Genomic DNA, 128,868 nt, shown 5'->3' on the forward strand with positions numbered 1-128,868 from the left:
TCCTTCCAAAAGAATCAAGTAGCATCAGACAGGCTCCAATTACTAGAAATACTAGAAATAGCCTCATTTTTCACCACATTCAGCCAAGTATTTCTCTCACACACTAGACACGCCGGCGGTGTGTGTTTGTGTGTGGTGCTGACATGCTGCTCTCACACCCTGAGCTCTTTTTATAAAGGCGATTTGATTTTATAGGCCTTGGCTCGACTCCTAGACCACAATTATAGCCGAGGCCCGGCCGGCAGTGTCCGACAGGCCTGCCTTTATTTAGCCTCTCCGTCTCCTGCGCTTCTGTCTGTGTGTGTTTGCTTGTGGGTAATTCTGGGCTGTAACAGGGAAGTACAAATAGAGGGGAAGGAACACCGTAAAATAGAGAGAGAGAGAGACGTTTATCTGTGTAGTATCTGCAGGTCGGGACTCGTCTGCTGCTCTGTGTAAATTCTTCATGGGTCGAGAATAGAGTATAGATGCATGAGACGAGAGACAGGCGGCGATAAACGCTGAAGAGTTCCTGTCATATCAGCATAAGATGACACGAGTGGTGTCCCAAATACACTCTGCACTTATACACTATTTATGCACTTGTATGAATTTAAAAAGGTTATTTTGTCATTCATCATCAGAGTCTGATAGCCCCGCCCCCTCCGCTACATAATTAATGGTACACGACACTAACGTACTAACAACGTACTAAAACGTTTTTTCTTTGTTTTTCTTCGCAAAAATAACTAAAAAAGCTGTTTTATGCATGCCAGGCCAGTAGTTAACGTACAGTGTTGCCAGGTCTTCACAACAAAACCCGCGCAATTGCTACGCAAAATTAGCCCAACCGCGCCCCCCCGGTAAAAATCATGTTCCAGAGGGGGTAAACTTCGCTTTTTGGTGGGGCTCCCCTGATAAAATTTGCATTCCAGGGGCTATCATGTTATTTGGGGTTGCTTCAACCCACAGACATGAAAAACAACCTGCGGAAACTGTGGGAAAACCGCGGACTTGGCAACACTGACTATAGAACGAGCCTGAGCACATACGCATTCTTTTAGAGCGCTCGTGCCAAACGCACATGCACGAAATACACGTGCGCATGATGTCACAGTTTTCACACATTCGCGGTTTTTGTACATGGAGATGATAACAGTATTGTTTTTAAAAAGTTGCACTTTGAATCTTGAAACTGATTTTGATTTCGAAGCCCTTGTTTTTTCAGTTAATTGAGTGCATCATCATGCATTTAAATTGTACTTTTTCCATATGGAATTTTCAGTGTGAACACTATTTGCACTATTTATTCTACAAAATATTATATAGTGCATAAGTACGCAAATTGGGACGCACCCGACTCTAACTGACTACATTTTTGAGTAAGTATACTCTGTACTCCAGTACATTTGAGACGAGTAATGCAATTAGTCGTTACATTTTGCATGGCACTTTTCTGCAGCAGTTTATTTCTGCTTCAAAAGAAGTGATATCGCCATCTACAGGGCATTGAAGGTACTACATCTTGTGCGGTTTGAACTTAATCACCCAAACTTGTCAACAAGGCTACTTTACATGAATGTAAGTGTAATCACACGTGTTTCATATACAAGACGATGAGGCTGAAACCATCACGTCCAATATAAGTAGGCTTTGACTATTTCATTTTACTTAACATTATTTTATGTATCCATGGTATTGAAGATAACTTTTTGAAGGATATTGGTTTACTTGTGCTCTTTTTGAGCACTTGAGCTTAACCGAGACTTGAGAGTTAGATGTTTAAGAGACTGTTGTGTCAACCTTAATTTATTGCAATTTTGAAGAGTTCAGTTTTTTTTTTATTTTAGAAAATAAATGTGATCGCGCTCCTCACAAATCAACTGTTTTTTGTTTTTCATTGGAATGTCTCTGAAGCCCAAAGTATACTTCACTTTTTACGTGTACACGAGGGTCAGCGTACAGTGTGCGAGATGCGAATTTCGTCATCAGAAGAGTACACGCACCGCCAGTACTTTGTACACGCAGGTCGCATTTAATTTTTTTTGCAGTAATTAGTTTATCCACAAGGTGGCAACCTGGGGGCATTGATTCACAATAGTCAAAGAAATAAACACAACAGACCGGAACACATGCAAGCTACAGCGACAGTGGAGGCCTATACAGACGACAGATTGTGTGAAGAGGTTAGAAAGTACCCTCATTTGTACTTAGCATGAAAGAAAACAAATATATTCACATGGGTTGTAACTTGTGGCGAGAGATTGCTCAAAACTGCGTATGCGTCAAATACTTGTGTATGCGTACGAGTCAAATGAAGCATACTTTGCAAAGCTGTGCGTTCGACTGTGCGCGTACGCCAAAAAAACCAAGTATACCTAGGGAAATTTTAGTGAAAATGATGTGCATTGATAAATTGTTCACAGTAAGACCAGGAATGTGTATTAAATTGATTACATGTTGGCTTTAAACAACAGGTTTGAGTGCTTCAATAGCAACTAAAACTGTTCAGATAATAATAATAATAAAAAAAAAAATGAATTTAATGAGATTTTAATATTTGCTTAAAGGCACAATACGTAATTTTTCACCACTAGAGGTCACCTATTCAAAACAAAGGCGTAGCTTGATGACGCTGAGATTGAGTGTGGAATTATAGGAGATGTCGTCTTAACCTCAGAGCCAGGGGAAAAGAATCGGGACAGGCAGAAATCATGTTCATGGATAAGATTATTAACGTTACTGTAGTATGAAGCAGGATGTTGGAGCTGAACGAGGCCGCTGGAGCGATTGCTAATGAAAGACGAGCGCGACATACATCTCGAGAGCAGTGGGACTTTTATTATGCCGCAGTCGCCTCTTTCGCTTCTTCCGGTCAAGCACATGTGGGGTAACGCGGCGCTGTTTATCATATTAGATACATTTGAGTTGTTGAAAATGACGTTATGACGTTACTCTGTGCGTTCGCTCGGCGGCTGCTACGAGACACTTGTTGCACACTACAGTAAGCTAGATCGATATTAGAATATCATATTAATATAAATCAAGAAAACGAGATTCAAACAATAAGTCTAAACGTGTTGAGCTATATAACAGGGATTACTTTTCTGTCTATAAATGTATCCAAACAGTTGTTCCCTTGTCTAATCATTTTTGGATATTTTAATCCAAAAATCTTACATATTGTGCCTTTAAGGAAACATGAGTGCTTGCCTGGGCAAAATCTGGCTGCTGCTGCAAAATCACCTTTCCAAAGAAGAAAAGAAAAAAGTGTCTCTATAAGATGAAAAAACTACTATGGTATTACCACATTTTTTGGACTGGGTACCGTGGTAATTGTACAATTTCATTGTATGTATACTTTGATGCACTTTGGAGCATGTAATGTCTGTGCTATATGAATCATGGTATCACGATACTGTTCGCCAGGTGATTTGAAACGTTGCAGGACGATGCACACACTGAACAAACCACTAATAAGAAATAAAGACACCACTCACTGTAGAGAAATAAGCAGTTTCTTCACAACAAAGTGTTATATTCCCCAAAGAAATGTTGAAAAGGGACAACAAAGGAAAAAATAAGCTGCATTCCAGAAGGTTTTGCTTGTTTCACAATTGTGGAAGTTGAGAACCGTGTCGTGTGTCAAACCTCTGAAGTAATTTACAGTCTATTTACACAAAAAATCAGGTTCGTGATTCTTCCATCTTCCATCCAGCCAACCGTCAAAGCATTACACAAGAGCATCAATCGGAAAGGTTGAAATTGCAGAAACCGTGTAAATCTTGCGGAGAGAACGACCGTGAAAGGCAGTGACCGGGCGAAGTCTCGTAAACCTGGAAATGTAAAGAGTCAAAAGTCTGTTTAAACTCTCAAGAGCGTATCGCCGCTGGCAGAGGCGTGTTTTGTTCCTCCTCGGCTGCAGTGAGGGACGACGATGGAGCGGGAAACTTTCTGGGCATCAATTCAGCCGATTAATTGACTTTAATCCATCCAGTCGAGAACGGATCACACTGCAGATCAACTGAGACCCGAAACAGACTCTACACAAGTTTATGAATACAAACGCTTCCAGCTACACAAGATCAATATGCACTATTTCATTCAGAAATATGTCAGAATGCAGAGGGTGATATCGCAAAATGGACGTTAGCGTAAATCGTCTTCTTTTATGGTGAGTTTTCTCGGGTCAGTTACGGTGGAGTTTAAAGACATCTGAGCAATTTCAAGTTAGTTGACATGTTTATATCAGCTACCTGAATGGAATATCTAGTGTCTGAACCAATTTTTGAATGATTTCGATATTTAAGTATTATTGTCAAAAACCAGAAATAAAACAATAAGTAACCGCTAGACTACAAAATGCATTATTTTATTAAATATTTTAATTTATGTCAGTGCCAATAGCCTCGTGGGCAGCGCCTACATTGTGCTTCGGGCGACCCGAGTTCGAGTCCCGGCTCGCGGACCTTTCTGGATCCCATCTCGCTTCATGCCCACTCTATACTATCCTATCATAATAAAGGCATAAATCGCCCCAAAAAAATCATATAGTATTATGTTAGTGCAAAGTTATTTTGCATGTTTATATCATCTACCTGAATGGAATATTAAATAGAGATCAACTGATATAGTTTTATTTTATAATGTCTGCACCAATATTTGAATTATTTCGATATTTAAGTATTATTGTCAAAAAGCAGAAATAAAACAAGTAACCACTAGGCTACAAAATGCATTATTTTATTATATATTTTAATTTACGTCGGTGCCGAGCGACCTAAATACGAGTCCCGGCTCATGGACCTTTCCTGATCCCGCCCCCCCTCTCGCTTCCTGTCCACTCTATACTATCTTATCATAATAAAGGCAAAAGGCAAAAATCGCCCCCCCCCAAAAAATTATTTACATAAAAGTATTATGTTTGTGCAAAGTTATTTTGCACATTTATATGAGCTACCTGAATAGGATACTGAGTAAAGATAAACTTATACTATTTTTATTGTCTGTTACCTGAACCAATATTTATTAAAATATTTAATTATTTAAAAAAGCAAAAATAAAACAATAAGTAATCATTACAGTACAATAAAAATATTTTTGATTGTTTTAATTTATGGCATATACAATTACATTTATGCAAAGTAGTTTTACGATCGAGATGGCTTTTTGTTTGGTGGACTTATTTATTAGCGATATGCATTTAAATACTTGCATAGAGTGTGTTTCTGGCCTTTGACGAAACATGGTGAGGTTTTGTTTGACATAAAACACAGAGGCACTGATAAAAGTACAGTGATGATGAGACGAACAACAGTAATAATAATAATAACAACAACAACAATAATTTTAATAATAATAATAATAATAATACAAACTATCCACTTTAAAAAAAGCAAGCGAGTCTCATGCTGTGCTGTGAAAAAGTCTGTCCTTTGAGTCAATTGCTCTAATCAGAAACCGCCTCGTTCAGCTGCCCGCGTCCTATTGGTCAAGCCGACTGTCCGTCGACCTGTTCAAACGTCAATACGGCCTCCAGACGGCTTCGACCGACATGTTGGTCGGCGAACTGCTGTGGCTTCCTTCGGCCTCCACCACGACGTCGCTCTGATTGGGCAGAGAGGGGTGCAGGAGGGCGGAGCCTGTGGAGGCGTTGGTGCAGGGCGGTAAGATGCGCGGCGGCGAGCGCTCGCCTCCTCCTCCGCCCGGCATCATGGAGAACTGGTAGGATCCGGCGGCACTGCTGTAGTAGAGGTGATACGGGGACGAGCCGGCCTGGAAGGGTCCGGCCTGAGCCTGCGAGGACCCCGCGGGGTACGCCGGCGGTAAGTATGTGTGGTAGCGGCCCGCGGGGCTTGTCATAGCCGACATGCCGATGCCGATGGCGTTGGTGACAGGGGTGGGCGTGTACGTAAACGCCCCGGTGGGGTACGGCACGCGCGGATCCGAGAAACGGCCGTCTGGTAGGGAGGGGAGCGAGGGGAAGGAACGCTCCAGGCCGACGCGAGGGTCAGTGAACGCCGTCAGATCTGGACCTGCAGGAAAACAAAAGATGTGCTTAGATAGATGCTGGGGTCTTTTCTCAGGAATAATTCTAAAATATATTCTTATTTATTCTAATTGCTGTCTTGGAGAAACGACTGAGATATTAAAGAGATCTCATGTGTGAAACTTTCATTATTCAAGAGTTTGAGCCACTAAATCTGTTGTTCAAAACAAAACTAACACTGTAAAAAAGAAGTGTTGGTTTAACTTGAAAAAGTAAGTGACCTGGTTGCCTTAAAATTTTAAGTTCATTGAAATTAAAAATTTGAGTTAATACAATGACGGCGATTGATTTAATCAACAGAAACTCAAAATATTATGTTATCTGAACCACATTAATTATTGAAGTTGATTTGTCAGCAGAAAAATGTTGTGATAACAAATCATGAAAATAATTTTTTACAGCGTACTATCAATAACTAAAAATAAAACTATTAAAGACTTTTTTGTTAATCGAAATAAAGCTATATATATATATATATATATTATGGCTGCCAAGTGATATTTTTTAATCTATTTAAATAATTACATTTTCGCAAATTAATCACACATCAAATTCGACTGAGAAATTACCCCCAAAAGATAGTCATTATTGTGTTAAATGAGAAAAGCATTAAATAAACATTACAAAAAGTAGCGTTAGAAAGAAATATTTTATTTGATTCAACATAGCATTTATTACACATAAACTTTTAGGCTTCAGTGGCCATGTTTTTTTTTCCAGAAGCAGCATCTGAATTGGTATTTATATATATTTACAGAGCAAAACAGTTCGGTTACCAACATTCTTCAAAATATCTTCTTTATTTATTCGAAAAATAAAGAAAGTCATACAGGTTTGAAACGACATGAGGGTGAGAAAATGTAAATAAACAGAATTTTCATTTTTGGGCAAACTATTCCCAAAAAATGAAATATATTTTTTAATGAAATGATACTCTAATTAAGAAACTAAAACTGCCAGTAGGTGGCGGTAAATGTCTAAATGAATAGATTCGCTTCAGTCAAACAGTTGATTCATTATGAATGGTTCATTGAATCACTGGTTCACCCGATTGATTCACTCAAAACATAGATTCAAATTACATAAATGAAACTTAAATTGGGGATATTTAAAAAAAACTAATAAAAATAAAATTACTATGAGTTAAACTAAATATATGATGAAAATATAATAAAAAGCTAATTAAAATATTAATAAAAACTACAAATAATACTAAAATAACACTGGTGAAATTTATTTTTATTTCATTTTAATTAAGATTTATTAAAACCCTTTTAAAAAGTACCATGGTATTATCATGTTTTTTTAGACATGCAGCATGGTAAAACTCACAGTGTATAGCGTTGCGGCTGGGTGAGATGGGTGTCGTCGGGTGGACCGTCGGGGTGGAGATGGGGCCCAGGTAAGGGTACGACTGTTCATACGACCAGGAAGGAGACGTCTGCATCTGCCTCGAATCTAAAACCAAACATTTATATTCAATAAATGATGTTATGACTGCTCCATTTCACTACCAAATCCAAGAAACACAGAAATAAAATACAAAAATACAGAAATATTATTAATAGCTACTAAGAAGAACACAGACATAAACACACACAACCAAACCGTGATATTTTCAGGATTCTTTGATGAACAAAGTTCAACCGAACAGCATTTATTTGAAATGGAAATCTTTTATAACATTATAAATGTCTTTACTGTCACTTTTGATCAAATTAATGTATCCTTGCTGAATAAATGTATTAATTTTTTTAAGAAAAGAAACTGTACAACAGTAGTTTATGTACCAATAAAAATCAGCCTCCTGTATTCAAGACAAACAATGAATAATGGAGTGAGAGGAGCAGGAGGCGGAGAAGACATTCTCTCAGTATGAGTCTGTCTCTCTCACTCTCTCTCCCCGTGGTCTAATAAACGCTCGCCGATAGCCTGCAGACTTCCAGACAGGAGGGGAGGGAGAGCCATCAGAGAGGAAGCAAATTATGCACAGCGGCCAAAGAGTGCGCGGCCCGTTTCAAGTGCAGCCAGAGCGCGGCCCGCTGCCAGGCCCCCCAGAAGCCCCCTCTTTTCCTGCCTCCCTCCCCAGGCTCAGGGCTTGTGATCTGGAGCAGGAGTCACACATGGCTGGGTGGGTGGCTGGAGGCGGATTCGGGCATCCGGTGCGAGCGGGACTCAATCATTTTTTACTGGGCTCTCTCTCTCACACACACACGCACGCACGCACACACACACACACACACACACACACACACACACACACACACACACACACACACACACACACACACGTTGGGTTTCCATGTTTTATGTGGACTTTCCATAGACATAATGTTTTTTAGTGTATTTTCTATCCTCTACCCCTAAACCTACCCACAACAGAGAACACTCTGCATTTTTACATCAAAAAACATCATTTATTATGATTTATAAATTGTTTTCCTCATGAAGACCAAAAAATGCCATCTTTGTGGGGACATTTTGTTCTCAAAAGGTTGAGTTTGCAAAGACAGACACACACACAACCACACACACACTTACACACACACACACACACACACACACCCACACACACTCACACACAGACATACACACTCTTTCTCTCACACACACTTACAGACACACACACACACACAACACACACACTCACAGACACACACGCACACAGACACACACTCACACACAGACACGCACACACACACACACACACACACACACACACACACACACACACACACACACACACACACACACTCTCTCTCACACACACAGACACACGCACAGAGACACACACACACACACACACAGACACACACTCAATCACACACACACACACACACACACACTCTCTCTCTCTCACACACACACACACACACACACACAAACACACACACTCACACACACACTCTCTCTCACAGACACACACACACACACACACACACACACACACACACACACTAATACGTTCAAGTATTAAAGTATTACCATTACTAAAATTACATCTGAAATAAAAAATGAAGCTAAATAGACTAAATATTAAAAATAATAAAAATGACAAAAATAAAATTACTTAAAAAAACTAAAATTAAAATAAAAACTGAAAATATAAAAATACTTTAATAGTACATAAATAATACTAAATTAATGAAAAAAATTCTGCATAATAAAAGAAAATTCTCCCTCATGTTGTTCACTCCAAAAAAAAAAAAAAAAAAAACACTATAAAGGTTCATAAAAATAGTCCATATGAATCTATATATGCTATTTTCCAGTCATATAATAGGTGTGTGTGAAGAAAATACCGAAATTTAAGCTCTCAAACCTAATTATCATGTATTTAAACTCTGAAGTTTCATTAAATTCATTATTTAAATGCGATCGGAGCAGCTGAGACAATCTGCTAAACTCCTTCTGTCATCCATGGAAAAATAAACCGCATACAGGTTGGGTAAGTAAATAATGACAGAACATTAATTTCCCAGCAGTTGATGTGGGAAAGCGTTCCTGTAGTATGGAAACACATCTTTCAGAAGTGATTCTGAAATTGTTTTCTTGAGAAGAAAATTCTCTGAGGTTCAATTTACCGCAGTGATCAAAGTTGTAAACGTCTTTAACAAAGTCTCAGTTATCAGACTGATTCCAGCTTCCAAAATCCCCTCCAGCCAGTTCCATTTGTTCCAATTCATCTACTTTGGAAAAACTACTGGGAGAAATCAAAGGACATTCGATACGTTTGGCTGTGAGTTATTTAATGTCACAGTGTTTTAGTGATTTTTGAGACCGCAGGAGCACACGTTACGCTACAAATAGATTTCTGGCCAAACTTCCCTAATCTGTGCACAAGTTAGTCCGACCACCAAACAAATGCAAATTTAAATACACAAGCTTCCTCAAATCTGCACGCGCCAGAGCTCGTTTGAACACACAAACAAACATGGACGCGTCAGGCCCGTGTGACCAGCTGCTTCTTATTTTCACGGGTACGAAAAGAGAAGTAGCAAAGAACGAGAGAGAAAGAGAGCTCTTGAATGACTTAATAACGGTTTCCGCTGGCCGTAATCCCGCTGCTATTTCTGGCCAGTGGATCAGAGGGAAGCACGCGGCAGGAAACATTCTGTCCTGCGCTACAGTCCAGCCCGGTTCTGTCCTTTCATCACTCCATCATCCAGCTCAATGCAACAGGAACATTTTATTGCTCAGGGTTTGCTCTTCCATAGCTCAGTTTCTCTGAAAATTCCTTTGCTGAGATTAAAATGGTCTCAAATGAGTCAGCTGTCAATTGCGAGATATAAAGCCAGAATTGCGAGATATAAAGTCAGAATTCCGTGATATAAAGTCAGAATTGCGAGTTATAAAGTCAGAATTGCGAGATATAAAGTCAGAATTGTGAGTTATAAAGTCAGAATTGCGTGATATAAAGTCAGAATTGCGAGATATAAAGTCAGAATTGCTTGAAATAAAGTCAGAATTGCGAGATATAAAGTCAGAATTGCGAGATATAAAGTCAGAATTGCTTGAAATAAAGTCAGAATTGCGAGATATAAAGTCAGAATTGCTTGAAATAAAGTCAGAATTGCTTGATATAAAGTCAGAATTGCGAGATATAAAGTCAGAATTGCTTGAAATAAAGTCAGAATTGCGAGATATAAAGTCAGAATTGTGTGATATAAAGTCAGAATTGTGAGTTATAAGGTCAGAATTGCGAGATATAAAGTCAGAATTGTGAGTTATAAAGTCAGAATTGCGTGATAAAAAGTCAGAATTGCTTGAAATAAAGTCAGAATTGCGAGATATAAAGTCAGAATTGCTTGAAATAAAGTCAGAATTGCTTGATATAAAGTCAGAATTGCTTGAAATAAAGTCAGAATTGCGAGATATAAAGTCAGAATTGCTTGATATAAAGTCAGAATTGCTTGATATAAAGTCAGAATTGCTTGAAATAAAGTCAGAATTGCGAGATATAAAGTCAGAATTGCTTGAAATAAAGTCAGAATTGCTTGATATAAAGTCAGAATTGCTTGAAATAAAGTCAGAATTGCTTGATATAAAGTCAGAATTGCGAGATATAAAGTCAGAATTGCTTGATATAAAGTCAGAATTGCTTGAAATAAAGTCAGAATTGCGAGATATAAAGTCAGAATTGCTTGAAATAAAGTCAGAATTGCGAGATATAAAGTCAGAATTGCGAGTTATAAAGTCAGAATTGCGAGATATAAAGTCAGAATTGCGAGATATAAAGTCAGAATTGTGTGATATAAAGTCAGAATTGCTTGAAATAAAGTCAGAATTCCGTGATATAAAGTCAGAATTGGTTGTTATAAAGTCAGAATTGCAAGATATAAAGTCAGAATTGCGAGATATAAAGTCAGAATTGCGAGTTATAAAGTCAGAATTGCGAGTTATAAAGTCAGAATTGCAAGATATAAAGTCAGAATTGCGAGATATAAAGTCAGAATTGCGAGATATAAAGTCAGAATTGCGAGTCATAAAGTCAGAATTGCGAGATATAAAGCCAGAATTGCGAGATATAAAGTCAGAATTCCGTGATATAAAGTCAGAATTGCGAGTTATAAAGTCAGAATTGCGAGATATAAAGTCAGAATTGTGAGTTATAAAGTCAGAATTGCGTGATATAAAGTCAGAATTGCGAGATATAAAGTCAGAATTGCTTGAAATAAAGTCAGAATTGCGAGATATAAAGTCAGAATTGCGAGATATAAAGTCAGAATTGCTTGAAATAAAGTCAGAATTGCGAGATATAAAGTCAGAATTGCTTGAAATAAAGTCAGAATTGCTTGATATAAAGTCAGAATTGCGAGATATAAAGTCAGAATTGCTTGAAATAAAGTCAGAATTGCGAGATATAAAGTCAGAATTGCGAGATATAAAGTCAGAATTGTGTGATATAAAGTCAGAATTGCGAGTTATAAAGTCAGAATTGCGATCCATAAAGTCAGAATTGTGTGATATAAAGTCAGAATTGCGAGTCATAAAGTCAGAATTGCGAGTTATAAGGTCAGAATTGCGAGATATAAAGTCAGAATTGTGAGTTATAAAGTCAGAATTGCGTGATAAAAAGTCAGAATTGCTTGAAATAAAGTCAGAATTGCTTGATATAAAGTCAGAATTGCTTGAAATAAAGTCAGAATTGCTTGAAATAAAGTCAGAATTGCTTGATATAAAGTCAGAATTGCTTGAAATAAAGTCAGAATTGCGAGATATAAAGTCAGAATTGCTTGATATAAAGTCAGAATTGCTTGATATAAAGTCAGAATTGCTTGAAATAAAGTCAGAATTGCGAGATATAAAGTCAGAATTGCTTGAAATAAAGTCAGAATTGCTTGATATAAAGTCAGAATTGCTTGAAATAAAGTCAGAATTGCTTGATATAAAGTCAGAATTGCGAGATATAAAGTCAGAATTGCTTGATATAAAGTCAGAATTGCTTGAAATAAAGTCAGAATTGCGAGATATAAAGTCAGAATTGCGAGTTATAAAGTCAGAATTGCGAGATATAAAGTCAGAATTGCGAGATATAAAGTCAGAATTGTGTGATATAAAGTCAGAATTGCTTGAAATAAAGTCAGAATTCCGTGATATAAAGTCAGAATTGCAAGATATAAAGTCAGAATTGCGAGATATAAAGTCAGAATTGCGAGATATAAAGTCAGAATTGCGAGTCATAAAGTCAGAATTGCGAGATATAAAGTCAGAATTGCGAGTCATAAAGTCAGAATTGCGAGATATAAAGTCAGAATTGCGAGTCATAAAGTCAGAATTGCGAGATATAAAGTCAGAATTGCGAGATATAAAGTCAGAATTGCGAGTCATAAAGTCAGAATTGCGAGATATAAAGTCAGAATTGCTTGAAATAAAGTCAGAATTCCGTGATATAAAGTCAGAATTCCGTGATATAAAGTCAGAATTGGTTGTTATAAAGTCAGAATTGCAAGATATAAAGTCAGAATTGCGAGATATAAAGTCAGAATTGCGAGTTATAAAGTCAGAATTGCGAGATATAAAGTCAGAATTGCGAGTCATAAAGTCAGAATTGCGAGATATAAAGTCAGAATTGCTTGAAATAAAGTCAGAATTCCGTGATATAAAGTCAGAATTCCGTGATATAAAGTCAGAATTGGTTGTTATAAAGTCAGAATTGCAAGATATAAAGTCAGAATTGCGAGATATAAAGTCAGAATTGCGAGTTATAAAGTCAGAATTGCGAGATATAAAGTCAGAATTGCGAGTTATAAAGTCAGAATTGCAAGATATAAAGTCAGAATTGCGAGATATAAAGTCAGAATTGCGAGATATAAAGTCAGAATTGCGAGTCATAAAGTCAGAATTGCGAGATATAAAGTCAGAATTGCGAGTCATAAAGTCAGAATTGCGAGATATAAAGTCAGAATTGCGAGTCATAAAGTCAGAATTGCGAGATATAAAGTCAGAATTGCGAGATATAAAGTCAGAATTGCGAGTCATAAAGTCAGAATTGCGAGATATAAAGTCAGAATTGCTTGAAATAAAGTCAGAATTCCGTGATATAAAGTCAGAATTGCGAGTTATAAAGTCAGAATTGCGAGATATAAAGTCAGAATTGCGAGTTATAAAGTCAGAATTGCGAGATATAAAGTCAGTCTTTTTCCCCTCACAACTGGACTTTATATCTCGCAATTCTGAGAAAAAAAGTCACAATTACCTTTTTATTTTTTATTTCATAGCGGAAACAAGCTTCCATATAAATGTAGACTTTAGTGTTTAAGAAAATAATTTTGGTTTTGTCTGCTTGTTTTAATCGACTTATTTCCATGAATAAAATCAAACCGCACTAGATTTGGTTGCGCTTTGAATGAGGGATTTTCACACAAGCCTGCTTCCTGTCAAACACGTCTCACTTCCCCTTTTCTGCATTCTGCTTCCTCCTCTTTACACATACGCAAGGTGCTCGTCTTTCTGTCGTTCTCTCTCACACACACACCTTTCTCCCATCTGCACCCATGAAGGGGAAGAGAAACTAAGAGGATCTCAGTATTTCGGAGCGGGAGGTCTGTGTTTTCAGATTGGGAAATGTTTTAAACAACAACGCATGAAAAGCAGAAGTGCCAAACTTAGAGCTGTCGTCAGTTGATTTCTCAGAAGATGACTTCTCAGCATGGATATTTTAAATTGATCAAAAGTGACAACAAAGACATTTATAATGTTACATTCTAAAAAATGCTGGGTTAAAAACAACCCAAGTTGGGTTGAAAATAGACAAACCCAGCGATTGGTTTGTTTTAACCCAGTGGTTGGGTTAAATGTTTGCCCAACCTGCTGGGTAGTTTTATTTAACTCAACTATTGTTTAAAAATGACTATATGTCTGGCTTAAAATGAACCCAAAATAGGTTGGAAATTAAAAATAAGACACATAATTACTAGAGGCAACAATAATAATAATCAAAAGGTGAACATTTATTAAGCTATTTAATAAATGTTCATTTATGAAATATATTTTTGGTTCATTTTTAAGCTAGTAATACAGTAATTTTAAATAAATAGTTAATTAAAACTACCCAGCAGGCTGGGCAAACATTTAACCCAACCACTAGGTTAAAACAACCCAGTCAAATGCAGCCTTGGTGAGTTGAAGAGACTTCTTTCATAAACATTCAAAAATCTTTCCCCATTTTCTGTGGAAGTTTAAATCTGTTGCACTCCATCTAGCCGTTTTCAACGCAAAAACACATCCTGCGTGAATGCCAATCAAATTACCCAAAATATTTAATAAACGAATATGCTTCACAGAAGGCACCACACACGAATTGCATAAAGTGCAGTAATGTTCCAGTATTCAGACTGTGAGAAATGTCACTGCGCTGCTTTAATTGAAGCAAACATGTAATTTGAACATTCCTCTGTACAGTAAAAGGGCCAGATATTTACATCTGGCTTCTCTGTAGTATGAAACAAAAGAAACGATGAAAGAGCAAAGAAACATTTGTGGCCCCCACAAGGATTTTGCTGATTGTTATTGGGGCTTAAACGTTGCCTTCTACTACATGTGTGTGTGTGTGTGTGTGTGTGTGTGTGTGTGTGTGTGGCGGCACGCTCTGGCATGCTTGTCTAAGCTCCAATCAAAGGAGGCCTTGTTCGCTGTATTTGTTATGTCTGAACGTCCGATGATGTGTGATGTGTCCCCACTTCCCCCCGTCACCTGCCAGGAACAAGCAGAACCAATAACAACGTGCCGCACACACACACACACACACACACACACACACACACACACACACACACACACGCTTCCTTCCACTATCCCTGAACTAGTACACACTAATGCAAAAGCACAACACAAGAGTGTTTGCAGCAAATTCTGATTCATTTTATAAAATGTTCCTATTCTAGCAAAGCAATTAATATGATTTTACTATTTAGGACGGATAAAGTCCTACGAATAGAATAGAATAGAATAGAATAGAATAGGGTTTCCCAAACTGAGGTTTTGAGACAATTGCAGGGAGTTCATGAGTTGATAAAAAGCTAATAATTAATGAAATGATTAATGTGAAATTAAAATAAGTTATTTATTTATTTAAAAAAAAAAACAGCATTTAATATATATATATATATTTTTTTTAATTATATATATATATATATATAAAAATGTAAAATATTTTTTTAATATATTTTAAATTATAAAAAATTAATATATATATATATATATATATAATAAAGTAATATATAATTTTATTAAATTCTTCATTTGTTTAACTGCCTGTCAGGTGACCATTAACTGGCATCAGAGAACTGTGAACATACAAATATGTTGTTACATTACTGGAATATTAATGTAACATCTCAGGGGGAATTCAAGTAAATATTTTAGATCAAATATGGCTGACAAAAAAGTTTTTTTTTTTTTTTTTTGATTTGTGCTTTATTTAACCAGGAACTAAAAAAAAGGACCAGGAAATAAAAGTTTGGGAATCCCTGCATTAGAGGAATAAAAACGGAAGAGCAGAAAACAATCAAATAGAAAATCAATGACTGTGACTAGAACAGGGGAGTAGAATATAGAATGTAGAATATGGAATAGAATAGGACAGAACAGAATGGAATTGAATAGAATTAACACACAGGTCTACCCTCGGGAGAGATGCGCGTCAGATACAGAGAGGTTCTGCGGTCTAACTCACCGGGAATCTGGCTGTGGGCGGGGCTGCTGAAGGGGGGCGTGTTGAGGGCGGGGCGGGGGTTGGGGGCGGGGCCGTGGTGTGGACTGCACCGCATGGCACTTCGCCTCAACTGCTCAGAGAAAGCTAACGCGCCTGGCTTTACCGCTTCATCCGGCTTCTGTCGGTGGCCTGGACATACACACACACACACACACACACAGAACGGAGATGAGAGAGAACGATTTAGTTACTGACTGTCCATTAACAGAATCAAAGCCACTTAAACACACAAACTATTAGACATACACCATGATCTGAGCACCAGTGCTGGGTAGATTACTTACAAATTGCAGTCAATTGCTATGGAAACTTGTTTTCGCCACTGAATAAAATATAAAAAAGGTAACTGCGACTTTTTATCTCACAATTCTGGCTTTTTTCTCAGAATTGCGAGTTTATATTTTGCAATTCTGACTTTATATGCGAGATAAAAAGTCGCAATTATCTTTTAAATGGTTTTATTCTGTGGCAGAAACAAGCTTCCATAAATTGCTGATTACAAATTGCATGATGAAAATTGTAGTTAGTAATCTAATCTATTGGATTACAAATATTAGGTAATGTATTGTGATTACTTTTTGATTACTTTTGACCCAACTTATTTGACAAAAAAAAAAAAAAAAAAAAAAAAAAAAAAATCATATAGAAGTGCATTAAACATTAATTTGGGTCTGTGAAATGACTGCAGCGGGTTTGTGAGTTGATGAAAAGCTAATTAATGAAATCATAAAAATGTAAAACAAAAAAAAAACGTAACAGTGAGAGTTGAAACATATATTTTTGTGTGTACCTGCATGTCATTGTGACAATTATTTGATATCAGAGAACCGTGAACATGCAAATGTGTTATTAAATTATTGAAATATTAAAGTAATATTAACTTAAAATAATTATAGAAACCTGACTAGTGGCTGATGTGTAGAATTCCACAAAATTGGAAAGCTTTCCTAATGTTTATAAGCGCTAGGATTTTTTTAGAAAGAAAAATTGTAAAGAAAAAATAATAATAATTAGGACGAACTTAATAAATTATGAAAAATTGTGTGAATAATATGTAATCATGTAATCCATAAAAAAAGTAACTAAAAAGTAATTTTTAGAGTCTGATTACAGTAATCCAGATTACATGTAATCAATTACTACCCAACACTCATGTAATCCATAAAAAGTAACTGTAATTCGACTTTTAAATTGTAAACTTAATTTTTGAAGTCTGATTATGTAATCCAGATTACATGTAATCCATAAAAATGTAACTGTAATCCAACTTTTAAATTGTAAATTTAATTTTTAGAGTCTGATTATGTAATCCAGATTACATATAATCCATAAAAAAATAACTGTAATCTGACTTTTAAATTGTAAACTTAATTTTGGAGTCTGATTATGTAATCCAGATTACATGTAATCCATAAAAATGTAACTGTAATCCAACTTTTAAATTGTAAACTTAATTTTTAGAGTCTGATTATGTCATCCAGATTACATGTAATCCATAAAAATATAACTGTAATCCAACTTTTAAATTGTAAACTTAATTTTTAGAGTCTGATTATGCAATCCAGATTACATGTAATCAGTTACTACCCAACACTGCTGACCACACACACACTTCTGTACATCTCACTTCCTACTAATGATGCTGAATGACATGAGAGGACATGAGACAAGAATGTCACTGCTCCAGTAGGGGGCGCTGTGGTGTCTGATGTGTGTGTGTGTGTGTGTGTGTCTGGCTTTGACCTCACACATAGAGACCGGGATTAATGATCACAGGCGATGAGAGAAAAAGGCAAACGGAAAGGAACAGAAAAGACGCGGCTCGCAGCTGTGTGAAACCATCAGCCGCACTCATCCGCACACTCGTCGGCGCACGCGAGGGGAGGAAGTCCTGCTGAAATCAGAGAGCGCGTCTGAGCGCTTTGAAGACGAGGCCAGCGCATCCCGCCAGACAGACCCAGAATATGCGGGGTGGCGCCGTCCGATGGATTCCCGACCGGAATAACGGACCAACGGGGAATAGACCCGCCACGGACACCAACACGAGCGCACAGCGTGATACACGTTCATATAAAGACACACTCACACTTTACATTAGTGTGACCAACAGAAACTACATTACACCAAAATGATTCAGACATATACCAACACAAATAATGTGGTACACAAATACAAGTCCTTTGGCAGATGATATGCTTTTTAATGCAATATCAATGAAAGTCCTGGTGTTTTAGTAATGTAAAATTATAATAATAATAAAAATAAACTTAATAAATATTATTATTAAATTATTACAGTTCCTAAATCAATAATAATAAAATTAATACAAAGTAAATATTATTGTACTAATTAATTATTATAATTATTAAAGTGCTATTAGTATTAGTATTATAAATAACAATAATGGAAAAACAAATAATAATAATAATACTTTAGTAATTATAATTATTTTTACCAATAATACTTATTATGTATTAAGATGTTATTATTATGTTTTTAATTATTATTAATATTGTTAGTAATTATAATAATTTGTTAATAAAATAATAATTATTATTATTAATAATAATAATGATAATAATGATAACATCTTAATACATAATAAATATTATTAGTAAAAATAATTATAATTACTAAAGAATTATTTTTTCATTATTATTAATATTATTAATACTACTAATAATAATATTAATAATACTAATAATATAATGATATTAATTATTAATAATAATATAACTGAATACATAGTAAATATTATTGTATTACTTAATTATTATATTATTAAAATAGTAGTAGTAGTAGTAGTAGTATTAATAATAATGGAAAAACGTAATATTAATAATAATAATAGTTTAGTAATTATAATTATTTTTATTATTAATATTTATTATGAATTAAGATGTTATTATTATGTTTTTCATTATTATTATTATTAAAAATACTGATAATACTTTAGTAATTATAATTATTAGTTAATACAATAATTCTTATTAATGATAACATAATAATACATAAAACATAATAACATCTTAATACATTAGTAAAATAATTATAATTACTAAAGAATTATTTTTCATTATTATTAATTTATTAGTACTACTAATAATACTTTAGTAATTATAATTGATTAATACAATAATAATAATAATAATAATAATAATAACTTGTTACAACAAAACAAAATAAAGTTAAAATAAAAATAAAATTACTATGTACCATACATTTTAACTGCAATATTTCTTTTTTTTTTTGGCATTTAAAATATTATTTTGAATAAAAACATTTCACTACCAAAAAGTGCCATGGGGTTTCTTTGAAGTACCTTGGAATACAATCTAAATACCATGATATATACATATGGTAAACATTCAGTACTATAGTATTTACCAACATACTAACCAGACATAATTCTCACCAGTTACTTGTTTAACTGACTGAAATCAAAGCAAAGACAAAACAAAACCCTTTCTGCAACCAACACACATCACGACAACAGCCAAACCACATCAAACTCCACAGCTTTAGCTAGCTGATTTACACTGATGAAATGAGAGAGATAAGATAATAAAAACACTAGTTGGTAGAACATATCTCTGAATGCAAGTATGGCCCCAAAAAGTATTTTAACACTGTGATGCAAGTGTGCAAATACTACACACATTCGTGCCTAGATAGTGATTGATAATATGTTGTGAAGTGCGTGGTCACTCACGGCGTGGTTCTCGGGGTCCGTCCACAGTGATCTTGATGGCTCTCTGATAAGTGGCCACCTGAGGAGGGTTCGTGAAGACGGTGATGGTGAGAGTGAAGCTCTTTCCTGAGAAACACAAACAAACAGGTCAGAAATTAAGCATTTATTAGTTGCTGCATGTCAGATGTATTCGTGTAAGGTGTGCGAGACCGTAAAACACTGGCGAGACGAGACTGAGCTCGGATGAAGACTTTATGGGTGATCTATCTGATGGACGGCTGTCGTCATGAGTGCACATGCCACAATAAAAAACCCACAATCAGACACAGAAGGGAATTTAAAGTCACTTCTGTTGTGTCCTTAAACAGAGACAGAGTTCAGGCAGTACAGCCGAGACATGGGCCAAACACCACGTCATGTGACCGCATCCCCAAATAAACAGAGGACACATGGAGGATCTCGAGGAGAGAGAGAGTCTGAAATAATTCAGTGAGATATTGAGAGGAGCCACGACATAAAAACGGGCAGATTTCACTCCTCATAAACGCTCTCACACACACACACACACCAACACACACGCTCACAAAATCAGTCAAGTTTGCACTTCAAAAGTCAAAGGAAACAAACAGGATTTTGCATAAAGGAAATAGTCTTTTTAGGACCTTTTTTTGCAAGTGACATTATTTTAAATTAAGCACATTTCACCATCTAATTCTCGTCACTTTAATGGCAAAAGTCTTTTACCGTTAATGCAAAATAAATAAATGAAAAACCAAACATTTTATTGAGTGCTAATTGTGCTGCTATCATTATATTTCAGTAATGAGAATCATCATTGAGCATAATAAAAATTACAATAAAAAATCCAAAGTAAAAAATCAGGAGTAAAAAAACATAGTTTCTTATGTTTTATATTATATTATATATATATATATATTATACTTTATATATATTTTTTTATATCTAATCTCTTTCCATAGAAAACCATCTAACCATCTTTTAAGAAGTCTCTTCTGCTCACCAAGGCTGCATTTATTTGATCAAAAATACAGTAAAATTCTGAAATATTATTACAATGTAAATCAGCTGTTTTCTATGTGAATATATAGTAAAATGTAATTTATATCCAGTGATCAAAGCTGAATTTTCAGCATCATTACTCCAGTCTTCAATGTCACATGATCCTTCAGAAATCATTCTAATATGCTGATTTGCTGCTCAAGAAACATTTATGATTATTATCAATGCAATTTTGAGTGTTTTAAGAAGTCTTTTTGGAAAACTGCCATTTAGCTCTCACTAATTCACACAATGGGTTGCTTGATTCAACAAACTCACTCAAATTATAATGAGATGCAAGATTTTTGCTTGCGGTTTCATAATGAGCTGCTTCTCATGTTTTGACTGACATTATTGGACGAGACGTGCATATGTGCCAAACTACACAAACCTGGTTTGACTACGAGCACTGAGAGGATTATGGGAGCTGGGGTCTGTACCCACAATTCCTGATGCTTTCACCTGTCACTCATCGCTATGACGATGAGATGGACCCCAGGGAGGCGTCCGTTTGAATGCCAGCAGCAGGTTTGAGTTACACAGCACTAAACGGGCCTAAGATCGCCGGCCAAAGCAAGGTACGGTTACACACACACGCGCTAGAAAAATAGAGCTGGGAAAAACTCCAAGCTGTTCCCCAAAATATGACAAACTATGGGTTTGACCACACACATATGCACAGATGTGCAGACGCACACGCAAACACGGGCCGCGCCAAGGATCAGCGCTCGAGTCCGACGCCAGGTGCTATTCTGAGCGCAGTCACTGTGACAACACCGATCCACTTCTGTCTGCGATGATCTCACACAGACATAAACAACACACAAACATCACAGCACATCTAGGGGAAACGCTGTAATACTGCGGTAATAATCCGCATTGACATTGAGTTTACAAAAAAGTACCATGGTATTCTTCAAAATGAATTGGAGTACCATGTAAATACCATGGTACCATGTTATGTATCAAATTTCAGTATTACTACTGTGTTTTTTTGGACAGTATCGTGAAAATACAATGTTTTTGTACATGGAATTGAAGTACCATGTAAATAATACCACAGTAAAGCCTTAAAAACTTACTAAAATGTTTGTACCATGGCATTTCTATGGAAATCCATATACCACGTATTTGGAGAAGCAGCATGGTATTAGCATGGTATTCTTTGAAGAACCATGTAAATACCATAGTAAACCCTTTAAAAACTACAATGATAGTATCAGATGGCAATACCATGGTATTTTGAAGTATACTAAATGGTACTAAAATTTATGTACCACGGTATTTCTATGGAAATCCAAGGTACTTTGAAGTATACCATGGTACTACCATGACACATGAATATGGTAATCGTGTGTTAAAATACAGTATTAATACATTTTTTTGGACCTGGTACCATGATTATACCAGGTTTTTGGAGATGCAGCATGGTATTAGCATGGTATTCTTTGAAGAATCATGTAAATACCGTAGTAAACCCTTTAAAAACTTCTTTGCGGTATAATGATAGTACCATGGTATTTTGAAATATACTGAATGGTACTAAAATTCATGTACCATGGTATTTCTATGGAACTCCAAGAATACCATGATACCTGTCCAAAAAACATGGTAGTATCGTGGTACTTTTTTGCAAGTAAATGAGTATGGTAAATCCTCAGCATCATGTTATTATTACCCTGATTTTTTTTTTTTAACATGGCACTACAGTAAAATATAATGATAGAAAAAAATATATCAGAAATAATGATAGAAATAAAAAAAAAAATCATATTAGAGAAAGAGATAAAAAGAATAAAATAAACACCAAAAACACATCAGCTCAAACCTAATGGTCATTAAAAAAAATGAAGGCCTTATCAAACAAATAACGTGTTAGTGTAGAGGGCTATATCAACAAAATCACATCGGGCCTTGAATAGAGCCCTGTGGGACCCCTCCTCATTTCCCAGAAGCTAGTCATTCTGTTGAATAACTAATACAAAATAGTGAAGGCCTTGTCAAACAAATAACGTACCATAGTATCCGATATCACACATTTATGAACCATCTTTAAAAATTTACCATGATAATACCATGATATTTTGTAAAGTACCTTAACGAGGCATGTAAATACCCAGTGCCACAGTGCGTTTTTGTATGTGAATTCTCAAGAAATATAAATGCAAAACAACTCATCTGTTCCTGTCTAACACACTCATTACAAAACCTTCTGCATTAACACACACACACACTCACACACTGCGGTTCAGTGGTTTAGCGTCTGGACGGGAGTCGTTCTGTCTGAGAGACTCACTGTCCAACCGGAGGAAGTGCACTGTGTCTCTCAGTGGGACGGTCCCCATACAAAGCGAGTGTGTGTGAGGTGCGGGAATTTGTTTATAATTTGTTTATCTGTGTTACTGTACGGTGTGTGTGTGTGCATGGACAAGTTCAACTGACAAAGCAAGAAACTTAATAAATGTGTGTATGAAATGTACCTGAAGACATCAAATTGACTCAACAGCCCACAAGGCTGCAAAAACAAAAAAAAAAATGATGACATAAAAAGCCACACAGATACAATCTTTGTTGTCTTATCTACACATCTGAATAATACAGAGTAGCAAGAGTGTGTAGATATGCATAGTTTACATTTCTCCCTTACTTAACACACTCTTGCTGTTTTTTCTCGACCCGCACTGTTTTCCGGCACTAAACCTAATCACTTCCATCGCAGCAGAGTGCAGCTGCTCTCGGCGCTCACAAACACACACAAAACATAAGCGTCGCTTGGATAAACAACCGTCTGCGAGGATGTGCATGTCTGAAATGCAAGACTTTCATGCAGTAATATCCAACAAATGTTTTGTTTAACAACCTCGACTAAACATTTACGCTTTTCTCTGTACACAAACTCAGTTTGCATTCTGCTCTCAAAGCACACCTGTTGCAAACATCGACTTTGTTGCCTCTATTATTCCACGTTCAAATGATGACGCAGACAAAAGAGAGCAGGACAAAGGAGTGTGTATGCATTCATACATTTATCGCAGGTCCAGGCATGTAGGTTAAAGGCTGCAGTGTTAGTGTGGAGGGCTATATCAACGAAATCACATCGGGCCTTGAATAGAGCCCTGTGGGACCCCTCCTCATTTCCCAGAAGCTAGTCATTCTGTTCACTAACTGCTCTGTCATCACGATTCACACATCACGAATACCTTCAGAAGTCGTTCCTTGTTTTCCCACGAGGCTGCTGCAATGTCAAATATCTAAAATACAGCCCACAAAAATGGCATTACTGCACTTCTGCTACCACAGTGAAGTGGTTCAACAGTTAAAGGGCTGGACGACTAGCTAGTGTATATAGAGGCTTGTGTTTTTAAATAGATAAGACCTGCAGTATTTGACTGAACCGGCCTTGTCACAGGAAGTGGAAGCGACTGGTAATGGCCTGCGTTGATGTGTGAGCACTATATCAACATAAATAGGAACATATACGCAATTAACCAAGCATGCGCACACACAGACTTCTGTGTACCGCAGACACTGGCATTAAAATAGCTCTGTCACGGCTCAGCAGTGAGTCTAAATCAACTGTGTTTCCTTTTCTCAAACATATTGAAGAGTAAATTATATGCATGTTATGCATGCTTCTTTCTAACCTCGTCCGCTGCGGCCGACGAAACGCAGGTCGTTGAAACGTGCCACTTGGTTCTTGATGGCAGCCGTGGCGTTGCGGAGTTCGGCAGAATAGTTCTCATCGTTGCCGGCCATCACGGTGACCAGCGTGCCGTCAGGGATATCGCCGAGGGCAACCACCTGTTAACCAATGAATGAGCAAGATGTGTCAGATACATTTGTATTTTAAAAACAATCTAAAAATACAATGTACGACAATTATCACACTATGCCACGGTGAAAAGTAGGATGGATAATGAAGTTACAGCAACAACTATAATGGTATTAATAAAATTTAAATAATAATAATAATAAAATAGATGTTTTCTATTTAAATATGTTTTAAAATGTAATTAATTAATGCTTATTATTATTATTATTATCAATGTTAAAAAACTGTTTTTGCGGAAACTCAAATACATTTTCTTCAAGATTCTTTGAAGAACAAACGTTCAAAAGAACAGCATTTCTTTAATTCCCCCCCCTGAACATTATTGACATGTATATGTACATTTTTCTGCAATTTCATTATTATTATACTTAACAATAGATCTTGTTAATAAACATATTTAATGACTTTATTATTAAGCAAACACATCGGGCAGATCCTGAAACCCAAACAACATTCAAATCCTCTTTACTGTCCTGCGTCACATTCACATGTACAATATCTCCATATCTAAACTAAATGAGCAGGTTATTTGCATATTAACTGTAAATGTCAGTGCATTCTTCAGCTCTTTGTTTCAGAGTGCACACATGCCTCGCAGGACTACTCTCTGCTTTTGGCAAGACTGGGTGGTTAGCATTTTTGCTGTCGTTTGCCAAATGCGGAAGATGATGATGAAAGATGTTGCAGTCACCCGTGACGACAAGAGATTAACAACAATTACTGACGTTTCCCTCGAAATCATTAGCTTAATTAAGGATGTGCATTAAAAAAAGATTGTAAGATTTCAAAATGTCCATATACAGTATATATCAGCACTTAGCACAATAAGTAGACCGAATATGTAATTACTCTGAGTTTACTTTAGTATGTTTAGTCTACTTAACACACTTTAGAGCAAACAACAAAAAGGATTCAAATCATCAGGATCAATTAGAAATATTTTTAATGTTGAGGTAGAGCAAATGTATTAGTGGCTTTAAAAATGTTTTGTCACATAACCTGGAAAATATTCTTCTAAATTAAATTTATCACGTTAAAAATATGATTTAATGATTTAATCAACATGACTACATAGCTCCTTAAAGAAAAACATGCATACTTCTTCATATTGCCCAATATCATTCAACCATAAGATGTCAGTGACAGACACCAGCGGTCTGTGGGGTTCAGGTACCTTGAAAGCGATGGGCAGGGTTTTATTGCAGCGCCAGTGTGTTGGCAGGACGGAGCAGAGGAAGTTGGGGCTGTCGGTGCGCACCAGCTCTCCTGGGTGGTCGGAAAGCACCTCCACCATGCTCCGGTCAGCCATGCGCAGTTTGCCCACCAGGGCGGCGCCGCTGCTTTCCTGAGCCCCCAGCGGCAACCCCTCGTTCATCTTCCCCGAGCTCAGCGTGGTCGAGGGAGGCGTGAAGCGTCGCCCAGGCGCAGGTTCTGAAACATAAATGAGCATTAGGCCTTTTACATTAGTGTGGAGGGCTATATCAACGAAATCACATCGGGCCTTGAATAGAGCCCTGTGGGACTCCTCTTCATTTCTTAGAAGCTAGTCATTCTGTTGACTAACTGCTCTGTCATCACGATTCGCATATCACGAACACCTTCAGAAGTCGTTCCTTGTTTTCCCACGAGGCTGCTGCAATGTCAAATATCTAAAATACAGCCCACAAAAATGGCATTACTGCACTCCGCTACCACAGTGAAGAGGTTCAACGGTCAAAGGGTTGGATGACTAGCTAGTGTATATAGAGGCTCGTGTTTTAAATAGATAAGACCTGCAGTATTTGACTGAACCTTTACGAAACTCAGAAAACAATTCATCAATAAGATAAATGTAAAACGTTTACAATATATCAGCTTTGCAAAAAGTAAATATGAGATGGTTTTTTTTTTTTTCATTGCTCAGCACTTCTGCTGAATAACTATTTCTGGTAAAATCTGCTATGTATTAAACATTGGCATCTTAATTAAAATACATTTATGGCCTTCTTTACTTTGAGTTGGACCAAAACACTACTTAGCCATAGTAAAATCACTATAATGTATAGCAACAATAAGAAAATATCAATATATCACTGTTGCAAAAATGTATTTTTATAACGTGAGATTGAATGAGCAACATCCGATGACATTGGTCTACATATGCACACATGTGAGTTGTTGCATTGCTCGGCAATGTATTACTAAGCAGAATAATTATTTTTAGTCAAAGTTACAATTTATGTTAACATTGGTTTCCTAAATAAGACACTTGCAGCTGTGGATTACAGTGACTTTGAGTTGGGACAAAAAAAAACACATGAAGTGACAAGATGTAAGGCCGTGATTTTACCACAGTTAAGTAATTTGCACTTTTGTTACTCTACTGAACAGTTTCTCATTTTATGCACCTATGCTAATAACTATAGAAATGCACAGTTTTGTTTTTTTACATTTTAAAGAATACTTTTTCCAAGCAACTTCTGGTGCCGTGACCCCGGTTGACTTCCGTGCAGTTAAAAGCATTAAAACCGTCAGACAGCGCCGCGGCCTGCGGTCATTCGGGCCGACCACAATCAATGCCACATGAGTGCGGCTAAACACGTGACCGACTGTGCTCTCTCCAACATAAACACAAACCTGGAGTTTGTTGAATGGTGAGTGGGAGAAGGTGTAGAAAAGAGAGAGATGCGTTTGCAGACAGAATGCACAAAACACAGCAGAAATGTGGGATGTCATATGGCCAGACATATGAGACCTCTTCTCAGGAGAATCCCAAAAGACGCATTCTTACGGCACATTATGTGGGATGAAAACTAGATTTTTAAAAAAAGACATTCTTCTTTTGTTCTAAAAACACATCTGCCAAGCGCTTAAAAATATAATCTTTATATTCATGTTGGTCTCATACATTTTCTAACCATAGTTCAAATCATATTTTTCAAAGTAAAATATTCTCTAATGGTTCCATTTGACCTGAATAAAACGTCCATTTTCATAAAAAGGTCGAAATGCAATATTTTTAAAAAAAATAATTGACACACAATCATGAGGGTCTACGGACTGGAGGTTCTCTGTTTTATGGTTTTCTTCTCATATGACAATATAATGTTTTCCTGTATTTTGGTTACATCGCACTGACTTTGATTCAGCGGATGATCTTTTGGGGGAAATATTAATATTTTTTTACAGTCTTTGGGACAGTTAACACCATCTAACATGACTATAAGAACTAAAAATATCAAAATTACTTTTAATTCAGGAATTTAAAACAAGTTAATCATGGAAAATATGTACTTCAGTTACAAAAAAAGTCTTTTTTTTTGTGTGTGTATAAATCGTTTGTGCACTTCTGAATAACATATCTGCCTCTAATATTTAGTCTTATTTTTCATCTCTTTCTTTCTCATATTTAGTTCATAAACTTGCCCACTATTGTTCATGTTGCTGATTGTTCATTTCTAATTTTAATGCAAAGCTATTTTGTTTGTTAATACAGCTTGCTTAATTCTTTTGCACTGTTGCTATTCTGTATGATTTGAATTATTTTACACTGCTTTGGCAATAACTGTGCAGTGCCAATAAAGACGTGAAGTTGAGAGACAGAGAATCTGTAGTATTTTGACAATGGGAATGTCACATTAACATCATGCTTCAGGTTAAGGTTTCAGTGATTATTAACAGCTATGAACATTCAGATATTATGAAACATGACGCGTAAAAATAGACTCGTGAAACCGCCGCTACGCATGTGTCCAGAGCTAAGAAACGCTCTTACCGTATTTGGCGTCCCAAAGAAAAACCATTTGGTATCTTTTGAACGCCGTCTCAGTCAGGATCAGGATCCAGGGATCCCAGACGAGCAGCTGATTCTGACGCGCGCGCGAGTCAAGGGTACGAGCTCAAGGGCGACGCGGAAAGTTCGCGCGTCTTACTATCCGTTGTAAAGTGGAAAACCTGCCGTTCAGATTGAACTGAACTCTATTCAGTTTATGTAGATGTTGTTCCTCTTTCAGCAGCAGTCATCACAGAGGATGATTTGGCACTCGCGTATCCTTTAGAAAGTTGCGCACCTTACAGACCGCGCACCTGACGCCAACGCATTCGCGGTCTTAAACTATCTAAAAAGTGTTGTATACAGCTGTAAGCTGCTGAGAGAAAGTATTCTTCCTGAATCCAGCTCGCGGTGGGAATGATGATGCGTTGTGAATGAATCTCCCGGCAGCGACGCGCTTTTACTGGCAATGGGCAGCGCAGGAACGCCAGCCAGGGGAGCTCATTTGCATATGCCTCCTCCTCGCACGCTCTCATTGGCCAGTGATGACAGACCTCGAAGGGCTAGACTAATCAGGAGACCGTCCGAACCGGGGGGAAAAAATGGATCTGAGCCGTCAATGGAATTCCTCGCGCGTGCTTCGACGCGCGCTCTCGTTGATTCACTGTTGAATTGTTTGGATTTAAGTTACTTATCAAATGGCACTGAATAACAGGTGAAATACAAGGTAAATTACAACAAAAATAGCTTATATTATATTATAAACACTTTTTAAAAACAATATAAGGGACACAGATTATTATGCATGAAAACATTAAGCTTGTTTTGTACTAGCAGACTGTTTTCTATTTTATCAGAAGGAACATGATATCAGCAGAACAAGCAGAAAAAGACAAATGTTCACTATAGCAACGTCAAATAAATTAGATGACAAATAAATTCAGTCCGAATAGTCAGAGTCAGAAATATTCAAAACAATCAAAATAGTCAAACAAAAAGAAATGAAGACCTGATGAAAACTGCTGTGACTCAGTAATTATCTAATCTGTGTTTTGTCAAACTCAGCCAACAGGGGGCAGCAGACGATCTGGCCATATACTAAATGCATGTGGAAATTCATGCATCACAGAAATGTTTTGTCATCTTTCAGTAAATCGAATAGAATGTGAATTCTAAGCAGCTGACAAAACACTGCCACTTCTTTAGAGGAAGCACAGGTACTGAAATTATTTTTTTAGTTATGCTTTTGTTTTTTATTTACCACATGCATGGTGATATAATAATAGCCCGATGGCGTGTTTTAAAGTGTCAACACGGCATTCTTAAGAATCATGTTTGAGGCCAAATCCAGAACAGATCATCACCTTTGCCTGTCCACACGCTACATTTAAATAGAAGAGCATCATCTGAATAATTAAACTGTGCTTTTGAGATTCATTTGGCTGAGGACTGAAAATCTAAAAATGCCCAAGATGGAGTTTTATCAGTCATGCCTAATCAAGATCAAGAGTCATTCACAACAATAACACCAGGAACTACAAGTTCTCGTTCTCGTTCTCTTCTTGTCATGATTAATTTGTAAAAATGTAAAGAGCTGTTTAATGAGATGTCTCATCTTCATTGTTGTTTGTGCTGAGCATGAAATATAAAACAAAATTGCAAATACTGATGTCAGTCACAATAATAATGAAAACGCAGCGTCTGTAACGTTCTGACCGTCCTGTTCATCACATGAGGAACTTCAGTCTGACTTTTTATTTTTACCCTGCAGTTTATCTGACTTCATGTCTGAGTTTAAATGTCAACATTTACATTTCTGATTTCTAGTGAAGCCAGAAAGAACAAGGATAAGAAAGGTTTATATATATATATATATATATATAAACATTCATTGTCCTTTTTAATTAATCTTTTCAAACTACACTCTGAAAAATGCTGGGTTAAAAATAACCCAAGTTGGGTTAAATATGGACAAACCCAGAAATTGTTTTCTTTTAACCCAGCGGTTGGGTTAAATGTTTGCTCAACCTGCTGGGTAATTTTATTTAACTCAACTATTGATTAAAAATTACTGTATTTCTTGCTGAAAATGAACCCAAAATATGTTGGAAATTAACATTTATTAATAAGTATACTAAATAATAATTAAATAATAAACATGAATTAAATTGCTTATTAATAAATGTTCACCTTTTGATTATTATTGTTGCCTCTAGTAATTATGTGTCTGATTTTTAATTTCTAACATATTTTGGGTTCATTTTAAGTCAGCCATATAGTCATTTTTAAACAATAGTTGAGTTAAATAAAACTACCCAGCACATTAGGTCAAACATTTAACCCAACCGTTGGGTTAAAACAACCCAATCAATGGGTTTGTCCATTTTCAACCCAACTTGGCTTGATTTTAACCCAGCATTTTTTAAAGTGTATAAATAATCATGTTTGTAACTGTGTTTATTGGGTAAAAATATTGTGCTAAAATACTAAGAATTAAATATTATTAATTATAATAATATTAAAACTAATTATTATTCATAATATATATTATATAATATATACTATTATAAATATTATAATTATTAATTATATTATTATTATTATTATAAATAGTAATATTAAAATTGCCTAAATAAAACTTATAAACAATTAAAATACATGATATTAATTAAAATTTGCATGATCTACTTGAACTAATTTAAAACTAACTGTACACAATGCTGGGTTAAAAAACAACCCAAGTTGGATTTAAAAAAATGGACAAACCCAACGATTGGGTTTGTTTAAACCCAACTATTGTTTAAAAATGACTGTATGTCTGGCTTAAAATAAACCCAAAATAGGTTGGAAATTAAATATCAGACACATAACTACTAGAGGAAGCAATTTAATAAATGTTTATTGTTTGATTATTATTCATTAAACATATTAATAAATGTTCATTTCTAACATATTTTGGGTTCATTTTAAGCATCAATACAGTAATTTTTAATCAATAGTTGAGTTAAATAAAACTAACCAGCAGGATAGGCAAACATTTAACCTAAACGCTGAGTTAAAACAACCCAATTGTTGGTTTTGTTCATTTTCAATCCAACGTGGGTTGTTTTTAACACAGCACCTTTTAGAGTGATATGAATATGAATAATAATTTAGGCTCAAAGCAACCAAATAAAGCACAGATAACAGCTGAATCTGAGAGCAAAGATCAATTTCAGGGAAAATAATATAACATCCACGCCAATCATGAATGATTTTCCAGCACAAAGGCACCGCGGGTCTCGGACGCGCAGGATCTCGGTCTTGTGTTTTACTGATTTAGAGTAATCTGATCTCTGAAAGTTGAGCGATCAATAGCGCTTGTAGTCGGCTATAAAATATATTGACAAGCGCTGCAGGCTTACAAATATCTGATCATGTTCGGTCGAGCCACGGAGGAAGCACACGCCGAATGAAATATACTTCTTTACAAGCACAGCAAACAGTATAAAGAGTTTTCACCCCTCTGAAATTAATACAGTTATTATAATTTGACCTTATATAGACGCCAAACACCATATCAGACCGTCAGCATATTGTTACTATCAACACTACATATGTTAAGCAAATGACAGAATTTTGAAATATTCTTCTGAAAAACAAATTCCTGATTTGAAGGACTGATGGTTCACACACACGCACACACACACACATACACACACACACACACACACACACACACACACACACACACACACGTAATGAAGGAACATGAAGTTGTTGTTCCCTATTTCAACAGTTCCTCTTTCACATTCTACAGCGAGGGAAAGATAAAAACAAGAGAAACTGAAGACGACGAGCAAAAAAGGAAAAAAGACCATGGATGATGTGATTCACAAAGAACGAAAGTGTGACAGAAACTAGAAGAGTTCAGTCTTTACCAAAGAGTGCGCTGCCGCTCCGGCCCTTCCTCATGAAGTACATGGCCCATGAGATCGGTCCGGACGCTTTGAAGGGACCTGAATTCATTTTCACCTGTTCTGATTCAATCCCGAGAAATACGGACCCCCTAATTCACCTCGCTGCCTTTATACTCTCCCGTCTCCCACCGCCCCGCTCCGTATCACACAAAACACAGATTAAGAGAAGAGGCGACGGAGGAAAAGTTGACATGCAGTCATAACTAATATATCCCATCAGAAAGCATGGCCTCAGGAGACAGGCCCGTCTCTCTGCCCCGGGGCACTTCTAACCTGCTCATTTCATTTAGCCACTGATTTTTCCCCCCTCTCTTGCCTTCTCCATCTTTATTTTACTCTTGATGCAGTGAAGATGGTGAAATCACGCATGAGAGAGCAGGTGAAGCGTGCGAAGAAGAGCTTAATTCCTTAAAAATGAAGTCAAAACACCAATTTGACTTACATTTTTGAACATTCTTGAGTTGAAAAGTTCTGCTGTGACACACTACAGTTCACAAGATTGGGGTCAGTAAGATTTTTTTCTTTTTAAGAGGTTAATACATTTATTCATATAAGGATGCACTGATCAAACGTGACAGTAAAGACTTTTATAATGTTACAAAAGATTTGTATTTCAAATAAATGCTGTTCTTTTGAACTTTCTATTAATCAATGAATCCTGAAAAAAATCTGAAGCAGCACAACTGTTTTCAACATTGATAATAATCAGAAATGTTTCTTGAGCATCAAATCATCATATTAGAATGATTTCTGAAGGATTTCTGAATGTGACACTGAAGACTGGAGTAATGATGCTGAAAATTCAGCTTTGATCACTGGATATAAATTACATTTGACTATATATTCACACAGAAAACAGCTATTTTAAATTGTAATAAAATTTCACTATTTTACTGTAGTTTTGATCAAATAAATACAGCCTCGATGAGCAATATCTCAAATATTGTTCACAAATCTGTCTAAATCTGTGTTAGTGAGCACTTCTCCATTGCCAAGATAATCCATCCACCTCACAGGTGTGGCATATCAAGATGCTGATCAGACAGCATGATTATTGCACAGGTGTGCCTTAGGCTGGCCACAATAAAAGGCCACTCTAGAATGTGGGGGTTGTTTTCAGCTTCCAGGAATTGTGTACAGATCCTTGCAACATGGGGCCGTGCATCATCATGCTGCAACATGAGGTGATGGTGGTGGATGAATGGCTCAACCTCGGGATCTCGTCACGGTATCTCTGTGCATTCAAAATGCCATCAATAAAATGCACCTGTGTTCATTGTCCATAACATACACCTGCCCATACCATAACCCCACCGCCACCATGGGCCACTCGATCCACAGCGTTGACATCAGCAAACCGCTCACCCACACGCTGTCTGCCATCTGCCCTGTACAGTGAAATCCGGGATTCATCCGTGAAGAGAACACCTCTCCAAAGTGCCAGACGCCATTGAATGCGAGCATTTGCCCACTCAAGTTGGTTACGACGACGAACTGCAGTCAGGTGGAGACCCCGATGAGGACGACGAGCATGCAGATGAGCTTCCCTGAGACGGTTTCTGACAGTTTGTGCAGAAATTCTTTGGTTATGCAAACCGATTGTTGCAGCAGCTGTCCGGGTGGCTGGTCTTAGAGGTGAAGATGCTGGATGTGGAGGTCCTGGGCTGGTGTGGTTACACGTGGTCTGCGGATGTGAGGCCGGTTGGATGTACTGCCAAATTCTCTGAAACGCATTTGGAGACGGCTTATGGTAGAGAAATGAACATTCAATTCACGGACAACAGCTCTGGTGGACATTCCTGCAGTCAGCATGCCAATTGCACGCTCCCTCAAAATTTGTGACATCTGTGGCATTGTGCTGTGTGATAAAACTGCACATTTTAGAGTGGCCTTTTATTGTGGCCAGCCTAAGGCACACCTGTGCAATAATCATGCTGTCTGATCAGCATCTTGATATGCCACACCTGTGAGGTGGATGGATTATCTCGGCAATGGAGAAGTGCTCACTAACACAGATTTAGACAGATTAGTGAACAATATTTGAGAGAAATAGGCCTGTTGTGTACAGTCTTAGATCTTTGAGTTCAGCTCATGAAAAATGGGGGCAAAAACAAAAGTGTTGCGTTTATAATTTTGTTCAATGTACATTGATACATTTATGCACAACGCCAAAGTCATGTGTTTGATTTCCAGTGAATGCATGAACTGATAAAATGCATATTCAATGTAAGTCACTTTGGACAAAAGCGTCTGTAAAATGCATAAATGTAATTGGCTGATGCTTTAAACCAAAGTGACTTGCATTCCATTCAAAGTATACATTTTACCAGTTTTGAACCCATGACCTTGGTGTCAGTTACACTCTAAAAAATGCTGGGTTGTTTCAACCCAAATGTGGGTCAAATATGGACAAACCCAGCCGGTGGGTTAAATTTTTAAATTACGGTAGGGTTAAATGTTTTATTTAACTCAACTATTGTTTAAAAATGACTATATGTCTGGCTTAAAATGAACCCAAAATATGTTGGAAATTAAAAATCAGACATAATTACTATACAATAATAATCAAAAGGTGAACATTTATTAATAAGCAATTTAATTCATGTTTATTGTTTAATTATTATTCATTAAACTTATGAATAAATGTTTATTTTTTAAACATATTAATAAATGTTAATTTCCAACATACTTTGGGTTCATTTTAAGCATCAATACAGTAATTTTTTAAACAGTATTTGGGTTAAATAAAAGGCAAACATTTAACCCAACAGCTGGGTTTGTCCATTTTCAACCTAACATGGGTTGTTTTTAACCCAGCACTTTTAGAGTGTAGAATGCTGCCTATGTAGTGAGTGAGGAAGATGGCGGATCTGTAGTGTTTGCTGAATGCTGCCTGTGTCTATTTTGGTCTCGAATGAAAGCTGGCATCAGAGATTTCAAACGTACACTGGCAAAGACTCAATTCAGACCACAGCTCGAGTTTCAAAGGGTTCGGAGGACTTTGGCTGTCTGGGTGGGTTGCAGGAAAAGGTTGGTAAGCCACAGTAAGTCGTGAGGGTCGTAACATCATGACTGGGGTGTGTATGACAGGTCCTGTCACCGCCGACACCACACAGATGGATGTGGAAAGGCACAACGGCTTCGCAAACCACACAGTTGTCTAGCGAATTTCTCAAAATATACAGTCTTGCCTTTTGAATTCTCGCCTGCACACTAACGGGAGACGGCACAGATTTAGATGTCGTTTTCCCCACTGCCCGGAGGCAGTCTGTCCCCTACGGGCCCCCAGAGACAGGCCACCCCGGGGCCAGCACTGCTGGGCACACAGGATCAATAATCGCTTCCTGAGGCCCGACAATCAATGCTGCCAAAACTACTGACCAAACCCACGACGAGTGAAAGACTGAAGATCATGCAAGTAAATTCACTGTAAGTCAATCATGCTTAAAAACAAACAAAAATGGGTTCACTAGAAGAAAAAAATTATGAATGCATCATGCAATTACCTTCAAAATTTCAAGATATAAACCATATTAATAGGATATAATAATATAGATTTATATTACATTATTCAATAAGTGAATAAAATTGCTTTGGAAAAATAAAAACGTTAACGAGTCACTAGTTGACATCCAGTAAGAGTCTATAGAGCTGTAAAATCAATGTGGAGCAGCTCAGATTATCTGATGAGGAATGTGTGAGTTTAGATTGAGAGATTTAAATCTCTTTAGAATCAACAAAACAATCAGAAACATTCTAGATTCCACCTTAGCAACTGCATAGCAACATTAGAATGTTCTACATTCTACAAATGTATCAATCAGTTTCGTCTTTCGTCGTCGGTCTCTCTGCATCTCTTTATAACCTCTTTTCATTCATTCTGTCTCTCATTTGTCTTCTGTACTGTACGGAGGTTAGTTAAGGGAAAATAACTCAGCTTTCGTCCTCTTTAATAATTCATGCGGCTGTATTGTGTGGATGCCGTTAACTGCTGCTTAAAAGTAATTAATTGATTTTCTGACATATCGTTTAGCAGCAGAGCCAAGTGACAGAGCAAAGCACTCTGCCCTCACACACACACACACACACACACACACACACATGTGTGTGCGCACACGCACTCACACACAAACTAACACACACTCACACACACACACGCACACACAAACTAACACACACTCTCTCACACACACACACACACACACACAAACTAACACACTCATACACGCGCACTCACACACAAACTAACACACACTCACTCACACACAGACACACACACATTCACACGCAAACTCACACATGCACAAACATGCATACACACACACTGACACTCACACAAGTACTCACACACACACACAAGTACTCACACACACACACACACACACACGCATACACACTCACACGCACACACACACTCACACACACGCACGCACATGTACACACACTCACACACACATGCACGCACACACACACACACACACACACACACACACACACACACAAACACAGACTCACAAACACACACATACTCACACACACTCTCACACACAAACTCACATACACATGCACTCATATATATATATATATATATATATATAGTTAGATATTTCATTAGTAGTTATAACTATTATTTATTAGAGTTGGATTACTACATTTTCAGAATTTAATATGCTGAATTCACTCTGTTGGAGTCAATTCTGATTTGTCATGTGATTGCTATTTATGTAAAGTGTAGAGTCATTGCCTATGTAATGTGTTTTACCCAAGAATCTATGACGATCAGGGTGTTACCTTGAAAGGCAACTGCCTAAGTAGACAGCAGGTTCTGGATCAGAGCTGCAAAGCACCAAACTCAAACACTTGGAGTCTTCAACATTCTGATGCACTTACACAACACTATATCTGTGTGAGGATGTGGACCGGACAGACACAGATGTCCAGAAATAAGGCCACACACACACACACACACACACACACACACACACACACACACACACACACACACACACTCGCTTCATCCAGCTGTATTGACATTGCTGCCGATCAGGGCGCTCCCGTATGGAGAGACGCTCATCCTGACGTCACTGCAGTCTTAAGGCGCTGCTTTTCCCATGGTCCTCTAGTCTGGTCCATGTGCACTACTGAGTTGACTCTCAGCCAGTGAACACCTGCCTTATATTTGCAGTGTAGCTTTAAGATAAAGCGCTGTAAGAGCTCACAGAGGGGCCGTCCTGCCCTTAAGAGGAAACAACAGCACATAACGGTCCCGCTGTGAGTTTCAATCTACCTCCATCACGGCTCCCAAAGGCCTCGTATACTGTAATGAGAGATCCGACTGCTGCTACACACACACACACACACACACACACACACACACACACACACAGTTCACAATCAACTATATCAACATCAAACAACTAACTGAAATAAAACAGTATTTTTAATGAATTAGTTCAAATCTGATGAAGCCAATATGCACACCTGTGACATTTTTGCAAAATTGACATTGCTTGTGATTTTAAATATTTTATGTATAATATAAACTGTAAATGTTCATGCTATATGCATGAATAATACTTCATAAATCAAGTGAGAGTGTGCAGGACTCTTTTAGTAAGAAACAACCTAGCAACCAGCCAGAAAACCTTATTAACCGCTGCTGAACTAAACATTTACAATGGATTACAGCAGTTTTACAGCTGTTTACAGTTGCAAGCCATATTGCAACTTGGCACACTAATATAGAATTCAACACACACTCAAAACACCCTAGCAACCACCCAGAACACCTTAGCAACAACCTAGCAACCAGCTAGAACACCCTAGTAACCACCTAGCATCCACCAAGAACACCCTATCAACCACCTAGCAACCAGCCAGAACACTCTATCAACTGTCTAGAAACCATCCAGAACACCCTAGCAACCACCTAGGATCCACCCACAACACCTTAGCAACCACCTAGCATCCACCCAGAACACTCTAGCAACCACCTAGAAACCATCCAAAACAACCTTGCAACTACCTAGCATCCACCCAGAACACCCTAGCAACCACGTAGCAACCAGCCTGAACACTCAAGCAACTATCTAGAAACCATCCAGAACACGCTAGCAACAAACTAGCAACCAGCTAGAACACCCTGGTAACCACCTAGCATCTACCCAGAAGACCCTAGAAACCATCTAGAAACCATCCTGAACACCCTAGCAACTACCTAGCATCCAACCAGAACACCCTAGAAACCATCCAGAACACACTAGCAACCACCTAGAAACCATCCTGAACACCCTAGCAACTACCTAGCATCCACCCAGAACACCCTAGCAACCACCTAGAAACCAGCCAGAGTACCCAAGCAACTACCTAGCATCCACCCAGAACACCTTAGCAACCACCTAGCATTCACCCAGAACACTCTAGCAACCACATAGAAACCATCCAGAACACACTAGCAACAACCTAGCAACCAGCCAGAACACCCTAGTAACCACCTAAAATCCACCCAGAACCCTCTAGCTAGCAACCACCTAGAAACCAGCCAGAACACCCTAGTAACCATTTAGCTTTCACCCAGAACACCCTAGCAACCTCCTAGAAACTAGCCGGAATACCCAAGCAACCATCTAACAACCAGCCATAATACTCAAGCAAATATCTAGAAACCATTCAGAAAACCCTTGCAACAACCTAGCATCCACCAAGAACATCCTAGCTAGCAACCACCTAGAAACCAGCCAAAACACCCTAGCAACAACCTAGCAACCAGCCAGAACACCCTAGTAACACCTAAAATCCACCCAGAACCCTCTAGCTAGCAACCATGTAGAAACCAGCCAGAATACCCAAGCAACCACCTAGAATCCACCCACAACACCTTAGCAACCGTCCAGTATCCACTCAGAACACCCTAGTAACCACCTAGCTTTCACCCAGAATACCCTAGCAACCTCCTAGAAACTAGCCAGAATACCCAAGCAACCACCTAACAACCAGCCAGAACACTCAAGCAACTATCTAGAAACCATCCAGAAAACCCTTGCAACAATCTAGCACCCACCCAGAACACCCTAGCTAGCAACCACCTAGAATCCAGCTACAACACCCTAGCAACAACATAGCAACCAGCCAGAACAGCATATCATCATAGAGGTGAGTTTTGCATGGTAAGTGAGCGTTGAGGACGGGTCAGTATCAGTACTTTGGCCCAGGCTGGAGGGTCACGAGCTGAAGTGAATTATTCAGAAGCCCCTCAGACTTACGACAAGCACTTCCTCTGATACTCGCTGATTGATTTTCTGACACACGGGACGAGGGTGTAGCGGCAGGACGTCGAGAAGAAAGAATGAAAGCACTAGAAGAGCACTTTTGACTCTAAAGCACAGGTTTGTGTTGTCAGTGTATACATTTCCTAGATTAGACTCCAGGTTTCAACACAAACTAGCTGATTAAACCTCACTCTAGATCACTGGAAGAGGATTCAAACTTCACCTTGAACCTCTTCTGAGGCTGTTAATACCGCCACAATCCAGCTACATCTGGTGGTTTGAGTGTCCTGTAAGAGTCTGATGTATAGGTGTGTGTTTTTCAGGCCGGTTTGGCCCGGAGCGCTGTGTGTGGGAGGGGGCTGAGAGACGACTAAAGATCTGCCTCGGGCGCTTTTTAGTGCAGTTTGAATGGATGAGTAGACATAGTGGAGCTGAAGATGAAAAACACACACTATTGCACACAAATGTCGGCGCAAGTTATAGACTGACTTTCAGTGGCGTCAACGTTTTATAGGAACTTCTATAGCTGAAATCGGTCACGCAAACAAAAAGTCTCGGTATAGCTGCAGGTCATCTATCTTAAATACATTTGAAATGAAACACTAAAGTTTCTGTCATATATAAATCTACAGAGAAGCGATAAATATATTCATTTGGAATCAGCACGAAAAGAGATTTCGAAATAATACTGGTCATTGGTGATTATATTTACCACGAAACAACAGAGAAAATTAGATTAATTTAATTTTCCCTAAAATTACCTTCATTAAGGGGTTCCAGTAATACACGTACATCCCAGCAATATTGATGTTTATAATTCTGAGGTTTCCTGTAAAACTACTCAAAAAAATAGATTTCACATGCACACGCTGACTTAATGTTTCAATATCTGAGAAACGCGCCATTCAATGATTTTCAAATGTGACGTTATTAACCTTGAATTCAATCCAATCTACAGACTAGACGTTTCGTCTCTAGCCAACTGCTTTATGCTCAATGAGAAGCAAATATAACAACATTTACAAGACATTGTTTAAGTAAATATGCAGGAAAACTGAATTAACTGAACTCCATGGAGGAACGCTTTGGACTAGATCTTCTTCCAGCAGAGTCTAAAGAAACAGAGCGTAACCAGGAGCGGCAGAGCCAGTGATCGTGAGGATGTGGCAGGACTGAGAGCCGGAGATACACGAGGAAATGAGAAGCAGGAGTTTGATAACAGAGACGGACACTCAAAGACTGTTCGCCATCCCATTACAGCCTGAAGATAAATGGAAATATGCTTATTAAAACAAATAACAATGATAATAATAAGAACAAGAAACACTTTAAAATAATATATTATGAATTATACATTTTAAAACTGTATATTATAAAAATGTAGATATCACATATATTTTTATTATAATGTGTCATTTTACAAATACTTTTATATCTTTATAGAATTTTTGATTTATTTACTTATTTATTACAATATTATTGGATAGATAGATACATAGATAGATAGATGGATGGATGGACGGATGGATGGATTGATTGATAGAACGAAAGACAGACAGACAGACAGATAGATAGATAGATAGATAGATAGATGGATGGACTGATAGATAGATATAGATAGATAGATAGATAGATAGATAGATAGAGTATCTCACAGAAGTGAGTACACTCCTCACATTTTTGTAAATATGTTATTATATCTTTTCATGTGACAACACTGAAGAAATGACACTTTGCTACAATGTAAATTAGTAAGTGTACAGCTTGTATAACAGTGTACATTTGCTGTCCCCTCAAAATAACTCAACATACAGCCATTAATGTCTAAACCGCTGGCCACAAAAGTGAGTACACCCCTAAGTAAAAATGTCCAAATTGGGCCCAAAGTGTCAATATTTTGTGTGGCCATCATTATTTTCCAGCACTGCCTTAACCCTCTTGGGCATGGAGTTCACCAGAGCTTCACAGGTTTCCATTGGAGTCCTCTTCCACTCCTCCATGACGACATCACGGAGCTGGTGGATGTTAGAGACCTTGTGCTCCTCCACCTTCCGTTTGAGGATGCCCCACAGATGCTCAATAGGGTTTAGGTACCCTCAGCTTCTTTAGCAAGGCAGTGGTCGTCTTGGAGGTGTGTTTGGGGTCGTTATCATGTTGGAATACTGGCCTGCGGCCCAGTCTCTGAAGGGAGGGAATCATGCTCTGCTTCAGTATGTCACAGTACATGTTGGCATTCATGGTTTCCTCAATGAACTGTAGCTCCTCAGTGCCGGCAGCACTCATGCAGCCCCAGACCATGACACTCCCACCACCATGCTTGACTGTAGGCAAGACACACTTGTCTTTGTACTCCTCACCTGGTTGCCGCCACACACGCTTGACACCATCTGAACCAAGTAAGTTTATCTTGGTCTCATCAGACCACAGGACATGGTTCCAGTAATCCATGTCCTTAGTCTGCTTGTCTTCAGCAAACTGTTTGCGGGTTTTCTTGTGCATCATCTTTAGAAGAGGCTTCCTTCTGGGACGACAGCACGTTCCCAAACACAACCACTGGATATGACGATGAACACGTGCACTCAACTTCTTTGGTCGACCATGGCGAGGCCTGTTCTGAGTGGAACCTGTCCTGTTAAACCGCTGTATGGTCTTGGCCACCGTGCTGCAGCTCAGTTTCAGGGTCTTGGCAATCTTCTTATAGCCTACGCCATCTTTATGTAGAGCAACAATTCTTTTTTTCAGATCCTCAGAGAGTTCTTTGCCATGAGGTGCCATGTTGAACTTCCAGTGACCAGTATGAGAGAGTCAGAGCGATAACACCAAATTTAATACACCTGCTCCCCATTCACACCTGAGACATTGTAACACTAACGAGTCACATGACACCGGGGAGAGAAAATGGCAAATTGGGCCCAATTTGGACATTTTCACTTAGGGGTGTACTCACTTTTGTGGCCAGCGGTTTAGACATTAATGGCTGTGTGTTGAGTTATTTTGAGGGGACAGCAAATGTACACTGTTATACAAGCTGTACACTCACTACTTTACATTGTAGCAAAGTGTCATTTCTTCAGTGTTGTCACATGAAAAGATATAATAAAATATTTACAAAAATGTGAGGAGTGTACTCACTTCTGTGAGATACTGTAGATAGATAGATTTTTATTATATATATATATATATATATATATATATATATCTCATGAAGTGTTTATGGTGGATCTAATGAGATTCTCATGCTGCATCTTCTTCTCCGTCATCATCATCATCATCATGACGATAGGCTGATAACATTATGAGTAAGAAAGTGGCCGAAAGTAAAGTATTGGAACTAATTTGGCACTTTAAAACCTTCAGTAGAAACTGAAAAAGAAATGATAACAGGCAATATTCACTGATGCTACGCTGTGATATGATCCATCATTTGAACACTTTTACTCATGGCAGAGAAATGCGTTTAGTGATGTGACATCTGTCTCTAAATGAATCATGCAGACACAAGTTAAAAACCACTATTGTTTAGCGCAACAGTCTCTAATTAAACCCCACTGATTCAGATTAAAAACGCCTCCATTCATCACTCTCACACGTTTCCTTGTCCATCCATCATGTTTTACTGCAGACATTTCCTTGTTTACTCACTGAAACAGTATTTTGAATCCAAGTGCCGAGATTCACCAACAAATTGTGAGCTCAAAGACAGATAACTGTGTCGTTGTTGTTGTGGCGAGCCTGTGATTATGTAGCGTGGACCGCAGAGCCACAGTGGCAAACAAAACAGCTTTGTTTGAGCAGACTGTTGGCCTGGCCAGCGCTGGCGGTTAATGCTGGATGAGTTGTGGTCAGCGGAGGCAGATGGGCTCTTTAGACAGTGACTCAGAGCTCAAACACACTCACTGGCCTCTCTTTGTCCACTAGCAGCACTCAAACACTGACACACAACAGCTTTTACAAACACACGTCACAGAACAGAAGTGATGCTTCTGTTAAACTGATTCAATGCTACTATAAAACATTTGAGTTTGATGCATATGCAGGACTTTCACTAAACTTTGCGTGCATGAGGATCAGTGGATAACTTTAAATTGTGAAATTTTGGGATGGATTGATGCATCAAAACATCAACTAAAAGAAATGATAAAAAACTCAAAGTCTTCAGTGTCATGTGATCCTTCAAAAAATCATTCTGATTTGCTGATGAAAAATTCTTTGATTATTAGAAAGTTCAAAAGAAGAGTTTTTATTTGATATAGAAATCTTCTGTAACATTATAAATGTCTTATACACATATATTTCTTACATATTTATATATATATTCGGCATATATACTGTATTGCAATTTACAATATATATACATATAGTTTAGGTAAGAAATGTGTACATATATACAATACAATGTGTACATATATACAATACAATGTGTGTATATATATATATATATATGTATATATATATATATATATATATATATATATACACTATACACACACACGTATATATATATATATATATACACACACACACATTTTTATATACTATATATGTTTGTATATTATATAATGTACATTATTCTATACATTATATACACACACACACACACACACGCACACGTGTGTGTGTGTGTATATATATATATATATATATATAAAATATTATATACATATATTTATTATATACATATATACATTTTTATATACTATATATTTTTGTATATTATATAATGTATATTATTTTATACACTATATACATACATATATTTATTTCTTACATAAATTTACCTGCAATACAATATATATGCTGAATATATACTGTGTATATACATATATATTTATATAATTGTCACAATGTTGCAAACCGTCCTTTAGATGAACAATGTGGCTTTTAAATGCTCCATCAAACAAACTTTTTAGTCACTACAAATAAAACAAAATCCTTTCTCACTTTTTGGTCAATGTCCATTAGTTCCTGTGGAGTTTCTCCATGCAGCGTGTGCTGGACAGTAACGAGCGCTCTTAAGAAAGCCCACCTCCATATCTAGGCTATAGAGTTTAGTGCGGTCAGTTCAGCTTCTCTCCCTCCAGGAGCGTGACGAAACTGCTCAATAAAAAAGTCATTAGTCACCCACAAAATCAATTAATAACTCAGAAAGTCCTGGGACAAAAGTCATTTCCAGCCCTCCTCCAGAAGCTCTGTTTATCACTCTCACCTCCACTCAAACTATTATGCGGATGAGGGCCTACCAAATTAGCCAGAAGAACATTCAAGCAAATGGGAGTAAAAATCCACAGATAAATAAATTAGCAACAGACACATGGAAAGCTCCGAAACGATGGCGCACGACACACTTTGCATCTCCAAGTCGTTAACCACATCGCAGAAGTATGTTGGGGACGGATCCCATTGGGCCTGGTGGTGCTACGGATGGTCCATTATCAAAGTCTAGGAGGGTTTCTGTGGTTTGGCAAAGCGGCTCTGACCATGTGCTGCACCGTGCCAGTATCGACCATTATATTGGCATTCCCTGTTGCGGTCTCACAGTTTTGAGGCTGCAATGATGGAAAAGAGTGGCACGAAGGCGGCCGCATGCATTTCGACCAACCACATGCTTCTGAAACGTCGTTCACCATCACCGTCAGAGCTTAACTGCAGTAAAAGTAATCAAATGGAGTAGGCCAAATGTGACAGACGCATTCTTTCTAGTGTACACACTTTAATCAGACAGGACAGAGGAGAAGTGACTCAGAAACTACTGCGCAACATGTTGGAGCATGTGCACTACTTGCTAGGCTACGCGTTCAGCATGATAAAGAAATTAATATACACTTTTTATTAATATATATGTGATAAATATACGTTTGCACATATTTTCTGTTGGAAAAAATACTGTTTCACCAAAGGCCCCAAATTTATCTTCTGTGGGAAGCACTGTATTAGCAATGAAACACAGCAATGCAAAAAATCACATTCTTAACAAGTATTTTTATGGTAATGGTATATGGATATGGTAATGAGCTTTTAGTTTCCGACATCTGACCTGAGCAGAGTGGGCTCTCAGAAAGGCAGGGATTTAGAGAGACTGAATCTTCGAACGAACTGTTTCAGACTCTTTGAGAAATGAGGTGATATTATAGTGTATATTTTTGGACCTTTGATGCATGTAAATCTATTGTAGGAGACTAAAAAACAAAATTAGGAACCTTTAAAATAGCCTAATGGGGGGAATTTAACAATCTGGAGTCATTCTGTTCGTACCAAAGATTATTTTCCATGTAGTTGGGATGTGGATTCCCTCACTGAAGCGTGTGACATCCTTGACGGAGTAGCACATGTGCCGCCTTTAAGACTAAACTGGGGTTTGTGGGAACCGAGGAGGCCACCATAGTGTGTTTCCATGTGTCCTCACCACTGGGCGTCCACAAACACACCAGAAACATGCCCAACAGATGCCGTGACAGGAAAAAGCGCTGACCACACTTAGGCAAAGACGCAGGTGGAGAGACAGGTTTAGAAAAAGAAAGAAAGTGGAGAAAGTGCTACTTCCTCTTAAGCATTTTCCCTCAGGCTGCTAATGTCAAAGGCCGTTGATGACAGTGAAACAGTCAGCCATTGTCTTCTCACATCCAGCACAGTCGCCCCTAAACATCTCAGCAGTCAGTCAGTTCATTTGTGTCTATAAAGCATCAGACAAACCGTTCGTCAAGGAGCGATTAGCGCTCTCAGTTACAGTCTTCAAAGGAACAAAGAGGCTCCTGTCGAGAGCCATGTTGCAATCAATGGCAACACCCTCCTATCCACTCTCTGGCTCTGCCTCACCCGGTCTGCTCATACTTTATGGGACACTGATCAATATTTCTAGGCTGTCGCTGCCAGTCGCATTGAGGAGTGTATCAGTGCACCCCGCGCATGGATCTACACCCCGACAGATTCAGTATTGACTGATCCGGTGAAGGTGAGGCCTTGTACATTCACACAAACATACGGTACAGCTCAGGTCACATGATGTTAACATGAAATGCATTTTACTCACGCAACCTGACGTATTTCAGAATTAAACGTAAAAAAAAAAAAAAAGGATATTCAATGAGGAAAAAATGATCTGACCTCTATGAAATGAATTAGCTGCACTATAATGTTGAATATTGTTTAAAGAATTAGCGAAAACACATTGCAAAAAAGTAAATAAAAAAAGTAAATAAACAAATTAAAAAATAATAATAAAACAATACAAATAAATGAAAAGTAAAATAATAAAAAATAAAAATACAATCAAAAAATAAAATAATGAAATAATAATAAATAAAAATAAATAAAATAAATAAAAATAAATAAAAAAGTAAAATAATAAAATAAAATAAAATACATTAAATGCTTTTTACTCATTCAACCTAACAGATTTCAGAATTAAACAAAAAAATAAAAAATAAAAAAAGGATATTCAATGAGGAAAAAATGTAGAAAAAATGATCTGACCTCTGTGAAATTAATTATCTGCACCATAATGTTCAATATTGTAAAGAAATAGCAAAAACACATTACAAAAAAGTAAATTAGTAAAATAAAAAATAAAAAAATAAAAATACAATAATAAAATAAAATAATAATAATAAATAATAAAAAAGTGTCAGGCTATAAAATATTAAATTCTTGGCATTCTCATAGGTTTTATTGTATTTATCAAAAAATAAAATTAAAAATGATTAATGCTATCACATTTTTGTAAGTTCCACATGCTGATGTGGACAATATTTGTGTATCTGTGTAGGGCGGGGCTTGATTTAGTACATTGGGAATTGATTGGATGGTGAAAAGTGGGTATTACATTTCAGAATGGAGACAGGTGAATGGAAAAGGGATTTGTGATGTCAGGCAAAAGCGAAAAATCAAGATGTAAAATTCATAAAATAATACAAATAAACTTTTTTTTTTGTTGTTAGGAATAAAGATAATCCTATAAAGTAAAACATTACTGTATTATACTGAGCACGATTCATCAGTACATATTTTTCTGATTTTTAAAAAAAAATTAAATAAAAATTTCTAAATTAATAAATCGAAGTTACAATTTTAATCACCATATTTCTTGTTTATTAAATGAATACAATATTATTGCAATGTATTATAGTTTTAATTTATTTACATTTTTTTTTTATTGTGTTTTGAAATTACAGTACATTTGAAAGTTCACAGTAAACAGTTTTTGATTTCATATGCAGGCAGTAAAAGAAACTAAGAGGAGATATTGAGAAGTCTAAACAGGAACTAACTCTTTCCCTAGTTTCCCATCTACCTCATCGAATTAAAGCAGGGCCTTCCCAAAAAACCTCTAGACCACTTCAACTGGTTTTAAATGGGCAGTGCTGCTGCGTAACTGCAGTTTAGAGCCATGTTAAAACCAGTTTGAAAGTGTCCAGAATGGGATCTTACAAAATGTTTCTGATCCTGCTCTGTGCTGTTTTTTTTTTTCAGGAGGAAGGAGATTGGAAAAAGAAATGAAAATAAAAGGAAATGAAGAGGCTTTATTAGAGATCCTCTTCCTGTGCTGCGGATGTTGTGCGGAGCGGCGCAGGGAGCAGATCAAACGGGGCGGCGGGACTGTCAGATCCTGGGCCAGTTTGCCACATGGTCCCAGGATCCCCAGGGCGTGGGCGGGGTCAAGGAGGGGGAGGGGGAGGGGCCTCTAGCCTGTAATTCACTCCCATAGATTACAGAGATTGTGAGGACAGCTTGGGATCGCACAGACAATCTGCATTACTGTCTGAAGGCTACCGGAAAGAAAAGTCACAAAGGTCATTTATTTATTCGACACAGAAATGAGTTTAAATGGAGAACAAAGGGAAACTTTTTCGGAAGACTCCTGCTCCTGAGGAATCTCATGTGTCTCCTTTCAGAAGAGATCTCAGCAACGTCTCACACTGTGCTTGTATTTGCCAAGATACCAATGTCTGCGATCAAACGATGTCTCAGATTTCAATAAATGAGCTTTTCTCATCAATTCTCCCATTAAAATATGATTTAAACTGTATGAAATTAATTAGCTGCTCCTTAATGTTCAATATTGTTAAAAGAAATAGCGAAAACACACTACAAAAAATTTAATAAAATAAATAAGTAAACAAATAAATAAAGTAAAATAAAAAATTTTAATAAAAATAAATAAAAAAATAAAAAATAACAAAAATACAATCAAATAAAATAAAAATAAATAAAATAAAATAAAAATTAAAATATTTTTAAAAAATAACAAAAATACAATAAAAAATTAAAATAAAATAAGTCAATAAATAAAATAAAAACATAAAAATAAAAAATATATTTTAAAAATAACAAAAATACAATATCATAAAAGAAAAATAATAAATAAATAAAATAAAAAGTAAAATAACAATAAAAAATAATAAAAATAAAAATATATTTAAGAAAGAAACAAAAATACAATAAAATAAAATAAAAAATAAAATAAAAAGTGAAATAAAAATAAAAATAAAATAAAATGTCTATCAGCTACAGTAAAAAAAAAAAAAATAGGGGGGGATAAATAGTAAAAAATAGTAGGGAATACTGAATTTATGGCATTCTCATAGGTTTTATTGTATTTCTCAAAAAATAAAATTAATTAAAAATGATTAACGCTATCACATTTTTTGTAAGTTCAACATGCTGATGTCGTACCAATATTTGTGTATCCAAACGTTAAAAAAAAAAAAACGAGAGAAAAAAAGTGTAAAACACACAAATGCATAAATGCTAGATCTTTTCTTCTACAGGGGAAATAAATAAATAAGCATAATCCATTTACTTCAGTTATTAAGAGTTGTTTTCAGACAGTATATCTTGAACTAAGTTTTAATGAGGTTTGTTTTAAATGAGATCATGTTGTTTCCTTTTGTCTGTTTCTGTGCATTCATCACTTTTCGTAGTCATTTATCTCTTTTGGCACTTTACACTGTCCTTTCTTGTATTCCTTACAGTCCATAAACACACCAAAACACACACACACACACACACACACAGAGTTCATGTAAGTCCAATTCCTGCGTGTAAGTATTAGCGCTAAACGGAGCGAGACACGGTGGCTAGACATGACTACGGCTTTCTTCTGTGGCCAGACGGCGACCAGAGGAGAGTCTCTCCGGCTGTGTGCTGTATCACTGATGCTGTGACTAAACATAGACAACTGCTCGCAGTTCACTGCCATCTCCTCTGACTAAGCATAGCTCACCATGTACACACACACACACACACACGGGCGCCTGGACGACTGTGCTGGAAACAGGTGATGCTAACTGTGCCCAGGACGCTAGCCAAGAGCCGCTGAGTCACACGGACATAATTACTGCAGCAGACGCGGATCGTAAAGTTTGTGGATCGCATTCTTGCAGCACCACACGCAGGCGGACGCATGTGTGCTTTAAAAGGAGACGCGCAAGATGGAACTATTTGTGTATGTATGATTACAGCGAGTCATTCGTCTGACGAACTGATTTCACTGGTGCAGGAGAAAGATGTAGATGAGAGAGAATATGTAAATAAATATGATAAAGGTCAAAGATGGACATGATAACAGTCAAATAGTGTCGAGGAATCTACTGTACAGGCCAAAAAAGAAAGAAACATGACTGTATATGCAAATTAGCTCTACGTACAATATGTAAATTAACTCAGAATCAAGACATAATCTTCTATTCTTTTTCTTCAAAAATTACCTTAGTATTATGTTTTGAATATGTTACAATACATATACAATACAATACACAAAGAACCACTGACAGCAGAGCAAACAGATATCAGAAGGATGTCTATGAAGTAAACGTGTCTGAACAGAATATTAAACAAATTAAATATTCACGCATAGCTGCTGATCAGGGAGAGGAGAGGATTGAGCACACAGCAGCACAGACTGGAAACCAAAACTGCACCATGGTAAATGTCTAAAACCAATAGTAGCACCATGGTAAATGACCAAAAACCATAGTAGCACCATGGTAAATGTCCAAAAACCAAAGTTGCACCATGGTAAATGTCCAAAAACCATAGTAGCACCATGGTAAATGTCCAAAAACCAAAGTTGCACCATGGTAAATGTCCAAAAACCAAAGTTGCACCATGGTAAATGTCCAAAAACCATAGTAGCACCATGGTAAATGTTCAAAAACCATAGAAGCACCATGGTAAATGTCCAAAAACCAAAGTTGCACCATGGTAAATGTCCAAAAACCATGGTAGCACCAATGTAAATTTCCAAAAACCAAAGTTGCACCATGGTAAATGTCCAAAAACCATAGTAGCACCGTGGTAAATGTTCAAAAACCATAGTAGCACCATGGTAAATGTCCAAAAACCATAGTAGCACCATGGTAAATGTCCAAAAACCAAAGTTGCACCATGGTAAATGTCCAAAAACCATGGTAGCACCAATGTAAATTTCCAAAAACCAAAGTTGCACCATGGTAAATGTCCAAAAACCATAGTAGCACCGTGGTAAATGTTCAAAAACCATAGTAGCACCATGGTAAATGTCCAAAAACCATAGTAGCACCATGGTAAATGTCCAAAAACCAAAGTTGCACCATGGTAAATGTCCAAAAACCATAGTAGCACCATGGTACATCTCCAATAACCATAGAAGGACCATGGTAAATGTCCAAAAACCATAGTAGCACCATGGTAAATGTCCAAAAACCATAGTAGCACCATGGTACATCTCTAATAACCATAGTAATACCATGTTACATGTCCAAAAACCATAGTAGCACCATGGTACATCTCCAATAACCATAGAAGGACCATGGAAAATGTCCAAAAACCATAGTAGCACCATGGTAAATGTCCAAAAACCAAAGTTGCACCATGGTAAATGTCCAAAAACCATAGTAGCACCATGGTAAATGTCCAAAAACCATAGTAGCACCATGGTAAATGTCCAAAAACCAAAGTTGCACCATGGTAAATGTCCAAAAACCATAGTAGCACCATGGTAAATGTCCAAAAACCATAGTAGCAACATGGTAAATGTCCAAAAACCATGGTAGCACCAATGTAAATTTCCAAAAACCAAAGTTGCTCCATGGTAAATGTCCAAAAACCATAGTAGCACCATGGTAAATGTCCAAAAACCAAAGTTGCACCATAGTAAATGTCCAAAAACCATAGAAGCACCATGGTACATCTCTAATAACCATAGTAGTACCATGTTACATGTCCAAAAACCATAGTAGCACCATGGTACATCTCCAATAACCATAGAAGGACCATGGTAAATGTCCAAAAACCATAGTAGCACCATGGTAAATTTCCAAAAACCAAAGTTGCACCATGGTACATCTCCAATAACCATAGAAGGACCATAGAAAATGTCTAAAAACCATAGTAGAACCATGGTAAGTGTCCAAAAACATAGTAGTACAATGTTACATGTCCAAAAACCATAGTAGCACATTGTAAATGTCCAAAAAACATTGTGGTACCATGATACATATAAAAGTACCACAGTACAGCCATCTGACACCATCATTGTACCATAGTACCGCCACATGTTTTGTAAAGGTTGGTTCTGCAGTTCTTTTAATATTTAGACTTAATATTGCGAGTGTGAAAACTGAATAACAGCTTCCTGTGAAGCTGATACTGCAGAGGAAGGAAGCTGCAGCTGTAAGGGCACCGTTAGGAACTCTCAGCCTGTCTAACTGAAAGGGTCTTTGTGACATCTCGTGACACACACACACTGGCCCAATAACTGATGCTGCAAAGGATGTACCATCAGGAAGTGCACCCCCATCCAGTGACTGGCCTGTCAATCATTTAACAGAAAAAGAGAAGTGTGTATGCGAACTCTCCATCGTTTCAGAATCAGTGTGAATGTTGTTGTTTGCATTAACTTTAACCACTGGAATGAGTTTTGTGGTCTTTCTTATTTGAGTAATGACTAGTATTGAGAACAACTAGACTTACAATCGGACTTACGAAAGCTTATCATCAAACATGAATGACTGCTCAGAGATTGCTCTTTCATACCTCCGCTGATTTAAGTAAGAGTCCCCATTTAATCTAGGAGAAACAACAGAGATATTAAAGGGATTTCAGTGGTGATTTTTCTTTCAGATGGGACCTGTGCTGAGATGTTGACTAATGTTTTAAAAACAGACATGCACTGATCAAATCAATTCTACGTTAACTTTATTTTGGCCTGCATTGCATGTATCCAATCCCAGAATGCATTGTCACAAGGTCAGTAAAAAAAAAAAAAAACATCCCCAACTGCAGACTAAATAAAGAAATATCAAATATAACTATATTTCACTCAATACCGATCAATTAAAAATCAAACTAATTAAAAACAAACTATTTTTCCAAGTATTTGTGTTTGAATACTTTTTAAAGTTTGTCACCAATTGGTATATGCCCAAAAACCATAGCAGCACCATGGTAAATGTCCAAAAACCAAAATCACACCATGGTAAATGTCTAAAAACCAAAATCACACCATGGTAAATGTCCAACAACCATAATAGCACCATGGTAAATGTCCAAAAACCATAGCAGCACCATGGTAAATGTCCAAAAACCAAAATCACACCATGGTAAATGTCCAAAAATCAAAATCACACCATGGTAAATGTCCAACAACCATAATAGCACCATGGTAAATGTCCAAAAACCATAATAGCACCATGGTACATGTCCAAAAACCAGAGTAGCACCATGGTACATGTCCAAAAACCAAAATCACACCATGGTAAATGTCCAAAAATCAAAATCACACCATGGTAAATGTCCAACAACCATAATAGCACCATGGTAAATGTCCAAAAACCATAGTAGCACCACGGTAAATGTTTAAAAACCATAGTAGCACCATGGTAAATGTTAAAAACATAGTAGCACCATAGTAAATGTGCAAAAACCATAGTAGCACCATGGTAAATGTCCAAAAACCATAGTAGCACCACGGTAAATGTCCAAAAACCATAGTAGCACCATGGTACATGTCCAAAAACCAGAGTAGCACCATGGTACATGTCCAAAAACCAAAATCACACCATGGTAAATGTCCAAAAATCAAAATCACACCATGGTAAATGTCCAACAACCATAATAGCACCATGGTAAATGTCCAAAAACCATAATAGCACCATGGTACATGTCCAAAAACCAGAGCAGCACCATGGTACATGTCCAAAAACCAAAATCACACCATGGTAAATGTCCAACAACCATAATAGCACCATGGTAAATGTCCAAAAACCATAGTAGCACCACGGTAAATGTTTAAAAACCATAGTAGCACCATGGTAAATGTTAAAAACATAGCAGCACCATAGTAAATGTGCAAAAACCATAGTAGCACCATGGTAAATGTCCAAAAACCATAGTAGCACCACAGTAAATGTCCAAAAACCATAGTAGCACCACGGTAAATGTGCAAAAACCAGAGTAGCACCATGGTAAATGTCCAAAAACCATAGTAGCACCATAGTAAATGTGCAAAAACCAAGACTGCACCATGGTACATGTCCAAAAACCATAGTAGCATCATGGTAAATGTCCAAACACAAGACTAAATAAATGATAAATATAAATACAATTCACTCAGTACCTATCAATTAAAAATCAAACTAATTAAAAATGGACTATTTTACCCAGCATTAGTGTTTGAATACTTTTTAAAGTTTGTCATCAGTTTTGAACACTGACTTTGACAAAAGCTTGTTTGTAAGTTTTTAAAAGCTACATGTGTTGTCTATGTAGAATGTTCCACTAAAACGGTTACATTTTAGTTAGGATGCTAGTTAGTAAGCAGCTGCCTACGTGGGCAGTAGACAGTCCATGACTAATGTAGTTCTGTTTTTACTCCTGCATGCATGTTTCTACATGACTATGTTTGCCTGAATGAGATCTTTGGTTAGGCTACTTTGCATGTGGGTACGGAACTGCGGCTAGTCAGGTAGCCACAGTCACCGCTGCGTTACCACAGACAGCCTTCTGTTATTGATTCCACAAGCATACAAATGCTCAACAAAGAAACTTTATGAACACCCACACATACAAAGCCAGGGACCTTTCTAATGAAATGAACATTCGCTTGATGTAAACAGTGTTGTGAGTAACCAACTACAAGTAGTGATGCTAGTAACTTAACCACAGTTTATAGTGTAGCGTGACAGTTAGCTGTTTACAAACTGTTTTTCACATTGCACATTTGCACTCAGGTGAACAGCGATGAGTAAAAATTAAACATGCTCTCCTAAAATGTTGGTTATCTTACATGAATATTTTCAAGCAGGTACATAAATAATAAAACAATTAATTTAATTTATCTTATGTTTGAACCTGTTAATTTAATTGAACTGTCTGAATGAAAATTTTCAATTCAATTAACAAGTTAATAAATAATAAATAAATAAATGAATAGTTTATTTTTGAACCTGTTGATTTAATTGGACTGTCTGAATGTAAATATTCAGTTCAATTAACAGGTTAAATTTAAGTAAATAAATAAATAAATATTGAACCTGTTAATTAAATTGAACGGTCTGTGTAAAAAATATTCAGTTTAATTAAATTAACAGGTTAAAAAAAAATTGAGCCTGTTAATTTAATTGAACTGAGTGAAAATATTTAGTTTAATTAAATTAACATGTTCAAATAAATAAATAAATAATTAAATAAACAAAAATAAATAAATAAATAAATAATACTGAACCTGTTAAATTAAATTGAACTGTCTAGATGAAAATATTTTATTTTATTTATATTTTATTAGTTTAATTAAATTAACAGGTTTAAAAACAATAAAATAAATAAATAAATAAATAAATAAATAAATAAATATTGAGCCTGTTAATTTAATTTGACTGGGTGAAAATATATAGTTTATTTAAATTAACAGGTTCAAAAACATAAAAAAATAATAATAAATAAATAAATATTGAACCTGTTAATTAAATTGAATGGTCTGTGTGAAAATATTCAGTTTAATCAAATTAACAGGTTAAAAAAAAATTGAGCCTGTTAATTTAATTGAACTGAGTGAAAATATTTAGTTTAATTAAATTAACATGTTCAAATAAATAAATAAATAAATAAACAAAACAAAAAATAAAATAAAATAATACTGAACCTGTTAAATTAAATTGAACTGTCTAGATGAAAATATCTTATTTTATTTATATTTTATTAGTTTAATTAAATTAGCAGGTTTAAAAACAATTAAATAAATAAATAAATAAATAAATAAATAAATATTGAGCCTGTTAATTTAATTGAACTGGATGAAAATATTTAGTTTAATTAAATTAACATGTTCCAATAAATAAATTAAAACAGAATAAAATAAAATAAAATAAAATAAAATAAAATAAAATAAAATAAAATAAAATAAAATAAAATAAAACCTGTTAATTAAATTGAACTGTCTGGGTGAAAATATTCAGTTTAATTAAATTAACAGGTCAAAATAGATAGATAGATAGATAGATAGATAGATAGATAGATAGATAGATAGATAGATAGATAGATAGATAGATAAATAATTTTTGAGCTGTTAATTTAATTGAACTGGATGAAAATATTTAATTTAATTAAATTAACAGGTTCAAAAAAATAAATAAATAAATAAATAAGTAAATAAATAAATAACCTGTTAATTAAATTAAACAGTCTGGATGAAAATATTCAGTTTAATAAAACAGGTTAAAATGAATGAATGAATGAATTAATGAATGAATGAGTAAGATAGTTGAGTATCTTGTGGTGGTAAACACAAGTGTATCTTGACTAGTTCAACTACTTTCAGTCATGATCAGCTCGTATCTTGACAAGGTGTAAAGCACCTTCACTAACACTGGATATTAAACCCACATGATGAGGATTTTTGCAGTTCAGAGTTGCACTACGGTTTTGCACATATCCTGTGCACACGAAACAGACGGAGAGAGAGGGACGCGCTCCTCACGCACCTTGCAAAAGCGGCTTCTTCCTGTCAGAGCCTTGAACTGAGCCTTATTCCGCTTTCTCAAACGACACGCAGGCCTTTAGGTGTTAAAACAGAGACTCCGGCTCACAGCGATACGGTTATTTTCAACAACACATCTCCCTTGTAGCGAGAAGCTGTCGGCTGACAGGAAAAGTGGGTGAGGGGAAGGCAATAATGAAGGGAACTGAAGAACTCAGAGCTCCCGACCTCTTATCTGCACCAACAAAACCTCTCTGTGGTTTCTGAACATTCACACTGAAGCCGAGGAGCTGCTTTCTTTTCCCTTCACATGTGTGATATGAAACGCTTGGGCCCTCTCATATTATCCGACACGTGTTTGGGCTCCAAAAGCGATTTTCATCATGATGGCTACGATTCAATATGACGCTGGAGCAGATCGATGGCTGACCAATCAGCGGTTGATTTAATACGATGTGGTCAGCGAATCAATGTCTGCCCTCAGAATAATTATTGAAATGAAACTGGTGTGTGTTCACACCAAAACAAACCTCCCTGGAGAAATATACTTCAAAACGCCACAGTCTGATTTTTTTTAATTAATGTTAAAAATTGCAAGTTATTACGACAAGCATGTTTTCATCTAGTGCAGCAGTAAAACAAACATTACTCTCGCTATACAGACACTGACTGATCATTTTCAGCTTACAGTCTAATTTTCATCTATAACGTGACCGGTTATTGAGGAAAAAATGAACAATTTGTCTTTAACTGCCATTTTCGGAGCGATTCTCTTCCAATAAACATACATCAACCAAACTTTGCAATATTTCTTTGCGGCTTGTATTAACAAATTAATATGTTGTTTACTATATTCACAATTTTTCAATAACACCTGACGCAAATGGAAAATTAGCACATAATTAATGATGAAATATCTCATTTGCATATTTCATGTCTTGGGGGTAATATTTTCATTGCCTAATATTAAGGAAAATAATTGTAGTAAAAAAAAAAAACACCTTTTATTAAAATAATAATGAAATAATTATATATTTAATATTTAAATTTTTTTTTTATTTAATGAAAAATAAAATGGAAATGTTTTATTATAACAAAAAATAAAAAAATAAACATTTTTGTTTACTATATTCACAATTTGTCAACATCATTGATGCAAATGCAAATTAGCACATCATTAATGATGAAAAATCTAATTTGCATATTTCATGTATTGTGGTAATATTATCATGGTCTAATAATAATTAAATAATTGGATATTTAATAATTAAAAAATTAAATATTTTTAATTTTTATTATTTTATTTTATTTTTTTTTATTTAATGAAAAATAAGACGGAAATAGTTTTATTTAAAAAAAAAAAACATTTTGATTACTATATTCACAATCTTGCAACAACATTGATGCAAATGCAAATTAGCACATAATTAATGATGAAATGTCTAATTAGCATATTATGTATTGGGGGTAATATTATCATGGCCTAATATTAAAGAAAAATATCTGTAGTAAACAAAAATAGTAACTTTTATCAAAATATTCAATAATGAAATATTTAATAAATATAAATGTATTTTTTTTAATATTTAAGGGAAAAAAGGAAATAAATAATAATGAAATTATTAAAATAATTAGATATTTAATAAATAAAAAATAAAATATTTTTTATTTAATGAAAAATAATATGGAAGTATTTTTATTTAAAAAAAAACATATTTTGTTTACTATATTCACAGTTTTTAAACAACATTGATGCAAATTAGCACATCATTAATGATGAAAAATCTAATTTCATTATCATGGCCTTAATATTAAAGAAAAATATCTGTAGTAAACAAAAATAGTATTTTTTTTCTTCAAAATATTTAATAATTAAATATCTAATAAATTACTTTTTAATATTTTTTATTTAATGAAAAAAAAAAAAAAAAAAATAAAAAAAACATATTTTGATTACTATATTCACAATCTTTCAACAACATTGATGCAAATGCAAATTAGCACATCATTAATGTTGAAATATGTAATTTGCATATTATGTCTCGGGGGTAATATTATCATGGCCTAAAGAAAAAAGAAAAGAATAATATCTGTAGTAAACAAAAAAACAGTAACTTTTATCAAAATATTTAATAAATAAATATTTAATCAATAAAACATTTAATATTTGTTTTATTCAATGAAAAATAACATTTTTCGTTAAAAAAGTTTTTTTGTTGTGTTTACTATATTCACAATTTTTAAAAAATATTTCCCAAAAACAGAAATTCAGAAAATTAAGAAAAACAGTGACACATTTCTGTTAGCAATTTCCTTCACCTGTCTCAATCATGAGCATGAGCTTCAGGCCTGTTCTGACCACCAGCTCAGTCCCTCCACCGGTTTTAACCATCTTTATCTCCTTTCCTGGAGCTGCGCATCGGTGACGCCACTCAATACATTCCCATCGTGGTTGTGTCCGACGCTGGGCTCAATAGCGACCTGCCTGCCTGTCTCCCAGACACTGGGCTCAATATTACCAGGGCCAAACTCTCCCAGCAGCTGCTCCATGTAAAGAGAGCAGGGTTAGAAAATCCATTTCAGCAGAGCGACACACTGGGGGCAGCGAGGACGGAAACTCAATATAAGCCAATGGCCAGCAAGACGACTCCTCACGCAAGTTATTGAGACATCAGCATTTCATATCGGATCAGTGTGCTTTAATACGTATCAGGTATTATAGAGAGTCAGAATCTCCAAAAAGGCCTTTGGGAAGGTGCTGGGAAAGATGCACTTTTCCTTGCAAAGGTAAAATATGTGTAGTAAAGCATCTAATTTATGGTCGGTGACCACATTCCCATAACTCTAATGTGGCCACCGTTCCCATCCACACCTAGTTCCGCTAAACTCTTGAAAAGCACCCCAATGGGACAAATGGGAGCAGGAATTTATGACCCTATGTAAGTCCCTCTCTGAATCTGCATGGACCAGGCCGAGCGGCTTCCTTCTCAGGTGCCTGTGGATGTAGATAAACAGAATCAGCGGTGGCCAGGCGTGAAGTCGCTGGGACGCGACGCTCCATCTGCAGGTCCGCAGCGTAGCGACGAGCCTCCAGAACCACCATAAATCCATCTGTGTCGACACTGGGACCCACAGGAGGACAAAAACAGCCTTGTAAAACTTTCTGTTGCAGTTAAACACTCAAGAGATATATGGAAAGAAACGGTGCCCAACGTGGCAGACAGCATGGGAGAAGGAAACGGGGTGAAAGTGGCTTCACTTGAAGATAATTTGAGCATTTTTTTCTTCCAAACACTTCTTCATCAGCCTTCACACACATGTGCCACGGCCTGCTATAGTTCAGCATACAAACTTCATGCAGAAAGATTGCTTTAGTCACCAATGCACATTAAAGGCCAATTCACACCGCACAGACAAACACCAACAAACAAGTCATGTTCACAGTGCCCCAACAGACACCAACAAACACTGATTGAACATGTTCAGACGGGTGAAAACAAACCCCCAGCAGACGCCAACAAGGGTAACACACTGATCCAACAAAACCCAACAGACGTGTTTGTTTGCGTTTGTCTGTGCGGTGTGAATTGGCCTTAAGGTGCATCATTCTATAATTTCTACTCTATTAAAGTAGAAATGCATTGGTTACCAAAGGAAGACACAAAATGTCTTTAAAATCTTAACCAAAATGCAATAATAGCTATAAAGATAACGATAACGATAAAGATATAGTTCTAAAAGTCATTCTAATTATAAAAGAATAGCACTGTCCACACCACAGCTATAATGCTAACGATATAGAGAAACGATATTGCTGGGATCAGAATGATTTTTTTCCAGCTGTTGAGCGATAAAACACAGACAGCCAATCAGAATCCATTCTAATTTAAGGGTTTCGCGCATTTAAAATGGTGGACGACATTGCGGAGAAGTTAATTGCAGAGGTCTAGAAAAAACCACCACTGTTTGACAAGTCAAACCCCCTTTTCAAGGATACTTTAAAGATATTGGATATATGGAAAACAATCGGTCATAAACGCTGAGAGAAGTGTGAGATCATTATGTCAGGCTAGTAAACACATAAAATGACCTCAGGTATCCAGTGCTAGTTTCGACAACATTGTTTTGCTTCCTTTGAAGTTGCAGTGAAAAAGTTGTTTTTATTCCACTATATTGACTTAAATTCACTGTTAGATTAGATCGATTACACTAGCTATTCACACAAAACTGGGGACATCTGCTGGTTAAAGCTGTGTAAATGCAACAAGAACAGCAAAAACATGTCGTACACACTTTGAAACTGCAGCGCGTGAGCTTAGAATAAATAGACCGTTATCGTTTGTTGGTGTAGACGCAAATATAGTTATCGCTTGGTGTGAACGGGCATTAACACCGTGTCTACACAGGACGCAACCGTTGTTGCTCGCATCGCAACAGCTATAAGCTGTCTACACTGGACGCAACAAAGCACCCATTGCAAAGCACCTGCCCTTTGTGTCAGTACATCATAAATAGAACGAGGCAGTAGTTTACTGTCGGAGATTTGTCGCTCACGTCGCGCCGCATCTAGTGTAGACAGCATCACTGATTATAATGGGTTCTATTGTCTTTTTGTCGCGTCGCATTGCGTCGCTTGCGTCCAGTGTAGACACGGTGTAAGGCCGTGTGTCCACCGAAGCGTTTTTTTTCCAGCGGCTAGCATACTTTTCCAATTGTTTTCAATGGGAGTGCCATGTTTTTTTAAATGCCAGGAGCGTAACGAGGCGCTGAGCGCTCTGCGTTTTTTTACCAATCGCCTTGAGTTGAAGAATGTTCAGTTTTGAGTAAAATGCTGCGCTCATCACTGTCACTTTTTAGCCAGCCGTCCAATTAGAGTGGAGGGGCGGGACAAATACAACACCTACTAACTGTCACAACATTCTTGCTGTACAACGACATCAACAAGCAGAGAACGGAACAAAATGGATGAGAATTAATATTGCCGGTCTCCGAACATACATAGCAAGTACTCTACATTGTGTTGACATTTTTAGTCTGAAACTAATTATCTGCAAAATACAAGTAACAGTGCCGCGGATATTCCATATCATAGCAATAAAGCGTCTCAACTGGAAAAAAACTAAACAAAAAAACACTACAATGCCGAAGCACTCTCAAGTGCTCACAGATAGGCGTTTTCAGCTGGCTAAAAAACACTTTGGTGGAAATGCGGCCTGCTGACGTAAACAAGACCAAGCACTGAAGAAAAAAAATGTTTTTTCAAGTTGCATAAAACAGATTAATGGAGTACATTTTACAAGAAAATAGTTTTTCAGTCTTTCTACTTCACATTTAATCCAATGTGTTACTTGCCATTATTTTTGTAATTATTTGTGAAATTTACTTTTTTTTTTTTTTCCAGTGTGCAGACTATTGGATAAATAGAAAAAAGTACTAAATAAAAGTAGTGATAATACTACTAACTCCAAGTAATAGTACTATTCAAATGATATAATACTTATAATACTGGCTGTGTTAAATAGCTTCGATGTGGTTAACTACTTTCTGTTAGTAGTTTGTAGTATAAATATTGTTTTTTAAAAGGGTAACTGGATTGAAGCTTCAAACTTTGCTTTAACTTACTTTAAAGTCCCCCTGCTGTAGTCAATAACAATCATCTTTGATCACCAGAATGACATATTTAAACGTTTTTTCCTGTGAAAAAAATTTCTTCATGTTTTAAAATAGCTTGAATGTAACTCTACACCCTTGCTTCAATTAGTATAAGCAGATTCATGAATATGCTAATTAGCCCCGCCTCCACTCACTCACACAAGCCCAGAGATCCACTCGGTCAACTTACTGAGGGAAAAGCTTAGGGGCGTAACTACAGGCGGTGCAGCAGGGCCCGTGCATGATGAAGTGACGAAGTGACTCGGCAGGATACTTGCGATACGTTTCAAATGAAATGCGCTCTTTTGAGATTCGAAATCACACGTCGTTCACGCTCTACCGCTTACTGTCGACCGTTTTGTATCAGAGCATGTGAGCAAAGTTGCGCTCAATATTCCGCTCTATGCCAATCGCTCACGGGCCAAGCGAACTCTCCAGTCATGTACCGCTCCGAAATGAAATTTCTATGTACTGTACTATACGTGTTGTAGCCTTTGTTGATACTTAAGGCATTGCTGGGGACGTTTACCATTTGCATAGATGGCCTCAGCACATTACCGTATATGAATAGAGCGCTCTGAGCGTGAGTGTGATCACATTGACAATAATTATCTGAGCCAGGAGAATATTTGTGAATTATTTTATTTAAAAGTAGACACTTCAAGCTTCTTTAGATGTATGTTTCATGTTTGTGTGATAATTATTTGTTTCAGTTCATTATTCTGATGCGTTTCAGAAAGATTCTTGCAGAGACAGCTGAAAGCGCACCCTGTTTATTTTCTTTATTTTACAAAGCTTTTGTTGTTATTGTGAGTGTAAATAAAAGTAGACCATTTATAGTTTATAATTGTCTTGCACTTATCTGTATGGCCAAAAATGACGGAGTATTTTAAGTTGAGGAAAAAAATTCAATGCACTGGTGTGTTCATCGGCCAGAGGGTTAAAGAAAACATAGCCTATTTAGTTTCATATTTAAGTTTAAATATTAGCCTATAATATTAATTTTTCATTTCATCTATGTTGATTATGAAAAGTGAACAGCATGAGACATGGAGTGGGTCAGACATGATTTTGACCACTTCATTAGCCTAAATTTTGTTCTGTAGAAAGCCTTTCTTCCTTTCTAGAAAGCTTATCTTAATTTGAATCAATGTTGCATCAACCAAATGCCTGGATTTAATAAATACGGATTCTACGATAGATGGATTCTGATTGGCTATCAGTGTTTTTATTGTTAATCAGTGATTCCAACAATATCGTTTCTCTGTGCTGTTATCGTTATAGTTGTGGACGCTATTCTCTTATATTTAGAATAATTTTTAAAACTGTGAACGAGCCTTAAGAGTTTCAAAGCAGCTTCCCTAACACTAATAATAATGATGTCAAGCCAGAATGTCAAATCAAACTTCACTTATACTTATGAAAAAAAAAAAAAGGAACTTTCTTTGAGAATTGCAAGTGCGTACATGAATAGTGATACAGATAGAGAGGGTGTGTGTGTGTGAACACTAGATTTACGCACAAATGATCTGATAAACTGATACCACAGAGAGATACGAGGTAAATCCTCACACGCGTCTGTCAGTTTGTGCACTGCAAGTAGACTGGCAGATGAAAAAGGCCACAAACATGCAAACCCTGCATGCATACAGTATGTGACTCCATGTGCATTCTTACATATGTTGGCATGTTCTTCAGCTTTGCATTTGGATAGCTTTTCCTTGATAAAAGGAAATGCAAATGGGCTGTATGCAACAAACATTCTCATTTGATATATAAATGTATATGCAAATGCACATGGGCAAACATGACTGTTGATACACGTGCGGAAAGACACGATGACAATGTGGCGATGTTCAAACAGCTCCGTCCAGCTGGAGCAGATTCTGCAAAAGCAGAAACTAGATTTTTATATAGTGTTTATATAGCTGTTATTGGACAGTTGATGTTATTGCAAGGAAAAATACTAAAAATACAATGCAAGATGTGTCCAAAATAAGTCAAAACGAGGAAGAACTTGTTACATTTAAGCAGAGTTTAAATGTATTGTTGCCAAGCCACAATCTATGGCACCAATCAAGTTCTAAATAAAATGAGATAGAAATCAAATTCAATGAAATGCATTCACTTATAGGCTAAAATAACTGGCGTCACATTTTACAACATCGACGTGCATGAGTTGCACATAAAGACATCTTGTGCTCAGAAACCCTGCGTTAATAGAAGAATAAAGGTTGTTTATTTATATTCATGTGGCCTTTGCCTCGTCTTTGAGATGTTACATCGAAGCTGTTCACATGTGCTCAAGAAGAAACATGCATCGGGTGCGACTGATAAACTTCCTGTGTTAACTGAAAGTACTTGCACGCATGTAGACGCATGTGTGCATGAGAAAGAGACAGTCAGGAAACTGAAGAAGCATCTGAGGGAAAAAAAACAAGCAGACCTCATAACCTCATTAACATCACCTTTAGAAACGATCCCATGGCAAGATCTAGAATAAAAATGAGTGTTTTAAATGCTGCAAACAAGCTGAAATGAGACTAATTTAATGTAATAGTTAATGCAATATTTAAAGTAAAATTTAATTTAATTTAATTTAATTTTTTGCTCCAGCACAACTTTTCAATTAGGAGTGAACTTGATAAACAAATTTTAATTAGCTGACAAACCGACATGCAAACAAGCTGAAATGAGACTTTCTCAAGAAGCAACTGAGAAAAAAAGACCTCATAACCTCATTAACATCACCTTTATAAATGATCCCATGGCAGGATCTATATTAAAAATGAGCATTTTCAATGCACGTTTTGAAACACTAAAACAGTTAGAAGTGACTTTGCCTTAAAGAGCCAATTAACTCAGCAGAGTATCTGTATGGTGATCCACTCAGAGAGGAAGACATCAGAGCAGCTAAATGAGTCAGTTTAACCATACCAGGGTAATTTCCACTCACCCTTAACCCACAGTCATTTCAGTATGAGAAAGAAACTAAAGCATCATCTTTGGGCCTCAGCTGTGAACTCACACACCCACAGACATCAAAAACAGCACTTTAGAAACTCTACAGGAGGGAAAGTCCAGAGCTGTAAGGATAGACTACTGCCTAAAAATGAAGCTGTTTCTCTCCGTTTGTGTCATAGAAATAATATTAAAAAACAGAACTGAGATTTCTGTCAAGAGTGGACTTCTTTCTCATGGAATGAAGAACCTCTAAATTTGATAACACTAATTATTTTATTTTATTTTATTTTATTATTCAATTTTATTTTATTTTATTTTATTTTTTTCTTATTCAATTTCATTTTATTTTAATTTAGTTTTATTTTATTTTATTTTAATTTAATTGTTTTATTTTATTTCTTATTCAATTTAATTTGATCTTATTTTATTTTATTTATTTTTATTTTATTTTATTTTAGTTTTTTTGTTACTTATTCAATTTAATTTAATTTAATTTTACAATTTTTAATTTAATTTAATGTAATATTTAATGCAATATTTATAGTAAAATAAAATAAAATAAAATAAAATAAAATAAAATTATTTTTATGGAACCATGCAGAACTTTCAGTTAGGATTATACTTAAGCAAAATGCTCAAATGCTTAAAAGCTACAAGGATTATTTGTGCATAAAAGGTGAAGCATTTTTAAAACAGCATCATATAACAAGAATTTCTCAAGAAAGAAGTAAAAGTCCCAATGCACATCTTTAACGCAGGTTCTACTTCAATTCAGTCTTGTTGTATTCACTGGTTTATCTTATTTTACATGCTTTTCCTGTATCTCAATCATCAAATCAACAAACTCTACCCCAGCACACTTTTCCTACAAAGTCAAAATCGGCTCACAACTGAAGCTTTCTGACTCAAAGAAACGAATTTCCAGACATCAACTTCATTAATCTATTGAGGGTTCAGAATTCAATACGGCTTTTTAAACTATTAAAGCAACATGTGCAAGGATCGTCACAATATATCAACAAACTCTAAGACTCAACAACTATAAAAGTTTTTAAAAAGTTAGTTTCACGGTGCAAGACTTGCCATAAATAAACAACAAACTCAAGTTGGCACAATGCAAGAACCGAAAAGTTTTCAAACTAATATTGCAGATGATAAAACTCTCATACAGCTCCCGCTCTCCAGCTGGAAAACGTCTAAAGAAGCCACGTTGGAGTCCAGCATGCAGTGGCTGGTTGAATGAGGTTAACCAGTGAAGTACTCAGTAACCCACAGACCTGTGGTTTTCAGATTCAGCCACAAGATTTCAGTACTCCACTGACACTGCAAACCAGCTCCTCGGCGTCGTCATTTTGCGCAAACATCGGCATCGATGCGGAGATAAGAGCTTGCACAAAAAAAAAAAAAAAAAAAAAAAATCGCGCCCTCGATACTCACCCCGGGTGAAGCACGACTGGTAGGACGGGAAGCTTTCGAAGATGCTGTTGGAGGCCATCGCGAGCGGCGGCTGCTCCTCGTCTTCGTCTGAATCCAAGGCTTCCAACTTGATCTGCTCCCGAATTTTGAAAGGCTCCCGGTTTTGCCCTGCAAAAAGCAAAAAAAATGCCCGTGACGACATGCAAGAGGTTTCGCTCGAACACCACCCCCTAATCCCCAAACCCTGACATGCAGTACACACCCACACCAGGGAACCCATGGTCACCCTGTGCCGGTCCGGTGAGGCGGTTCTGTCCTGGGATTCTGTGCATGGCTCACAGACACGGGAGATTGCGATCGGCGGTCAGCCTGTGGTTGACTGATGCTTACCCTTTTGCAAAAGAGCAGGAGCGCAAACGTGTCGCTGTGGTTTTTTCCGGCGATTCACACGCTGACATCAACACGTATTCTCCCTCCCCCTTCTCGCTCTTCAGTCCCTCTTGTCTATCTTTATCTTGCAGTTCTCTAGTGCCTAGAGAGCCGTGACCGGTCGCAGACTTGGTTTGTGGTTGTGGCGGCCCACAGAAAGCGTCTCCCTTAGACAGACAACAAGTTTAACCGTTCCCCACCATTGAAAAAAAAGCATCCAAGTGTCATTGGGCCGTTTAGGTCACATGCTCCGGAGAATTTCATTTCTGCAGAGGTTTTGTTCTGCGTTATCTGGCGTTTGGGCCGGCCTATCAAACCTCCACCTGTTCGCATTTGCTTGAAAAGGAGGAAATAGATGTGGTCTGTTTCAATTGTAAGAGCGTGCGAGCTCAACAGAGGGGGGTTGAGTAGGTGAGAACACTGAAAGCGTGTGTGTGTGTGTGTCAGAGTTTGTGTACGAGATCAAGGCGAGTCACGCTGCATAAGTTAAAGCATGCAAATCCATCTTCAGCAGAGGACACAATTAGTCCTGTGTCTCAGACGCCATAAAGGCGCTGCAGATCGTCAAAATTTACATGATGCCTTTCATATCGGCTTCATCTGCTGATTCTGCAAGACAGAAAATAAAATACAGTGTAAAAAATTATTTTCATGATTTGTTGTAACATTTTTTCTTTTGTCAAATCAACTTAGATAATTAATGTGGTTCAGATAACATAATATTTTGAGTTTCTGCTGAGTAAACCAATCGCCTTCATAGTATTAACTCAAATTTTTAATGTCAATGAACTCAAAAATTTAAGGCAACCAGGTAACTTACTTTTTTAAGTTAAACCAACAATTCTTTTTTACAGTGTGACAATAAACTTGCACATTGTGACCACTTGTTTGATCTAAAAATTTTCAGTATCCTACACTCTAAAAAATGCTGGGTTAAAAACAACTCAAGTTTGGTTGAAAATGGACAAACCCAGCGATGGGGTTGTTTTAACCCAGCGGTTGGGTTAAAAGTTGGGTTGAAAATGGACAAACCCAACGATTGGGCTGTTGTAACCCAGCGGTTGGGTTAAAAGTTGGGTTAAAAATGGAAAAACCCAACGATTGGGCTGTTTTAACCCAGCGGTTGGTTTAAAAGTTGGGTTAAAAATGGAGAAACCCAACGATTGGGCTGTTTTAACCCAGCGGTTGGGTTAAAAGTTGCGTTAAAAATGGAAAAACCCAGCAATTGGGCTGTTTTAACCCAGCGGTTGGGTTAAAAGTTGGGTTAAAAATGGAAAAACCCAACGATTGGGCTGTTTTAACCCAGCGGTTGGGCTAAAAGTTGGGTTAAAAATGGAGAAACCCAACGATTGGGCTGTTTTAACCCAGCGGTTGGGTTAAAAGTTGGGTTGAAAATGGAGAAACCCAGCGATTGGGCTGTTTTAACCCAGCGGTTGGGTTAAAAGTTGGGTTGAAAATGGACAAACCCGGCAATTGGGCTGTTTTAACCCAGCGGTTGGGTTAAAAGTTGGGTTGAAAATGGACAAACCCGGCAACTGGGCTGTTTTAACCCAGAGGTTGGGTTAAAAGTTGGGATAAAAATGGACAAACCCAGCAACTGGGCTGTTTTAACTCAGCAGTTGGGTTAAAAGTTGGGTTGAAAATGGACAAACCCAACGACTGGGCTGTTTTAACCCAGCGGTTGGGTTAAATATTTGCCCAACCTGTTGGGTAGTTTTATTTAACTCAACTATTGTTTAAAAATTACTGTATTGCTTGCTTTGGGTTCATTTTAAGCCAGCCATATAGTTATTTTTTAAATAATAGTTGGGTTAAATAAAACTGCCCAGCACGTTGGTCAAACATTTAACCCAACCGCTGGGTTAAAACAACAAAGTCGCTGGGTTTGTCCATTTTTATCCCAACTTGGGTTGTTTTTAACCCAGCATTTTTTAGAGTGTATCAGAATTATGTATAAAATTTTCACATACTGTATATAGTAAAAAAGACATTTAAGCCACTATAAATGCCATTGCATTAGAAAACAAAATATTCGAAGAGAATAAAGTGTTGTTTCTTTGCGGATGTCACTTCGTTCGATGATTTGTTGCCCAATGCAATGATATTCATATATTTTTAAGTGTCCAAATAATTGTAAGTACATCTGACATTCAGTTGCAATGAAAATTAAATGGCATATTTGATGGAGAGCCAACAAGTTATTTGAAGATCGATTGCAAAAACATTTTCTATGCATCATCTTCATTATGCATTTTTCATGTTACATGGTGCCTTACATATGATTTCAAACTGCTGATTCTGCAAGACAAACAGAAAATGAAATGCAGTGCATTTACTGACAATAAACCCTCATTATGACTAGTTGTTTGGTCAAAAACCTTCAGTATCTAGTCAGAAATATTTACAAAGATACCAGATATACAGTTAAGAGAGAAGGCATTTAATACACTTAAAATATATAAATATCATTGCATTAGAAAACAAAATAAAAGTTCTGAGAAAATATCAAGTATCACTTCTGTCACATATTTTGATGTCTATTGCAATGACTTTCATATATTTTCAAATGCAACTCAAGTAAAAAACTTTACTTTTGGCATCTGACGTTCAATTAAAGTGAAAATGAAAATGAGCCAAAAAGATATTTTAAATGAGAATTTCACCAACATTTTGCATCATCAGACTGTGAATGATGGCTTTACCTGCTTCAAACCGTAGACTTCATCATGTGTTTTGCACGTCGCATGGCGCCTTTCATATCATTTTAATTTGTTGATTCTGCATGAGACATAATATAAGAATGTTTACCAACAATAAACTCTCATAATATCCAAATTTCACTTTTATCATCTGACATGCAAACACATTGAATGTTACGAGTAAAATATTTTCCTTTCTCAAAACGAATGCACTACCTGGATCAAATCAAACATCATTATGTGTTTTGCATGACGGGCGTCAACATAATTGCAGGCCTCGTTACCGTCTCACCTGCCCTTAATGAAGGCATTGCATTACACGTCCAAGTGGGTCATGATATCGCACAAGACTCTTGCCCATCAAGCAGCTGATTAGGACGTTTCATTTTGTCTAAAGAACACCCTGCTCATATGACGCAGAAACGCCCCCTTGCAGCCCCTCAAGCACCTATTATCTCGTAGCCACACACCTGCGTCCACCTCCAGCTTAGACGGCCCCAAATTGGCACATGTACACCTGCACCACGCCTCCAGCACATGCCAAACACACCCACACCTGTGTCCTCGCCGTCCTCTCAACCGTTTGGACGGGAGGTTTGGGAGTGGTGGGCGGAGTGCTTTAGGTGGTATCGGCGTGTGCGACCAGCTGCTCTCCCTCCCGACCCGGAGTCAGATTTCAGCCCAACATGCAGACACGCTTCTACAGACGTCAGTGTTCTAGAATGCCTGTTTGATTGTGTTTTGATTTTGAATTTCGAATTTGGGATTCCGAAAAAACGAAGGTTCCAAAAATGCTGCAGCGTCGATGGTCTGTGCAGGTGGCATTTGCTTTGATATTTTGTTATATAATGCATTTACAGACTGATTCCATAAGAGAACACTGTAAGTTCTATGATTCCAGACTTAGAACTAAAGTCTGAAGAACATATGACATCAAGAACTGGAACTGGTTCTTAATCAGGGGCCGGATTTACAAAAATCTTCTTAAGAAAGTAGTTAAGACTTTTCTTAACATAAATTCCAAGGAAAAAAAAAAAAAAAAAAAACTATACCAAAATCTATTTAAAATACATTTATTTCATGCGAAGTATACTTCAAATCTATTAACATATTTATTGACACTTAACACTTACTGATATAAAATTATAATTAAACTTTATTTGGAGTATTTCTTTATTGCACAATGCACATTTCTTAATATTATGCCTAAAAAGTGTTTTAATATCACTATTAAAAAGGATTGTATGACCTTTATATAATATCTTTAAATGCAAGATATTTAAAGTATACTTGAATAGTTCCACTTTAGCATAATCAAATATACTTAAGTATATCTTTAGTTGGACTTCTGCACAATTAAAGTGCATTCAGTACAAAATTACTTGTCCAATTTAGCAGACTTTAAGTACAGTATATCAGTTTAGTACACCAAAAGTACAATTGCAGGGTATTTTTATTTACAGTAGCACATAAACATGCAAATGTATTTGTAGTATAGCACAAAATAAATGTATTTCAAATACATTTTAGTATATTTTTTTTTCACAAGGGTTCATAAGAATGTTCCAATTCTTGAAAAATTCTTTTTAAGAGAATTTGTAAATAATTTCTTAAAAACAGGCTATGGTGTTACTGTATTTGTTCCTGCTGACGACTGTCTGACCAACTCAATGAAAACTAATTTTTAATGCGTTCGATGCTGCCGAAAATTGTAAAATTAAAATTAAAAAACGAGGTCCCCATTTCAGTTGTTACTGAATTTAGCAAAAAGTCACTTCATTCATAATAACTAATCATTGTATAAGGGGCTTGACATTAAAGGGGACCTATTATGTCCCTTTTACAAGATGTAATATAAGTCTCTGGTGTCCCCAGAATGTGCCTGTGAAGTTTCAACTCAAAATACCCCACAGATCATTTATTATAGCCTAAACGATGATATAATTTTGTGTCCCTTTAAATGCAAATTAGCTGCTGCTCCCGGCCCCTTTCCAGAAGAGGGCGGAGCTTTAACAGCTCACGCTTCGGTTGCTCAACAACAACAAAGCTGGAGAATCTCACGCAGCCAAAATGAGGATTGTCAGTAACGGTGTTCAGCCTTACATTGTTCAAACCGGAGTCGACACTGATGGAGAGACTCAGGAAGAACTTACAACTTTTAGAATGAAACTGGACGTTTCTGAATGGTTAGTGGATAAATGTATGTAGTTTCTGTGGAGTTGATTCAACTCATCAACTAGCATGTGCCTGTCATGTTAATCTTTTAGTGCAAATCCAGCGTTGAATTGACCCTCGTTTGTGAAGCAGTCTGGCGTAAAATGATAACAACACTCTACTACAACAACTCTTCCTCTTCTCTAAAGCAGCCCAACATGGCCTCACCCTCTTTATTGAGTGTTCTCGGGGGCGGGGTTTATGTAAATTTTAGGGTTAGTGATGTCACCAACCCGGGAAGAAGCTCATTGTAGTCCCTACCAGCCGTTTGTTGTAGTCGTTAAACAGAGAATTCTTTAAAAGAAAATATCTCCCTTTGCTTTGAACTTTGAGCGTCGTAACTTTGCAGAAGTTGTTTATGCTCAAAAAGCAACATTACACTCTAACTAAAATTAAAAAAGTCAAATCATAATCAACCACCCCTTTAATTTTTTTTTTCCCCCAGCCACTGTGGCTAGTAGTTTTCCAAAGTTACTAGCTACTCAGAATTTTCATTGGCCACAATTGATACAATGGGGAAAAACTGCCATATAGATATTTTTAATATTATCTCATAATTTGGCAGCAGGTATATTAGGCTGCTGTCATTTTAAGACCTGACGCACGGATCCGTTATACTGTTACACATGCGTTTTCTTTCTCAACTGTTTACATTCACTTAAAACATAACTGACTGTGTTTATGTGACCAGCATTTTGACCTTATTGTGTGTGTATTTGACTGTTTAAGCGCAATAAGCAGCGAAAAATAACTTAATTTAGTACTGAGAGGCGGCTTTATGTTCGTACACTTTGAGTTTGAGCACAAAACCTGCGGGGATGAGTAAAATTATGTGCAATACGCACAATCCCACGCCAAAATTCAAGCCCTGTAACACCAACAATATTCATCCGTAGCAAATATTATGAGTGAGTGAGGGGAGACGGGTTTGTGTGTCAACTCGCTGTCAGAGAGATGAGAGAGAGAGAAAGAGCAGCTGGTATCGTGCATCTATTCTGTGGAAACTGAGTATTGGAAGCGTTTCAGATATGTATCGAATATCGTATATGCCTTTTAAAAGACTACAATTGAAAAAATGTATATTATATTATATCATATAAAACTCTTCTATATACCTGAAGCTCTTAAATCAAGAGATGTAGAGATGTGTAGATGTTGACAGTAAATCAAACTGGTTTCGGACTGCATTTGGCAACTCTCTAAAAGAGAAAAGTAGAGAAGCAGCATTCTTAAAGTTTCTTAATTGTATCAACCTGAAGAACCTTCAATATGCTGAAATGGAACCTAAAATCGAGGGTTCAGTTATTGTAACATTAAATGTTTTCTTACAGGATTGTCTAGTAGAACTGAGAGCGGTGAGTAGGAGGACTGTCTATCGGTTATTTATTTATTTTATTTGATGTCTGGGACACACAGCTGTCCTACACACACATCTCCTGCTGTGTTCCCACGGCAACAAATTGTGCCGCATCGTGGAAATGCATATTCTCATTCCTGAGAGAAAAAAAAAACACTCCTCGTTTTATTGGCCGGAGACATTCCTGCATGTCCGTCCATGTATCTTTATGGGATACTTCTTCAAAAACGTAGACCAGAAAGAGAAAATCTGAAAGAGTAAATAAGCTAAATAATACAGTAAACCAAATTATTTTGACACTTTTTCACAATAAAAGACAAATATCCTTGCATTTCTTTTAATTTATGCTGATTTAAATAATACAAACATCATTGTGTGTCCAGACAGGATGATGATGAAGAATAAAAACTCAAATCCAGACACATTACAGTAATGACAACTGGGTGTGGAAAATGAAATGAAATGAAAATGTGACAATGCAGACAGTAATTCATTAAATAGTTCATTATAATTCCACCACAATGATTTTGTTTTTAAAGGGAACAGATGTTTCTCCTGCCTCTGGTTTAGGTTAAGAGATAAAAACAGGGACTTTCCTTGCACATTTCTTTCTGTAGATTGCCTCTGTGGATAAAGACTCCAGTCATGATGAATATAATTATTAAACCCTGAGTCACGGCAGGCCAGGAGTTCAGCAACTGGAGGAAAGGAAAGGAGAAAATGAGAGTGGTGTTTGCAGCTAAAGTAAAGAAACTCCAATTAAAGGATTAGCTCACTTCAGAATAAAACTTTCCTGATAATTTACTCACTCCCATGTCATCCAAGATGTTTATGACTTTCTTTCTTCAGTCGAAAAGAAATGAAGGTTTTTGAGGAAAACATTTCTCCATATAGTGGACTTCACTGGGGTTCAACGGGTTGAAGGTCCAAATGTCAGTTTCAGTGCAGCTTCAAAGAGCTCTACACGATCCCAGACGAGGAATAAGGGTCTAAAAAATGTAAAAAATGATATACTTTTTAACCACAAATGCTCATCTTGCACTGCTCTGCGATGCGCCACGCGTTACGTAATCACGTTGGAAAGGTCACGCGTGACGTAGGCAGAAGTACCGCGGTAGGGTGAAAAACTCAAACTCATTTACTCCTCCAATGTCACCTTTTTTTGTAAAGGCCATTTGACTTAGTCTTTGCACGTTCGCTTTGTAAACACTGAATCGCTACTTCTGCCTACGTCACGTGTGACCTTTCCAACGTGATTACGTAATGCGTAGCGCATCACAGAGCAGTGCAAGACGAGCATGTGTGGTTAAAAAGTATATAATCTTTTTAGAAAATGACCGATGGTTTCTCTAGATAAGACTCTTATTCCTCGTCTGGGATCATGTAGAGCTCTTTGAAGCTGCACTGAAACTGACATTTGGACCTTCAACCCGTTGAACCCCAGTGAAGTCCACTATATGGAGAAAAATCCTGAATGTTTTCCTCAAAAACCTTCATTTCTTTTCGACTGAAGAAAGAAAGACATAAACATCTTGGATGACATGGGGGAGAGAAAATTATCAAATTAATTCTAAAGTGAATTAATCCTTTAATCTCAGTGCCATCTAGGAGAAACTACTGAGATTTGATCGAGATTTCTCTGTCCTGTGGGGAGGCGGCGAGGGACTGAATAGGGGGAGAAACACCTGCTGACATTCCCACTGCTGGAGGAGGATGATTCAGACAGACAGAACAGCAATCAGAATTCCCCTCCCAGCCGACCTCTGTTCCTGTCAGTCCAACACCAAACCTCCCTCTGCACTTTCACATGACAACGACCGACAGTTTCAGCATTAGAAAATAATCCACTGAGCAACAGTTACGCTACAAAAAATGCTAAAATAGAAAACAAAAATGAGATTTTAAATTTCAGAAATACAATATCATTGTCATGATTTTAAGCCGAAGCTCGTCTCAAACTAGACGACACTGAAGTTTAATACTTAACGTTAGAGGTTTTGAATCTATCTATTTTTAAGGATGTTGAGATGTTTTTACTGTAAAACTATTCAAAAATATTAATTATGAAAATGTTTTCAGCTCTTCTGCTCACCAAGGCTGCATTTATTTCATTAAAAATACAGTAAAAACAGAAAAATTGTGAAATAGTTTTACAATTTATAATAGCTGTTTTCTATGTGAATATATTGTAAAATGTAATTTATATCCAATGATCAAAGCTGAATTTTTGTAACATTATAAATATCTTTAGCGTCACTTTTGTAACGCATTGTAGCATTAATGTCCTCTCTCTATATACGCTTACTGACAGTATGTGTTAAATAGAATCAGGAAATCTCATGCAGTCAGTAAACACATGAAGAGATATTCCTGAAACGCAGCTGGTTGTGAAAAAACTATGGCATTTAACCATGACCTTTATATACAGTGATAAAAAATCTGTTTATTTTGGGATTTTATCTTCACTGCTACTAAAAAACCTAAAAAAAGCAAATGGAGGCATTGAGTTTAGTGACTGGAATTTTTTCAAACACACACACACACACACACACACACACACACACACACACACACACACACACACACAGTATGAGAGTTAAACGTAACCGGGAAAACATCCCAGCGCCGCCTTGGCAGACAGTATCGGACTATGTTGTTGTTTGCCAGAGAATGACAGGAATCTTCAGTTAATAAAACATGTATTTGAACACTTAAGTCACACTTAAAAGTGTCTTAAAGTCATTACATTTTGCTCAGTATCTTTGAATCAGCTGGTGTTTTGGTGATTTTTAGTGGATGTAAGCAGTCAGTTCTCCTCAAGTGTAGAGAATCACATTAACTACCAACATAATTCACCAACTAACCACAAACAAACACAATACTGACTGTCTTCTTCAACTGTTTTAGCGTTTCAAACCCAACAAAACTCTTTTTGTCAAATGTTTTGATAGTAAAGTGTATTTGTGCATCTTTCTGTACAATAAATGGCATATTTTGTATCTGATGCAACAACATTCAGACATAAATGACTATGACTTAAGTGTTCAGATACTCTTTTGGCCGCTGCATGTACCGATTCTGTGACAGATGACCTAGAATAGCTTAATAATATCAGCAACAAGTGTGTGTGTTTGAGCAAACATTACAATGAAAGAATGGCAGATTAAAGACGATGAGAGCGACAGCACATATCTTTTCATATGTAAGCACTAAGGTAATGTTCATAACTGTCATTGTTTGGCGCTCGGCCCAGCAGCCAGTGAAATGTGAAACCAGGTGAAGCAACAGGAGGAGAAAGCAGAAAGCACGCTTTGTGTTCGTAACAAAGACAACAGCGGCACTTTGATCCCCAAACACTCGAGGTCAGAATCCATGAGTCACTGAGACCCCCGGGACAGAACAGCATTTCTGACCATTGACCCATCAACATATAATCATCATACACACACACACACACACACACACACACACACACACACACACATATGCATGTCTCACCCACACAGTCAACGCACCGGGTAATTCCTGAAAGGAAGGATGATATCATCAGTTATGAGGCGTTTAACCCAGACAGGCTAATGAAAGCAGGTATTCTCTGCTACAAAAACACAATACGTCTGACATCAAAACACACATAATGAATGAAGCGTTCTTTTGTACAGTAGTGCATCAGACACAGTATCTGAGTTAAACCTGTCAAGAACATATCCAGGTCATATTTCATATATTTTTTTTAATGAAATAAATAATTATGGGGGGGGATCACTCATTACTGTATTAAAAAAACATAAAAAAAAAATAATAAAAAAAAACTGGGTGGAAAATATAATAATAAATTAATTAATTAAAAAAAAAAAAAAAAATGATTAAAGTAGTGCCAGAAATTAGGCATCAAAAGTTCAATAAAACGTAAAGGCAGCAAATATCTTTGATGGAATCACGTCCTCATGTTCTGATATCAGAGATCTCTACAACCTGTCATGGAATTCAGATGCTCCTCCAGTGTACCAGAGTATGTCAATTTACCCTTATTAGCTTATAATTCTGATTATGTTCAAGATGTACACATTACCATAGCTCTCCTCTGAGAAAACCTAGCGATCAGGTGTTTTCAATCTCATCTGAAATGAGTACTGTTGGGAGTAACACATTACAAGTACCATGCATAACGCAATCAGATTACTTTTTGATGTTACGAGTAAAGTAATGCATTAAAAGTAACGTGCATTACGGAATCAGATTACTTTTTGATGTTACGAGTAATGTATTACAAGTAACGTGCATTAAGTAATCAGATTACATTTCTGATGTAACGAGTAAAGTAACGCATTACAAGTAACGTGCATTACGTAATCAGATTACTTTTTGATGTTACGAGAAAAATAACGCATTACAAGTAACGTGCATTATGTAACCAGATTACATTTTGATGTTACGAGTAAAGTAACGCATTACAAGTAACGTGCATTACAAGTAACGTGCATTACAAGTAACGTGCATTACATAATCAGATTACTTTTTGATGTTATGAGTAAAGTAACGCTTTACAAGTAACGTGCATTACGTAATCAGATTACTTTTTGATGTTATGAGTAAAGTAACGCATTACAAGTAACGTGCATTACGTAATCAGATTACTTTTTGATGTAACGAGTAATGCATTACAAGTAACGTGCATTATGTAATCAGATTACTTTTTGATGTTATGAGTAAAGTAACGCTTTACAAGTAACGTGCATTACGTAATCAGATTACTTTTTGATGTAACAAGTAATGCATTACAAGTAACGTGCATTATGTAATCAGATTACTTTTTGATGTTATGAGTAAAGTAACGCTTTACAAGTAACGTGCATTACGTAATCAGATTACTTTTTGATGTAACGAGTAAAGTAACGCATTACAAGTAATGTGCATTATGCAATCAGATTACTTTTTGATGTAACGAGTAAAGTAACGCATTACAAGTAATGTGCATTATGTAATCAGATTACTTTTTGATGTAACGAGTAAAGTAACGCATTACAAGTAATGTGCATTACGCAATCAGATTACTTTTTGATGTAACAAGTAAAGTAACGCATTACAAGTAACATGCATCACGTAATCAGATTACTTTTTGATGTAACGAGTAAAGTAATGCATTACAAGTAACGTGCATTATGTAATCAGATTACATTTTGATGTTACGAGTAAAGTAACGCATTACAAGTAACGTGCATTACAAGTAACATGCATTACGTAATCAGATTACTTTTTTGATGTAATGAGTAAAGTAATGCATTACAAGTCACATACATTACGTAATCACACTACTTTTTTGATGTTGATGAAAATTACATTCTAATAAGTTACTGCAGATGAAGTATTACAGTCACAGTAATAGTATGAATTGTAGTTGAAATATAGCTATTGATGCATGATGTCCCCTATAGTGGGCAGATGATTAAACAGAATTTTCTTCCAATCTAAAATCAATACTTGGAAAATTTGATATGACTGTGATATGACTCATTAGATATTGCTTGATGCTACAACATTTTTTTTTTACCTGCAAGAGTCTCCTAGGATAGAAGGACTGGATGGATATTTCAGAGCAACTTGGCATTTCTGACTGGCCATCGGCCATCTTGGATTGGAGGGGGAAAGAATCGACATACAACGGCTTGCCACTTGGTGGCAATGTATAGGATGATCCACTAGGATCCACTATAGAGGTTGATGTGCAACTATACCATCAAAACCCATGCATATGCAAGAAAGTCCTTTTTGAATAGCTGTCCACTGTAGTGACCTCTATGTGTAAAAGGGTTAATAAATACTACTAAAATAACACTGTTTTAAACTGATTCATTAAAACAAATCATCTGAATGAATCGATTCAGAAATTAATCAGATTTTACCAACAATATTATTCAGTATCTGAGATGCACACAGATGGAAATTTGTAGACATCAGTAGAAAAGGAGCACCTAAAATTTAACCTGCAATGAATTAACATTTGACTCTATTTACTTATGCATGTTCCTAGTCATATTCTGAAAGCTTCATTAGTGCATGTTATTCTAAAGAAAACTTCCTACACTTCTGAAGAAATCACACTTACATATCAAGAGCACTTCATATTTTAACATTATAGAGCTCTCAGAAACACAAGGTCAGACACAAATACCTCCTCTATGCTGTCATGATATACATTTTATCTCTAACTCCTGCTGGCTGATGATGTCGACGATGAGCGATCATTGAGCCATGCTGGAGCTCAGGAGAGCAGATGTGTGAGATGAGACATTGGCTAACAGGACTGGCATTCGGATTAGAGAGACGAGCGATTGTCTCTGAAATCGTCACACATGCTGGTGTGTTTGAAACACAATCAAGGCCTTGACACTGATGAGAGTGTGTGTGTGTGTGTTTGTCGCAGGAGATGTTTTGACTGTGATTATCTGTGTAAGAATGTTGTTAACGTCTGTTTGGCATGTTTGTGTGTTAGATCGGCAGTTGAGCTTGTGCTCGAGTTTCCCTTAGTGTACATGAGGGACGACGCTGAATCGAGACGCTCGCAGACAGATGTGAATGTTTTCACACACATTTCTCATCATTCCGGTAAATGTACTTAGCAGACGACTCACCCCACACTCCCCAACAACACACACACACACACACACACACACACACACACACACACACACACACACACACACACACACACACACACATTCACAGTCCCATTCACTCTCTCTCTCCTCACTAATTTCCCATCTCCACTTCACTAGGATTTAAAAAACATAAAGGCAAACAGAGCCCAATTTATTCTCAACTTACAGCTAATAAGCCAAACAAGCTACTTTGATAATTACAAAGGCCTGAGATCACTTTGAGAAATGCATTGGGTTTCCATCTCAATTAAACTGAATTTATCTTCATGATCAATTCACATCTTTTACTCATCGCTGCTTACAGCTCCACAACAACCGGCAGTAATTAATGGACTGAGCGTTATCGATGGCGTTTAATCAGCTAATTAGTCTGGTATAGGAGGCAAACGGCGTGACAGAGGGTTCTGACCCCTCGTCTGTATGTCAGCCCATCAGAGCCTTAAAATCACTGAGAGCAGCTTTACACAGCCATGCATGAATTACTGCAAGAGCACACTGTCCGATTCCTTCATTAATAAACGCTGAATAAATAAATAAATAAGAAAAACAACAAATATCAAAAGTACAAAAAGTTTACATACGATTAAAGGAAACTCTCAAAAATTATAATAACACACTCTAAAATATGCTGGGTTGGGTTGTTTTAACCCAGTGGTTGGATTAACTGTTTGCCCAACCTGCTGGGCAGTTTTATTTAACCCAAATATTATTTAAAAATGACTATATGTCTGGCTTAAAATGAACCCAAAATAGGATGGAAATTAAAAATCAGACACATAATTACTAGAGGCAACAAAAATAATCAAAGGATAAACATTTATTAATAAGCAATTTAATAAATGTTTATTGTTGAATTATTATTCATTAAACTTATTAATAAATGTTTGTTTATTAAACATTAATAAATGTTAATTTCGCTGGGTTAAAACAACCCCATACACTAGGTTAAAACGACCCAAACGCTGGGTTAAAAATATCCCATTCCCTGGGTTAAAACAACGCTAGGTTAAAACAACGCATTCACTGGGTTAAGACAACCTATTCGCTGGGTTAAAACAACCCCATTTGCTGGGTTAAAACAACCCAATCGCTGTGTTAAAAACATCTCATTCCCTGGGTTAAAACATCGCTGGGTTAAAACAACCCAATCGCTGGGATAAAACAACCCAATCGCAGGGTTAAAACAACCCAATCGCTGGGTTGAAACAACCAATTCGCTGGGTTGAAACAACCCAATCGCTGGGTTAAAAACAACCCACTCGCTGGGTTAAAACAACCCAAAAGCTGGGTTAAAACAACCCAAACGCTGGGTTAAAAACAATCCATTCGCCGGGTTAAAACAACCCAAATGCTGGGTTAAAACAACCCATTCTCAGGGTTAAAACAACCCAACCGCTAGGTTTGTCCATTTTTAACCCAATTTGGGTTGTTTTTAACCCAGCATTTTTTAGAGTGCATGTTTACCAAGAAGAACAATTTATTGCTCCATTTGCTCTCCATTTAATCTCATTGATGTTTATAAGAAACAACTATTGGAGATATCTCATTTAGTTAATTCAGATTTCTGCAATGCTCTGTCAGCTGCTTCTCTACACCATTAATGTGTTTTGAAAGGGAAAAAAACTTAGTTTTCACCTCCGTTTTTAATGGACTTCCTAACGTGCCCACTTCCTCTAATAAACGCCGTAAATCGGCCATTAATGATTCACAAATCCTGAGGTTTGCAGTCATTTTCTGCGTTAGCTGTCGTAAAGAACTGTACTGTAACGACTTACACCGTCAGTTTTACTGCGGTGGGCGGGTGTGTCGATCTGATGCCGTTCAGCAGGTGATTGGCTTAAAGCCTAACGCTGATGAAGATGATGGATTTGCGACCCTGGGGCAGATCCAGCGGGGGCCGTACGATCGTCTGCTCCCCGTTAGGAGGAAACGTTAGCGACCCCTAAGAGTCCCACTGCAGCATGGGTAAAAAGAGAGAGGATCTTAACAGCTCCCCCTGTGCAGGTCATAAAACACAACATTATTCCTGCCACTTTCCACAATAGGCTACAATATAGGGGCTGAAACCAGCCAATGTTTTTTTTCAGCCAATGTTTAGGCACAAGAGATGCTTACATTTTTATTAAACTTATGGTAACACTTTAGTTTAGGGTCCAATTCTCACTATTAACTAGTTGCTTATTAGCATGCATATTACTAGGATATTGGCTGTTTATTAGGCCTTATAAAGCAGATATTAATGCCTTATTCTGCATGACCATATTCTACATCCCATAATCCTACCAATACCTAAACTTAACAACCTTACTAACAATTAATATTTAGGCAAATGTCATAGTTAATAGCGAGAACTGGATCCTAAACTAAAGTGTTAAATTATTTGATGTTTGTTTATACAGTACATTTGTTGCATACTAAATGTGTAAAATGTGGGGTTTTGGCAATTAAAATGAAATTCAGGTAGTTTTTTTTTTTTTTTAAACTATGAATTAATAATTGCAACAGATGTTGTTATTGAATATGATTTTAATGATTAACTGATTATGTCAATTATGACACTGCAGTATGATTTTAATTTTTGGATACAGTCGAGAAGGGAATTAAGGCAAAAAGCCAAACAGTCATTTTTTAATTTTTTTATGTTAATCTCAAATAAACAGATGAATAAATAGACAGATAAGCAAATAAAATAAAACAAAGCAATAAATATATAAATAACATTTAAAAGTTCTCACAACAACAAAAAACATCTCAAACAGGTGAATGAAAAAATAAACAAATAAAATAAAACTTAAATAAAGATTTAAAAGTTAAATAAAATAAATTCAAATAATAGAAATAAATATAGATTACATTTAAACGTTCTCAGAACAACAACAACAACAACAAAAAACACGACCATTAAATTAATGTCAAATAAATAGAAAGAAATTATTTAAAAATAAAATCAAATATTTAAAAAAATACAAAAATATTTAAAAAATAAAATAAAATATTTACAAAATGAAATACAATATTTAAAAAAATAAAATAAAATATTAAAAAATAAAATAAATAAAATATTTAATGAATAAATAAATTGAAAGATGTCGGACATGAAAGGAACATCCTTTCCTTTCCTTTTTTTTTTTTTTTTTTTTTTTTTTTAAATGATGGGACACCAAATTGCTCTATTTGTAGGAAGTGCTCTTTTCATACAGCATAAAACACACACACATGAAAAAAAATTCTCTGAGTCTTAATGGTCTTATTCTTCCTCTTCGGCTGATCCACAAGGGGCCAATTATCCGCTTTACCCTCGTCAAACCCCTGACCCCACACACGCACCGAGAGAAACAAACAAACACTCTCCATATGCTGTCATCACCTTATTAAGCGCTTAAGCTTATTTATATTCCTTCTAAAGTAAGTTTGTTCATTTACATTTCTGTTTAAAATGTTCAAGTTCATATCAGTGTTAATGTAGTCACAGTTTCAGTGCTAATCAACAGAAGTTGTGTTAGCATGTGCGTTTCTAAATTTAGAGGCTACAACAATCGCCTCCCGTGACCTCCAGCATTAGAGCCGCGGTTCAGTGGTTTAGATGGTGTCAAAGGTCACTGCCTTTGACATTGGAGTCTCTGGCCTGGTTGTAGCTGTTTAAGACCCCACACACACAACATACATTTGACTTAAAGTAAAACCACCATTGCTAACAAGCATGGGTTTTTCCTCATAAACACTGTTAGATCTCACTAGAGGTCATGTCTGTGTCAAGATAATTGTTGAGTTGTGAAACGAGAAGTGAATGACCACATGCTTCAGTCTGTTTCAGAGGTCAAGCTGAGTTCCTGACCGTCTCCTTGACTAATGCATGAAGTTAAAGGGTGTTTTTTGTGGACTGTCAACATCAATGGAGAACGGGCATGAGAAATCCAACCAAAAACAACAGAGAGCGAGAGAGTATAGAGAACTTCCAAAATATCAATACTCAGCATGTACACTACTGCCCAAAAGTCATGGGTTGGTAAGATTGTTTGTTTTTGAAGGAAGTCTCTTCTGCTCACCAAGGCTGCATTTATTTGATCAAAAATATTGTAAAAACAGTGAAATATTTTAGCAATTTAAAAGAGCTGTTTTCTGTGTGAATATATAGTAAACTGTAATTTATATCCTGTGATCAAAGCTGAATTTTCAGCATCATTTCTCCAGTCTTCAGCATCACATGATCCTTCAGAAATCATTGATGATATGATGCTCAAGAAGCATTTCTGATTATTATCAACGAGCATGTTTACATGCACACCAATTCGCTGAAAATTACCAAAAATCATTTGATTGAAATAACCCGATTTACATGCCGGTTTACATGCAAATCAATAACCTATGAAAGCTTGTTTCTGCCAATAAATAAAAAATACTTTTACTTGCGACTTTTTATCTTACAATTCTGACTTTTTTCTCAGAATTGTGTGATATTAAGTCACAATTGTAAGAAAAAAGTCAGAACTGCGAGTTTACATGTCACAATTCTGATATTATGGGCCCTATTTTAACGATCTAAGCGCATGGTCTGAAGCGCATGGCGCAGGTGCACTTATGGCATGTCCGAATCCTCTTTTGCTAGTTTAACGATGGAAAAAATGGTTGGCGCGCCATACCATCTGCCGTATAAGGATGCTTTCCTGTCACATATCACACATGCGCACTTCAATTAGCCGACAGAACGCAGGTTAAGGTGTTTACATGCCAGCTGAAAATCTAGCTGTGTCGATCAGTTTATCATTAAGCAGTTTATGACCTTAAGAATTAACGCATTAACATCGGCTTGTTAAGCATAACCAGTTTAAGAACTTGCATGTAAACTCCTCTGACAAAAGCAGCAGTAGTTGGAGTGACATCCATATCCTGCACAGTAAGCAGTACACTAGTATTTCATTCATTCTGTCTTTTTCTCCTCGTTCATGCAGAGTTCAGCAGGTCTCAGTGATGTCAGCTTTCTGACTGATGGAAAGCTTCCGTCTCCTCAAACATGACACCGCACACCTGCTAACTGCTTCATTAGCTCGCATTACAGTGTGCTTGGAGGCACGTCTGTCTGTAATTAACCTATAGCTGGCGTTTGTGCGATTGTCTGCGAGCGTGTGTGCGTGCGTGAGCTGTAATTAGGCCGCCTTTGACAGCGTGGTGATCATGTGTCAGTAGTTTGAGGCGTGCTGTAATTACCATGTGCATGATCAAGTGTCATGGATGGCCTGTTCACTGTGTGTGTGTGTGTGTGTGTGTGTGTGTGTTAGAGTAAGTCAGTAATTAACATCTTTGATCTACTAGAGTGAGAGAGAGAGAGAGAGAGAGAGAGAGAGAGAGAGAGAGAGAGAGAGAGAGAGAATACTAGAGGAAAAGAGAAAGTTAGGGAGAGATAAAACAGGTGGCTCAAGAAGAGCAAACATACCTTTTCACCGCACCAATACCCCTTACTATTAGAGCTGACTGAGTGAGCTTGAATTAAAACGACTGCAGATTTAACTGAACACTGACCCTGAATGCATTTAATATGTTTGGAATACTGTTTGGAAAATTAAATATTTTTATCTTTGAAGTTAACAAACAGTTCAAAAGATTGGGGTTAATAATTTATTTATTTTGGAGAAAAAAATTATACTTTTAATCAGCGACAGATTTTAACTAGTGCTGTCAGACTGATTAAACGCATCTAATATAAAAGTTTTTAAAAATATATACTAACTATTAACTATGACTTTTGCCTCAATAAACTCCTAATTACTGCTTATTAATAGTTAGCAAGGTAGTTGCTAAGTTTAGGTATTGGTATGATTATGGGATTTTAGAATATGGTCATGCAGAATAAGGCATTAATATCTGCTTTATAAGTATTAATAAACAGCCAATAGTAATATGCATGTTAATAAGCAACTGGTTAATAGTGAGAATTGGACCCTAAACTAAAGTGTTACCATATATATATATATATATATATTTACAAACTTTCATGTTAGATGCAATTAATCGCGATAATAAATTCATAAATTCAAACTTTTATTAAGATTTTTCATCTTAAAATATGAAAATATAAAATATTTAGAATGTAAATAAAGAGTGAAATGCACATAAAGATTTTGTGTGAAAATGTTTTTAATCGATTTTAACCCAAATTACTCAAATAAGTAATTTCCAATATGTACAGTAACTGTAATAAATGTTGTTCTATATAAAACAGAAATAAAATAAAATAAAATAAAATAAAATAAAATAAAATAAAATAAAATAAAATAAAATAAAGAGTAACACTTTAGTTTAGGGTCCGATTCTCCCTATGAATATATATTACTAGGATATTGGCTGTTTCTTAGTACTTATAAAGCACATATTAATGCCTCATTCTGTATGGCCTTATTCTACATCCCATAATCATACCAATACCTAAACTTAACAACAACCTTACTAACTATTAATAAGCAGTAATTAGGAGTTTATTGAGGCAAAATTCAGAGTTAATAGTTAATTAATAGTGAGAATTGGACCCTAAATTAAAGTATGACTAACAAAATAAAATCATTTCCATCACAAATGAATGGTGATTTGAGATGCACTGAAAATAACAATAATAATAATAAAATTAAGTTTAAGTGCGTGCATACAATATTTTACACAATATTATGTGAAACAGTGTGCATCATGCAACACTAAACACTTCAAACAGTAGTATGCTACACTGTCACAATACGTCACATGATTACAGCCTGTTTCACACATCTAGCATCAGCAGCGTGTAGGCGACACATATTCCCGCTCATTTTAACGGGCTACACACAGCATTCACACCACACCCGTAAGCAGCGTAGCACCTATTTTTGCTGCTTGTCACATGTTGAACTCATGAAAACATGCTAATAAAAACAGTTACTTGCGTATGTAAGTCAACTTCCTATTATGAACACAGCGAATCTATTTCAAAGAATTCAGTCTAATACTAACACCTTCATCTGGCACCTTCATTTGAATGTTAACTTGGACAGAAAAGACGCTTTGTACCGCCCAACAGACGAACTGCAGATTTCCATAACAGAGAGAACGGCCCGTAGACTGATGCGTTTACTGGCACCATGAATTACCCAGGTATCAGCGCGGTGACACCTCATGCACACGTGTGAAAATGATCTGCCTTTTCACAAGTATGATGTGCAATCCAAGTCAGAACATTCAGCAACCATCTTGTGAGTTTACTTTGAGGCACTCAGAAGCAAGTAAAGTCTGTGAAAAAAACTTTTTTATTACTTTTGGATGGACATATTCTAAAAGTCACCACATATTTTCCGCCCATTTGCTGATTTTGTCATCAGTAACTCATTAAAATGAGTCTATTACAGCGCTATTTTAGTATCATTTACATACTAGTGCTTATTTTCAATAATACTTTTAAGTGTTTCAATCTTAAAACATGAAATCCATCATAAATTAAAACTTTTTTCAAAAGTTTTCATCTTAAAATATGAAATCCATTCATAAATTATTCATAAAAAACTTTTTCAAGAGTTTTCATTATTTACTGTATTATTTATTAATATTTTGAATTAGCCTTTGTTATATATTTTCAGTTTTCATTTTAATTAGGGCTGTCAAGTGATTAAAATGTTTAATCTAATTAATTAAACAATATGATTAAATAATCAAATTAATCGCACATTAAATTTGGCTGATAAATTACCCTCAAAAGATCATTTAAAGTCATTATTGTGTTAAATGAGAAAAGCATCAAATAGACATCACAAAAAGTAGCTTTAGAAAAAAAAAAAAAAAAATGTATTATAAACATTTAGGCTTCAGCGGCCATGAGGGTGAGTGAATGATGACAGAATTTTCATTTTTGTGTGAAGTAATGGGTTTTTTATTAATATGGAGAAATGAAATAATTTTTTTTTTTAATTAAATGATACTCTAAATAAGATTAGTTCAAACTCTCTTTATGAATGAGTCATTGAATCATTGGTTCACCCGATTGATTCGCTCAAAACACAGATTCATTCAGAAACGAAACACCGCTGTGTGTTGCTCAGAAATGCACAGACTTTTCTCATCTAAACAGCTTTTAAAAGCAAAATGTGTAGGAACTTGATATGAACTTGACCATTTTAAACAGAAAAGCAAAAGTGTTGACGTCTGACTACACGGGACTAATAGTGTAAGAGCCAGATGAGAGACAGATGATGAGAATTAGAGAAGACAGTGTCGAGTGGAGAGAGCAATGCGTGCTTTTCCTCTCCGCGTTGCTTCATAATTGATAAGTAAAGTTAGTGCCTTATCTAGGGTAAGCCATGACTTTACATATGAACTCACTGTGAGGCTGACGTGAGGACCGCTGATCTCAGATCAGATGTTGGGGAACTGCAGGAGGAGGTGGGTGGGATGTTCGATCTGATCTGAGATCAGCAGGCCACCGGCGGTGTGTTCGAAAGCAGCGGCTTGTGGTGGAAGTGGTTGCCCATGATGGCAAAGAGGACAAAGGCGAACAATCTGTGGCTGCTTTACTATGATGAAACACACGATTTCACAACACACACACACACACACACGCACACGCACACACACACAGCAGTCCTGACCACAAGTTCCCATGAAGCTCACCCACAGAGAGATATTATATCTTTCAAATATCAATCAATATGAAACAAATCATAACTGCCCTATTAAATATTATCTGCCTTGTTGTCTTGCTGTTACTGTCTACATAGGCTGCTGACTTCTAAGGCAGCATACTAACTAAAATATAACATCATAAGTGACTGATTTGAAATGCATCCGCTCAAGCATGTAAATCGCAGAAGAGACTTCACATAAAAATAAATGCATGAAATACTACATTGCACATACATTTTGCATGAAATACCAAATCAATTTTAATTAGATTTAACATTTTATCAATACTTTACAATTATGCATGAAATCCCTCCCGTCTAAAACAGTCTGGTTTACTTGTCTTAGCTGGTTTAAACTGGTTTAGCTGTCTACAAGCCTGTTCAAGATGGTATTTAGATAGTATATCTGGTCGTCCAGCTACTCAAAACCCCACCATCAAAATACACCAGCCTAACCAACTTGACCAGATAAGGAGAACAACTAACCAACTTAGGCTAAGCAAGGATATAGACTAAACTGGTTTAAACTGGTTTAGCTGGTTTCCCAGCCTGTTTAAGTTGGCATTTAAATGGTTAAGCTGGTCGGCCATCTACTCAAAACCCCTCTAAAACCATCAAAATAAACCAACCTCACCAACTTGACCAGACAAGGAGAACAACTAACCAACTTAGGCTAAGCAAGGATATAGACTAAACTGGTTTAAACTGGTTTAGCTGGTTTCCCAGCCTGTTCAAGTTGGTATTTAGATGGTTTAGATAGTCAACCAGCTAATAAATTCACCTCTAAAACCATCAAAACAGACAATCCTAACCAGCTTGACCAGACTAGGAGAACAACTAACCAACTTAAATACACAATAACCAAATATATTTATCACAAATAAATACAATTTATTTCAATCTCATACATTTTAACTAACTGAATACTGCTTGTTCTACCGCTTTCATGCTTTTTAACTAAATAAATGTAACTGTTTTCACAATTAACAATAAGTTTGTGCAAGCAATATAAAAATATGATTGTTTAAATAAATTCAAATAAAAGCAATGATTTTTTTGAGTACAGAAATCTGACCTGTTTCATTTATGTATGACTGACAAATATGCATCACATTAAGTTTATTAGTTTATTTAGGTTAAAACTGTGTAATTTAAAAGAATGGAAATTTTATTTTCAATTCAAATACATAAATCTTACATTTAGGCCTAAATATTTCCCTGGTCCGGATGCTTCAACAAACAGTAGCCGTGTTTTTATTTCAGAGACTCGGTCAATCTAGCGCTCTCAACTAATACAGTTGTCTCCGCATATTAAACTGTTCCTGTTAGTATTTTTTAACATTCTTCACTTTGAACATATATTGTTGTCATCTTGCTCTTTTTTCATCCATTTCTCTGCTGACTTCTCTTTTCAGTTACGGTGAAATAGCTGAGTTCCTCTTTTCAGCAGTCTCATATCAGTAGCCACTCCTATGCAAAACACCCGCGAGACGAGCCCAGGTCAGTGTGCTGGGGACGATCTACAGGAAATGAGCCCAAAAACTGATCGGAGATCAGCCTGGTGAAGTCATGATGATGATTATGATACAAGAAAAAACATCCTTTCACATGGCTTGAATTGTTGAGATAGCAGACCACAGCAATGAGTAATGGTTAGTGGTTATGTTTATGGCCATGGCCATCGCTACTTTTATATTTCTGCTAAATCAGCATAACATGACCACAATGAATTTATGACTTTCCCATAAACCAGAAAATCAACATTTAAACACTAACTCTCTGCTCATTCAAAACGGGCAAGACAGCTTATCAGAGCTAATACTTTAGTACACTTGTTTTTCTAAATACTTCACACTGTTAGTCACAGTTATGAACAACAAACTAATCTAGAGATTAGTTATCAGAGAAACAGTGACATAATATGACAGAACAAGAACCAAAAGTGGTATAATAACCATTTGCAAAGAAAGACTTATCCTTCTACAGTTGTTTTTACATGGGAATAGTCGTTGATGTTAACGAGCTGCATTACTGGAAAGTTCTGATTCACTGTGGAAATTAAAACATCTCCATAAGCTGTTCCTCATGTAGGAGGCATATACTGAATATAACACGGAACGCAGTGCCTCACACCTTCAAATCCAGTTGGAAGTCATTGCTCATAAACTATGAACCAATGTCTTACTCACTTAGGCAATCCCCCATTTTAATGCCTACGGGACGAATTACGGGTTTATATGATATAATGAGCTCTGGAAAATATCAAAAAGGGCCTGAAATCTGGATCATATCAGCCTTTGCTTTTACTCAAGATTATAGATTTCATCTGCCTCGACTACAGACCCACAGCTGAGGAGGAACAAGAACCTTCTGGGTTTGGAGCGCCATCTATGGGCATTACAATCAACAACAGTCTGAAATCATATTAAAAAAAAAAAAAAACAGCATTTACAGTTATCAATTCATTTGAGTGTTTATATGTATTACCAATACCATACTTTTCATGATACTTTGAAATGAATAAAATTGGGATTACCAATATGGTCCAAAACATGGTATTAACTGTAGTACTTCACCCCAAAAATACATGAAAATACCATGGAAATTTTACAAATATATACATGATTTTTAATTACTTAGGATTTACTTTGAAATAAATTTCATTCAAATATTGCAAGTAAATTCCACAAATAATCAAGAAATGGCAAGTAACACACTTAAACATGAAATTTTGAAGTAGAAAGCCTGAAAAAGTATTTTTCAGTAGCGTACTCCAATAATATTTTTAGTTTTATTTATAACTTTAAAAAAAAAAAAAAAAATATATATATATATATATATATATATATATATATATATATGCACAAACAGTATAATTAAATATTTACTTAAATGCTACTTATGTATATACTTACACTTATTATATTCAATAAATGTATATTTTTATATTGATTTATCATTTACTAAACTTTTTTTTATATTCAATATTTTTTGTTTTATTTATATCTATTTTAGTGTATATATATATATATATAATTAAAGTTAAAGTAATTAAACATAATAAAATAAGTAATTAAATATTTACCTAAATGTTACTTATGTATATATATATATATATATATATATATATATATATACACTTATATTCAATACATTTATATTTTTATATTTATTTATTAAATAATATTATTTATTATTTATTTATTATATTTTTTTTTAAATAAAAAAATAATATTTTGTTTTATTTATAACTTGAAAATGTTTACAGTATATATATATATATATATATATATATATATAAACAAGTAATTAATTGTAATAAAATAATTAAATATTTACTTAAATATTACTTATGTATAAACGTACACATATTATATTTAATACATTTATATTTTTATATTTTTTTATGTTTTTATTTTTAATGACCAGATTTATATAGGCGTATCACTTTTTATGCAAAGTTTTACATTTAAAGAGGATCTGAATGTACATAAAATGTGTACTTCTAGTTCTGTTGCGGGAATCGTACTCTAATGTGTTAAATGTGTGTGAGTGTGTAGACCGTGAGTCACTTTACACTCAGAAAGCTGAATGGATGTAATTTGTTCCCTTTCAGCGAAAACAACAGGTTGTAAAATCCATGAGGAAAAAACAAATGCAATAATTACTGCTGCGGTTTGACATCAAATTAAGAGCAGAACCTTTAAAAATCCTACCGCTGGTTTGCATAACACAATGGAGTCTGTTCTCAGCACAACTACACGCATCAGTCTACACGCCTGTTGTTGATTAGTCGTTAAGTTGCTAGTAACTGTCCTATGAGTCACACGATGCTATAAGTTCCTCTGGTTTGGAGAAATCACATGGTGTTCACCTCATCTGCCGTAAACAACCGTACAGAGCGACACAGGGAATCTGAGAGCATCTGTGCGCCTGAACAAAAGAACAATCACAAATGACGTCTCTTTTTCATCCGAGACATCAACAGAGCTGAAAGGAAAACAAATGGAGACTCTCCAGAGAACATCCGACTCTAGTAATCTCACAATGCGTCTGGAGTTTCAGATCTCAACGACGTCTCAAACTGGCCTCAGACTTGCTCGAGATACCAAAGTCTGTAATCAAAAGTCAACATGAACTCAATTATTTCTCATCACATGATCTGAGCTGCTCATTTCACAGCTCTAGACTCTTACTGCATGACAACTAGTGACTCACTTAGGTCTGTTTTTATATGAAATACATCTGAAACAAAGTGGATACTTAAATGAATCATAACTGAGATCTTCATTAAGTTGACAAAAGTGTTATAAAAGAGCGACATCTGAGAAATAACACTGTCCAGTGAGTTTATATGCAAAAAGTCTACATTTTATTACTAATTTTATTACATAATTACTGTATGTATCCCAGGATCACATAATTTCAACTTTGTTAGAATGATTTTTTTTATCTCATAATTTAAACTTTTTGTCATAATTATGGCTTTATATCTGATCATTTAGGTTTTTTGTCAGATTTTTTACATTTTATGTCATAATTATGCCTTTATATCTCATAAATTCAACTTTTTGTCATAAATAACTGTATAATTTAGTTTTATGTCATATTATTCTTTATCTCAATTTCGACTTTTTAGTTTTTTGTTATAATTATAACTTTGTAACTCATAAGTTAGATTTTTTTGTCATAACTATGCTTTTGATCTCATATATTTGACTTTTTTTTGTCATAATTATGTTTTTTCACAATTTCGACTTTTGTCATAATTATGACTTTGTATCTCATAAATTCAACTTTTTGTCAGAATGATTTTTTATCTCATAATTTAAAAATGTTTTCAAAATTATAACTTTGTATCTCATAATTTAGTTTTTTGTCAAAATTTTAGATTATATGCCATATTATGCTTTATCTCAATTTCAACTTTTTAGTCATCATTGTTTTGTTATAATTATAACATTGTATCTCATAATTTAAACTTTTTGTCATATTTATGACTGTATCTCATAATTTAGTTTTTGTCAACATTTTTACATTTTGTCATAATTATGCTTTATCTCAATTTCAACGTATCTCATAAATTCAACTTTTGTCAGAATGTTTTTTTATTTTATAATTTAAACTTTTTGTCATAATTATGACTTTGTATCTATTTTATGTCATTATTATGCTTTACCTCAATTTTGACTTTTTATCTCATAAATATGTTTTTGTTATAATTATAACTTTGTAACTCATAAGTTAGACTTTTTGTCATAATTTTGACTGTCATAACTATGCTTTTTATCTCATATATTTGACTTTTTGTCATAATTGTTTTTTCACAATTTCAACTTCAACTTATTTTTATCTCATAATTTAAACTTTGTCATAATTATGACTTTCTCATAATTCATTTTTTTGTCATAATTTTGAATTTTTATGTCATAATTATGTTTTTATCATAGTTTTGACTTATGTCATAATATTTATGTCAAGAAATAAAGCATAAAGAATAGAAAGCAAGAACACTGTAAAAAATTGATTGATTTGATTTGTCCAATTCATTTGAATTGACAAAAATGAGTTGAGACTTTTTTTTACAGTGAAAGAAAGAAAGAAAGAAAGAAAGAAAGAAAGAAAGGATCTCTGTTGGCTCCACACACACAGGGGACTTCATTAATGACTCTCTTGGCATTTAATTGTCTCTTTGTTTATTACTTACCATTTACCGTTACCATTAAACAACAGGAAGTATCTGTGCTGTGTGTGTGTGTGTGTGTGTGTGTGTAGAGGAATGGCTATTTGTTTAATTGGTTTGGGATTTTACATCACAAAGCTCAGCGATGATTCCGACCGTTCGGCTTTTGTTTGCGGAACTGAACTAAACTCATAAACAATAAACTGACCCAACAAACACAATCCCATACTGTATCATCTCCATGGTAACACAGAGTCCTTCTATTTACTGTGATTTTTTTAAGGGAAAATGTAGCCAAGAAGGAAAACAGTCTGAGCACAGACATTGTTTCTTTACTGTAGAAGAGTTCTGCGATTTGCTCTGCATTAAATCTCATTTCTATCAAGGAGAAACATTTGAGATATTAGAAAGATGTGTGAAAGATATTAGAAGAAAGTGTGTGATCTTTCCCTCGAGCAGGCTTCCTTGCGGTGGGCACCAGAATAGATTGGAGCTGTGGTTTGATCAGACACTCAAACTCAAACAACAGAAATGTTAAAACCTCAAACTGTTCCACACTTCTCATTTCACTTCCACATTTCTGAGTCTTTGTTCAAGCCTGACACACACAATCACAAAACCACAAGGTTGGGCAAGGGACTCTGCTCATCCCCCTTCTGTTGTGTCAGGGCTAGAGGTCATAATTAAAGAGGAACCGTGACGCCAGACACCAAACACGTATGCAAATACGACACGCTGAGCAGAACCAGTAGTGTGGACATTACAGACTACATTAACTCTCTCATAAATGTGTGAATATCACTGCAAAATATCCACACCAGCGCCATCTGCTTTATAGTAAAAACACTCACACACGCTTTAAAAGCAAGAGAAACATTCTAATTTATTTATTTGATCTCTGTACTCTGTAAATACAAATAAATAAATAATGAAACATTAAAGTCGTTCATCACTGATTTGTTACTGTGTCAGAATGGATGTGAGCAGAACTTTAATTTCAGTCTGTTCCTCAAACAAAACTATCATTTGACTTTAGTAGACTTTGATTATAGCGTCATATTGATTACTTATATGGTTCTTTTTGGTCATTTTTATGGAGCTCGACAACCCCTGGTTCATGTCTGCTTGGTACATCGTAATTATGACATAAAAGTCAGAATTATGAAATAAAAAAAAATCAAAATGACGAGATACATAAAAAGCCAAAACTGACAAGTCGTATAACAAAAAGTCAACATTTCTTACATACTGTATGTATCTTAGTATCAAATAATTTCAACTTTTTTTCATAATTATGACTTTGTATCTCATAATTAATTTTTTGTCATAATTTTGTTTTTGTTATAATTATAACATTTTGTCATTTTGACTTTTTTTATCTCATATTTTTTTTTAACTTTTTTGGTCATTGTTTTTGTCATAATTTCATAATAATGTCATATAATCTCATAAATTCAACTTCTTGTCAATTATGACTTTTTATCTCATAATTTACACTTTGTCAATTTTCATTTTATGTCATAATTATACTTTTTATCTCATAATTTCTGATTTTTGCCATAACTTTTTATCATAATTTTGAGTTGACATAATTACATCGCATTAATTCAACTTTTTGTCATAATTTTGACTTTGCCATAATTATTTTTTAATCATAATTTCAACTTGTCATAATTTAACTATGTATCTCATAAATTCAACTTTTTGTCATAATTATGACTTTAATAAAACTTTCATAATTATGCTCTTTATCTCATAATTGTGATTTTTTTATGTCATAGTTATGTTTTTTGTCATAATGTCATAAATTCAACTTTTTTGTCATAATTAAGACTTTTATCTCACAATTTACACTTTTTGTCATAATTTTGACTGTCATAATTATGCTTTTTATCTCATAACTTTTTGTCACAATTATGCTTTTTTATCATACTTTCGACTTAATTGACTTTTGTATCTCATAAATTCAACTTTTTGTCATAATTGACTATCATAATTTTGACTCATAAATATGCTTTTTATCTCATAATTTCATCTTGTCATAATTTTGACTTTGTATCTCATTACATTTTTGTCTTATTTACAACTGTTATCTCATAATTGTGACTTTTTGTCATAATTATGTTTTGTGTCATAATTATAACTTTGTATCACATAATTTAGACTTTTTTAGAATTTATGTCATAATTGTGTTTTTTTAATCATAATTTCGACTTATGTCATAATTATCACTTTGTCTCTCATAAACTCAACTTTTTGTCATAATTATGACTTTTTCTGACTGACATAACTAGTATTTACCAAAGCATGATTTGGAACAACACGAGTTTGCAGGATTTGAACAACACAAGCGTGTGTAAATGACAGAATTGGTATTGTTGGCTGATCTATCCCTTAACACTGCATGTCTCTCACCTCACAGGTTGTAAAGAGCATTAGCAGAGATTTAATGAGGAGGGAGAAGGTGCTGAAACAGATGAGAGGAGATGAGAGGGACACATGATCTTCTGGAGGGATGCTGGGCCTCAGTGTTTACACTTTCAGCATATGCCGCATCTCTGATGCCAGGGGTGAAAGGGCTCAAATGGAAAGCATGTGTTCCCCGTTCTCGCTGCTCGACTCGACTGAGAGCTTGTGGGAAACATGAGGATTTCCACATAATATTTGCTTGCCTTCTGCTCCTTAGTGGTTTGCAGGCGCAAGGCGGCATCCTCCGCCGAGACCTCACAATTTTATAAAATCTGCTGCAATCTATAGCCATTATCGACTCATAAACCTCAATGTTACAAATCAAAATAAAGAAATTATTACTGGAAATCATTTCAAATCATCCCAAAGGCCTAACCGCATCAAATGAGCATGTTCTGTGAATCTTGGCAGGATTCTTCCTCCGCTCAGCTGCTCAGAGACATTTATGCAATTATGGTCTGTCTCTTCATGGGCCAAAGATTTGTAACAACACAGCCGTTAAATCAAAGAGTAACATTATATGTACTTGCACCATACAAACGTGTGTATTTGAGCATACGAGTGACGGATTGACAAGAAGAGCGTTGGCTATCTGCCACAATATCTCTTTCTCAAGCTAAAACACTTGGAAAGCCGCTGTCAGCGGTAATACTTCATCCCCCTTTCTGATCAAACGTGCAGTGCGGTTTATCTGTAATTACAGACTAGGGCACTTAAACGCCCACTTGAACCATTCAAAACCACACAAATATATTATTTAGTTGATTTTAAAGACAAAAACAGGACTGAAATTTATATCTTTTCTAAATATGCTTTACGGTCTATATATGCTACGTACACATCAAAAATTAAACAATTCAACAGTCTGGAAGACAGTTGTGCTGCTTTATATTTTTGTGGCAACTGTGATACTTTTTATTTTTCAGTATTCTTTGATGAATAGAAAGTTCAAAAGCATTTATTTGAAATAGAATCTTTTGTAACATTATAAATGTCTTTACTGTCACTTTTTATTCATTTAATTCATCCTTGCCGAATAAAAGCAACAAATGATTGACGGCCAAAATGTCACTAGAAAGTTTTCTTATTTTTTGCCATTGTTGAAGTCTAGGACTGTCAGAAATATTAGTTCTACTGTTCTACATGCTACTGTTATAATAGAGTACTTTATTCTCCTAGAGGCCAGACTGGTAAGTCTATTACACTATTCATCAAGGATTTGGATGGAGAAATATTGAAACTTGCAGCCGATGTCAGAGAGGTCGTGCGGGACAGTGTGGCCTGATAATGAGGGGCCCGAATGAGGAAGTGTGTAAAGTGGGGGGCCCGCAGAGGAACTGATCTTCCCTATTTGTGAATCTGAAGTGGAATGCAACAAGACTGAATTTCACAGCAAAAGTACATTCATATTACAATAATGAAATAATGCAAATGTAGCCTTTTAGCTTGACAAAAAAAAAAAAAAAAAAAACTACTGTGTCTAGTCTACAAAAACATACTGTATGTATCTAGGTGAATCTCACAAATCCTGTCAAGAACATGTGTGGGTCATATTTCACTCCAAAATCGAAAGAAAGTAAGAAATTACATTTTGTTTAAAGAAAAAGTTTATTAAGGATTAAATATTAATAACTGATTATGCTGTACTCAGTGTATGCTTTTTCCAATAAGCTTTTTGTTTTTCTATGCATTTTCTTTTTTGCATATTAAAATAAAACCTGTAGTTATTTAGACCTCAAATATGTGACTCATATATAAACATAGCAGCTTACAATTTGTTTAGACGCTTTCGCAGATGCGAGCACCAGGCCATCAGCGGCCATTCAGTGCTCGTGTACCCGCTGAGAACAGCTTAATCTCGGCCAGTTCTTCAGGAATTTGCCACTGGCTCTTATGTAGATAGTGGTTAAACGAGATATAATTCAGTTGGGGTATATCAAACGGGCGATCTTTGGTCTTATTAATCTATTACTTGTTCTAGAGCAAAACGATTTGGGTTAAGGGGAAAATTAATTTTCATAACTTTATATTTAGGCTATATTTAACTTAAATCCCGTATTAGAGAGCTGCTTTTGTACGTTTTACGTTTACAATGGCTATTGTTGTTAATTTAAAAGTTTGTTGTTCAATAAATATTCTTTTATATAAATAATATGCCATATTTGAGAAAGGGTCCATCAATAGTATCAGTGAAAGTTACACTATTACGCCTTTAGATGGTGGCAAAGACTGTCTTTATGAGTGAGTCAGAACAAGGAAGTTGTTTTAGTGCTGTGGGAAATCCCCTTAACTTTTAAAAGGACAAAGACAAAGATATCGCTTTCCTCAATGGACATTCAAACAGAATTTTTTACGATGGACATAATATTATGGACATTGACCTGAAGAATGAATGCTATATCAGATGCAGGTAATACACTCATTTCTCTGTCTCTCTCATAATACTCTACATATTACAGTGAGTTTCAATGAAGCAAATCAACGTTCCTTCGTTACTAGTTCTAAAGTGACGTTTTAGAATTAGTAACGGATCTTGGGCTCAACTGTTAAACTGTCAACTTGAGATTTGAGTCTGTGGTGGAAGGAAGTAGTTCCTCACAAAAGAGGAACTGTTTTTAAAGACAGTTGTTGTTTGTTATTTATTTACACACTTGTGTCTTCGAACTATTGTATAAACGCATTATCACACTCATAGCCGTGTGATATGGCTGTATATCAGCACGCTGTGATTCAAAATCTTTTCCCCCCTATTTTTTGGCAAAATGTGACCTCCACTTTTTTGTGTCCCTGTTGAAAAGAAAAGTTTAGACCAGAAATGAATTTCCATTCTGGTCTAGACTGGTTTATGCTAGTTATTGCTGCACACCATCAAAACCGAGCTATACTGGAGCTAAACATGACGAAGCAAGTCTTGCTGCTTAAGCGCGTTAAGAAGCCTGGTTTCCACACCAGCATCCAAGACTTAACATATTTGAGTGGGTATATTATTACCAGAGGCTGCAAACGAGAGGACGCTCTGACAGAGAGCCAACTCTCCACCATCCCTTCACACCAAATCGCCCTCATTCTCTCTTAACGTCATTGTCACCAGAGACAGCGCAGAGTGCTGTTACTCATAGACGCTTGAGCGAGACGCCCCTGCTGGAGACCCTAATTAAAGCCAAACTCCTCAAAGAGATATGACTGGTAACCCAAGGCTGAAATATGTATCTGAAGCATATTTAATAAATTATGCATCCCTTATTTACTAATGGGCTATCGACTGCCGAGCCGCTGAGCCTGATAGGATGTCAGCGAGCCGAGAGAAGGATGAAGGGCTGGAAGACAGGAGAAAGAGAGAGACAGCACTTAAAAGGGTCTCACTTCTCCCCCGGGGACATTGTTTCACTTTTCTCTCCTCTCTATCTCGCTCTCAGTTGTTCTTTGGGTTTCAGCTTGTTTGAAATGGAAAATGAGATCTTGTTTAAAATCCGATCATTTTGGTTCCGCTCTAAACAACTTTTCAAACGTGACAAAGTCAGATTGGGTTTTTAAATTGACATCCAATATTATAAAACACTATATGTTGCTCAGAGGTTTCTCAAGGTACCTGATGGAGCTCTCAGTTATGTAAACTTCATGTTTCTCTTAAAAATAGCCAAAAATTGAGAAATAAAAATATACACATGCAGGAATTTACAGGATTAAAGAGTATTATTTTACAATAAATTACTGTAGACAGAAATTTACTGTGAAATCAATGCATGCTGGGTTATTTTCTTACGAATTACTGTTAATCGACAGCAAAATGATGACATCACAATAATTTACTGCTCTTGTTTTACTGTGAATTCACATTATAAAGTTTTTTTACTATGCCACTATAAGAAATTATATTGTTTACCACTGTAATTGTTTTGAAGTCGCCATAATGATGATCAGTGTTCCATTTGCTTGAGATCTTGGACCTTGTATATTCATATTCAAATTTCTGATCTTCTGTCCAGAAGTGTGGCAAATGAAAACATTTGTTAAAACAATGACAAGGTAGAATAGAAAATAAACTAATTGGCTGATTTTAAGTTAGTCAAACTATACTATTATCAACGTTATTTCAGCATAAAGACTTACCAATATCTTATTACAAATTCACAATTGTTTGTAGATGGATATTTCACAATAGTAAAGCAGCTGCTGAGGTTTATCTTTGAAAGGTGTGACATCGTCTTGAGACACAAGATTTTTTTCTTAAATCACCTAATGATGCACAGACATCAATACTCGACATACAAAACAATGGTGACATAGAAATTTCCAAGAGTGCAGTTAGATACCAGAGAAGTCCTGTGGAATTACTGTGAAAGTAATGCAATTATTAACCTAGAATAGTGTAATTTCACACTAAATATTTTAACAGTGTGTGGATAGCAACTCAGAAATTCAATGAGAAATGCTTGAGATCATATTGAGACTTTTGATTGCAGACACATTGTTTGTAAGAGAAACTACTGAGAAGCACTTAACTCACTGTCTAAGACAAAATAAATGAGATATAAAAGACATCTGATTTGTGGTTTTCTCTCCTATTGTTTGCCACAAATGAGATGCAATTACTAAAATTGATTACTTACAGACAACTAAAACAGGGACTAATAGCAATACTTATTAACATACACTTCCGCTCAAAAGTCTCTTATGTTCACCAAGGCTGCATTAATTTGATAAAAAAAAAAAAAAAAACACACAAACACAAACAGTGATAAGGTGAAATATTATTACAATTCAAAATAGCTGTTTTCTATGTGAATATATTGTAAAATATATTTTATTCCTGTTATCAAAGCTGAATTTTCAGCATCATTACTCCAGTCTTCATTGTCACATGATCTTTCAGTTGTGCCGCTTAATATTTTTTCAGGATTCTTATTTTTTTATTTTTTGTATCAATTTAATGCATCTTTGCCGAATAAAAGTATTAATTTCTTTAAAAAAATTAAAAAAATCACTGACCCTGAACTTTTGCACATTGGTAATACATACATGAGTAAAAATCATTAAAATATGTCAAATGCATCTTACGGCATGCTGGGAGCTGATGGTTTGAGGTCATCTCTGATGCTAAAACAATAATGATTCCCATCTGGGATTGCTGCTCAGCTGATCCCGGAACAGTGGATTATAAGAAACTGATGCCGGTGTGTCAGCGCAGTGTATCATGTGACACTGCAACACCCTCTGCAGGTTCTTATGGGTAATTTCATACGGCTGAAAATATACTGACAGATAAACCTGCTTGTGTTTCCAAAAGATATCATGCAATATCAAATTGTCAAGGATATGAGGATTAAAACTCTGAAATGACATCAACTCTAGATCTTTACAGTAGAAGCAAATAAAAAAAGAGCCTTTCTAAACAGCATCACGTGTAATCATTCAGACCAAATTGCAACGGCTGTCAGAGCGGTACAGACTAGGGGCCGACAGCGAGACGGTGTTTCCATCCGCTTTCGTCTTATCTGGCGCGGCCCGTCCAGCCAGGAAATCAATGGTACCCTGAGCTGGAGCCTGGACCGGATTGGCACCAAGGGCCTGCAGGAACGGGGTAGCATTACACCCATGGACAGAACGGACTCCTTCAATGGGACAGTGGCTCTGTAAGGCCACATACAGGTATGAAAGAAAAATTAGGCCTTTGACAGAGTGTATATACTGTGTATACTAATCTTACATCTTACACAAAGAAACTTAGGAACAAAGGCAATTTGTTAAAGAGCCAACAATATTCATAATATACAATGTCAGGTTTATTAGACAACTAGATTAGAAAGTAAGCTAGAGAAGAGGAGAAATAGAAGGAAAAAAAAAATAAAAGAACCCTAACCCTAATTATTAAACAATTACACAGACTGGAACATTCCAAGAAGCAATATCAACAATAACATCCAGTTCCAATAGATTGCAACATATTGATGGCAGCAATAAAAATGATACATTTACTTTTATATTGATGCTTTTGGTAGATGTCAAATAAAATATGACTCATGTTCAGGCAGGATGCTTTGAACTTGACACAAAAAATTTCATAAACATGAATAAAATGTATCGTAAACTAGATGTTTACATTTGAAAGAAAATGCTAAAGTGTTAAAATCTCCGCCATGACACAAAGGTCGCTCAGAACTTTTTCGAAGTTGTAAAAAAAAATACTATTTTAGTCTTTCTACTTCAAAATTTCATGTTTACCTCAGTGTGCCAACTTGTGAAATTTACTAGCAATTTCTGAGTGAAAATTGTTTCTACACCAAATTATTTTTCACTGTTGTTCTAAAAGGTTTTCCAGAGATGGGATTCATGCAGATCAACCAAAAATGAAAACTCTATCAGCATCTGCTGCATCTCAGTGTAAGTCTGTGTTGTTGGTTTTGTTTATTTATTTATTTTACCATCCATAACTTAAAAATATAAAAAGTCCAGTTTCTTCATTTTAATCTTCCTGAATTGAATTGAAATATGCTATCATTTAAATGATGACATTCATAACTGAATGTGATGAGACGAGACGAGACGCTTTTGTACATTTCTGACATATTAGACATACAAGCAAGAGTGAATTTGTGCATATTTTTAAATAAAATATTATTTGCAAAGAGTTTAAATGGACTACTTCACAACAATAGGCTATAATGTGACCTAGAACTTCTTTTACTGTTCTTATTTCTTCTTTATTCCCTTAAATCCCTTTTAATCCTTCAATTATTTAATTTCTTTGAATAAAAATTTAAAGAAAAACAAAAACGTTGGTCCCCTCAATGTTCAACACATGGTTACGACCTTGGCGTGAGATGCTGCAACAGACGCAAAATGTGAGCACAACGGTTACAGACGTTCATCTAGCACGTGTTTACATTGAAAAAACAATGGAAAAGTAGTGCAGTGGAATAGATCACTATCTCCTAATTACAGTTAGTCTCTTTCGGTAAGTTTCCATCAGTACTGCATTTCTTGACAATACATTTTGTGAGTTAGAAGAGCATTGAAAAGGTCACGCACAATTCTAGAAAGAGCCTGTTGACCGCTTGATGTCTGCAAGATGCCGCAATCTAATCCAGTGTCTTCAAACGTTCTCCTCACTCGGTGCGTGAAATTTTAATAATATGTAATGACACCCTAGAAAAATCAATCTGCAATCTGCCATTGGCGCGAGAACGCTTGCATATTCACTTCAGCTGACATCATTAAAAAGCCATCCATCCACATCAGATGCACTGACTTTGTTTAATTAGTTTCTACAAAGATATCGAGCAAACCTCTGACCAGAATAATGCTGATTCTGTGCGATTATTGTAAAAAAAAGAAAAAGAAAAACTGTGAACTGCGTAGAAAAGTTTTTCCATGCATGGAGTGGAGCCTCCTGGGAAAGAGGAAAGGTTATCGAGAGAGAATGTGTGCACTGTAATGGTTCTTTTGGAAAAAATCGCACAAAAATGTTACACTAATGGAACAATCAGTCCTGCATGGTTCCATCACCTGCAATTCCGTCTTTATCCAACTTCCTAATGCTGTTAACGGCTAATGCATGAATCAGAGAGGTGTTTACATTATACATTCCCTGCAATGGCTGAGGATATGAATTGTGGAAGATGTCAATGATGGCCATATCCTTCGCTGGGCTGCATCTCATGTGTCTCATTGAGCCTCCCCCCGCCACAGCCACAATGCATCCTGGGAACCATTAAGGAAACCCGAGAACACCGCAAGCACACAAGAAACACACAAACACAATCAAGAGGAGAGGATGGCTGACCAACACCCACGGGCGAAACTCTGGTGCAGATTTATCGAGCACTCGAATTTCAGACAAAAAGCATCACTTTCTGTTCATAAAGTTGTGAAGAGCTGGAAAACTTTCAAGTATAAATTCTGGCATTAATTCAAGTATAAACAGGGGACCAAGAGCATTATTTGTACGATAAACCCATGACTAGGGCTGTGTAATTAATCGTAATTGGTTTTCAATTCTGATTTTGGCTTCCAACGATTATGAAAACGAGATAATCAAAGGAAAACTATGTCACATTCCGTCCACTTAACATCCAAATCAGTCAAATATGTAAGCATTGTAAAATGGCATACACTGTGTTTGATATTTAACAGTGTTATTAAAAGTGCATTAAGTTGCAAAAGAGACGCTGTTCCCAAGCCAGCTTTCTGTGTGTGCGCTCCGAGTCAGAGCCTGAATGCGCATAAGCAAATGAGCTTCGGATAAGTGCCGAAACGTGTACACACAAAAATGTCACAATGCCTTTTTGGAGAGTATTCACATAAACACAGTGGGTTATGTCTTAAGTAAACGTCCACAGTTGAGAAAGAAAACATGTGTAACAGTATATTAGATCCGTGCATCAGCTCTTAAAGTGACAGCAGCCTAATAAACCTGCTCCAGTCTGTCATTAAAGGATTAGTTCTCTTTCAAATGAAAATTACCCCACGCTTTACTCAGCCTCAAGCCATCCTAGATGTATATGACTTTCTTCTTTCTGATGAACACAATCGGAGTTATATTAATAAATATCCTGACGCATCCGAGCTTTATAATGGCAGTGAACGGGAAACAAAGATTATGAAGTTCAAGAAAGTGCATCCATTCATCATAAACGTACTCCACACGGCTCCGGGGGGCTAATAAGGCCTTTTGAAGCGAAATGTTTGTGTAAAAAAATGTTTGTGTAAAAAAAAAAAAAAAATCCATATTTACCAAGTTATAAAGTAAAATATCTAGCTTACGCCAGTCCATCTTCCGTATTCAACTTACGAAGAAAGTGTAATGCCTCTCGCAGCTACGTCCTGCGGCTTCTGTATTCAACTTACGCGATGTCAGTTACGCTTTTTTCTTGAATTGAATATGGAAGGCAATCTGGTGGAAGCTAGATATTTTACTTTATAACTTGCTAAATATGGATATTTTTAATATATTTAGCTTCTGCCAGACTGCCTTCCATCTCTTTCAATAGTTGCTTTTATTCAAATCAAATTACAATACAAACTCTGAAGAGGCGATGGTCCAGATTTATCGAGCACTCGAATTTCAGACAAAAAACATCATAAAGTTTTCAAGAGCTGGATAACTTTCAAGTATAAATTCTGGCATTAATTGAAGTATAAACTATTAATTTTAAGGTAAACCCCTGACCTTGACATTACTAGAGTTGAGCTACAGAAACATATCCAACATTTGGAGTCATAATTGCAGTATATTTAGGCCCTTCACATGCCAGTTTTACTTGCCCACCTTGGCCAGGCGCCTTGGCATAGCAGACCAAATTAGTGGTCAGGCCATGCCGGTTAGGTGGTCAGCGGTTTGGGGATCCTGTGGTCAGCGTGCAATGGGAGCCGGAGCGACTACAGATCGCTGACCACAGCTTGTCATTGATCCCACACTCAATCGGATTATTGCGGGCCCGAAACAGCCGTGCCTGCAGAATCCGCCGGGCCTGCCAGAGAAAGGAGGGGTGGTGTCAGTCTCCGATGGACGGAGAGAGGAGGGTGGAGATGGATGTGAAAACGAGCGAGCGGAGTGACAGTCCAGGGACCGATTGATCTTCTCATCATTTCCCATCCCTCTCTCCTCCTCTCCAAGCTCCACTCGCTCCCTCCACCCAACCTCGCCTGCAGACGGATTCTGTTGAGCTCCACTGTATTGGATTTATGAGTTAATGGAGATGTCAAGACATAACAGATCGGGAAATAAGGAAGAAAATAGGAGGTGGCGGAGAGTTCTGTTTACATTCCCTCTCTCTTTAACGTGACGGGCGTTTGGAAGGAGTCAGTCTAAGTTATACAGAACTACAGAGAACTCTGGGTGCTTTAGGAGCAATGCTCAGCGTGTTTGAATCAGAAATGACCATGTGCACGCCTCTTTACGAAGGCTTTGGCCTTCACAGCACAACCTTTAAGGTTTCTACTGGGTGTAGGGATCGAAAATAATAGTCATTAGTCTGTTCCATGCCAAAGAAGTCATTATTACCGTCACATTCAAAGGCAATTTTACAACGCAAAGAATCTTGGGAACTTGGGTACTTGGTTGTCAACATTCCAAGCCACAGCTATCGTTACATAACAACTGACACACAAAGGTTCTTATATATCGCAAAAGATCTTGGAAGCAAACTTTTCACAGTTAGGACTCTATAAACGTGTCTGTAGACTTTTTTTGTATCCAATCTATGGACACTTTGCACTAGTAGTGATGTACCAAATTTCAGAAATGGATGGATGGATGGATGGAAGATGCGACGATGAGTTGAGTGAGATGAGTTGAGTGTATGAAGTGTCCAACATTCCACATTTATATTTTCAGTTAATTAAGTGCATCATCCGGGTATTTGAAGTGCACTTTTTCTTCTTAGAATTTTTAGTGTGAACACACTACTTACACTATTTATACTACAAAATGGCTTAGAATAGTGCATAGGTATGCCAAATGGGATGCACCTTAACTTCTTTTTTCTTTAAATGTTACACTTATTGTCTGTTTTGACCACTGCGAGGAATACCAGAAGCTAAACTTCAACCACTAGGCCCAGGTCATTGCTCTTTGAAAGCCAAGATTTAGCTAGACAAGACCTCTCAAGCCCACATAAGAAGTCTGATCCTGATTTTGACATACAGCGACATTTAAAAAGCACTTTCTGGGCAACAGAACATTAGTATATATGACCCTCCAATGGTCCACGTTGAGTTAGAAGGGACATGTGTGATGCGGAAAGCTGGGCTACGATAAAACTTACTGACCTCCAGTAAGACTATTAAGACGATGATGGAGTGTGTGTTCCTCTCTGTGCGTCTGATCATCTTGCAGGTTTTCTGGGATTGATGTCAGGTTTTGCGTTGTATCGATTCCCTATTGGCTTGGCACTGGTCACTGCCGCCCATCTTGTCATTGGCAGAAGGAGGCGGCTCTTCTTTCTTCTCCACATTGATTGGCTCACAGAAAATGCTTGTGGTTGTGGTCGAACTGCCCACAGTAGCACACAATTCATCCATTCCTTAGACAATAAAAGCAATGAAACTGCTAACTCATAGTAGTAATAAGGTTAAAAGAGATAGATCAAATGTATCAAACAGATGTGTGGTAATGCACTACAAACCTGATGTTTTGAGCTGTGGTGCAGTGGGTCATGCAGGTGCTCTTGGGAACATGAGTTCGAATCTGGCTTGCATGATGTTCTAATCCCATTTCTTCTCTTTCTAGTGCCTTTACAAACGACTGTGAAATTAAAGGCAAAAAGAGGCCATAAATATCAACCACATAGCCTCTATCAATCTATGATACACATTCAATTTTGAACATGATCAAGCCTAAGGCCAAATTCAAAATAAGCAGAATCAACACTAAAACATCAAACAAAGGACCAAAACGTCCCCCAATTTAATGTCATTTAGTGTTATTAATGAGGGGGGATTAGGGGGTCATGAGGTTACTTTAACAACATTTTGGACAGACTCTTAAAAGTAATAAAATCTCAGAGAAGTAACACCGTGTCCTAACTACACGCGATAAAAGGTATCTTTTCCATGTTTTAATCAAGTTTTGTCCTAACTAGCCAAGATGGTGACGCACGATGATTCTATTTTAGAAATGGTTTCTATTTTTCTGTGACTTCGCGGCTGGAACAACAACACAAAGTATGGCAATGATAATCTCAAGTAATGTTTATGTGGTTTACTTAATGTTAAAAGCGTATAATATGAGTTTGAATATCATTTTGTGTGTCTTTTATAGTCGTACTGAAAGCAACAATTGACAATTCACCTCAGATCTTCAAAATAAAAGGAAACAGAACATTTAAACTGTCAACTCATTGTGAACAGACAAGTGTATTCTATGATGAAAATTGTTTCAGTAACTCAGTTTGTATTTTTAATAATGTTAAAATGGTGTAATATTCATGAATTTGATTATGTACTTATCCATGTCATTGCGAGTGCCGGGAGCTGGCCGAGAGAGCCCGCCTACGCACTCTTCTGATTGGCTGTGATTTTTGATTGACTTTATCACATCTCAAAGTCGCGTCGTGTCTGGTGCGGACAGACAAATTGTTTGTTGCTGGAATCTTTTCGCATCGCGTCTGGTTAGGACACGGTGTAATCAGTCAAAGAATACTTCACACAAAAGTGAATATTAGGACAAACTAAATAAAATATTAGGATGAGTAAATGATAACTATACCTTTAAAGGTGAAGTGTGTAATTTTGGCATGTTTAGCAGCATTAAACATAATTTGTAAAATAATGGCTATTATCAAATAAGTTTAACTTTAAAAAAGTTTGGTTTTTTTGGAAGAAATTAATATGTTTATGCAGCAAGGATGCATTAACAGTGACAGTAAAGACATTTATAATGTTACAAAAGATTCTGTTTCAAATAAATGCTGTTCTTTTGAACTTTCTAATCATCAAAGAATCCTGAAAAATAAAATGTATCACAGTTTTCACAAAAATATGAACTGTTTTCAACATTGATAATAATCATAAATGTTTCTTGAGCAGCAAATCAGCATATTAGAATGATTTGTGAAGCATAAAAAAAACTTTTATTCACACTTGAATGATCAAGATTCAAGATCAGAGATGGGATTTTGCTTGTTGAATCCATAAAGGTAAGATAAGCTTAGGAACTTTTTATGGCAGATTTTTATGGCCGTGTAAACATGATCATGATCTTGAGCACTAGCCTCACCTTGAATCTGTGCTTGAGGTTTACGGTCTCTTAATGCATGTCACTTAAATCCACCATTGACCTCTACGGCCTCTGTCCAACATTTATGCGTCTCAAAAATTCCCCTCTCATCTCCCGGTCAATGGTGTTTTTTTGGAAGGAAAATTAAAAATGCAAATCTAATCTGGTCGGCTTGTAATGTGATCAGTATGACGGCCGATCAATGTGTACCGTCGTGCAAACGGGAGGCAGTGATGTATGTGAGAGAGGAGGGGTGAGGGGGGCTGACCGCTCTCGCTTTATCACTACACTCTGTGTGTGTGTGTGTGTGTGTGTGTGTGTGTGTGTGTGTGTGTGTGTGTGTGTGTGTGTGTGGGTGGTTCGGGTAAACCCTACATTATTAGAACAAAATGTCCCCACAAAGATGGCAATATTCGAAATTCTTGTCCTTGTGGGGACATTTTTTGTCTTTTTATGTTTTTTGAAAATGTAAAAAATGCAAAAAGTTTTCTGTGATAGGTAGGTTTAGTGTAAGGGTATAGAATATACAGTTTATACAGTTTAAAAATAATTATGTCTATGGAAAGTCCCCATAAAACATAAAAACCTGTGTGTGTGTGTGTGTGTGAGTGTGTGTGTGTGTTTTCCACGGGTCCTTCCACCAGAGATAATATCCTCTACGCGTTCTTATCTACCACCCACTAAAAAGTAATTCTCATCATGAAAAGTGATCTCTTATCACTGGTGGGTCAAACCAACACACCAGAGAAGATTTTCTTTCTCTTGTTAATTTGATGACTTCATTAATTACTTTTTAAAGAGGTTAATGACAATACATACACTCTGTTTAAAAAGTTTGGTGTTGGTAAGATTTTTTCATGCTTTTGAAAGTCTCTTCTGCTCAATAAGGCTGCAATTATTTTAATCAAAAATACTGTAAAAATAGTGTAATATTTTTACAATTTAAAAGATGATTTGATGCTCAAGAAACATTTCTGATTATTATCAATGTTGAAAATAGTTCATATTTCTGTGGAAACTGTGACTTATTTTTTGGGGTTTATTTATATAACGCGAGATGATAGAATCACCAGAATGAGTATAACGGAATAATTGGCTGCGGTTCAGTAAAAAATGAAAATGCTCTTGCATTCCGTCCTGTGTTTAGTATCACACTGTAGATTGAACCGAGAGTCAGTATCTTCTGAATTTACCGGGCTTTTCTTAATTCGTGATAATGAATCAATCAGATTCAACCGCCGGTAATTGAGAGACTCTGCTGATGACGCCGAGGGAGGGCAACTTACGTCACTTACGTTACACAACTAACGTCATTCTCAGAAATTTGACAAGTGATGGAAAAGCTTTCTTTTATAACTTGGATTAGATTAGTCTATAGTGTTTTATAACTGCAAGTAATTAGTTGCCCTCATTTAGATAAAAAAGTAAAACGTTTTGTGTGTGTGTGTGTGTGTGTGTGTGTGTGTGTGTTCCTAATAATTTCTATTATTCTTGTATAATTACTGACAGATTATCTCAAAGTAGTTCATTTGTTATAAAAAGTGTTCTGATAAAGTCAGTAAAACACAAACAGCTTCTCCACACCATACAGTTCAACAACATTAATTAAAAGTAATTGTTGTATAAAACACTGGCAATTAGGCTATGTTTGTGTAAAAATATATTGGGGGAAGATGAACTTATTTGAACTTATTTTTAGATGAATAGAAAGTTCAAAAGAACAGCATTTATTTGAAATACACTGCAAAAAAATGCTTTTGTTACTAAGTATTTTTATCTTGTTTTCAGTCCAAATATCTAAAAATTCTTAAATAAAGATGCATTTACTAGATGAGTAAAATGACATAAGATAGTATGTCTTGTTTTCTGGGGAAATATATCAAAATTAAGTGAGTTTTTGCTTAAAAAAAGCAAAATTATCTGCCAATGGGGTAAGAAAAATAATCTTAATTTAAACAGAAACAAGATTATTTTTCTTACCCCATTGGCAGATAATTTTGCTTGTTTTAAGCAAAAACTCACTTAATTTTTTTTCCCCCCAAGAAAACAAGACATAATATCTTATGGCATTTTACTACTTTAGCAAATACATCTTGATTTAAGATTTTTTATGTATATTTGGACTGGAAACAAGAAAAAAATACTAAGAAAAGCATTTTTTGCAGTGTATAATCTTTTGTAACATTATAAATATCTTTACTGTCACTTTTGATCAATTTCCTGCATCCTTGCTGAATAAAAGTATATATATAATTATATATATATATATATATATATATATATATATATATATATTTTTTTTTTTTTTTTTTTTTAAATCTTACTGACTCCAAAGATATGTTTAGTGTATGTACCAAACGTGAAACCCCCTTAACCTGTTAAAATCACTGTAATGCAAAGCAGAAACATAATACGATTTAAAAAATCAAAACAATTATCAATACATAAATAATCAAGTGGTGATTATGTAGATATATGGAATTTGGCACATTAATATAACTCATCAGCGATTAACTTAAATTTTACAGTGTGAACTATCTGTTTTAGAAATAAATTGTTGCTTTCATATTTCATAGAAAATTAATGAAACTTTGTGATTAACACCTCAATATTTTACACTCAACATGACTCATGTTCTGCCACTGAACTAGTAATCAAGCTTAAAGTAATCCTGTTTCATATTAGACCATCAGCAGTTTTCGCTGCCGTTGGCATCTGCTAAAGATCGCAAATGTGATTTAGCGCTAGTTTAACAGTCACGTTTTGTATACTCTGTTGCACATACATCTACAGACGAACCAACACTTAAAGCGGGGAGGTTAGAGGGGTTTGTGTTGACCGCCTGTCTGACCGCAGTGGTGGGTGGGAGATTTATTTAAGATCAAACAGCGAGCTCTGAAAGCCACACAGGCCACAAAAACGGCAGCCCGGTACATCTTCATTAACAAGAAACATTTCTATTGATTTCATTTTTCCAGCGTTTCAAGTTACACATAAGAAATATGTATGGTGGGGTTAAATGAGTTATCCTGACCCGATTTGTATCGAGCACACTCTTTATGATATTATCTATGGGATCGGTTAGTCAGTGGGTGTCAAAACTATTTGGCTGTAATGGGATAATGCACAGCTGCAGTCCTGATGGGCCGCAGAAGCAGGAGAGACGGCAATTCAATTGTATCCTGCGGGACAATGGCCCAACTGAAAGGAGGTGTAGGGATAAAAGCGGAGCGTCCGATAAAATGTAGTGGGAAAATCTGAAGAGCTTTAGTAGTTTAATGACAGCCGACTCTCTATTTTTATATTTCTGTTTTGTTTTTGTATTGTGAGATTCTTTATCATGACATTTTTTTCCCCAAATTCTCTGTATTAGGGAAAATTTAGGGGAAAATGTGTTCAAATGTCATGTAAAAATATACACTAAACATTTTTGAAAGAAGTCTCTCATACTCACCAAGGCTGCATTTACTTGATCAAAAATGCAGTAAAAACAGTAATATTGTGAAATATTTTTTAAAACAGCTGTTTTTTTTATGTGAATATATAGCAAAATGTAATTTATATCCAGTGATCAAAGCTGAATTTTCAGCATCATTACTCCAGTCTTCATGATCCTTTAGAAATCATTCTAATATGCTGATTTGCTGCTCAAGAAACATTTCTGATTATTATCAATGTTGAAAACAGTTGTGCTGCTTCGTATTTTTGTGGAAACTGCAACACTTTTTTATTTTTCAGGATTCTTTGATTAATAGGAAGTTCAAAAGAACAGCATTATTTTTTTAAATATAAATTTTTAGAACACTATAAATGTCTTTACTGTCACTTTTGATCAATTTAATGCATCCTTGCTGAATAAGTATTAAATTCTTTCAAAAACCTTACCCCAAACTTGTGAACAGTCCTAACACTTTTTTTCTTTTGGTTTTAGAGTGAAATATGGCAGAAATATGGTGTCACCTCAAATCTGGCTCTCATCTTGACCTGATCCGTCCAATTTCCTGTAAATTAAAGACAAAAAGCACATTAATAAAACATTTACAGCTACCCAGAATAGTAAAGTGAATTTATGAAGAATAGATCAAACAAATATTACACAAATAGTTGTGGCACTGAAAAGATGAGCACACGACACACATAAGCTGTGTCCCAATTAAGAGGCTGCTTCCTTCGAAGGCTGAATGCGTTATAGCGGCACAACGAAGGCTGTCTCAATTCAAGGGTTCTTCGAATGTGGGCCTACAAATGCGTCCTTCATTTCCAGGGCCACAAAGGAAAGAACATATGGATGCTTCGCAGCCTAGCCTATCACATGATTCATCGCGCTCCGGTGATGACTGGGTTTTTTTTTTTACGAAAATGCTGGATTACCCTTTTAAATGTAAGTACTGGGTTTTAACTTACTTGAATCTCTAACCATACAAATGTAAAATAAATAAATAAATAAAAGCAGTTCAAATGTCGTCTTATATCTTCCTAAGATGCGATTTTATAGAGTGCATTAGTTCCACCCCCTTTCAGCAGCGCTGGTTCCAGAAGTATTTTTCCATTTATTTTTCCCATAGGGATTTTAAAAAAAAGTCTTTGTTAAAGCGTTAGAAGCCATGGACCAAGTCAACCAGCTACCAGCTACATTACCAACTTTGATTTGAGATTTTGAAAGGTACAAGACTGGGAAAGAACTACAATCGATGGAGAAATTTAAAACGACACAATTACAAATGTTGATTATATATACAGACACAATATATTTTAAGTTCATTGCAAAATATGCATACATATACAAATATTTAAGTATTTTGAGAGCGTAGTAAGATCGACTCAATTACGTCATTCGCAGTGCTTCATAGGAGTGGGCGGCGCTGAAGAGCTCTTTTGGCACATTTTGCTCTTTTCGACTCTGGTGTAATTTTCTGCACAGTGTCATGGGTTATGTAGTTTTTCACCACGGATTGTGCTATTAAACACGATTATAAAAAAAAAAAAAAGCTGAAAAAACGCAGACTGACAGCTTCAAAAGAAGCAAATAGCATCGATTTACAACCTCGTAGCTCACAGTAGGTCTGTATATAAATGTTTTTAAGTTATTGTTAAAAATCAATTTCCTTATAGAGAAAAATGAATGGAAAATATACTTCCTGAAAAGGCGGAAACCCCCCCCAGTTTCTCTTGAAGCCAATACAGAAGTGACTTAAACTGCGATTCATCGACTGGCCGCTAGGGACAGACTCCAAAAGAGAGCAGAATCTCATTGAGTCCCATGTTAAAACGGCCAACTTTACAGCAGAAAAAAACATGTTTACAGCCTGGATCAAATTGTGGTTTTGGTCTATACAGCTAATATTGCCCTTCATGACAACTCTGAGGGGGGTGAATTTTTTTTATACCTCATCTGTTTAAATTATATTAAGCCTTAAAGTTCTGCATAATTAAGGGCGTGGTCACTTGAGTGACCACGAGTGAGCCGTCACTTTACCTCAGCTAATTCTAGCCGCTGAATTTGGCATCTCTGCTGTGTTTGTGCTTTGTTTCGGGATTATTTTATGCAATTGTAAAATAATAATATATACAATTATAATATGGCTTGCTGCGTTAATGGTCGAGACTCGAGACAGATGTGTGTCTGTGTAGATGTGCACGCATGCGGAAGATAAACAGCACACACGTTGTTGGATCGTGGCACTGGCTAAAAGTTTTGTTCCTGAGATTTACTACAGTGACAATGGCGGGAGGATATAAAACTGCTGCATTTAAAAAAAAATTATACTTTGGACGCGGGCTCATTTGTTTGTGAGATATATACGATCATATACAGTTTTACAACATAAACGCTGCTCAGGTTGCATAATTTCTTGAAGAACGATAATGGAGAGCAGATAATTCAGAAGAAATGAGATGCAAACAATGGATAATATATCAGTATTTCATGGATTTAAGCTTTTGTGAACAAAAAGTACTGTTTTTTGTTTTTCAATGGACACTCATGGACATTTTACCCAAGTGCCATGGATTGGATTCATCTCGCGATCGCTATTTCATTATAAAGGTATGAAGTCCCGTTTGATTTTTCATGTTGTTATTTGCACACCCGACGCAAATTACAATTACTGGTGCTGGAGCATCTATATTGTAAAAAAGATACTGTAGATTGACAGTAAACCTTTAGAACTTTCTAATGATATAACTTGTTATCTTTATCAATATTTTACATAGTATGTAAGATCATGTCGAGTTAGGCGGGCATGGTTTCAGTAATCAGGCACCTCGGTTCCAACCACGTCCCGTCTCTTTGCCCATTTTCAGTTATCTGGGAGTGACGTGGGTGCTGCTAAGATGGCAGCGGCCTCATTTTCACTTCAAAAATGCTCTTCAGAAATCTACGGGTGACGTCACGGACACTACGTCCATATTTTTTTACAGTCTATGTTCCTGAACCCAACTGTTGCACTCTGTAGATAGTTTATACTCTTTATTATGTACATAAATGGACCAAGGTGAACATATTTAGACAAGTTGTGAACCCTGTTTTGTTTTCAGACATTTCAATATGACTTTCAAAAAAGTCCAGTACAAGAGCAATCCTCTGTAGGCTCAACCTTTGCAATGGCCTTCTGAAGTCTGCACCCTTTGAATTAGGACAGTTATCCAAGTGTCCAGCTGTGCTTGTCAGCAACGGCACCACATATTAGTGAAACCGAACTGAGCCATTGCACTAGATAATGACATGGTTTTACTTAACCAAGCAATCAGAGTTAAACATTTCTAAGAATAGGTAGTCGTTTAGCAAATGTTTTCATTTATCCAAAGTGACTTACAGTACACTAATTACAGGGACGACCCTCCTGGAGCAATGCAACGTTTGCTGTCTTGCTCAAGGGCACAATGCTAATTGTTCACAGCTCATTCCTTGAAATGTTCAAACTAAAAATCTTCCAGTTAGTGACTCTGAGCTTTAACTAAGATGCCACCTACAGCATTGTTCAGGTCAAAAAAATCCACAAAATACTCAGTAAACTCGATTCAAGTTTGGTCTTCGGTCGCCTGACTGGCTTTCCTCACTCGTCCTTCTGCAGGCCTTCAGAGGGCATATTGATCAGCCTTTATATCCAATAGCTACTCTGCGATTACCGCAGTAAGAGTGTGCTGTAATTCATGTCATTATTTTTAGAGTGCCGCTGCTTTTCATTTATCAGCGGAATGTTTGTGGGAAGATGTTTGCCATCTTTCAGAGGTCTGCAAATGGAAAATTAATCTCGCTCTTGTAATTTAAACGACAGGGACAGACGCTGAAGGTCTCTTTGCATTACCATACCTCTTCTTCTCCTTCGTTCTCCTCATCTAGGTCATGCTATACACCACCTGAAACGAAAAACAACACGAGACTTCAGCGTTCCTTTACCGGACTAGGTCTGTCGCCAAACATGACATTAATTTTTACAAAGTTTTAGAGAAAGATACTCTAAAGCCTCTACAAAAGCTTGGAGCAATTTGTTGATTTTCTCAAGCAAATTAGTCTTTGTGATTTATGTTTTTTTATATATTGCATGCCGTATGAATGATGATATATATGCACTAAAATATAGGCCACTTTTTCAATTACACAACTGTTCAAAAGTTTGGGGTCTGTAAGATTAAAGCTGAAAGATTTTCAGTATCATTACTCCAGTCTTCAGTGTCACATGATCCTTCAGAGATCATTCTAATATGATGATTTGCTGCTCAAGAAACATTTATGATTATTATCAGTGTTGAAAACAGTTCATATTTTATTTCAAATTTTTTTGCTAAATAGAAAGTTCAAAAGAACAGCATTTATTTGAAAAATAAAAATTTTGTACACTACTTTTTTTGTCAACAACATTGTAAAGCTGGGTGCACACTGTATGGTTTTTTCTCTGTCCTTTATGATTGTTGCTTATCAGACTGTTTGATATGAGTCCAGTGAGATCTTGCATAAAAGCCAAGGCAGACTGCGCAACATCAACAGTTTTATGTCAGATTGCATGACATACATATTAGCTAAGACTTTGATCATGATTGACAGGCTATTTCACATCAGTCGTATCGATTGTGACATCCTCTTTGACGCACAAAACTGAAATGTTACCACACAAACCCAAGCAAGCCCTGCTGCTGATGTTGATAATGCTAGAAAGAAAAAAGACGCTGAATGAAAGAGTAAAGGTAACTTTCATTTTACAATCATATCTTAAAGGAAAGCTAATTAACATATTATTATATTATATTATATTAACATATTTATTATGATATTTATGTTGCATATCATACAGACCAATTGTTTTTTTAGCAGCTTTTGTTTTTTTATCAGAGCAGTGTTGATTTTATCTGTTTTCATATTTAAGTCATATTTAGAGATTACGATTACGATATATCGGTCATTATATCGGTATCGGACGATATATGTTCATTTTTAATGTTAACTTTATTGGCCCAATAAGAAAATTTGGCCGATATATTAAAGGGGACCTATTATGCAAAATTCACTTTTGCATGGTGTTTGGCTATAAATGTGTGTTGGCAGTGCGTGAACACAACCACCCTATTATGATAAAAATCCAACCACTCCTTTTTTTTTAATCCCCATAAATCATAAGCAGTGTCTCAGAACAAGCAGTTTCCAGATCCCTGGCAGTGTGACGTCACATTAGCCACAGGCCCCGCCCACGAATGTTGACAGACACTGCCGTTTTAACATAGAACCGCCCTGAGCGAGTTCACAGTGAGTTTACACAGTCCGCCATTACTGCACTGACGAGAACGTCTCCCAAGCGTTTTAGGTGTTCTGTAGCTGGATGAATTAATCCACATAGCTCTCTACATTTACTCCCAAAATCTGAGTCGCTGAAGACGAGGTGGATTAATTTTGTTTTTGAAGAAAATGCTCCCTCAACTCTACCGAAAATTCATTTATGTCTGCGCGAATCATTTCACACCGGACTGCTTTGTGAACGAATGTCAATACAAAGGGACAATACAAAACAGAGGTTGTGCTGAAAAGTTGTTACTCAAGGATAGATCAGTACTGTTCGTGATCCAGCTTACAGCCTCCAGAGTGATACTGGATATGGCAGTAATGAAGGTGAGAGCACTTTATTACAGTTCATCGGAGTTGATTTATGGATATAAAGTTTACCAGTTTATTAAGCACCACCCGAAAAGGCATAAGGTATTTATATATTTGTTAACTGTTAGTTGTAACGAGTGTTTCTGTGTACTTAACTATGTATGTTGATGATAATGCAAGGGAGAGAGAGAGATGGATAATATTTTAATGCACACTTGCACTGTTTTATTAAGCTCTTACAGTGATTTTCTAGACTGAAAACGGATGCTTCATCTTTTGTGTGAAGTACAATAAACATTATAAAGCTCATCTGTAAAGTTTTGGCCATCATTCGGACGGGGTCCGGTACAACAGGCTTGTATTAAGATAGTGGAAGAAGACAATATAAGTAATAACCGAATTTGAACTAAACTATACCTGTTCTATCGCCATGCAGCATATATTTGCAGTTTCTGACATTATAGTGCGTCCTGACTGACTCCTGACACTGGAGAATGAGCTCTTGAAGCTCCGCCCTCTTAGGCAGAGCGCAGCAGCTCATTTGCATTTAAAGGGCACACACTGAAACGGTGCGTTTTTGCTCAACCCCAAAAAGTGGCAATTTTAACATGCTATAAAAAGTTATCTGTGGGGTATTTTGAGCTAAAACTTCACATACACACTCTGGTGACATCAGAGACTTATTTTACGTCTTGTAAAATGGGGCATAATAGGTCCCCTGTAAAGCCGATAAATAATGGATTATTTCCTTCCGCTGAGACACTTCAGATGCACATTGTTCCTCATGATGGTTTTGAATTGCTTGAAATATGATTGAAATAAAGATATGATTCGAAGAAAAATACAGTGTAATATGTGCAGCACAAGTCTGTCACTAAGGCTACATAAAGATATAATGAGAACAATATAATTGTGTGCTTGGGACATAGCTTTTAATGGTGGACTTTTGTTTTCAAAATCAGGCTCTCAAAAAATATATACAAATTTGAATTTAGATTTATCAGCCAATATATCGTTTTTTTGGCTTTCAAATATAATGAATTATCAGTTATCGGTATCGGCCAAAATCTTTATATCGGTGCATCTCTAGTAATTTTGTTGTGTTTTTGTCATTTTTATTTATTTATTTTTTTATATATGTCTATGTAGTTTTTATTAAGTTTTAGTTTATTTTGTTTTTTAGTACACATTATCATCAAATCATACTGTGCTCCTGTTGGTTGTGTATTATACGGACGTCACAGTCACACTCACAAGCATTTAATCAGGTGTCGATGAACATGTCCATCTTTTAATGATGAAAAAATCATAGACAAAACTCCACCAAAAACCACTTTAAAAATGCTGAGATATTTGAGAAACTCCAAGGCACAAGATCAAGTGCAGACCCCAAAAGCAGTGGATGATGCTGTACAGCAGTCCTGTGAAAGATGAGATGACGGATTCTAACTCTGATGGATGGATACAGCAGTCATTGTATGCATCCATCTCTTCTGGCAGCGTGTCAAAGCCCACACACCGCTCTCTGTCCGTCCAAAACAATAAACCTTCACATCCAGCTTCATTGGGCCCGAGCTAAAATCAAAGCGGCCCTGACATGTCTTCTAAATCCAATCATAGGTCAATAGCTGGAATGATTGATTGGCTTCAAATCCAATTGCATCTTCCCAGGCTTGTGCTTTGGGCCCTATTAGAGATTGGCATTGGCAGGGCCTGTCTTGGGAGTCCCGGCATCGTGGGAAGTGTCTGTCTGCCAGCTCTCTTTAATTGCCTTATTATAGCAGCCAAGAGTTCTGGATTGGCCAGTGCTTATTAGCCTGATTGAGGCTGGTAACGGAGCAAGATCGAGCTGAGGTCTCGTTGAAGGAAATTATGCTGCTGTGCAATATAAAGCTGCAGCAGAAACAAACAAAGTCCAAAAAAATGTAAATGGTACAGTCCAGGGGGATTCAATTAAAGTTCCAAGAGGTCCGGTCTCTGAATTTTCTTCCCAGCGGAGGGCCGGACAATTGTACACTCCAAAAAATGCTGGGTTAAAAACAACACAAGTTGGGTTATTAGTATATATAGTATATATATATATATATATATAGTAATTTTTAAACAATAGTTGAGTTAAATAAAACTACTCAGGGGTGCGTTTCCCGAAAGCATCGTTGGTGAACCATGGTCGTAAGTCCCATTGAACTCTATTGGTAACGTCAGAACTTGCGATCTTAGTTCGCTTGGGGAAACGCACCCCAGCACGTTGGGCAAACATTTAACCCAACCGCTGGGTTTATCTATTTTTAACCCAACTTGGGTTGTTTTTAACCCAGAATAGTAACGGGGGTCTACTGTTGCTGTAGTGAGCTAAAAAAAAAACATGTAAATTGCACATAAGGCAGGTTTTGCATTAACTTCTAAATCTAATTATAAAATTATTACTCCAATTAAATTTTAAAATATAATAATTTACACAGCTACTGTCATAACTTGTTTTCATGACAAATTTATTTAAACATATATTAAATAATTAAGACATTACTAACAGGTAAAGTAAACATAATGAATATATAAGCTAATACAGTGCATATATTCCCCTCTAGAGTTCATTTCTCTAGTGAACTGACATGCTGTGGACACTGAATGACTTGCCTGAGGTGAATGTAATGCTACGTGAGATCTTATTCTCAAGCTGTTTTATTGATGTCTTTCTGCGGTTGAAACACTGGTTGAGAGAATACACGTAAACATATCTATGCACAGATCATCTGTTCTTCTTCTTCTGCGCTTTTTTCTGTTGTGGCAGTTATCAAACAGTGTTGCATTACCGTGTGCACTACCTTCTGGACTGGAGCGTGGATTGCCTGTGACTGACTGTATTCATCGTCTGACTGTATGCACCGAACCGTGACGTCCGTGTCGTACGGTTCAGGCCGAATACATGTATCGTTACACCCCTATTTATTATGAAATGCTTTTAATATACTGATTAATAATGCTAAATGTAAAAAACAACTTGTCACAAACCTGGTTTAGTTAACCGGTCGGAGTCATCTGTATGACAGATCAAAATAACTGTATTTGCCGCATTCTCGTTTTCTGCAGCGTTTTAGCAAAAGTATCTATTTTGCTGCTCAGCATTTCTGCTACTGTTGTTAAAATAACCACGTCATCTGCAGCTCTTAATGTGGTGATTAATGTCTTAAGCGGGAGAGAGTAGCAATGCACACGGAGTGGAAAGGGCTTGAATGAAGAGTGTTTGGCTCTAGATAAAAATATTAGAGGATGTAGCACCGAAAGGTCATAACCATATACGTCCCTGAGTGCTTGTGGTGTGAACAGCTCTGTTGTTTTGATGCACTGCTCACTTTAAACTGTAGAAACGGTAAAATGGTGCAATTATGTCCGGATGGAACCAAGCCGGTCCACCATTTGAATACCACTGGTATAGACCTTCTTTAATCATACGAGACTGATGTGGTTGTAAGGTTTAAAACGAGCCTGTTTGTTGAGTCACTTTGCTGAGGCCTGCAAAACCAGGGCAGCTTGTTCTGGTTCAATTTTTTTTTATCTTTACAAATGTAACAGATTATCAGTTGGACTTTTGAACTTTCCTGCAAGAACAGATTACGGAGAAAACCAAGGCAGAGGTTGTTAATGAACATCATGTAGACTGAAACACATCTGCTAATAATTGCCAATGATTGTTGGATGTTGTAAAGGTGTGGCATGCAAATTGATAAGACCTGCATATCACACCATAAACTTGCATATGTTGTTTTTAAAAACAACAGTTCGACTGTGAGACTTTTGATGCATAGCAAGATGTGCTTTGTTTACATTGCACGGGAATAAGAACCATATAACTTCATTTTCTTAATAACAACATTTTCTTAATAACAACAAGTGCTAATTAAGTCATTCTAAATGCATTGTGGAATTAAACACTACATTAGGGACTAACCAGGATGAAAAAGGTGCAAGTTGGGGTGTTAATGGTTAACACAGGCTGGTCCCATCACTGGATTCCTCAGCCAGTATTAGCAGCTGTAAAGATAAGCAGTGTTCAGAGTTTGGAGTCCAGAGGCTGTGGCTAACATTGAAGACGAGGATGATACCAGCAGGTGCTCAGTTACTTGCGTCGGAGCCCTAAAGAAGAGCAGAAGTTAAGAAAGGTCTCTGCCGTATGTCTGAGGGTAAGTATGGGCCTCAAACGAGGCTTTAATATGGGTAATTCATGAGGGAATCTAAGAAAATAGCATTGTATACATAAATACTTAAAATATAATGCATGCATTTATTATTATTTAAGTGGTAAATCATCTGAAATAAGCTTAAATGAAGCTTTTTTAGAAATAAATACAGATGTGCAAGTGTTTATCACTTTAAAACTTGTAATTTGACTGTGTAGCAGTATTATTATTGTAGTATTATTAATAATTAATAATTAAAAAGTATTACAATTAATATATATATTTAAATTGTTTACATTTTAGCAATTTTGTTGTGTTTATATATATATATATATATATATATATATATACATAAAACAATTTAAATCAAAGCATAAAATATAAAAATAAAAAATAATTCAAAATAATAATAAAAACTATAACAGTCTCTTAGCACTTTACTCTGTCTGGGAATGCTGTGAATCTGTTGATTTCAATGGAATTTGTGTTGCAAGGACGTCGAAGAAAACACAATCTGTTACCGTAAACACTCTGAGCATATGTGATGTTAGATCAGATCAGTTCTCACCTCGTCTGGGTCCTGGTCAAATTAGGCGGACGCAACAGTTGTCCAGCAGGAGAGCGCATCACGACAGAGGAAGTGCATGTGGAACGGCTGACAGCACATTAGTGCAGCTCTCAAAGCGTTAGACGGGGCACATGAGCCAAATCCAATAGAGTCTGAGCTTCGAGCAGACAGCCTAAAAGGTTTGTAGCAGCGCTGTGAAATGAACAGATCAACAGAAGCATTGTAATTACCGAGCAATTAACGAGCCGAGTCTCGGCAACATGATACAGTACACAAACAGAGAAAGGGGCATCAGAGTAGATAAAGGTGTAAAGACAGAATTACAGACAAGAGGACAAGAATTCAAGACTAGCGAAAGAAAATGCAGAGAGTAAATGAGACCTCTTCAACGTCTCAATAACTTTGTTCTATACAGCAATGAGATTAAATGGAGAGCAAATGGAGACCAAAAACTACCAGTTATGTTTATTCTGGGGGAATAAAAATAGTCATACAGTAAGAGTTTTGAGCTATAAAATTAAAATGGACATCAGCTCTGACCACTTGCTCTTGGAAGAACTTGATAAGAAAAGATGGAGTTCATAATGAGATCTGAGCATCACAATGTTGTTGAAACTCTGTAGACAAACAATATTTCATGCAAAAGAAAAACATTGGATGCAAAAGTCTCCATTTAATCGCATTAATGTCTACACCCTAAAAAATGCTGGGTTAAAAACAATTCAAGTTGGTTTGGAAATGGACAAACCCAGTGACTGGGTTGTTTTAACCCAGCGGTTGGGTTAAATGTTTGCCCAACCTGCTGGGTAGTTTATTTAACTCAACTATTGTTTAAAAATTACTGTATTGCTTGCTTAAAATGAACCCAAAGTATGTTGGAAATGAACATTTATTAATAAGTTTAATAAATAATAATTAAACAAAAACATTTATTATTAATAAATGTTCACCTTTTGATTATTATTGTTTCCTCTAGTAATTATGTGTCTGATTTTTATTTTCCAACATTTTGGGTTCATTTTGGGTTCATTTTAAGCCAGCCATATAGTCATTTAGTAGCTGAGTTAAATAAAACTACCCAGCATGTTAGGCAAACATTTAACCCAACCGCTGGGTCAAAACAACCCAACCCAACCCAACCGGTTTGTCCATTTTCAACCCAGCATTTTTTAGTGTAGGACCAGTGTTATTATTAACTAAAACTATTAACTATTGAAATAATTAGATTAATATTAGATGAAAAACGTAAACAGAAATTAGAAATGTTGCACTGGCAACTAACTGAAAAAAATTCAGGAATATGTTTAAAGTAATAAAAATAATTAAATAAACATTAAAAATGAAAACTAAAGGTGAATAGAAATATTTAAAAAAAGAAATAAATAAAAATGACAAAGCACATAACAAAATTACCAAAATTTAAATTAAAATCAAAACATAAAAATAGAAGCTCATCCAAAATATTACTATAATAGTATATAAATAATAATAAAGTAACGCTAAAGAATTTGCTTTCCTTTGGGCAGAATAAAGCATCCTTAAAAGGGAACGAGTTCTCAAACTAAAAGTTGGAAGTGCCAACAAAGTATGTCATGAGTTTTTCTGGGCTCTAGAGGTGTTATCTCTGTCTTAAGCGGGAGCAATCACTCCTCCGACACATTAATAATTAATCCCAGGGAGTAGTTAATTATTTATGTTAATTGCTGATTTAAGTTTCCTTCCCCAAACACAGAAACACAGGGGGTTGGGAGAACAACAGGAGTTAAGGTCAAACAATCAGGCGTCGAGAGGCAGACACTTTACTCAATCTGTTTAACCCCGCTTTGTTAGCTGCCATCGACTGTGTCACAAGGGACGACCGCCGCATACCGACACAGAGGCTTTAATGATGCACGTCGTGCTTCATCCCTATATATACGATTAATGTAATGTTTTCTTGTGTTGTTTTCAGAATGGCGGCGAGTGGCACTGTTGTCTTCAGAGGTCCAGCAGAACATCTGACCTCTTGCTCTCAGTAACAAGGATTCATCCTGTTGTGGAACACAAATCCAACAGGGAATCTCTGTTACTGGGGGTTAAGGTTCAGCGTTTCACTTGGTGGAGGTCAGAAGACATGGGAGACACCTTGAAATCAAGGCAAATGACATTGAAAAACATGCATTGTGTTAACATGCATTGACTTCCTATTAATTGACCTGTGTGATGAGAGCCCAAGGCTCTAATCAAGCTTTTGCATAAAATTAACAGTATAGAACATTTCCAATTAGGTTTTTGAGAGAATATGAGAAGAATACAAAGCTCTTGTCTATATTAGATATATTAAGGTGACAGGCAAAACCATTGTTTTTTTTTGTCATGCACTAGTCAATTTTGAGATTTTGGTCTATTTTGCGCTCCATAACCAGTCTCTTTTTGAGACAAGTGGGAAGAAAACACCCAAAATACACATTTAAGTTTGTATTTTATTACACTTTATCTATTTGCATCTTCAATTACAAACAATAAAAGGTTTGTTTTTTGGTTGAAGTGATAAAAAGAGACATTCAAAATCTCTAATATGTCAACAAAATTAAATTAATTTTGAACCTGGCTTTATGCAGTGTTCAGATTTCTGTTCTGGACAATTATGAAAAATTTAAGTTAATTAGATAATGTATAGTTTGCATATTAAACATAACATTTTAGAAAACTTGTAATACAAAACAGTTGTCTTAATGTACTGTGATTAATCACCTGAAGAAAAGTATGGTGATTAGGTACATTTTTACCCTATTCACCAGTGGTGCATTACCTTAAAGGAAATAAAAACAAGTCTTTAAAAAGGGAAAAAACATTTGGAAAGTGGATTTAGAAGACTTTCACAGTCTGTTTACCAGGTTCCAATGCACTGCCCTTTCAACTCCACATTTAAAACATCCCATTTGCCCCTTCCTTAGTTTCACCCCAATAGTTACTGGACAGGATCAGCCCAAGAGAGGTTGAGAGAGGGGGGACCACTGTTGTTTACCTGTCATGGCCTGCCTGGCCTCCGCTCTTCAATGCTTCTCCCCCGGGGTCTTCCCATCTCCTCTGTTGTTCCCAAGACAACAATCCCATTTCATTTGGTTCTTCTCAAACTAGCAGGGGTCTCGGGAGGCTCTCAATTAACTAGCTAGTCAACGCAATGCTGCGGAAAGAAACAGAAGCGGGATATCAAACAGACTGCAAACATTAAAGACTTCTCTCCCCAAAGGGTGATGGTGGGAAAGAAATATACAGATTAGTTTTATAAATTATATAAAGGTGCGGTGTTTTATTTCTGCACCATTAATGGAACTGCAATGACTCTTACCAAACAGGTTTCTCAAACACTCCCCCTTCTGCTTATTGGTCAGACAAACATGTAGCCCCGCCCACAACTCAAGGAGTAAATGTTTGGCATGAGACATTTAGTCCCTGCTGGTTGATGTAACATCATTTTAAGCAACATAAAAAACTCAAATGTTTAATTACATCAATTATTGTTTCGTGTATAGTGTATTTGTGCATAGTAATTAAATATGCAAATTCATTTACGATCCAAGACATTAATGCAAAGACAATGTTGTAATATCCAGTAGAAAACATTTTTCTCATTAAAAATGACATGAAATGTTTATTTTTTTAAATATTTTATTACAATGTAAAGTTTATGGTTTATTCCCGTGACATCATCATATCTCCATCAGGTTCTAGACTGCATAATGTTTCTGGAAATGGACTTATGGGTAATCTCTGATGTCACACTGACTCCCCCCTTCCTGCTTCAAATCAAGCCATAAATCACGGTGGCGACATTGTTGTCTTTAAACAGATTTCAAAGTGCATTCTAGTAAGAAAATGAAAGCATGACCTAGAAGCAAACAACAAATGATGGAGTGATACTCTACAAGTACAACTTTTCTGCTGCATGAAACAATCTTTGAAGATTGCAGAGTGTGTTTCATTCTCATTGGAAAGGAAAGTTAACTGATTTAAATAATTGAGTAATTAATTGATTTAGAAAAATAATGATGTACTTTTCAAGTTACTGAGCCCCTACATTTATTTCATCACATTTCAGGGTAAAAATATCTGAAAGTAAGATAATATGTTCTGGCTATTAATATCATGCCTGTATTATTGTGGCCATAGGTATAAATATCTAACTCTTACAGCACAATGATCAGACCCATAGTGTCATTTTACTTCTGTGAAGTAACTAAATATGTTTTTGCTTCTACAAATTATACAATATTGCAGTCAGTGTGTCGTTTTGACCTGTAGTTAATAATCCATATAAGCTTTATGCCGAACGTCACATTGCATCCGCCTGTCAGAGAAAGTGTTAAAGGAACACTCCACTTTTTTTGAAAATAGGCTCCAACTCCCCTAGAGTTAAACAGTTGAGTTTTACCGTTTTCGAATCCATTCAGCCGATCTCCGGGTCTGGCGGTACCACTTTTAGCATAGCTTAGCATAGTTCATTGAATCTGATTAGACCGTTAGCATCTCGCTCAAAAATGACCAAAGAGTTTCAATATTTTTCCTATTTAAAACTTGACTCTTCTGTAGTTACATCGTGTACTAAGACCGACGGAAAATGAAAAGTTGCGATTTTCTAGGCTGATATGGCTAGGAATTATACTCTCATTCCGGCATAATAATCAAGGAACTTTGCTTAGTACACGATGTAACTACAGAAGAGTCAAGTTTTAAATAGGAAAAATATCGAAACTCTTTGGTCATTTTTGAGCGAGATGCTAACGGTCTAATCAGATTCAATGAACTATGCTAAGCTATGCTAAAAGTGGTACCGCCAGACCCGGAGATCGGCTGAATGGATTCGAAAACGGTAAAACTCAACTGTTTAACTCTAGGGGAGTTGGAAAATGAGCCTATTTTCAAAAAAAAGTGGAGTGTTCCTTTAACTGTAGTAGAAACTGACGGCGATATATGGTTCTACATATATACTAGTTCTTTATGTTGTTGCATGGGTTTTCATTCGATTTAAATATCTAAATGTTAGTGAGAAGAAGAAAAATAAAACACTTTTAGAGATCAATCTGCATATATGCTCATCTTTGCTCGCTCATTTGAAGGTATCTTGAGTAAAATGGCTTTATATTTACCTTAACTAAGCACATACTAAAGACCTGAACCGGAAGTGATGCAGCCTGTTTTACAGAATACTGAAGTTTGTTGCCTATAACCTTATTAAGTCAACAGGAGTTCAAGAGCCAATGACGTCATAAAAATATACTAATTTATTGCAAAAACATTAAAAAGACACCAAAAACATACAATGATTTGAATTCCCATATTCTATGATGAACATGTTTTAAAGATATGTTTTGTCAGGTTTAAAGGCAAAACGATCTATCTCATATAC

The 128,868-nt window shown here is 36.1% G+C and overlaps 1 protein-coding gene and 1 long non-coding RNA gene across 7 annotated transcripts; both read right to left on the reverse strand.

Moving 5' to 3' along the window:
- Window positions 1-3,479: 3,479 nt before the first annotated feature.
- runx1 (RUNX family transcription factor 1) lies at window positions 3,480-67,800 on the reverse strand. Of its 6 annotated transcripts, none has more exons than XM_051910140.1 (8): window positions 67,050-67,800; window positions 66,809-66,955; window positions 26,001-26,257; window positions 24,639-24,795; window positions 19,957-20,061; window positions 16,206-16,373; window positions 7,361-7,486; window positions 3,480-6,014 (listed from the first exon to the last, which is right to left on the reverse strand). In XM_051910140.1, the coding sequence occupies exons 1-8, from the start codon at window positions 67,117-67,119 to the stop codon at window positions 5,503-5,505; spliced, it is 1,542 nt and encodes a 513-aa protein (XP_051766100.1). In that variant the 5' UTR covers window positions 67,120-67,800; the 3' UTR covers window positions 3,480-5,502. The 6 variants fall into 6 exon arrangements, with proteins under 6 accessions (XP_051766100.1, XP_051766111.1, XP_051766122.1 ...); XM_051910151.1 differs by having other exon boundaries at window positions 67,178-67,791; XM_051910162.1 differs by lacking the exon at window positions 16,206-16,373 and having other exon boundaries at window positions 67,050-67,799.
- Window positions 67,801-107,582: 39,782 nt separating this feature from the next.
- Window positions 107,583-128,575, reverse strand: LOC127521312 (uncharacterized). Its single transcript, XR_007932328.1, has 6 exons — window positions 123,480-128,575; window positions 122,683-122,867; window positions 116,961-117,007; window positions 113,609-113,649; window positions 108,057-108,175; window positions 107,583-107,954 (listed from the first exon to the last, which is right to left on the reverse strand). It is a non-coding gene; the product is annotated as an uncharacterized LOC127521312 (long non-coding RNA).
- Window positions 128,576-128,868: the final 293 nt, after the last annotated feature.

The sequence above is a fragment of the Ctenopharyngodon idella genome, chromosome 1, assembly GCF_019924925.1.
Source record: "Ctenopharyngodon idella isolate HZGC_01 chromosome 1, HZGC01, whole genome shotgun sequence".
Taxonomy (NCBI): Eukaryota; Metazoa; Chordata; class Actinopteri; order Cypriniformes; family Xenocyprididae; genus Ctenopharyngodon; species Ctenopharyngodon idella.

What these genes read in the sequence shown, in the direction of transcription:
- runx1 (XM_051910140.1), bottom strand. Translation starts at nt 67,119, where the DNA reads ATGCACAGAATCCCAGGACAGAACCGCCTCACCGGACCGGCACAGGGT. An exon ending in CGTCGGCCGCAGCGGACGAG is followed by an intron (nt 20,062 to 24,638) that starts GTTAGAAAGAAG and finishes TGTGTTTCTCAG; the next exon opens with GAAAGAGCTTCACTCTCACC. An exon ending in CGCCCACAGCCAGATTCCCG is followed by an intron (nt 7,487 to 16,205) that starts GTGAGTTAGACC and finishes GTTTGGTTTTAG; the next exon opens with ATTCGAGGCAGATGCAGACG.